General features: G+C 44.3%; 3 protein-coding genes across 4 annotated transcripts; 1 reads left to right on the forward strand and 2 right to left on the reverse strand.

Annotated features, from left to right (window-relative positions):
* Positions 1-6,918: 6,918 nt before the first annotated feature.
* BUD31 (BUD31 homolog) lies at positions 6,919-15,921 on the reverse strand. The gene is made up of 5 exons (XM_030211041.1): positions 15,774-15,921; positions 11,520-11,624; positions 9,001-9,123; positions 8,697-8,863; positions 6,919-7,787 (listed from the first exon to the last, which is right to left on the reverse strand). The coding sequence occupies exons 2-5, from the start codon at positions 11,611-11,613 to the stop codon at positions 7,737-7,739; spliced, it is 435 nt and encodes a 144-aa protein (XP_030066901.1). The 5' UTR covers positions 11,614-11,624; positions 15,774-15,921; the 3' UTR covers positions 6,919-7,736.
* Positions 15,922-16,179: 258 nt separating this feature from the next.
* PDAP1 (PDGFA associated protein 1) lies at positions 16,180-38,045 on the forward strand. Of its 2 annotated transcripts, none has more exons than XM_030211040.1 (6): positions 16,180-16,397; positions 29,516-29,601; positions 31,697-31,798; positions 33,824-33,945; positions 36,641-36,792; positions 37,339-38,045. In XM_030211040.1, the coding sequence occupies exons 1-6, from the start codon at positions 16,385-16,387 to the stop codon at positions 37,395-37,397; spliced, it is 534 nt and encodes a 177-aa protein (XP_030066900.1). In that variant the 5' UTR covers positions 16,180-16,384; the 3' UTR covers positions 37,398-38,045. The 2 variants fall into 2 exon arrangements, with proteins under 2 accessions (XP_030066900.1, XP_030066898.1); XM_030211038.1 differs by having other exon boundaries at positions 16,188-16,397; positions 29,516-29,607.
* Positions 38,046-43,515: 5,470 nt separating this feature from the next.
* ARPC1B (actin related protein 2/3 complex subunit 1B) lies at positions 43,516-86,852 on the reverse strand. Its single transcript, XM_030211029.1, has 10 exons — positions 86,719-86,852; positions 64,971-65,036; positions 64,613-64,717; positions 63,566-63,788; positions 59,569-59,676; positions 51,343-51,549; positions 50,303-50,378; positions 47,438-47,634; positions 44,949-45,039; positions 43,516-43,699 (listed from the first exon to the last, which is right to left on the reverse strand). Exons 2-10 carry the CDS (start codon positions 65,032-65,034, stop codon positions 43,661-43,663), a joined length of 1,110 nt encoding a protein of 369 aa, XP_030066889.1. The 5' UTR covers positions 65,035-65,036; positions 86,719-86,852; the 3' UTR covers positions 43,516-43,660.
* Positions 86,853-112,526: the final 25,674 nt, after the last annotated feature.

Here is a 112,526-nt window from a genome sequence, read left to right on the forward strand (position 1 = left end):
ATCACAGCACTCACTGGTTAGTGCCAAGGAGAAGCTGGGAGCTTTGCAGGCACTAACGATATATTAAAGGCTCACATACTCAACCCAGCATAAAATGCGTTCATATCTTAACCAATTAGCTATGTAGATACAGGACTGAATATTGGCCATACCCACATAACTTAGGAGGAATCTAAGGAAATACTCTTTCACCGAAAGGGTGATGGATGCGTGGAATGGCCTTCCGATGGAGGTCATGGAAATGAGAACTGTGTCAGAATTTAAGAAAGCGTGGGACAGGTATGTGGGATCCCTTAGGAAAGGAAGCATTAGTGGTTACTGAGGACGGGCTATTTGGCCCTTAGCTGCTGTCATGTTCTATGTAACGTTTGTGCACTGCTCATGATCCGGACAGGGCCGGCGCTGAATATCCAGGACTAATCTAAAGAAATACTGATCCAGTTTTTCTTGTGTCTGATATCAGGAGCTCTATTTTTCAGTATCCGAGCTATGGCAACACATCTATAATCAAAAAAAAACCCAGAACATCTTGACTAGAGAATGACACAGGGACAAAGTTTGACCCCATTCTCACAAATTCCACCAAAACAGTTCCATCATTTTTGCTTAAAAAAAAAATGCAAGCAAGCACTTGCTTCTTTGTATAAATGAGATTTCGTACTGTTGCAGGGACAAACTTTGTCCCTGTGTGGTACCCAGCTGATTTGGTGTTGCAAGATGTCAAATCAGTCAAGACTGGCTTTAGCTCAGGTAGGGCCCTGTGCTAGAGACTAGAAGAGGGGATGATAGAAAATGACACCTGCATTTCCATACTGCTGCCATAGGCAGCCACAACGCCCTACCTCAAATAATTCACTGATTAACATGAGAACATCATCTGACAGGACTAGACATGCTGAAAGTTTAAAGCTAGCTTTATTTTATTTCTTGTCTACCCTTGATATACTGCACCAAGGCCTACACCTAGGTGGTTTACAATAAACTAAATAGGTAAAAGGAAACATAAATAAAAACAGAGCCTACAAAGACGCAACTACATTAATTCCATTAAGAACAAACGCAAATTTCAGTAAAAGCATCGCCGGGAGAAAGATTAGGTGAAAGGCAGGAAACAGGTAGAGAAGAGGTGGGTTTTAAGGGCTTGTCTAGGGAGGGTTGGTTCCTTATGAATAGTGGTAGGTTGTTCCAGAGCTTAGGATCAAGGTAGCAGGAGGCACAGTCATAGGAGGAGAGACAAAACTTGTGTGGTAGAGAGTCGAGACGGGAGATTGTTATCTACAGAGCAAAGGTAAAGAAGATGTATATAGGGGATGAGAAGATTGTTGGGATAAGCAGAAGGAGATCTTGATTTATAAACCAGAAGTTAGGTGAAATTAGGCCTTATCTGCTAATTTTCTTTCCTCTATACACGCCTACCAGCAAAAGGAGACTGAACATCTGAGTTTGGATACTGTATATCTATCCAGTACAGAAACCCAGCCAGTATATAGATAAAGCAGAGAAAGAAACAAAACAACACCATAGACCCCTGTACCAGGACCTACCATAAAAAAAATAGCTGCTTCCGCAAACTGACCTGCACCAGCTGTGAAAACAGGAACACAGAATAGGTCTGGCCCCTCTTTTGACAGGTTTCGTACTTTACTAATAAACAGCCACAGTAAGTTTGAACAAAACACAATAAACAGAGAGGGCTCTTGACCGGTCTAGAGGAAAGAAAATTATCAGTTAAGGCCTAATTTCACCTTCCTGAGCAGCCCTCTGGACTGGTCAAGACACTTGGGAAGTATCAAAGCAGTAAATCCCTAAGTGCGGGACACCCTGAAACCTGACGTCAAAACAGCTGCCCCAAAAGCAGCATCCTCACGATTGCACATCAAGGCTGTAATCAAAGAAGACCACACCGCCACTCTGCAAATGTCCTGCAATGGAATCAAACTGCTCTCTGCCCATGAAGCCACCCCTCCCCCCGTGGAATGCGCTTTACGCACCAATGGAACATCACGACCCTTTAACAAACTGAAGCAATCGCCTCTTTGAGCCACCGGGCCAGAATCGCCCTAGAGGCAGCAGCCCCCTTCTTCGGACCTCCAAACAGGACAAACAATCTATCTGAAGCATGAAATTCCTCTGTCCTCTTCAGATAACGCAAAACTCTCTTCACATCTAACCTCGCCAAATGACGCTGATCCGAATCCCCCTGCTCTAGCTCCCAGAACCGGCAAGGAAATAACCTTATTCACATGAAAATCCAAAATGACCTTGGACAGAAAGGAAGGAATTGGCTTCAGCGAAACCTCCCTGGAAAAGACAGGAAAGGTTCCCTACAGGTCAAGGCCTGAAGCTCTGAAATTCTCCAAGCCAAAGAGATTGCCACTAAAAATATGGTCTTCAAAGTGAAGTCCCTGCAGCTTCTCCCCTCAAGCGGTTCGAATGGAGCACCCACCAAAACCTCCAAGACAAGATTCAAATCCAAATGAGGTACCAAAGGCCACCGCGGAGGTCTAAGAAGCTTCACTAATGCAGAAAACGCACAACATCTAGAGAAGAAGGGAAAGGGAAATGGGACTTGATATACCACCTTTCTGAGGTTTTTGCAACTACATTCAAAGCGGTTTACAGATATTCAGGTACTTATTTTTGTACCAGGGGCAATGGAGGGTTAAGTGACTTGCCCAGAGTTACAAGGAGCTGCAGTGGGAATCGAACTCTGTTCCCCAGGATCAAAGTCCACTGCACTAACCACTAGGCTACTCCTACGCTTTCCCCCGAAAACAAGCCAACGCCGCAACCTGCACTTTCAAAGATGACAGAGCCAGCCCTCTGTCCAAACCATCCTGCAGAAACTCCAAACTCTCTATGATCGAAGCATGGAAAGGCCGATAAGACCTATCCTTGCACCAGCTCTCAAAAATGTGCCACACTCTCACATAGGCTAAAGAAATTGTCCGCCTGCTCAACTACAGCATCATAGAAATCACCTTGGAGAAATAGCCCCTCTTCCTCAACCGAGCTAAGACGTAAGCGAGAACGGAAACGGATCGGGCATCACAATGGGACCCTGAAGCAACAAGTCTGAGGGCCCATGCAACAGCAGCGGTTCCTGCACCAGCAGATGGACCAAGTCCCCATACCAAAGCCAGTGCGACCAATCCAGAACCACCAGAATCACCGGGCCTGTGTGTCGTTCGATATGTTGAATCACCCAACCCACCAAGGGCCACAGTGGGAAAACGTAAAGTAGGACCTGAGGCCATAGTAGACCCAATGCATCGATCCCCTTGGAATGAGGGTCCTTTCGACAACTGAAGAAAGCTAGGTATCTAAGCACTGTCGGCCACTGTCATGTGATCCACCTGAGGCAGACCCCATCTCAACACAATGTGTTCAAACAGCGATTGGTGGAGAGACCACTCACCAGGATCCAGATTGTGTCTGCTTAGAAAATCCACATGCACATTGTCCACGCTGGTCACATGCACTGTGGAGAGATCCTGAAGATGCGACTCCACCCAGTGCACCAGCAACGCCGCCTCCACTGCAACCGCCAGACTCTTCGTGCCGCCCTGCCGAATGACATAGGCCATGGCTGTCAAGTTGTCAGAGAGGATCCATATGGCTCTACCAATGAGAAAAGGTAGAAAGCACTCCAGCACTAATCAGATCGCTCATGTCTCCCACCGATTGATGGACCAGTGGCCCTGGGCCACCTGTCCGAGACAAAGAGCCCCCCAGACTGGCATCCAAGGTAATTACTATCCACTCTGGCAGTTCCAGAGGCATGCCCTTTTCCAGATGGGCCTTGCAAAACCACCACTGTAGACTGAGCCAGGGAGCTCCCACAAGAGGAAGCCGTACCTCCAAATCCTGCTTCTGTGGAGACCAGCGAGAAAGAACAACTCTTTGCAGCAGCCTTACATGAGCCCTGGCCTATGGGACCACTTCCAACGTAGCTGGCATCAACCCTAGAACCTTCAGGTAGGAGCGGACCATAGGATTGGCCTCCGACAGAAGCTGCCGAATCTGTCCCTGCAATCTGCTGCTCTGAGCGACAGGCAAAAACAAGCCCCCACCAGGGTGTCAAACCAGACCCCCAAATATTCAAGGGTCTGAGATGGCTACAAATGACTCTTGGCTGAGTTCACCACCCAGCCTAGAGACTACAGAAAGCTCACCACTTGCCCCGTGGACCTCTTGCTCTCCAATTGAGACTTTACCCAAATCAACCAGTCATTCAGGTACGGCTGGACCAAAAGGGCTGCTGGGCTAACCACCATCTCCTTGGAAAATGTCCGAAGCGCAGCTGTGAGACCGAACGGCAGGACACAAAACTGAAAATGCCTCCCTAAGACAGCAAACCAAAGAAACCGCCGATGCGCCTCGCGAATAGGAATGTCGGTAAACTTCCGTCAAATCCAGGGAAGTTAGGTATTCTCCATGTTGCACCGTGACAATGACTTAGCACGTCTCCATGTGAAACGATGAAACCTTGAGAGGCCTGTTGACTCGCTTGAGATCCAAAATGGGATAGTAGGAACCCTCCTTTTTGGGAACTACAAAGTAAATGGAGTAGCAAACCCATCCTCCATTCTCCCTGAGGCACGGGCACTACCGCTGCCAGACGAACCAGCCGAAGCAATGTGTCCCAAACTGCCCCCGTCTTGCGACGAGAATGGCACAGTGATTCAAGAAACTATCTGGAAGCGGACTTTTGAATTCCTGCTCATATCCGTCGCGAACTACCTTGACCCACTAGTCCAACGTCATCTGGGTCCACCTCTGGTAAAACTGCCGCAACCAAGCGCCCACCTGCACCAGAGGCTGGACCCACGCACCTTCACTGAGAACTGCGCACTGGACCGGAAGCTCCCCCCCCCCCAAAAGGACTGCATCCGCTAAAAGAAATGACCTCTGAGAGCTCCCCCAGACCTACCCGGTTGATAACGCCTAGCCTCTTGAAAATGGCCACGCACCGAGCCACCATGACCACAATTCCAGTAATCGCGGAACCCTGGCCTCTCCATGACCGTGCACCAAGTTATCCAACTCTTCTCCAAAAAGCATAGAACCTTTAAAGGGAAGAGAACATAACTTGGACTTGGAAGCCGCAGCCCAGTCCTAAAGCCAAAGTGCCCACCGAGCAGCCACCACACGAACCATATTCTTCGCCAAAGCAAGCAACTCATAAAGGGCATCAGCCAAGAATGAGGATCTCAGCTCCAGCTTAGCCAACTCCTGCACAAACACCACTCTGTCTGAGTCATTCAAGATCTCTGACCAACAGGCTCGAGCCACAAGACCCATACAGATGGACGCCTGCAGTGCTAAAGCCAATCAATCAAAGCTACGTTTGAGCAGAGACTCCATCTTTCTATGCTGAGGGTCACGGAGAGCTGCACCACCATCCACAGGAATGGCCATCGTTTTGGTCACTGCTGTGACCATTGCATCCACAGTGGGAGGCTTAAAAGAATCCCTATCCTCCTGAGGAATCGGATCAAATCTAGTCATGGCCCAAGTCACTTTACAAAGAGTATCGGGAGAATTCCATTCTGCCAAGACCATGTCCCTAAGACAGGTCCACCTGCTTAGTATAGCCCACAGGAGCCTCTGCAGGTTCAAATTTTAGTGTAGCAGAGACCTGGTCAATTAACTCTGTCAACTCTTCTCTGTGAGAAATTCTAACTACAGATGGATCCTCCCCAGGCATCAGGGCATCCTCTTCCTGCTCCGTGGCCAGAGAGTCCTCCTCCTTGATGTCACGGAGACCTGATAAAGGGAGTAAAAAGTCCTCCAGCTCCTCAGTCTAGTCGAGGAGAGGCCATTTCGCCACCACAAGCAATTCCCAAAGTGGGAGCAGCACTCTGAATCTGTGTAGCTGCCTTCTAAGCTTGAAATAGACCAGACAAATGCAGGAGGGAAGCCCATCCTTCCCAAGCACTCACCCGCCAAAGCACAGGCAAAGGAACCTGCGCCAGCTGAGGCGGCCCTGAAGCACAAGAAGGTTCCAAAATGGCAGCTGTTCCCGCCAAAATCAGGACTGCCGCTGAAGAGCCAATCTGCAATAAAGAGTCTGTAGCAACCGAACCAGAACAACTCTGTACTGCCACCAAGTCAGGCACCGCTTCGGAGACCAACTTTGGCTTCCCACAGAGCTGACAGCACAAAAGCTTGGCTGCACAAATCTCCGCAGAGCGCAGTAAATAGATCCCCGAACTGGCCCAAACCCGCTCCCTGACCCCTCCTGGACAGCTGACAAACCAGCACATAGCACGATTGTTTGTTTTTGTTTTTTTACTCTGTATTTTAGCCCAGTTGCTGCATGCTGTTTAAGACACAAGGCTCCCGCTTTCAAATGGCAGCCGAAGCACAGCAGCTGTCCACTGCAACTGGAGGGCAGAGCAGGGGGAGGGACCCAGGTGTAACACCCCAAGGGGAGACAGAGGACCACCGGACCCACACCCCAGAAGCACTCCAAGGCACCAGGTAAAGGGAACTATATAAGACTCCTTTTTTGGGTTTCTGTACAGGATAAGATACACAGTATCCAAACTCTGGTGTTCTCAGTCTCCCTCTGCTGGTAGGCACGCAGAACCAAGCGTCTTGACTGGTCTGGAGGGCTGCTGAGGAAAATCATATACGTGATAAGGAGCTGAAACAGGTAACCAGTGTTCAGAACAGAGAAAGGGGGGAGTGACATGATCAAAACGGTGGAAATTGTGAAGACGTTTAATTGCTGTGGACTGACTCACTTGAAAACAGGTGAGCAGGAGACCGGCATTAGTCTAGGTGAGAAATAACAACGGCTAAGATAAGGGAACCAAGGTGACAGGCTGAAAGAAAAGGATGTACTGAGTTTATTTAATGTATTTCTCATAGCAAGATATATATATATATATATATATATCACACACATACAAGCTTTAATATATTTATTGCGCAATGTTAGCGTCTATACACCCACACTAAAATGTTAATGCATGGAATTTAATATTTATTCATTTGTAATACACAGAACCTAGAGCCTATCACTATGAAAACAAGTTTTCCAATGCCACAGACCAAACATTCACCTTTATAGTTGTGTGATACTTTATATGTATACCCGAGTTTGATTTGTCCTTGCCTTCAAACTGCTAATTCTAAATTCACTGTTCCTCTGGAGTGGCAGATCTTAAAACAAACTCAAACCTAGGCATTCATTTGGTGCAGTCAGTTTACCCAGAGCAGAAGCTTGGCTTTTCTTAGTTAGGAATATTTAACTCTTCCTTAATTCATTTGTTAGCCAACAGGGTAACAAATTCTGCTTTCTTACATTTTTCAGAATATAAGGTTGGTGGGGGGCGGGATCAAGTTTGGGACATACCTAATGGCACAGGCAGCCACCAAAGCTGGAAATCTTGTTCCGCATAAGCTCCAATCTGAGAGTAAAGAAAGATAATGATGGCATTTTCCATGCCATAAATACACAATTCAGGGGACACCCTCTACTTCTGTGAGATATTATATTTAACTATTAACATTTCAAACGACACAAAGGTTTATTTAAAATCAAATGGATTACAGAAGACTGAAACCAGTTGCCTCTAGGCTTCAGTCAGGATTATGCCAAGGTTCAAGACGGGTTCACACAGACACCAGGAGCTACTAAAAGTGAAGCTTGTATGTGGTCCACATCATGGTCTCGGGGTTCAAAGATACCACCAAAAGTGTCCAGTATAAGGTTTGGTTTTGTTTTAACCCGAGCAGCCTCTGCAGCCACAGTGTGTACATTCGATGATTCTTCCCTGTGAAAATAAAGGGTTAGTGATTTATATTCATGTTAAATGAAAAACCAACAGAAAAAAATAATTCAAGATCAAATCAAGTTTTTAGCCATGTAGTGTGGAACAAAAAAAATGGAACGGAATATATAACTCCTTTTTAAAAGGACATAACAGACCTTAAATTCACTTATTTGCATTACTCAAACAGTGCCAGTGCAATCTATTTCATGTGTTGTTGTTAAATGTGTATTAAGGCATTATGATGTATCTATTTCATGCGTTAATTTTTACATAATAATCAAAAGCATATACATATCAAAAATTAAATTAAAAAAAAAAAGGCCTGTACCGATAAAATGGATGCTTCCAGACTACAGAGAGAAAAAGTATTTACTTCTTACTCTCAGATGGAGAGCAGATTTAAATAGCAAGCCTCATAAGTACATATGCGTTGCCATACTGGGACAGATCAAAGGTCCATCAAGCCCAGCCTCCTGTTGCCAACATTGGCCAATCCAGGTCTCAAGTACCTAGCAAGATCCCAAAACGGTACATTTTATGCTGCTTATTCTAGAAATAAAAAAGTGAATTTTCTCCAAGTCCATTTTAATAACTGTCTATGGACTTTTCTTTTAGGAAGCCATCCAAACCTTTTTTAAACCCCGCTAAGCTAACTGCTTTTACTACATTCGCTGGCAAAGAATTCCAGACTTTAATTACACGATAAGTGAAGAAATATTTTCTCTGATTCATTTTAAATTTACTACTTTGTAGCTTCATTGCGTGCTCCCTAGTCCTAGTATTTGTGGAAAGCCTCGAGCTTTCAACACATGGAGTGAAAAGCTACACCACATCTCTTCCCACTATAAGTCTGTTACCCGCCTACCCTGCAAAGTGTTAACAGTAATAGCCAAGAAAAGCCTCACTTACCACTTCCAGCTTGCTCTTGGGGACCCTACAGATGCAATTTGTCCCAAAATTGGTGTCCCGGGTCTGGATACAGCGCAGACAACATAGGTTTTCATAACCCTGTTTCTTCCACTTAGCAATCAAGTTTTTATCAGCATAGCCTTCCTTGATACAGTACTCATATAATTCTGCACATTAAAAATACCAGTCAGTCTCTAGCAAATAAAACACACTTCTAAGAAAAAGAAAACATAAGATGATCAAGAAATACAAACTTTTTTTTTTGCATGAGAAGACAAATCAAGGCAAATGCCAAATTTCATACCTCTGCTAATGGCTTTCCTTTTATAAAAAAGATCAAAAATGTAACGTGTTTTCTGGTGATGAATTCGAAAGATTGGCCACAAGGATTCAACTTTCCTTTTCCCTTCATGGGGCTCGGTCTCAGCTGGAAAAGGAGGCACAGAAAATAAATCACAGTAACATAAGGAGATGATGGCAGATAAAGACCTGTGCAATCCAACATTTCAGTCAGTGGTACACAGAAAATGGCACCTACAAATCAGTCAAACAAATAGTAACATAGTAGATGACGGCAGAAAAAGACCTGCATGGTCCATCCAGTCTGCCCAACAAGATAAACTACTTTTTGTGTATACCTTACCTTGATTTGTACCTGTCCTTTTCAGGGCACAGACCGTGTAAGTCTTGCCCAGCACTAGCCCCGCCTCCCGCCACCGGCTCTGCCACGCAATCTCGGCTAAGCTCCTTAGGATCCATTCCTTCTGAACAGGATTCCTTTATGTTTATCCCACGCGTGCTTGAATTCTGTTACCGTTTTCATTTCCACCACCTCCCGCGGGAGGGCATGCCAAACATCCACTACTCTTTCCGTGAAAAAATACTTCCTGATATTTTTCTTGAGTCTGCCCCCCTTCAATCTCATTTCATGTCCTCTCGTTCTACCTCCTTCGCATCTCCGGAAAAGGTTAATTTGCGGATTAATACTTTTCAAATATTTCAACGTCTGTATCATATCACCCCTGTTTCTCCTTTCTTCCAGAGTATACATGTTCAGGTCATCAAGTCTCTCCTCATACATCTTGTAACACAAATCCCTTACCATTCTCGTAGCTTTTCTTAAATTAAAAACATTATTTGTGTTATATTACACAAAGATAGTTGCTAAAATAATACAATACCTAGCTACAGCAATGTCCCCATCAACCCCCAAGTGTGGCCTCCTGTCTCTTTCCCTAAAACACTTTGTACAAGGGCCCTTGTACAAAGACGCGCTGAAAAATGGCCTGCGGTAGTGTAGACGCATGTTTTGGGCGCGCACAAAATCATTTTTCAGCGCACCTGTAAAAAATGCCTTTTTTTTCCATTTTTGCCGAAAATGGACATGCAGCAAAATGAAAATTGCTACGTGTCCATTTTGGTTCTGAGACCTTACCGCCAACCATTGACCTAGCGGTAAGGTCTCACGTGGTAATGGTCTATGCGCACAGAATGACGAATACTGCCCGCGCGCCAGAAAATACAAATATTTTCCAGTGCGTCTAGTGGACGCGTGTCAAAATTGGAATTACCACAATGGCCACGCAGTAGCTCAAAATAGACACAAGTTGGGCGTCTATAGGCGCCTTCGCAGCTTAGTAAAAGGGCCCCACAATCTCCCTCCCCCCCACACACCACCTTTTCCTCAGGCACACTACCATAACACTTAATCTGTTCAATTCCTGTGCCTTGCAGCTCTCAATGACTTTGAGCTGTTTACTGCCCCCAAATCCCATGTTATTCGTACAAGATGAACTGCATGGTGCTCTCTAACCTTACTGCGAGCTTTGTGATACTGCAAGAAAACAGAATAGCTGTTCAAAAGTGACACCATAAACAAGCCTCCAGAGAAAGTACAGAGGGAGATAGAAAGATGAAGGGGATGGGAATGGGAGAAATGATGATGGAGGTTGACAGGGCGGCTGTGGTTCTGTCCTGTAATGATCTTGGCTCTCACACTGAAGTTGACAAATAGTGAGGATTCTCCGCATTATAGTGTAGTTTTCTAAATAGTCTTTTGATTGACTGTGTAAACTCCTTTTTTGAGATCTCATTTGCCAAATACTAGAACATTGGTTCTTCTTACAAGTAAAATCTTGTTCCAAATCTGAATCTTGAAACAAGACGTTTCTCTCTTTTTAACCAGGTAGTTTACCCTTGGCTTCTTGAGCCTACACCTCAAATTGGAACCACAGCTCCAATCCAGACACCATGAACATTTGTTCACAACTCTCCAGAGACTATTTTCCCCTATTTTATATCTAAATCTAGCATTGTGTGTTCTTTGGCTGGGAACTGTGTAACAAAGCTCACTCTAGAACCCTAGGCCTAAAATTACAGTGCAAATAGCGTAAGGAAAGCAAATGAAGATGTCACCCTGGAGTAATGTATACGACTTCCAGGTACCCTGCATCCCTAGTCCCAGCACCAGCTACCTCAGGAAGATGAAAATGTGCATGCAGACACAAAAAAAATGTTGTTAGTTTTTAGGTTATTTTTTCCCAGCATGCTTCACAGCTCTTTGTTAAACGTTTTGTATGCATGTTAAAAAAACTTCTTCGTTAACATGCACAAACTACCATTACATGTGTTAATCTGATTTTGCATGCACAGTTTGTTATGGTTTTTAAACAACATCAACAAGCCAAATCCACATTAACAAATGCAAATCCCACTGAACATTCAACTAGAAAATCAAAGCAGAAACCTGCCACTGGGCCAGCTCCAGACTTTTTAAGTATTATTGCATTTAAAGTGGATTATTCTGAAAAGCGCACAACACACCTTCTCTCATTTTCTGATCCAACTCATCTAGGGTTGGTTCGATTAACTCCCAGCCATCAGGTGGTGCCTTCCTGCTTCTCTTTACTTTTGGCATCTTCTACAATCCTGGATAGAACAATAATATACATTAAAATAAAAAAAAAATTCAACAAATTCAGTATTCATTACATATTTACATAGCTAACAGTGACGTAAGGCAGTTTTGTCTCTTATTACTACCAAAATTCAAATTCAATCCTGATGCCTGGCAAGTAGTAAGGAGCACGACAAGTGTAAAAGAAGCAAAATACCTGAATTTCTTTATTTACTGGTTCTTTGCTAATTCTTTCCTTTAGGTCCTCCAGACCAGTTAAGATGCTTTGAGTTATGCATGCCTACCAGACTCTGAGAATTGTATAAGAACACGGTGCGGTTCCTGGCCCGCCAGTATTTCTTCTAATAACGCAAATGAAAGTAGGACCAAAAACCATCCCTTTTCCACATACCCATGTCTCTTTTACACTCTCTAAAGGACAGTGCTTCCATCCACTGGAATAGTAGTCTTCGTGACCGCAGTAATGACTGCATCCACAATTGGGAGGCCAAAAATAATCTCTGTCCTCTGCTGGAATGAAGCAAAAATATCCCAAAATAGATGCCCTGGCAATAATCAACTCGCCAAAAAACAAGCCAAAGGCTCAAAACGTGGATAGTAGAATATGGGTAAGAGGTTGACTGCACTTTGAATCCAATCTGATATGTATCATAACATCATTGATCCTATATGATGGAGGGCTCTCAGAGTCTTCACGCACCCATGAACGAGATCTTACTCATGTGTTCATTCGTCTCGAAGGGTGGTTGAGCATCTCAATCATCGAGCCTCTCCGTGGTTTTTTTTTATTATTTTTTATCTATACGCTTCCTTCTCAAAAACCACAGCAGTGCTCTTGTGAACAAAATTTCAAATGTGCACGTCAAACTCACACCACAAGTTCCACTCGCCCTCATTAAAAACTTTTTAGTATTGTCTCTATAAAGATCTTATGCTCAAAAGGTACTAAACATTATACGTTACTTATCTTTTTGCTTAGAACTGTGCGCTGAATTTTTTCTTTTTCCAAATATTGCTTCCTACAGCAGCTACTGCGCTCTTGTGAAATTTCACATACTACCTATAGCCTTAAGAAAAATGATTCTACAATTCCGCAAGACCCTAAAAACATCACTCTTCAATAAGCACTATATAGACAATAGCTAGCTCATCAAATACAGGACCACTACTCACATAATGCCTCTACTGAATGGATTAGAAATACACACCTAGAAATGTGTAAATAGTTCTTATCTTGGAAGGTACTATGTTGCCCTCTAAGGTCGCGTTGTTGAATAACCACTATTCATTATACTGTTGCAATGCTGATATGTTTCATTTAGGCACCACTGATGTCCTTACCCCAACCACACTACAAACAGTACTTCATAGTTATAGTTATATTGTTATTTATAGTTATCTATAGTTTACTATGCTAGTTACATTGTTATCTACAGTTCTATGTCATTTTCACCCAGTTATAATGTAAGCCACGTTGACCCGAACTTTGTCTGGAGAATGTGGGCTATAAGTACTAATAAATGAAATGAAAATGAAAAGTGCACTCTCATGGGAGAATGTAGTAATACCTGGGATGGGGGGGGGGGGGGGTGAGGGGTGATGTTAATATTGAAATATTACTTTGTTGGGTTTTTTACAATTGTGATATTGTACTTTTTACATTTTCTCAATAAGAACACTTATTGAAAAAAGAATTTCCTCGGCCACAGCTTCCTTACACTTGCCCCTCTGCCATGGCTGAATCTCACACCAGTGCCACAAAAGACTTTGGCTCCCCGTAGAGCTTGCAAGGAGCACGGTGCACCTCTATTCCCGTTACCCATGCAAATGACAGCAATGCAGCCATTCCATGCTCATGATGCAGCTTCTTCTCTTCTGCTCTGGGAACTGTATAGAATAATATTCAGAACCAAGGCTCGACAAGGGGAACCTGAAGGACGCAAAGGAGGAAGAGCACAAGTCAATTGTGCTCTGGAAGAACACCCCCCCACACACACACACTGAACGCGAGGCTGCCGGACAGCTGCTCAAACCAATTTACAACACTTTATACCCGTTTGTATTTTTTTTTTCAATCTGCAAGCTGTGCATGAAACAGGATCACCTATGGCATCCAGTGAAATACTAAAGCTGAGGCACAAGCAGTCCTCTCTGCTGACAGAGCAGGTGGGAGGGGGAGAGGAGTCAGCTGCCCATGTGTGACACCCCCCAGGGGGAAACATGGCCCCCCACACCAATATCCCCAAATCAAAGAGAAGCCCACACCTTCTAAAGTAAAAGAATACCAGGAAAAATTCTCCCCAGAGACCCCTCCCACACTGGCTCACATTGCACAGGCTGCATGTCCACCATCTGCTGGAAGACTGAGAAATATTGGTTGGCTGGGAACTGCACAGTGTTCTTATACGATTCTGAGAGTCAGTCTTCTCAGTCTCCATCTGCTTAGTAGGTTTGCATAACTGAAGCATTCTGACTGGTCTGGAGGGCTGCTAAGGAACAGCAGTGGCCATTAACGGGGAAAATAGAAAAACAGCCATTTTACCCCAGCAGTAAAAATAGCCTTAGCATGCAGGAATGCCATACGTAAGGACATGCTAAGGTCACTCTTTATGCAGTTTGATAAAAAGGCCCCTTTATGTTTTAAAAAGCAAAAATACCTGTACGAAAAAGAAAACCGAGGAATGTAGAAATATGCTAGCCCTTGCTCTCAGTAAAATACAGGCCAATGGCTCAGGCTAAGAGCTAGGCCTCTTAAAATCAAAAATCCTCTCTGATACAAAATATATTTTACTGCAGCACAAGCAGAAGTGAGTTCCCAGAGAGCTGGCAAGGGAGGGGGGTTTTGCTCTTGTAAACAATCCTGGGACTGGCACCTGTGAGAAGTCATGAGAAAGATAAGATAGTAGTGGGTCAGATGCAAGTAGGATGAGAGCATCCAAAGGGAGGGGAGCTGAGGAGAGCAAAATGACCTGTGAAGTCATCTCACAGATGCGCTCGGAACATATTTTGTTTATACTTAGAGCTTGAGAATATGATGAAGTCATTTCTTATCAACTGATAAGGGCCAAGAGCTCTGGTGAGAAAGTAGGGTCCATTGGAATCAATAGGGCCAAAATGGTATAAAAAGGAGCAGTCTGAGGGGTATTAAATCAGAAGGAAGGCTACAAGAGAAGGCGGGTGACAGACGTGTTGTGAACTTCTGCTCAACCACATAAGTGACTGAACTGCTTGTACCGTCTTTGGGTAAGATATCAATGCTAATAAACTATATTTCTTTATCTACTAAATACTGGGTTCCTTTCTAATTACATAGGTTTATACTGCCTTGACTGTGTAACACTGTCGTGAGCAGATACAAGGTTGGGGTAATTAAGTACTTAGAGGGGTGTAGTAGCCGTGTTAGTCCACTCTTAAGGTTATCAATAGAAATCAAACAAAATAAAACATGGAAAAGAAAATAAGATGATACCTTTTTTATTGGACATAACTTAATACATTTCTTGATTAGCTTTCGAAGGTTGCCCTTCTTCCTCAGATCGGAAATAAGCAAATGTGCTAGCTGACAGTGTATATAAGTGAAAACATTCAAGCATTACTATGACAGTCTGACAGGGTGGGAGGATGGGGGTGGGTCGGAGGTATGCATGGGGACATCAAAGCATATCATTGATATTCTAACAGGATGGGTGTGGATAGGTGAGGGGTGGGGTGATCAACAGAGACATACAGCTTTATGGTTTATAATGGGTTAGGAACCCCAGATCCTTGTTAAGTCCTTTCTGTTGGGTACTTAGAGGGGATATGCAATTCTGTCCAGGATAGTAAAAGGGCCATGGCTCTGCTGCCCAAATGGAGATGGCAGACCTAAGACATTAACAGGAATCAGACTAAGGCATTAAACTGCAGACAGTCACGTTGATGGTCTGCAGTTCACCAGTTATAATCATACAAACTGCTCCAAAATAAAGTTACTAAGAATTATGAATGCGTTCTGTGCTAGGCTGAGGCAGAATAGCTCTCCGCCAGTTAACTGTCATGTTCTAGGCCCTAAAAAGCTTAAACTAGGTAGAAATAAAGGTCAGCAAACAAACTGGTGATGCTTTATGTATATCGAGCTTAAAATAAAACTAACAGCACTAGATACAAAGACATAAACTCACCACCGAGAAACTATTTACTGCAAAATCAACGCCTCTTCCGCTCGACAGTTTTTCCCTCTGTCGCCTGACAATGACGTCACAGATTCCGCCGACGCCGAAAGATTACGATTTCTTTCTTGCAAAGGCCTCCGTCCTCCAAAGACAAAGTTCATACGTTATATATACATAGATTTATTTTAATAAGTTTATTTACCCAACCAGTTTGAAGTTCCGGGAGGAACACTGAGGGATGAGAATGAGCTCCACACGTTCAATGACTTCACCGCGTGTGTTGCGCCTGTATTGCGTCAGCTTAGCCGTCAACCGAAATTGCCTGTCCAAAATAGCGTCATAAAAATTGGGTCTGGTAATTCCGGGCCGAATAATCCGCGTCACATCCGCCACGTGCACTCGTGTCGATCTGGCGGGTCGTTTCCCCCGTGTCTGCGTCGCTCGCGGATTACGGCGCTGAGGCCAGGGGGGCCGGAATCAGGAGCCGCCTCGGACGCCTCAGTCTGCAAGGCCCCCGAGCCCACTGCGCATGCGCTGCTGACAGCGAGCGGCGTTGGGCCTGCGGCCTTGCTCGGTGGATTCCCCCGTCTGTCTGTCTCTGTGGAGTGTCACTTCCAGTCATGCCGAAGGGAGGTGAGTGCGGTGGGGAAACGCGGCCTAGAGAGGAAGGACAATGGCCAGCAAGCGAGTGGGACTCCGGGAGGGAACAGGCTCCCCTGAAACTCCTTCCAGTGAGACCTGGCTCCACTGGGACTACTACTACTATTTATCACTTCTATAGCGCTACAAGGCGTACGCAGCGCTGCACAAACATAGAAGAAAGACAGTCCCTGCTCAAAGAGCTTACAATCTAATAGACAAAAAATAAAGTAATCAAATCAATTAATGTGAACAGGAAGGAGGAGAGGAGGGTAGGTGGAGGCGAGTGGTTACGAGTCAAAAGCAAAGAGGTGGGTTTTCAGTCTAGATTTAAAGGTGGCCAAGGATGGGGCAAGACGTAGGGGCTCAGGAAGTTCATTCCAGGCGTAGGGTGCAGCGAGACAGAAGGCGCAAAGTCTACTACTATTGGAGATTCTAGATGGAATGTTGCTACTACTACTACTACTATTTAGCATTTCTATAGCGCTACAAGGCGTACGCAGCGCTGCACAAACATAGAAGAAAGACAGTCCCTGCTCAAAGAGCTTACAATCTAATAGACAAAAAATAAATAAAGTAAGCAAATCAAATCAATTAATGTGAACGGGAAGGAAGAGAGGAGGGTAGGTGGAGGCGAGTGGTTACAAGTGGTTACGAGTCAAAAGCAATGTTAAAGAGGTGGGTTTTCAGTCTAGATTTAAAGGTGGCCAAGGATGGGGCAAGACGTAGGGGCTCAGGAAGTTTATTCCAGGCGTAGGGTGCAGCGAGACGGCTGTGTTCAACAGAGAGAGAGAGAGAGATGTAACCAGCCACCCAAACTCTGTTTAGCAGATGTGGGACGTGGACAAGGGCTCTCGAGTATCCATTAAGAAGCCTTCACTTGACCCTACTTGTCCCTCTAATTACCGACCCATCTCCCTCCTTCCTTTTCTCTCCAAATTACTTGAGCGTGCTGTTCACCGCCACTGCCTTGATTTTCTCTCCTCACATGCTATTCTTGACCCACTACAATCTGGTTTTCGCCCTCTCCACTCAACCGAAACTGCGCTTACTAAAGTCTCCAATGACCTATTACTGGCTAAATCCAGAGGTCAATATTCCAACCTCATTCTTCTTGATCTTTCCGCTGCTTTTGACACTGTCGATCACAGCATACTTCTCGATACCCTGTCCTCACTTGGATTCCAGGTGGATTCTGTCCTTTCCTGGTTCTCTTCCTACCTCTCCCTCCGCACCTTTAGTGTTCACTCTGGTGGATCCTCTTCTACTTCTATCCCTCTGCCTGTCGTCGTACCTCAGGGTTCTGTTCTTGGTCCCCTCCTCTTTTCTATCTACACTTCTTCCCTTGGTTCATTAATCTCATCCCATGGCTTTTCCTACCATCTCTATGCTGATGACTCCCAAATCTACCTTTCTACTCCTGATATCTCACCTTGCATCCAAACCAAAGTTTCAGCGTGCTTGTCTGACATTGCTGTCTGGATGTCTCAACGCCACCTGAAATTAAATATGACCAAAATCGAGCTTCTCATTTTCCCCCCCAAACCCACCTCCCCGCTCCCCCCGTTTTCTATTTCTGTTGATGGCTCTCTCATTCTCCCTGTCTCCTCAGCTCGAAACCTTGGGGTCATCTTTGACTCTTCTTTCTCCTTCTCTGCTCATATCCAGCAGACCACCAAGACCTGTCGTTTCTTTCTTTACAACATCCGTAAAATCAGCCCCTTTCTTTCCGAGCACTCTACCAAAACCCTCATCCACACCCTTGTCACCTCTCGTCTAGACTACTGCAATCTGCTTCTTGCTGGCCTCCCACTTAGTCACCTCTCCCCTCTCCAGTCGGTTCAAAACTCTGCTGCCCGTCTCATCTTCCGCCAGGGTCGCTTTACTCATACTACCCCTCTCCTCAAGACCCTTCACTGGCTCCCTATCCGTTTTCGCATCCTGTTCAAACTTCTTCTACTAACCTATAAATGTACTCACTCTGCTGCTCCCCAGTATCTCTCCACACTCGTCCTTCCCTACACCCCTTCCCGTGCACGCCGCTCCATGGATAAATCCTTCTTATCTGTTCCCTTCTCCACTACTGCCAACTCCAGACTTCGCGCCTTCTGTCTCGCTGCACCCTACGCCTGGAATAAACTTCCTGAGCCCCTACGTCTTGCCCCTTCCTTGGCCACCTTTAAATCTAGACTGAAAGCCCACCTCTTTAACATTGCTTTTGACTCGTAACCACTTGTAACCACTCGCCTCCACCTACCCTCTTCTCTTCCTTCCCGTTCACATTAATTGATTTGATTTGCTTACTTTATTTATTTTTTGTCTATTAGATTGTAAGCTCTTTGAGCAGGGACTGTCTTTCTTCTATGTTTGTGCAGCGCTGCGTATGCCTTGTAGCGCTATAGAAATGCTAAATAGTAGTAATAGTAGTAGTAGGAAGAGACACTGTCTGGAATATCTCTTAATAAGGGGGAGGAAGAGACACTGGAATATATTTTAATAAAGGAAGAGGAGGGGGGGGCACTGGAATATTTCTTAAGGGGGAGGAGGGGGTACTGGAATAGCTCTTAATAAGGGGGAGGAAGAGACACTGGAATATATTTTAATAGAGGAAGAGAAAGGGGGTACTGGAATATCTTTTTAATAGGGGAGAAGGGGTCACACTGGAATAGCTCTTAATGAGGGGGTACTGGAATATCTTTTTAATAGAGGAGAAGGGGTCACACTGGAATAGCTCTTAAGGGGGAGGAAGGGGTACTGGAATTTCTTTTTAATAGGGGAGAGGAGGGGGTCACACTGGAATATCTCTTATTAAGGGGGAGGAGGGGTACTAGAATATCTTTTTAATAGGGGCGAGGAGGGGTCACACTGAAATAGCTCTTTATAAGGGGGAGGAGGGGGTACTGGAATATCTTTTTAATAGAGGAGAGGGGTCACACTGGAATATCTCTTAATAAGGGGGAGGAGGGGGTACTGGAATATCTTTTTAATAGGGGAGAAGGGGTCACACTGGAATAGCTCTTAATAAGGGGGAGGAAGGGGTACTGGAATTTTTTTTTAATAGGGGAGAGGAGGGGTCACACTGGAATATCTCTTAAGGGGGAGGAGGGGGTACTGGAATATCTTTTTAATAGGGGAGAAGGGGTCACACTGGAATAGCTCTTAATAAGGGGGAGGAGGGGGTACTGGAATATCTTTAATAGGGGAGAAGGGGTCACACTGGAATAGCTCTTAATAAGGGGGAGGAAGGGGTACTGGAATTTTTTTTTAATAGGGGAGAGGAGGGGTCACACTGGAATATCTCTTAAGGGGGAGGAGGGGGTACTGGAATATCTTTTTAATAGGGGAGAAGGGGTCACACTGGAATAGCTCTTAATAAGGGGGAGGAAGGGGTACTGGAATTTTTTTTTAATAGGGGAGAGGAGGGGTCACACTGGAATATCTCTTAAGGAGGAGGAGGGGGTACTGGAATATCTTTTTAATAGGGGAGAAGGGGTCACACTGGAATAGCTCTTAATAAGGGGGAGGAGGGGGTACTGGAATATCTTTAATAGGGGAGAAGGGGTCACACTGGAATAGCTCTTAATAAGGGGGAGGAGGGGGTACTGGAATATCTTTTTAATAGGGGAGAAGGGGTCACACTGGAATAGCTCTTAATAAGGGGGAGGAGGGGGTACTGGAATATCTTTAATAGGGGAGAAGGGGTCACACTGGAATAGCTCTTAATAAGGGGGAGGAGGGGGTACTGGAATATCTTTTTAATAGGGGAGAAGGGGTCACACTGGAATAGCTCTTAATAAGGGGGAGGAGGGGGGTACTGGAATATCTTTAATAGGGGAGAAGGGGTCACACTGGAATAGCTCTTAATAAGGGGGAGGAGGGGGTGCTGGAATATTTTTTATAGGGAAGAGGAAGGGTGCTGGAATATATTTTTTTAATAGGGTAGAGGAGGGTTGCTGGAATATTTTTTATCAGGAAGAGGAGGGGTGCTGGAATATCTTTTTTTTAATAAGGGGGAGGAAGGGGTACTGGAATATCTTTTTAATAGGAGAGAGGAGGGGTGCTGGCATATCTTTTTTAATAGGGGAGAGGAGAGGTTATAGGACTGTCTTTTCATGAGAAGAAGGAGCACGTACAAGTCCCTGCTTTCTCGTGTTCTCAGTGCCGTATGTATGTATTCAGGTTATGGTCCTAGTGATTCTGCTTCATTCTGTGCCTGAGAATGAGTAGTTGAGAGGGAACTGGAGGGGGAGGAGCTTATGCCTTATTCTCTTTCTTCAATGAGAGGTAGTAATAAAAATGAGTCGCTGCCAGTTTTCATGACGTCAGGCAGACCAGGAGACTACATAATGTTGAAGGGATTAGATTTCTTTCTTTTTTTTTTTTTTGTTAATCCTAACTCATAAAATTCACATTTAATTTATTTCTCTCTTGCTCTCTTTATTTTTAATTTCTTTTCTTCTTTCAGTCTTGGGCTCTTTTAAATTGAAAGCAAACAGAAATGTATGTCTTTGTATTAGAATTGATAATAGACAAAAGTTAGTTGAATGAACATACATTAAAAACGTTTTGAGTGGAAAATTGTCCATTTTACTGCTGCAGTAAAAATGGCCTTAGTGCACAGAAAAAAATCCCACAGCCTGCTAGGGCCACTTTTTCTGACAGCTTTAGTAAAAGGACCCCTTAATCTGGAGGAAATGCTTTTGTAAAATCATGTTTTTAGTGCTTGCTTAAATTTTGTAAGGAATGTCTACTCCAAAGTGATGGGGCAACTACTTTAAAGCAAGAGACATGGGTTGTCTCAAACTTTACTGAATAATAGGAGGTATTTATTTTTTATATCCCACGTTATATCAAACAAGTTGAGGTTCAATGTGGCTAACAATAAACATTTGCGAAACGTACAGTACAATAAGTATTGGCATATGTAGTAATACAATACATAAACTTCACTACTATTGAATAACAAGAGCAAGTGTGAGCAAGGGATTTAATAAATAAAAATATTTTCAACATCTAACAAAATAAGAGATAATCTGTTACGTTTTAATGGATTACGCTGAGAATTCCATATCTTTGTACCTTGATAGGTAAAGCCTGATTTTGTTCAGCAGAGCGTAAAATACAGGCAGGGGTATAAGAAAATAAGTGCATTATTAAGAAATGAAGGAAGGCCTGTGTGGAAAGCTTTTCTTACCTATGATAAGTGTTTACGCTATTATTTTAAACTAATTGTAATTGATGTAGCTGAGACGATTTCAAGTCTGAGAGTAGAGAATAGCAGTAGCCCAATCTGGGAAGGACAAGGGAATAGACTAAGAGCTGCAGCGCTGTGATATCTATAAGAGGGACAAACAGAATGAAGATGTTGTAAAGAGCAGTTTTTTTATGAGGTTGGAAACATGAGTATCAAAACTAAGAGTTATCAATAGTGGCACCCAGAAGTTTAACAGAAACGTAGAGAGGGATGAGAGTGCCGCAGATTGGGAAGAGTGGGAGAGCTATCAGTAGAAAAGGGCACATCATTAATATGAAAGAGGAAGAATGAGCGCATTGGCTTGTGTGGCACAGCAGCCTACCTACCTTGATTGCCACCCGGGGGAAGCATCCCCCCCCCCCCCCATCCTCCAGATGCATCCCCACCCTCCTTCCGAGCAAGAGGGTTCCCTGCCCCCTCAGCTTCCTGTTCGGGACAGGGGACTGGCAGAGGTCTCCTCAGCCAGCCAGGCAGTACCGGCAGTTCCTGACCATCCGGTAAAAATTCATCGTTAGGGGAGACAGTCTTTTCTGTGCATCGCTAGGAAAACGGCTATGTAGTACTCTGAATGCACAGTTGAATGGTTGCACAGTTGAATGGTAAGTAGCTCATTTAAATAACTTGGGATGCAATTATCGTTAGCTGCTACAGTGACAGGAAAAGAGCATGCAGAGCCCCTTTGTGCATGTCTCACTGAGCTCCGTGCTCGCTTAACCGGCTACAGCCAGTATAAAACGCATGTTACTGGCTCGTTAGTTTTTATGCATCTGGGCTTGAGACTCTTATAAAACCTCAGCAGTTCTGTTCTCTACTATAGAAGAGCTAGTTTTTGAGAGAATTTGAATTGGGCAACAAGTAGGATGTATTCTCTTATTTTGCATACAAATGTAATTATATTGAACATAATAGCAATTATAGTAGTTGGATCATTTTTGTAAAGACTTTTAGTTTTTATTTATTTGGATTTAGCTGACCTTTTTTCAGTAGTAGCTCGAGGTGAATTACATTCGGGTACACAAGGTATTTCTCTGTCCCTGGAGAGCTTACAGTCCCTTCCTTTTCAATTAGGAAAGATATACAGATTAAAGTAACAGAATTGGGCCACTTCACTGTGCTGAGCTACCACCAATGCTAGAAACAAGACTAATTCAAATAGATGTCCTAAACTGTAGAAATGTCAAGAGCTACCATATACTGAGAACCAAAATCTTCCAGCAGGAGCGTTAAGATTTTTAGGAAACTGAAGACACCAACCAAAATTCTTGGAAACTTAGTTGATGTTTAAAAACTGTTTAAAAATTTGGCACTAGGTAAAGAGACTGGTGTTGGGAAATGTGGCATTCGATGGCAGGAGAAGGGATGAAGTAACATCAGCCACCAGCATGGATGCTTGAATCTGAGCTTTGGTACTCCGTGCTGTTTTTTCAGCGACAATCCCTCACCATCACAGCGAATTCCTGGCTAAACTGTGGCAATCTTACCATCTAAATATCACAGAAGTGCAAGAGTTCTTCAGCAAAGGAAGCTCTTCGCCAGTTTCGTTGCACAACCGGTTCAGCCCAGTCTTGCCAGGCATCCCTTGAACACCGCGTGGACTATTGAGTTGCCGGATAGCTCTGGCAGGCAAACTGAAAAGTGGAGGCGGGAAGTTCATGGGGTCCCTTCTGAGTTTTGTAAGCTGTTTCAAAATCTCACATCTGACTTCCAGACTGTGTAGGAGGACATTTCCGCAAAGCTTGATTCCTTAGCCAGGAAGTGCGTGATACGGAAGTGCAGGTTGAGGGCCTTGAAGTGGACGAGCACACTGAGGTGATCTTGGCAGGTGCAGAATAAGCATGATGGCTTGGTGACACAGCATGCTGAGTTCCTCTATAAGGAGTGGAGGAGTGGCCTAGTGCTTAGAGCACCGGTCTTGCAATCCAGAGGTGGCCGGTTCAAATCCCACTGCTGCTCCTTGTGATCTTGGGCAAGTCACTTAACCCTCCATTGCCTCAAGTACAAACTTAGATTGTGAGCCCTCCTGGGACAGAGAATTATCCAGAGTACCTGAATGTAACTCACCTTGAGCTACTACTGAAAAAGGTGTGAGCAAAATCTAAATAAGATGATTTGGAAAATCACTGCAGGCGTAACAGCTTGTACATTTAAGGCGTTCCGGATGGGGGTGCACAGTAAAGTGTGGCACAACTTGTACAGACCATCTGCAAGCAAGTGCTAGGGGTTGAGGACCTGTCCACGGATTTGGAATTGGAGAGGGCTCACCACACCCTCAAGCAGCCTCTGCCTAATAAGCCTAGAGATTTTGTTGTCTGCTTCATTAAGTATGCCGATAGGGAGCAGATCTTACAAAAGGCTCGTACTGGAGGGGAGATCCAGATTAATGGTCATGTCATATACACCTTTTACTAGAAAAGTTTTTTCTTCACTCAACGTGTAATTAAACTCTGGAATTCGTTGCCAGAGAATGTGGTAAAAGTGTTTAGCTTAGCGGAGTTTAAAAAAAAAAGTTTGGACTGCTTCCTAAACGAAAAGTCCATAGACCATTATTAAATGGACTTGGGGAAAATCCACTATCTGGGATAGGCAGTATAAAATGTTTTGTACTTTTTTGGGATCTTACCAGGTATTTGTGACCTGGATTGGCCACTGTTGGAAACAGCATGCTGGGCTTGATGGACCTTTGGTCTGTCCCAGTATGGCAATACTTATGTACTTATTCTATAAATGGTATCTCAAAATATAAACACTGAGCACTATTCTATAAAGGATCCACGCCTTTTATAGAGTAGCGGCTAAGCACATAAACAGCACCTAATTTAAGGCACCAGAAATTATGCCTTTTGAAAGCAGGTGTAAGTGCTAGCACCTAATGCAGATTAGGTCCGTTCTGTAACAATACGCATAAATTCTGGGAACGCTCCTGGCCTTGCCTCCTTGAATTTACATGCTTATACGATGCATGCATAAATCCAAACTAGTGCCAATTAACGCCAGTAATTAGCAGCCAGTGGCTCATTAGTTTATCTGCGTGTGCAAATTTAGCTGCCATATATAGAATCCTGGGGATACTGTATATGTTCTTTGGCTTTTTTTTTCCACTTCCTTCATTCTTTCAGAGCCCTGGTGGTAGCTGCAGCTGTTCACCCAGCTCCTTTTGTCCTGGCAGGCTGTTAGTGTTCTTCCTGGTTCCAGACCCGCTTCCTCCTGCCATCAAGTGCCACATTTCCCAACACTAACCTGTAAACCCGACCCCGAGGGGGTATTTTTCCTGATAGTAGGTCAATCGCACAAACTCTCTGTAGGCTGGCAGCGTGTCTGCTTCCTTTTTACAGAAGACCTCGACAGGGTATATAAGAGAGGAAGGCCATGGGGTACAGGAGGTTGTAGAGGAGTCACCGACCCCAGCAGTCTGAGAGGCTTGTCTGGTGTTAAAACAGGAGTGGAAGCATGAAGGCTCCCAGGCCACAATACCGTTAGATCTCCAACTGATATGTGGCGAGTGACATTGTAGCCAAGCAAGTCCTAAGATCCGTGGGTGTATGGACTTTGCTAGTTTAAGAAACTGAATGTCCTTTTGATGTAGGGCTCTACCCTGAAGAGACAAAGGAGCCGAAGTGGAATTCATAAGACCTGGCAATACGTCTCTTTGGATTGAGGAACTGTGTAGTGGGGCAGACAAAGGTAAAGTTGGAATTCGGTATTTCTGGACCAGGTCTCCATCAATGAAATTCCAAGCAGATACTTTACCTAGTGCCAACTTTTAGGTGGCTTGTTACACAAGTCTTTTTCCTACTGTTGGTGTTTGTATGTTGTTTTTTGTAAGGTCTTAAAGACCTATAAGTGCATTCACTCTGCAGCTCCTCAGTATCTCTCATCTCTCCCTACATTCCTGCCCGGGAACTCCGTTCACTGGGTAAATCTCTCTTATCTGCACCCTTCTCCTCCACTGCTAACTCCAGACTCCGTTCCTTTTATCTTGCTGCACCATATGCCTAGAATAGACTTCCTGAGCCGGTATGTCAAGCTCCATCTCTGGCCGTCTTCAAATCTAAGCTAAAAGCCCACCTTTTTGATGCTGCATTTAACTCCTAACCCTTATTCACTTGTTCGGAACCCTTATTTTATCATCCTCACTTTAATATTCCCTTATCTCTTGTTTGTCCTGTTTGTCTGTCCTAATTAGATTGTAAGCTCTGTCCAGCAGGGACTGTCTCTTCATGTTCAAGTGTACAGCGCTGTGTACATCCTAGTAGCGCTTTAGAAATGATAAGTAGTAGTAGTAATCTTGCATTCTAATCTGTGGACCATTTTTGATATGTTATAACCCTTGTAGGACTGCAAGTCTTTCACCTATAACTAGTTGCTACTATGCTTAATACATTAAGGATAAACATGAGATGTCTCATCATCTTTTTGATGACGTGTTAAAACAATAACTGATACTATCAACTGAGCTTTGCACAATTTCTTCCCCTGCTCCATGCTGATTTGTAAAGAAGCAGCAACATTTACATCCCTTACTTGGAACAATGTACGTTTGTAACTTTTATTTGACGTAAATCTAAAGAGGAACACTAAGTTCCTTATTTTGATACACTAAGGGGCGTTTTCGATATGACATCTAAGTCCAATTTAGAACAGTTTGCTGAAAACATCCAAAAATCGAGTGGCGAATATAGCGATTTTCGAACCAGAAAAACATCAGTGTTTTTGTTTAGAAAATAACTGTTTTCCAGCTGTTTTCTGTGCTCAGTGTCTCTCTTTTTTGGTACTATTTTCTAACAAAAATCTTCTAGGAAGAAACGTACAAAAATAGCCATTGGGGTGTACGGGGTGGGGGGGAATCATTCTTAGTAGACTGGTAACAGATATCCCAGCACAGCAGTGGGCCACAGGGGGGGCACTGCAGTGGACTTCAGACAAGATCCTAGGTACAAATCTCTCCATTACTCCCTTATATTATACTAGCCGTTCAGCCCGTTAAAACGGGCGAGTTTTTTGTTTTTAAAAATGTAGTGGAATAGCTGGATGTCCAGCATTTCTTCTCTCTCCCTTCCCATCCATCCATGTGCATCTCCTTTCTCTGTGTTCCCTCCCCTCCATCCATGTCCAGAATGTCTCTCCCCTCCATCCATGTTCAACAATTCTCCTCTCTCCCTGCCCTCCCCTCCATCCATCTATGTCCAGCAACCCTCTTCTCTCCCCTGACCTCCAGCCATATCCAGCAACCCTCTTCTCTCCTCCCCTCCCATCCGCTCCATCTACCCGTGTCCATCAGTTGTTCTCTCCCCTGCCCTCCATCCTCTGGCTCCCATCCATGTCCACCCATCCATGTCCACTCTGCCACCTTTGACCCCCCCCCCCCTTTCCGCCTTTGCCGTGTCCTACTAACTTACTTGCCTAAGACCTCCCGTGAGTCCTGTCGTCAGTTCGCCTCCATCGCTGCATCCATTTCCCCCTCAGTTCCGCCTCCTCCCTCCTCCTCCGATTTCCATGTCCAAGACCTCCTCCCTTTTGGGCTCTGCTGCTGGTGGAGGCGGGGCTTGGACTTTTGCGCTCTGTGTTCGGTCTCTACTGCTCATTTGCGGGTGAGTCGGTCACTTCTCATTTATATAGATTGATAGCCCAGCAGGAATAGCAAAAAAATGTACTGTACTCAACCGAACACCAATATAATAGCCCTTAAGCCTGCAGGTGTCACCTATAAGTAGGTACAGTAGATATTTTGTGGTGCTCACAATCTCCACCCAATTAGAGTGGAATATGGGACTGGGTCCCCTTCTCTACAGTGCACTGCACCGACCACTAGGCTACTTCAGGGACCTACTTGCTGTTGTAAGAGGAATGGCCATTATATGTGCAGCTGTCATACAGCCTGGTATATACTGTCACTTTCACCTCTTAGGGGAGTGGAGGAAGTCAGTGACCACTGGGGGATTAAGGAAGGGGGGTCAGGCCTTTGTCCTTCCAGTGGTCATCTGATCAGTTCAGGTACCTTTTTGGCACTTAGTCATTATTAAAATGGTCCAGCCTAAAACATCATTTTTACAGTGTTCTATTGCAGAAAAATATCTACATCATAAGCCCACCCTAGTCCCGCCCAAAACATGCCTCCAACACGCCCCCTTGAGATTAAGACGAACTGCATAGAAAACCATCTTAAAATGGGTTTCAAAAATAGCTATTTGTGTGTTTTGGCAAAAAAAAAAAAAAAAAATCCATCTGCAGCTTTATTCCACTTTTTAGATGTTTTTCTGTTTTGAAAATGAGGCCTTATATCAGCCAGGTAAAAGTTGATGTTGCCCATTGCTTTTACAAAGTTTGTCTTTACATGCTTTGATGTGGTTTTCTTAACAGCAAAGCAAAATTAGGAGGGTAGCTATTAAGGTGTTGTAACTATAACACGTGGAATTTACCCCTTGATACGTGTTAAACGGTAATAACATGGAGCGGAGTAGCAGCCTATTGGTTAGTACAGTGAACTTTGATCCTGGGGAACTGAGTTCGATTCCCACTGCAGCTCCTTGTGACTCTGGGCAAGTCACTTAACCCTCCATTGCCCCTGGTACAAAATAAGTACCTGAATATATGTAAACTGCTTTGAATGTAGTTGCAAAAACCTCAGAAAGGCGGTATACTACTACTACTATTTAGCATTTCTATAGCGCTACAAGGCATACGCAGGGCTGCACAAACATAGAAGAAAGACAGTCCCTGCTCAAAGAGCTTACAATCTAATAGACAAAAAATAAATAAAGTAATCAAATCAATGTGAACGGGATGAAAGAGAGGAGGGTAGGTGGAGGCGAGTGGTTACGAGTCAAGTCCCATTTCCATATTACCATACCATACGTTATTTTTAGCACTGGATACATAGTAATGAGATGCAAAGCATTCAAAACATCTCATTACTATGTAAATTGATTCCCAGTTGCGATTGCCCTGCTGGTGCTAGGTTCAAAATGGTTCCAGGAAGCGATAGTGGTAGTCTCATAAAAGGCCCTTATATGGCAGTAAATTGCCCCCCAGTGATAGAACTGTGAAACTATCACTACAGCAAGTGCAGAAGCAACTGGGGATAGGTCCTGCCCCATACCTATTAGACCCCAAGGATTAATAAAGATGGGTGGGGTAGCTTGAGAGGAGAGAGAGCCCTTTGAGAGGCATTGGGAGGGTAGAATGGATATTTGAGGTGAGGGGGTGCAACAGGGGTAGGGAGGGCTAACTAATGCCCAGTCACATTAAAATGTGGCTCGGGAGCATCAGGCTGTGGCTTTGCAACTTGATTCTCCCGGGCAGTATGAATTTGCAGAACTTTCAAACTGTTATTTATGTACCATGACCACAGGTTGATCACTCCCATGAGAAATTAAGGTGTGACTTTTTACCGCACCTTGATAACTAACCCCCTCCCCCTTAATGTGAATTGTATCAGCTATGTTATTTCAAGTCTTCTGTTAGCAATGATTTCAAAATGATGAGATTGCTCTGACTTCATTTCTATAGTTTTTGTTTCTTACTAATTTCAAAAATATAGATGGTTTGCTATGATTTTGACTAAACAACCTGCACCTTGAAGGGGGTGGGGCTTTGGTTATTCTCCCCTTAAAATGGAGGAAAGATCTAGAGCCCAACCTTATTAAATGAATGTTTGGCTCTGGAATTTCAGCACATTTGACTCTGTTCTTATTCAACATTCTTAGTTATAGAAAAGCCACAGCACGAGTATCTCTGCTTTTGAAATTTCAATTATGTATTCATGTTCTCATTTTAAGTTGTGCAGAAAAGTACATTCTTCAATTACTGATATCAAGAAGGACAGTCAGACTTACTAATAAACCAATTTTCACCTTACCAGGTAGGAAAGGAGGCCATAAGGGCCGAGCCAGGCAGTACACAAGTCCTGAAGAGATCGATGCCCAACTTCAAGCAGAAAAAGAAAAGGCACGGGCAAGTATTCTTTCAACTTCCTTGATGCTGGAAGGAGAGGGTTGTCATTAGTTGGAAAGAGCGGGGAGAGCACACCAGATATGACATTCTGTGGTGTGTAGGATCAGGAACACCAAACAGGAAAAACCTCTACGTTGAATCCACACGGCACAAGAAAAGTAGAGGCTGACCACAGACTGAACCAACCTTCTCACAAGCACCATTTCCTTGCCGCCATGCTGGTGGTTTTTTTTTTTTTCTCTCCTCCAAGCTGGTTTGTGGAGGAAACTTGATTTCATAGAGTTCACCTTTGTTTGTAATTCTGTTTGTTTGCACTCTGTGAATCTCCTTTGTGACCCCTGAAGCAGACACCTTGGTGCGTCAAAACACAGACCGTGTCTGGTCCCTTGAATGAGGCGTTTTGCCCAGCATTATCTCCTGAGTTGGTTCAGTCTGTGGTCAGCCTCTACTTTTCGTGTATTCTGTGGTGTGTGAGCATCTCTGTGTCTTGAGGAAAGACATAAGAACTGCAATCTAGATATGACGTTCTGTGCTGTGTGAGCGACCCGTCTTCCCAATCATTGTTGCTTCATGAGGATTTCTTATTCTTCTTTTGATTTCTGAAGTGTCTGCTGCTATGCAATGGCCCAGTCTCTTTACAGTACATTTAGAAAAAATAGTATACACAAAACCTAAATAAGAGTTAACAATTAAAAATCCATTTAAAGGGCTCATCAGAGAGCCATGTCTCTTTCAAACTTTGTAAAACGCCAGCTGATCTGTACATAACCCCAACTCCACAGGAGCCTTATTCCATAAATAGGGAGCACAACATGAAAAGGCTGTTCTCCATGGCTCTCGGTGCATTTCATGGTAGAAACAGCAGGGTAGCCCCTGTGGGCCTTCCTGTGAAGAACCCAACGCCCCATTTGGCTGATAACAAATCAATCTCTCGTTTAAATAAAGAGTATTTTCCTTAAAAAGAGCTTGACAGGGTGAAGTAGGTTACAACTTGATCCAGGATAAAACTGAGAACCAATTAAGGGCTTCCAGTGCCAGACGGTTTAAAATCCAGAATTCTTTTCTTGCTGCGCTCTAAGCTGTTTATGGAGACCCAATAATAGTGTTATAGTCTAAGCAATTATATAGTAAAATATAACTAGTAAGGTCTTCAGGAGACAGATAAGGTTGCAAGACAGGCAGAGTTTTGCCATCTTGTTGTTATTTATCTGCTTTGATAGGTCAGAGTGCAGGGTTACCCCAGCTCTCACAATTCGGGGTGTAGAAGCAATGCCATATCTGTAACTTTGTATACAAGGTTCAAGGAATAGTATATTTGGGCCATGTAATCCAGTTTTGTTAGTATTCAGAACTGGAAAATCCAAAATTGTCAATAAAGATCCAGTTAACGTCTTCAAAACATCTTCTTAGTTAATCCCAAACTGAACCGGAAGTCTCCCAAAGGTCACGTATGTATGTCAAAGCACATAGGACTGTAAAAAAGCACCATCAGATGAGATTGAAGTATATATAACTCACTGTCCTGTAATTATTAAAAAAAAAAAAAAAAGTAAAGATAATGAAACTGAAAGAAAAATAACCTAGTGGTTAGAACAGTGAGCTGAGAACCAGGGCTTAAATTCTGCATTTTCTACCAGTGCTTCTTGAGGCCTTGGGCAAATTACAACCCTCCTTTGCCTCAACTATAAAACAGATTGTGAAACACTCTTGGACCCAAAGTTATGAAAGTGAGATTTTAAATGTATCTAAAAATCCAAAGATGACTTTGATTCTTTACTACAGAGAGCTTGCAGAAACCTCTCTTAATAATGGAGCAGTGCCATCCCATAATCAAAAACATTTAGCCCACATGCAAATATTTTTAGTAACACTAAGAATTTTTAAAGATCTGAATGCGCCTGTGCTGTTAGACATTCTCTGTTGACACCTTATCAATAGATCCTGGAGAGGTCCTAAGAATCTTACACATTGGTATAGGTGTGTTGTAGATCTAACCCTTTTGCTGGGCTCAGTCTTTAACAACAAAGATGCATTTAATACCGTCAGCATACCAGTCAATGGTAATTGTTAGAACATCTGTCCCTCACAGCAAGAAGAGGAGATGAGTGATGGTGGCGGCGAGGGGGCAGCAGGGTGTCCAGCAAAGGAGAAAAAGGACTCTGACGAAAGTGAGGACGATGAAGATTACCAGGTTAGTTCTCAGTCTCTATATCTGAGCAAGTTATTAAACGTTGCAGAAGCTCTCGGTCAACCAAGTGTAAAGCTTGCATTGACGAGGTTGGATTTCTCCAGGCACTGAATAGGGACATTCGTCCTGGTCGGTTACTGCCATATTGAATTGTAACATTATTTAACATAGCACCTAGTCCTTGAAGAAATTTGATGCCATACTGCGAGTAGCTCCCCTGATACAATTGCTGTAATTCTTCCTGGTTTTGCTAATGCAGAGTTGCAGTGTGACATTTCATGATGCTTTGTCACATGTACTGTGGTCAGAGTGCTGTCTTATGTCACAGACAAAAATGAAAAGCAGTACCAGCTGGGACAGGAGCAGGGGCGCGTAGCCTGTCAACAGATTTTGGGTGGTCCTAGGCAGGAAGTGGGTGGGCACCAAGTGTTCTTCTCCCCTCCATCACCACCACCAAAAAAATATCTCAGCACGCTTTTTTCCACCTTGGCAGTTTGCAACAGGCATTCGATGAAAACTGAGAGTGCGCAGGTGCCAGTATCATGGAGAGTAGTGTTTTCGTTACCATCAGGGGGAAGTGTTCAGCTGGTGGACCTTGGGATCTCCACCAGCTACCACTAAACATGTGCTACTGTTGGGTGGGCCTGAGCCCTAAGTGGGTGGGCCATGGCTCACCCAGGCCCACCTGTGGCTACGCCACTGGACAGGAGGCTTCAGTGTTAGGGAGAGGGGCATAAGGGATTAGCACTCACACTATCAGTAAATCAGAAACTAGCAAATTCCTCTCTATTGTAGTATCACATTTGTAGAAGATAAGTCAAAGATGAACTGGGGGCCTATAGTAGGACAGGAGGAATGGTGTTGGTCAAACTGATTTAGCCTTAATCCTTATCTGTCCTCTGTTTATGTTTCAAACACAGAAAAGCATCCATGTTCATGTCTATAATGTGGGACTTGACGTAGATGTCACAGCTGTTTGTAGGTCTCCGCTTGGGATGGTGGTGTCTCCTACTCATAGACCTCACTATAGTAGGGGGGAACTAATGGTTATCCCAGTTAATCAGAAGATGAGAAAATAGCCAGTGGACCACTCAGTCTTCCTGGTTATCCTTCTCTCCCAGTTGTCCCTAGGTTCATTTCACTTATTGTGCCATGAGAATGAACCAGCGGAAGAGTGGCCTAATGGTTAGTGACTGCGTCGGGTTCGATTCCCGCTGCTGCCTGACGGTCAGAAGTGAGTTGAGATCCCGGGGAACTGGGTTCAATTCCCTTTGCAGCTCCGTACGACCCTGGGCAAGTCACTTAGCCCTCCGTTGCCCCAGGTACAATATACTTGTGAGCCCATTAAGGGGAGAGTGCCAGTACCTGAAAAAGAAAATTGTAAACCACCTAGATCTGGGTAGTATATAAATACTAAGAAAAAAAAAACCAATTAGATTATAAATTACCCATTAAATGAAACATTGTTTGCTTTTTTACTTTCAAAGGGATGATTTTTTTTTTTTTTTTTTTTTTAAATTGTGGTTTATTGCACTAAAGACAAAAAAAGCAAGAGCAGCTTTGGTAATCTATAAAGTTCATTGGTTTGCAGTCAGCTACCTTGGAAGAAACTTTTATGGGGAAGAGGGTGTGATCCATGTTTTACCAGCTTAGGGAGGGAAGGCCTGTCTTCCGCAAATCTCTTAAGACTTATCTCTTCAACAAGGCCTACAATGAGATCCGATAGCCACAGTAATCCTCCCCACCAACCCACTCAGTTAAGAAAACCCACCTCCTATTATTACCCTAACCACTCCCTTCCTTCTTCTTCCTTCCCTCACTTAATTTCTACACAATACTAAATGTATCTGCTATCCTGTAATGACAATGTTTACAAAACTATGTAAGCCACATTGAGCCTGCAAATAGGTGGGATAATGTGGGATACAAATGCAATAAATAAATATGATCCTGACAGTCAAACAGGAATCTTCTTGTCAGTTCTTCAGAGATAACAGGTGGGGTTTTTTTTTCCTTTCTGAATCCTAGCAAAAGCACAAAGGCGTAGAAGGGTTGATAGACATAGAGAATCCCAATCGAGCAGTTCAAACAGCCAAAAAAGTAACTCAGCTGGATCTCGATGGGCCAAAGGAACTGTCTAGGAGAGAGAGGTAACAATTCTGCTTTTATTTCTAATATCCAGGGGGGGGGGGGGGCTTCTTTCCCATTCCTTCAATGCGAAATAGGCTGCCCAACAGTACTGTGCTCTTTTTCCTTGCTAGGAAGGGGCTGGCATTGCTGACTAGGCCCGGAAGTGTTGCACGTGTAAGTGGATAGTACTGTTGGCTTGTGATAAAAGATTGAAAGCTTAACCGAGATGAGCTAGTTCACTTTCCACGTCATACCACAGTGTGGTTCTGGGGTTCAGCATCAGGTACCATTAAAGCACTTTAGTAATTGAAATCCTTATTGATGTGCCTGCGTCTCCTTGGACTTTACTGTTTAGAATGGAAGCAAAGACTGGATGTCATTATTAAGCAAAACCAGATGCACCCTAAAGGAGAGAAGTTATCAACGTGGGCTACGATTTAAGACCGGTTATTTTACCACTAACTTGTGCTAGTTTAGCTCAGGTCCCATTTTATGCAATGAGACCCAATTATTAATAACTGGAATAAACAGTAAAATAGCATGTCTCAACTGTAGCCCATAAAGGATCATGGACTTCATATACTGCCTTTCTGAGGTACAACCAAAGCGTTTTACATATTCCATGCAGGTACTTTCTCTGTCCCTACTGGCCTCACAATCTTGTTTTATGTATCTGGGGCAACGAAGGGTTAATTGACTTGCCCAGAGTCACAAGGAGCTGCATTGGGAATTGAACCCAGTTATCCAGGTTCTCATCCCACTGCACTAACCATTAGACGACTCCTCCACTTCATGTTGATAACTTCCTCCCCCCCACACCCTCCCCTTAATGGATTGTGGTGGTCTACAGGAGGGCTCAGCCTGCTGGGGTTATGTCATGTCATCGCCAGCCTCAAGTTTCATTGTGTTACACATCACGTGGTCATCGGTACATGGGGGAGGGATAGCTGGATATAGGTAAATTCTAAACTGTCAACCCAGTTTGGGCCAAGGATCCTTCAGGACCTTAGAATTTGTCTGGGTTGGACCTGAAGACATTACTGCAGGGGTGAAAGCAGTCATTGATTCAGTACTTTGTGCCATTATTCTCAACCCTGGTATTCATTTCGTCATGTGGCCAAATGGCTGGTTGCCACAGCTGATTCCAGAGAAAATGATCTTGATTCTTTGCAGGCCACACAACATCACGGTAGCCCATCATACAGAGCTGATACAGAAAGTAAAGTAAAACACACACTTTTTCTGGTTCGAATACTCAGTGTATTTTTTCCCATTGCCTGTGCTGTTTATAACATACTGTTTCTATTTATTTAATAATTATACCATAGTTATTCCTGATAGACTAGAAAACACTCACTGGGGAATGCAACTATTTTGGCCGCAGCGCATATGTTAGTTTTGTGTGATCTTATCTTTCAGCCTACATTGTAAGGCCTCACTAGTAGTGCTGGCTTTGCAGAGATCCAGACTGCCCCAATTTGACTGCCCCTATCGGACCGACCCTTCACTTGTCTATTAGATTGTAAGCTCTTTGACCAGGGAATGTCTCTCTTTGTTAAATTGTACAGCGCTGCGTAACCCTAGTAGCGCTCTAGAAATGTTAAGTAGTAGTAGTAGATCTCATAACTGCACAGTTGTTCTGTGCAAGGTTTAATGTAAGCAAACTAACATTTTGGACTCGGAGGAAACTTTCTTAAAATTCCATATTGGAATCAAGGTCAGCAAATAAGCTGCAAATGATCCATTAGTCCGATATAAAAGTAATATATTTTGTGGCCAACTTTCCAGAGAGATTTCCTCTATATAAGGTTAATGTAGATTGAGTCTAGAATTCAATATAAAAGCCAATCGCTGATAAACCCTGACGCACCAGAAAAAATGAATAATGTCAAAACAAAATCTTGCTCACACAGCACCAGAACCTAACTATCTTAAACAAAAGAACCTCAAATAGATTAGCATTACATACTGGAGATTAACATGTCTGTCTTTGGGGCCTACAGATTAGAAGGTTTCTTCCATTGTGTGTTTATATGGGGAAGAATGCTTGGATCATGAGGCTCTTTATGTGCGTTTGAAGGGTGGAGCTCCAGTGTAGACTTTGTGATAGTGGGGCGCACATTCTTTCAACCTGTTCAGACAGGTTAGTCTAAGGGACTTGGCATACTGTAGAAAAAGTTGTCAGGGTGGGGAGAGAGAGAGAGTGTTACATTGTGCCTTGCCAGGAGGCATCGCATGTTGCTGCAGTTAGTATAGTAACACGCAGAGCCGATTTATCAAAGGGGTTTTGACATTCTGTGCCTAGGGAGAAAAGCTTTGATAATTCAGGTCTTTAGAGTTCTATTTTCCATCTGCCTCAAATGTATTTATTTTTAAGGAAAAAGAAATATGCTGTTCTCTCTAAGCCTCGTAGTGTCTCTCTTGGTACCAGCCATAATCAGGCAGTTCATAATCACGTCAGCTGGTGATCTTTCAAAACTAGTCCAGAATTCTATTAATTTGAGGTAGGACTCTGAGGGGTATGATCCTTTTTATTGGACCAGCATAAGAATTGCTCGGGTGTTCAGATCCCTAACATGAAAACTACTAGTTCCTGCCATTCTGAATCCTTAGTTTGGGAAGTTATTGCAGTTCTTCAATTTAATTTAATTTTTTTTTTTCTGTGTTGAAGCATCCTCTACCCGAATAATTCAGATTGTTGTTTCACTTAACCAGAGAAGAAATAGAAAAACAGAAGGCTAAAGAAAGGTACATGAAAATGCATTTAGCTGGTAAAACAGAACAAGCAAAAGCAGACCTGGCTCGGCTAGCCATCATACGGAAACAGAGAGAAGAGGCGGCCAAAAAGAAAGAGGAAGAAAGGAAAGGTGAGGGTGTGGCTCCGAGCTTCTTCTCTTAGTGGTCCTGTTACGCTGCAGGATTAGGTTAGGTCTAAGATGAAATGGGATTATTGTCCTCTAATTGTAAGACTGGAGATGCCTGTTCCCTCCAGATCAGGAATAACTGAAGAGAGTTAAGTGGGCTGTATTTCCTTTCCTTTCTAGGGCATCATGGTTAACGGATGTCCTGCTGGGTCAGACCAGTGGTCCTGCATCTTGTCTCTGACAGGAGCAGCCTGACAGCTCCCAAAAGGAAAAATTTATTCCATATTGCTTTCCTCTAGAAGTAAAGCAGCATCTATGTGGATAATAATTATTTATGGACCTGCTTTCCAGAATCTTTTTCAAATCTATTTTAAACCCAGCTGTATTTCTAGCCGTGACAACAATGGCATGAGCTAATTGTGCAGTGACTACAGCAATACCTGTATTTGTTTCAAACTTGCTCATAGTCAGTTTCATGGCGTGTCCTCTAATCCTAGTGCTGTTTCAAAGGATAAATAACCATGCAGTGTTTTGTTTTTTTCTCCTCAGTGAAAGATGCAGCAGCTGTGCCAGCCAAAGGAATGCAGTCTCTGTCCCTTAATAAATAGCAGCTGTGGGAGGCAAGATCTACCAAGGAACTGTGCCCAATGCCTAACAGGAACTCTGCCGCCTTGCACACTACCCAGGCTCCACCTGGGAGTGTAGTGCAACATTGCTGTTAAACCTCCAGGGGGCACTGTGCCCACGTGTTCCCCTGGGCACAGCATTCCATCACCTGGCCACAGCTCTGGTCATCAGATCAGCATAAAGACTGAAAGCAAGCTCTTTCTGCACCCGAAAGGATGAATGTGTTCATTGTTTTTAGGATTAACATAACCTAGCTGCAGGGAGGGATAAGGAAATAACGCTTCATATTAGATTTAAAAATGTAGTATTTTTTTTGGTAGGAATTAGTGAAGGAGATGTAACTTGCTGGTATTTTCAGGATACTCTCTGAGTACATGCTAACATGGCATTCACATATTCTGAGAGACTAGTCTCATGGATAGGGATTATTCCTCAAAGGGTCTGGATTCATTCTCGCATCCCTCTTCTGCCCATGTTCTTCCGCGACATCAGGGGTGGTGTCAGTTTTTAAACTTCCCTCCTCCTTTTTCTCAGAATTTCTTGAATTAACTGTACAATACCCAGGTCAAAAATTCTCATCACATAAGAATGTGTGTATTTGGCTGATTAAAATTTAAATTATCAAAAAAGGCTTGTTTCCATACAATTATTTTTAGTGGTGGATTTGGATTTAATTACTCACCTTTTTGAAACCTATGTTCAAGGCAAGTTAACATTCAGGTAAATTTCTTGGGTCTTTTTCAAGCCCTCTCTGGTGCCATCTAAGTTAGTACCTGGGATAAGCAGTATAAAATGTTTTGTACATTTTGGGGATTTTTTGGGATCTTGCCGGGTATTTGTGACCTGGATTGGCCACTGTTGGAAACAGGATGCTGGGCTTGATGGACCTTTGGTCTTTCCCAGTATGGCAATAATTATGTACTTATGCCCAAGCTGATGTATCTGCTGATCCACTCCTCCGATCTGTTCAGGTATGTTCTGTTTTATAGATATGTATTTCTTTTGTTCCAGCTGGAGAACTTGTAAAGCAAAGTGCTCTGGCACTTTGCATTCCCTTTCGTCAGGCTCTTACTTTCTGGGTAGAAACAACTTTGAGATTTGTTGTGCAGGTTGGGGAATGTAGGATTCTCTAATTTTCCCATTAGCCTCAGAAAAACCCTTTGCATGGTATCGGTATACGAAATGTGTACTTGTTGCTCACTGATTTCTCTCCTTTTAGAAAGCCTTAGGGATCTGTTTATGAAAGGGCTACCCAAAATCTATCCATTTTCGCTTCCACTCTCCCTTGGGGTATTCATTTATAATTCCGCTATCTTGGGATGAGCAAGATGCATGCATACGCACGCTTACACTTACTAGTTTAATGCATACTAACGTCATTATAGATTTAGACTCAAGTGAGCTGTTTGTAGAACTTAAATAGGACCATTAACTTTTATTTCTGGAGTCTTTTAGGTTTAGGTTACCAGCGTAAATAAACATGAATAAAGGGTGAGCCGGTTGATGTAGTGTATCTAGATTTTCAGAAAGCATTGGACAAAGTCCCTCCATGAGAGACTCTCTTGAGAAAATTAAAAACCCTTGAGATAGAAGGCAATGGTCTGTTGGACAGAAAACAGAGGGTAGGGTTAAATTGCCAGGTATCTCAGTGGAGGAGGGTGATGAGTGGAGTGCCCCAGGGATTGAATAGGTCTGAGAAATCTGCAAATTTTAAAGTTGTTAAACACATGCGCAGATTGTGAAAAATTGCAGGAAGAAGTTGGAAGACTGGGTCATCCAAGTGGCAGGTGAGATTTAATGTGGGCAAGTGCAAAGTGATGCACGTTGGGAAGAATAGTCCGAATGGTAGTTATTTGATACTAGGTTCCAGCCCTAGGAGTCAGCACCCAAGAAAAAGAACTAGATGTCATCGTGGAGACTGAAATCTTCTGCCCAGTGTGTGGTGATGGCTAAAAACGCAAACAGAATGTTAGGAATTATTAGAAATGGGATGGTAAATAAGACCAAGAATATTATAATGCCTCTATGTTGCTTCATGGTGTGACCACGCCTTGAGTACTGCGCAATTTTGGTCTCTGTATTTTAAAGATCTAGCAGAATTAGAAGAAGTTAAAAGAGAGGCAAGCAAGGAGATGGAGCTCTTCTCAGATGAGGAAAGGCTTAAGAGGTTAGGACTCTTCAGCTTGGAAAAGAGACAGCTGAAGGGGATATAATAAGAGATCTACAAAATACTGATACTGAGTGGTGAAGAATGGGTAAAAGTAAATCAATTTTTCTACTCTTTCAAAAAGTACAAAGACTAGGGGACACTCAAGGAAGTTACATGGAAATACTTTTAAAACAAACTCTTTCAAAAAGTACAAAGACTAGGGGACACTCAAGGAAGTTACAAGGAAATACTTTTAAAACAAACATGAGGAAATATTTTTTTTTCACTCAACAAGTAGTTAAGCTCTGGAACGCAGTGCCAGAGCATATGCTATCAACAGTTAGTGTATCTGGGTTTAAAAACAGTTTGGTCAAGTTCCTAGAGGAAAAGTCCATAGTCTGCTATTGAGACAGACATGGGGAAAGCCGCTGCTTGTCCCTGGGATCAGTAGCATGAATTTTGCTACTATGTGGGATTCTGTCAGGTACTTGTGACCTGAAATGGCCACTGTTGAAAGCAGGATACTGGGCTAGATGGACCGTTGGTCTGACCCTGCTGTATGGCTGTTCTGTTCTTTTCTTCTGGTGTCATGTCCTTAGCTGGCCGGAATTCACCCATTTCTGTTTTGCTTTCTTTTCCTCTGGCCATTTTAGTATGGGTTTTCAGCACATCATCGCACAGCACACAACCATCTGGTGCCTGGGATTATAAAAGCATAAATGTTCTGGGCCAAGAGAAGTTTTGCTTTTCTGTTTATGGTCAGCTGTTTTGGGTGGTCTGGTTTTTTTTGTATGTAATCAGCAGTTAAATGCATGTTCCATAGTGAAGTTTTCCAGCTCGTATTAACCAAGAAGCGAATTTTCTACGGGCTTAATTCCTGAGGTTGTGGTTTTAATCAGCTTCTTTATTTTCACCATAAGACTTTCTTGTTGCAAGATCTCGAGGTTTGTAGTAACATAACTGACATTTATTCATCTGCCCACATAGGATAAGTCTTCTTCTCTGAGTTTAAAAACTTTCATATTTTCAGATGCCAAGTCTCTTCCTAATCAGAAAGTTCCATAGCAAATCCTTGAATAGCTGGGGGAAGGACATACTGGTATCCCCTAAAACTTTCCTAGAAGTAGGCTGTTGGATTAACTTTCATGTCCAAATTTCACTGGTCTCGAGGGGGGGGGGGGGGGGGGGGGGGGGGAGGAAACTGTCATTTTTTGAATGCAGATTTCTCCTGTCACACTAGGACCATGGGAAAAGAATTTATGTAGTGATTTAATCTGTATGGGAACATGCTAGCTTTGCTCGGGGTGAGCATTAGGAAGAAGGCTAACCCATTGAGCTGGAGCTGAGGGTTTGATCTCTTACTCGCTTCTAGAATAAGTTGGAGGACAGAGGTAAGCTGTCATTTTCAGTCCTGCTTAACTTATTTACGATCTGTGCAAGTAGATTTTCAAAGGGAAATGCCTAGAGTAGTTTCTCTTTAAAAAGTTGATAGGCTGGTACTACAGGGAAGCTTTTCCCTATATATATATTGCAGGTGGATTTTAGGGATTAGCCTCCATAAGGAATGAGTACTCTTCTGTACTTGCCCCAAGTAACTTCAAGCCCTCTGGTGCCCCACTCCCTCTTCAGGTCCTACCTCCCCATCACCTTGGACACCTGTGCCAGGGTCAGATAGAGCCCATTAGTATGCGAGTGCAGAAATGCCCTCCACGGATTGCTACTGCAGATTGATTTTCAGCAAAGCCATGCCAATAGCAGCAGTGCTCAGTTCTTAGCAAAATTTGACAGTTCCTCATGTCGCCTGTGCACAGGTATGTGAGCAAAAGCATGAGGCAGGAGGTACCTGAGATTTCAGTCCTGAAACTTGCAGTTCTGCTGGCCTGGCCCGCCCCGGCCTCACCTCCCTGCAGGTGAAAGCTTGCACACTGTTAGTAGAATGACAGCATTTCCCTCCAGCATGCATAGGGCGATATTTAGAGGAGCTTTTTTTTCTACAGATAAGCACCTGTTTACTTACAGAAATCCCTTTGAAAACTGCTCTTCAAAAAGTGCCAGTGCTGTTGTGTTTGTTCCTGTGAAAAAAAACCCTTTTTATTAAAGTTTTCACCTTGGGCTCCTAGAACAACTTACCATTAATGTCTCCAGATTTTCCTGGAAACTGGGCAGCAGAGGGTCCTATCAGATTAAATTGCACGGGTCAGCAGGGTTTACTCCGTGGCACTTAAAGGGGCAGTGCCACTGAATATCCCTTCTGACCGCTGCATCACTATTGGGGGGGGGGGGGGCAGAGTCTGGGAGGATGTGAGAGTTGTGGGCACAGGTGATACTCTGTACCTGTACCCACATAACTCACCGGGACCGGGAGATAGGACTGATATCTAAAACCTTATATACTATATTTAGCTGTTTTATCCTTTGTGTTAGCTTGTATACGTGTTATATTATGTAAGCCGCATTGAGCCTGCTAATAAGTGGGCAAGCGCGGGGTATAAATGTTACATCTTTACCCGGTTAGCTATGCAGCTACAGCACCTACGTAACTTCCAGGTCTAAATTAGCCGGAACCTCTTATGTAGTGATTTGGTTCGTTCAGCCCAATGTTTATAAATGCGCCAACCTACAGCACTGCCTCAGTATGAGCCCATTGTTTATTTGTTTTTGTGTGTGTGCAAAAGTCTTGATGTTAAATCCTAAGAAAAAAAAGATTCATTGCAGCATGATGGTAAAAACCATCTGCCACCTTTTTCAGATCCTTGTGGAAGTTGAGAACCTTACTTGGAAAAAAATGGTTTTCTGGCCCTCATAGCAGCTATGTATAAAGTGAATTAAAAAAAAAATAAAAAATCTGCACTGTTAAGTTACTATAATACTAGCATTAAAGCACATGGCTGGGTTTTTCCCAGACCCACATTGCTGTTTCGACACAGAGTACTTAGAAAGCTGGCCTTAGTCTCCCAAGCCTTCCTCTTGCATGGAATAATGGTCCTGCATAATTTGACATATAAGGCAGGCTGCCGTGGTGTCAGGTAGCAGGAAGTTCAAAGTCTCCAGAGCAGGTTTGTGGGAACATTGCCCTTTAAGGGTGGTACCTCTAAAAAAAAACAAAATTCTGAATAATGCCTTTAAGGGTTTTGCTTTGGCATGTTTAGTGCTGCAGTTGCTTTGGAGAGAGCAATAGTCTCTGCATTTTAAGATCAATAAAATGTATAAAAGCCAGCACGCATGACTAGGATTGCTGTACGTATGTATTTTATAAAACGTGAGCGGCTGAGCAAAAAATGTAAAGTGGGGTATGTGACTTATTTAAACCACCAGATGAGGGGCATCAACTTCATAATCCTGCAAAATTTCAGCCTGAGTTATGGATTAATTAAATCTGTAAAAAAGATTAGAAGTGTGCATCAGTACAAAGTTAACCCCAGAAATCACAAACCCCACTAGGTACTTGCAGGTTTTAGACTGTAAGACATGAACATTAAACTTGTGGGGGGAAAAAATGGCATAGTCCCGTTCCACTGACCCTATAGTACACAAAACTTTCAAAAATGAAAATTGTTTTTAGCCTTTATCTCTGGTATTTGTAACCCCACTTTTGGTACCTTTTTCGCTCAGCGGGTGCTGCTCTGCCCAGGCTACACCCCTTGGACTGCCTCCGCGTAGGTCGTACAAAAGGATGTGTTTGCTGGTCTCCATACACGAATATATGCACCCGTGCAATTTTTCAAAGCTTTTCTCTGCATGGAAAACATGCTTTGCAAAATTATCCCCTTAAAGTACCAGGTAATCTTGACATGTAGTCGGCAGACACCATCAAATTAATACACAATAAACATTTTATTTGTGATAATTTTAGTGATTATATGACCAGCATATTGATCCAAAAATTAAGGGTCCCCCGAAGCAGCTCCTAGGAGACTGAACTCTGTAACACACTCATGAACGCATTCATCTAAAGTTTATCTCTTTATTGTAAAATCAAAAGCTATTTGTATTATTGCTCTTTGTTCCTTGTGCTACTAAAAAAGACAGGAAGCAAGAAAAATTCAAAATCGGGAAGGCTGGAATAAGGCAGTTGGTATTGCAGTTTCAGCCTGGTCACTTGATCTTCAGATCTTTCATAGCCGATTCCAAACTCTGCATTAAAAAAAAAAAAAAGACAGATAAAGACCATGTGACCAATACAATCTGCCCATTCATGCCATCTACTATCCCTTTTTTTTTTGTTACATTTGTACCCCGCACTTTCCCACTCATGGCAGGCTCAATGCGGCAGGCAATGGAGGGTTAAGTGACTTGCCCAGAGTCACAAGGAGCTGCCTGTGCTGGGAATTGAACTCAGTTCCTCAGGACCAAAGTCCACCACTCTAACCACTAGGCCACTCCTACACTAGACTAGCTAGCAGGAGTGATGGCAAAGCCTATCGGTTAGAGCAGTGGACTGAGAACCAATGGAACCTGGTTCAAATCCCTCCTTCCGCTCCCTTGTCCCAATAACAGTGAAAATTGTTACTTTCTCTCTCTTTCTTCAGCAGAATCCTTTCAGAGGACTGGTTTTAGTGCTTTGACACACCTTTGTCAACTCCTTATGCACTGATTTGGTCCATCCTCTGGAAGCCCAGTAACATTTGCTAAGCTGCACTAACCAGCTGGAAAGTTGATGTGAAGGCCAACGTCATTGAGGCCAAAGCTTGATGTACCCAGACCCTTTTTGATAGGTTCAGACCTGTGCAGCACTTCTCCTTATAGTCTATTTTGTTGCTAGTTAGGAGAGGGAAATGTTAAGAGTTTGGGAGTGACTGGAGGGTTCTTTACAGAGAAATGATATTCGGGGCCTCAGCATATGTTAGTGCTTTGCCGTCACTCCTGCTAGCTAGTCTAGGAATCAAACGTAACGCGGGACTGGTGGTTTGTTCAGCTCCGTGAAAAGCTATAGCCTGGGAATGTTAATATAAGTGGATCTCTTTCCCAGACAAGATGGGAGTGATAGTAATGAAGGATAAAAAATTATGTCCTTTGTCCCTAAGGACCCTAGCCACGAGAGAGGAAAAAAGATACTATTTTCTTAGAGTTAAGAATGGCTGAAGTGAAACGTTTATCATAGAAAACCCATACTGGATTGTTTTCTTCGTTAAACCTTCGGGTAGTGCTGACAATTCTCCCATTTTAGGGGAAGCCTGCATTAATTGGCAAATAGTGTGTCATCCAGTTGTCCTGCTGTGCACGGTGGTGCAGCGGAGCTAAGTTTTTTTTTCTGGAAAGAGGAGGAAGGCAGCTGCCTATCGGCCATACAGCAGCTCATTTTAGAGATTTTCATTGAGGATGGCAAGGAGAAAAAGAAAACTTCAGGCAGCCTTGCTGGCTGTGGTTTCCAAATACAACTTACCTTGACATCCCATAGACACATGCCCCCATCCATTCCTGTGGTGCAGAACTTGGAACATTTAGCTTTGCTACCTTCTACAACAGAGATTTGGCTGTGGAGGAGAGAAACAGAAACAAGGTCATCGTTTACTTATCTGACCTGCGCTGGAGCCCATCTCTCAACTGCTGTTCAAGCTCTGGATTAAGTCTTTACTTCTGCTTGCTTTTTTTTTTTCCTCAATCACGTACTATTGAATACAGTAAAGCAAAGATACCTAAGTACCAAGGAGAGAGCAGGGTTTTAAACTCATCTCCAGCATTTCTGTGACCTGGTGCTTGTAGCTGCGTTCGATGCTCTTTAATATACATAGTAAGAGCCAGGACAAAATTCAACTGTATTCAGGAATTCTCTTAAGGAGCCTGTGGCGTACTAAGTGGGGGGGTGGTGGGGGCGATCCGCCCCAGGTGCATGCCGCTGGGGGGGTGCCTCACGCCTGTCGGCTCTTCGTTTTCATACTCCCTTTGCCCCGGAACAGGTTACTTCCTGTTCCAGGGCAGAGGGAGCATGAAAACGAAGAGCCAGCAGGTGCGCGGCATCCCCCCCCCCCCCCCAGCGGCGTGCACCCAGGGGGCAGGGCGCATTGGCGATCCACCCCGGGTGTCAGCCCCCCTAGGAACGCCACTGTAAGCAGCTAGATCAGAAGATCCAAACTTCTGCTCATAATGTGGGTCAGCACCATGGTGTGTGGCTATGCAGAGTACAGTCTTGGATCAGATAAACGGAATGGAGGTAGTAATAAATCCTCGATAGATCTGCGGCTTAAGTGTTTACAGCTTAATGTTATCGGCACTGTTTGCATCCAGTTGGTGATCATATTCTTGTGATCCCTGAGAGGGAAGTACTATTTCCAGAGTAGAGGAGTAGCCTATCGGTTAGAGCAGTGGACTGAGAACCAATGGAACCTGGTTCAAATCCCACTGCTGCTCCTTATTACCTCAGGTGTAAATTGATGGGGCTGATGCTCAAAACATAACGCTGGCACTGGAGGCCATTAGCTCCAGTGTTGGACAGAATGCTCAGAAGGCTGTAGCATGGGAGACAATCTGCACGGCAAAGATTAGTGTAGATATATGCAATTGTTGTGTAATGAGGTCATTTCCTATTCCCTCCCACTGCTCAGAGAACAGCACACAAAACAAAGCCGCCCTTACCGCTGAAAACCTAATGCCAGCTCGGAGCAGGCGTTCGGGTGTTTGAAGAGAGGATTTCTCACGATTTTCTTTAAAATCTGCCAGTTTTTATTTAATTTTGAAGCAGAAGCGCTAGCCCCAAAGCGCTGGTCATGAGAGACGAATGTGTGTGTCAGAGTAAAACCGAAAGTGAAAACACACATTGGTGCCTGTTTCCTGTGCTTAAATATAAGCCTTCCAAGTTTAAAAAAAGAAAAGTTTTGATAAGCTTATATTTAAAGATGCAGAAAACAGGCGTTAATGGATGCTTTACTTTTGGGTTTGTCTGGTGTATACACACAAGAGCTGAGCTTAACCGTGAAACTCTTCTGCTCATGCACCAAGCACATTCCCCCTTGCGTTTGCTTTTACAGCGCACATATAATTTGAATACTGTTCCCTTTGAGCATTGACAAGCTAGTTTTCTACACTGTTCAAGTGGTATGGGGTCTGCACTGTTTATTCTGAGCATCAGCCTGTTAGTTTGTAGAGCCCTCCAGGGACAGAAAAATGCCTGAATGTACACAGATTCAATAGCTTTTAGGTTTGCAGGTAGTATAAACATATACATGAGGTAATCTCCTTAACCAAATTAATGTCAATCTAGGAAATTAGGAGATTCACAATAATATGCATCAAAAGGTCTGACTGAGAAACAGAGGAAAAGGCCTCAAGAAGGCCCCAGCGTATCTACAAGCTTCGGGGGTTGGGCTTCTTCATCGTTGGCCAAAAAAACCTCTGTATATGTGTTACTAATTTCTTGTATTTTTTCAGTTGTATTTCTTTACTTTATCTTTCGTTTTCTAGTAAATCACTTAATACATTTGAATCAATCATCAGACATTACTTAGCTTTATCAGATGTCTAGGCATGCGGGGCCTTCTTACACTCAGACCACGAAAGATAAAAGTAAAGAAATTCAATTGAAAAAATACAAGAAATTAGTAACACACATACAGGAGGTTTTTTTGGCCAATGATGAAGAAGCCCAGCCCCCGAAGCTTGTAGATACGCTGGGGGCTTCGCTTCTCGAGGCCTTTTCCTCTGTTTCTCAGTCAGACCCTTTGATGCATATTATTGTGAATCTCCTAATTTGCAGGTAGTATATACAAAAAAATATTTAAGATGAAGAGCAGGGTCTGGATTCTTCAGATCTTTCTAGCTCTTCAAGCTTGTAACAGCACCTGCTGTCTGAGCTGAGAACTGGAGGAAATTTGTGTCACACTCTAACAGCTCTGAGGTTGCAGCTTTTGTCTCTGTCCCAGAGCCAGGTCTGCTTGCCTGATGCTGTTCTTGTGCAAGGTGTCCAGGGTAGCATTATTGGTGTCGGAGCTTGCTTTTTTATCCAGATTTTGGAAGCGTTCACGAGCTGTCAGCCCACGGTTGGAGCTCTGCTTGGGCACATCCAGCTTGCCCCCAAAGGTCAGAGATCCATTGTTTTCCTGGTAGGTGTAAAGCATTGGGTAGCAGTCATGGCCCTGGAACACAAGAGACAAAGGGTTTACAGCTATGCAATATGGGCATTCCTTACACCAATTAAAATGTATGAAACATCCTAACTGTAGTCTGACAAATTTATTAGAATAAGTAGAGGCGGCAGATGTAGTGTATGTTAGAAAAGGTTGTCTAAACCACACAGCCGGTTCCCAAGTATATAGTTATTATGTGATATGATAGAAGTCTACAAGATAATGAGCAGAATACAGCAGACAGATGTGAAGCGTTTGTTTACACTTTCAAACAACAACCAAACCAGGGGACACAAGATGAAGCTAGAATATGGTAGATTTAAAACAAATAGGAGAAAGTTTTTCTTTACTCAGCGTGTAGTTGGACTCTGGAACTCATTGCGGGAGAACGTAGTGACAGCAGCTGGCCTTACGGAATTTAAGGTGGTTTGGACAGATTCCTGAAGAAAAAGTCCATTGAACATTGTTTTAAAAAAAATTTGTGTGTGGGGGGGGGGGGGGGTTGCCGGGTTCTTGAAGCCTGGATTGGCCGCTGTCGGAAAGAGGATGTTGGGCTTGATGGACCCTTGGCTTTTCCCAGTATGGCGGTGCTTATGTACTTATGTCATCCACGTTCGTTAGTCAATTGATTTCATCGATATATTCACTATTTCTTAGTGACTTCAGCAGTGCTCATTGCCAATTAACTTTCATAGCAATGGATCTAGCACCCACCTCTTCATCGGTTCACTATGTATATAGTGTCTCCTATAACATTCTTAGTTTCTATTTTAATTCTTATTTAACCAGTATATCAACTGATACTCCTCTTTTTTTTTTAGATGTGTCAGACCAGGGGATTACTAGCGTTGTCTAGGCATCTCCGAAGCATATAAATCGGATATGCATATAATAAATGATTCACTGTTCCATCCTATAAGAGAAAACGATAATGGGGGAGGGGGGAATACTTTTTATACAGGTAAAATGCTGTTTTAACCATCGACTGAGGCTTTCTACTTCTTGTCTAGCTTGCATGCATGTAATGGTGTGTGTTTTGTCCCACAATCTTTTGCACTTTTACCATAGGGTTTTGGAAGTGTTCCTGGGGCAGGATTAGGTTGAGGGAGGCAGATACACACATAGTTGGTGGATTGTTCATTTTAGCGTGTTTGTTGTACAGTGATATGAATATTTGATGTTTGCTGTACATCACTTTGGTCTTGAGAAATTATTATTAAAAGATTTTTTTAGTGAGACAACGAAGGAAACCTTCAGTTTAATTTTGAGAGGATTATGCCAGCAAACAAATGGGTAAAAACTAGTTCCAGGGTTCACTAAGGTGCGGCCAGTCTGATCCTGCCTCTCTACAATTCCAACTGAGATCTCTTTAGATTCTTCTCAGTTATTACCGGTGGACAGGGTGGCCTGTGTTCTAGGTGTTTTATTCAATTCAACTCACTCGTTTCACCCACAGATTAATAGCTTGATGGAAAAGGTATTTTTCAAATTAAAACAACTGAGAACCATTTGAGCTTTTTTGATACAAAACTCTTGTGGTTCAGCCCTATATACTACCACAATTAGACTACTATTATTCTTTATATCTTAAGTCTCCCTAAAAAACAATTACGTCGATTGCAGAATACAGCAGCTAAGTGATTGATTTTTATTAGGATTTACTTACCGCCTTTTTGGAGGAATTCACTCAAGGCGGTGTACAGCAAGAATAAGTTAAACATAAGCAATAGACAATTACAGCACAATACATAGTGTGAATAGTACGCTATATTACAATGTCAACACAGTACAACATTTTAATAGACAGCATAGGGTGTAAGCAAAGATCTTTTTCCACAGCAATTTGGGTAGAGTTACCCCATTGTTGGATCTCCACTGGCTGCTGATAACATAGTAACATAGTAGATGACGGCAGAAAAAGACCTGTACGGTCCACCCAGTCTGCCCAACAAGATAAACTCACATGTGCTACTTTTTGTGTATACCCTACCTTAATTTGTACTTGTCCTCTTCAAGGCACAGACCATATAAGTCTGCCCAGCACCATCTCCGCCTCCGAACCACCAGTCCCGCCTCCCACCACCGGCTCTGGCACGGACCGTATAAGTCTGCCAGGATTTTTTTTTTTAAGGCTTCCTGTCTAGTTTTCAACTCCATTACATGGCTTTACTTCGTCGCTCTTCTACCCAGCTAACTTTAAAACTAAAAAATAGCAACTCTTTCCTCAAAGAAACATGAAAGATCTTATTCATATCAGGCATCTTACCATTGGCGATCTCTTCCAGTAGAAATAAGAACTACCGTGTCTATATTTGTCTTTTTGGAAAAATCTTAAATACTTTATTTGCCAAATTCTTATCTTCTAGACTGACTGTCATTGTGTAATGATCAGATGTCTTTTCTATTATTGTCTGTAATTTCCTAATTTAATCTGTAAAATTGCCTAGATCTTAATCTGTTGTAAACCGCTCTGGACCGTTATGGGACTTCAGCAATATAAAAAAAAATTAGATTAGATTCTCTGTTTTATGATCTTTGTGCATTCTGTCATAAGTTGTGGCCTTCAGATCTAGTTTCCCATAACCTGAGTTCTCATGAAAGCAGAACTGAAAGAAAAAGGCAGCGGGTGGGGGTGGGGAGAGAGAAGCTGCAACCTGCAGTTTGTCTTTCTACTTACAGCTGCAACCAGACTGTTCTCGCTGATAAAGATCACACTCAGCAGAGGGAGGGTCTCCGTGTTCATGGAGGCAACGCTAAAAAAACACATGAAACAGTACTTTAACTTCAGCTGCTGGAGACCTCCAGGATGGATCTCCTGTGTCTTCTTTTTAAAACTGTCAGCAACAAGGAGTAGGGAATAAGCTTCAAGCTTTGTTGTATATATTGATGAAGAAGGAGCAGAAGCATTTAAAATGGAGATACAGCATATTAGTGGGTGTATAGCTCTTATAGCGCGATGGGATTCAGAAGTGATAAGAGGGATAATTTTTGTGTCTAACAGCACAGCAGATGGCTGTTGGTCTTGGATTCCTTTGTCCTACTGCCACTATCGCCAATCTCTTTTAGAGCCAATATTCCATAGCCCAGTGGTTCCTAAACCCGATCTTAGAGGTACCCCAGTCACTCAGGGTTTCAGGATACCCACAATTAATATTCATGAGAGATTTGCATGAAGAGAATCCACAATAGTGGTGAACTTTGATTCACCTTTACTGAAATCCAGTCTCTGGGATTCCTGGTTTTTTACCCACTTCCTCCTTGTTTAGATTTGCATGAAGGCAATGCATGCAGATCTCTCTCGTGAATATTGATTGTGGATATCCTGAAACGCTGACTGGCCAGGCTGGGTGCCTCCAGGACCAGAGTTGGGAACCACTGCCATAAACCTATTGTTTTGGCCTCCTAATTAATTTGAACACCAGCCAGCTTTTCTTGTAAAGTGAATTAGCTTTAAAAAAAAGATATGTCCACCTGGCATTGCTTGTAGGAAATGCTACCGTGAGTGATTAACAAGTCTTGTTTATCCTTTTCCAAGTTTTTAATTCTTGCCACAGGTAAGTGCCACCAATGCCCAGCTGTAACTAAAAGAGTGGATGTGTGGTGGCCTGTTTGATCAGGTCAGTCCATCAAATTCTGCAATGTTTATTGGGGTTTTTTCTTTTTGTATCCCAGCCCTTATCCTACCTCCCGGGGCTAAGATGAGCTGTTGGAACTTACGCCATCTTCCTGTTGGCATCAGCGACACAGATGGTGCTGTCATGGCTGACCCAGCCAATGCGGTTGCCACTTTCAGAAAAGCACACACTGTGTACCCAACCACAACTGCTGCCAGACTCGAACATCAGCTCCCCAAAAGGCATCTTGGAACCCCAAGGCGTTGGAGCCGGCCTGTCCTCCACTTCCTTAATGTAGGCTGAAAAGATCCTGGTGTGGAGGAAGAAACATGAAAAGTTGCTAGAGGTGATGCAGGAGAGAAGGAGGGGAGGGGCCCCCATCCCTATGGATGCAGTGCGTAACAGAAGGGCCATTCATAAGCAACTGACCAGAACATCCTGTCTCCACAGAACTAAAAACTCAGCATTCTTAAACATGTGAGTCACATTCAAACTGGGCATAGTTCCTGCAGCTAAACTGGAATCCTTATGAGCTTACTGAACCAATAAAATGATGCTGTAATACATCAGCTTCTGGGACTTCACAGGCCCCTTATTTGACTGCTATATGTGGTCTTGAAAGGTCATGTTTATATAGGGCACCACCTTCTTGCCTCTAAAAAGGAAGCTGAACAGAAGGGACTAGAAAAAAAGCAAGCCCTTCTAGCAAAGGAAAAACACGAGTTCATTTTTTTCTCTTTTATAATATTTGCTTATTTCCGATCTGAGGAAGAAGGACAACCTTCGAAAGCTAATCAAGAAATGTATTAAGTTATGTCCAATAAAAAAGGTATCATCTTATTTTCTTTTCCATGTTTTATTTTGTTTGATTTCTAATAATAATGCTAAAATGTATTAAGGTAAATAAATGGTTACAATAAAAATTCTTTTATTCCAGTATTACAGAAAATTGAATTCTTATTTATATCAGTCCAAATTTCAGTATAAGGAAAATAAAATCTCTCCTCTCTCTCTGTTTTTCCTTCGGAAGCTGTCAGAGTCTGACTTAGTACAAAAGGTACCCAGGCTGAAAACTGAAGCTTAATTTTGTCCAATCACTTAATGCCTCATATTTTCTCTCTTTCTTATCTGGTATTCTTCAACTCTGACCTCTAAGGTCACCTTCACATAATTCTGTTTGGTTGGTATTCTTCTCAAATATTCATCATTTGCCCTTTGTAACCTCTTGTCCCTTGAATACCACATCCAAGCAACCTTCAAGAGCTGTTTCTATCTTTTGCGACAACTATGCAGCCTCTCTCCTTTCATTGAGAAGGCAAGTTTTGTCTCAGTTGTGCATGCCATAACAACATCAAGACTGGATTACTGTAATGCACACTGCACTGGTCTGACTGCAAAGGGTCTGCACCAGTCCCATTTAATTCAGAATGCTTCAGCAACATTAATAGAAGGTTGTAAGTGATGTGACCACATCATACCAGATTTGAAACTCTATGTTTTACCTTCAAGGCCCTTAAAGGAAATCTCCAAAGGATATCACACAATGTGATGATACCCACAAGTGAACTTTCTCCAGCTTACCCCCCCCCCCCCCCACACACACACACACACACTATAGCAGGTCATGTTTATCCGCTCCTATCCTAGTTAAGATAATAAAAAAGCACCTCTCTGATCCATGTGCAACTCTATTTAAATAAGTCCCCTTATTTTCTTACTCCTGTTATTCTATCTTATCTACTAGCCGTTGAGCCCGTAAAAACGGGCTAGTAAAGGCATGAGTCGCCGTCCCCTCCACCACCCCTCCACCCGGCCCGGATACCTGGCTTCACTATTCAAACCGCCGGAACGCAGCACACAGCTCATCTGAGCTGCCGTCGGCCTTCCTTCTTCTCAGCGTGCGTTCCGCCCTCGTGTGATGTAACGTCGGCGAGGGCGGGACACAGGCAGGTAAGGAAGGCCAACGGCAGCTCAGATGAGCTGTGTGCTGCGTTCCGGCGGTTTGAATAGTGAAGCCAGGTACCTGGGCCGGGTGGAGGGTGAGTGGTGGCAACTCCGTGTGGGTGGGGGGAGCAGTGGCGACGGCGGTTCCCTCACTCGCAGGTGCGCAGGTTCCCTCTCTGTCACGCCCCCGTCATCACGTATTGATGACGCATTTGCAAGTGAGTACGCCTCTTGCCATTTATATGTTTGATGTGTGCTATCTTTGCTTACACCCTATGCTGTCTGTTTATTGACATTATAATGTAGCATACTGTGCCATGCTTTGTATTGTTATTTGAATATTTTTACTGTCGTAATTGTCTGTTGCTTATGTTTGACTTATTCTTGCTGTACTCTACCTTGAGTGAATGCCTTCAAAAAGGTGGTAAATAAAAACCTAATAATACCAATTACTCATTCTGGTCCTTCACTGAAAATGTCCCTGTGTTATGGTCAAAGCCTGTTTGAAACAAACAAACAGACTTGTTTTATAGCCCATCATTAGGGTTAAACAAGCTCGTCTGTGAGAAAACCAAGACCCAAGCCAGCTAATTGTCCTACTAGAACAGAAAAAGGAAGGTTCTACAAAGCTGACTGATTTGGAAAACCAAAACAGCTCTATACAATGTGCTTGCAATTTTTGATTTGGGCCTCTGAAGGCCATCCTATTGCAAGACCGTAAGCCTTTTGTTTTTGGCTTGCAAAAGAAGTTAATCTCACTTAGCACACGAGACTGGCTCCAAGTTTCTTCCACCTGTTTCTGTGGCTTTCCTCCCTATGCTCTGGGATTATAGCTTGGCTCCCAGAAATGGAGGATGTATGCTACCGATTCCACGGCCAACAGCTTTTACCTCACCTGAAACTGGATCTAGATTATCCGTGTCATTTTGAGCCAGTACCAGGAAAGAGGGGGAAGTAGATACAGTATAGCAATTCAAAGCACATGGACTATCAAGGACCAAACACAGGAAAATCACTTAGCTGTGGCCAACAGCGAATGTATTGCTTTAAAACATAAAAGGGCTCTTTTTACAAAGCTACGCTTCCAATTAGCAGCACGCTGAAAGCAAAGAAGCCCATGGGAATAGATGAATGGGCCTTGTTCGTGTGCAGTTTGCCACTAAATCGGTAATACAGCTTTGTAAAAGGAGCCCAAAATGTTAACGGAAAGTGTCATGACATTTTCACGGAGTAAACATGAAATGTATACTGTTTTATCTGGAAATAAGCATCGCTAAGCAAACTACTTTTATTGGTCTGACTTAATATCTCTGTGACTAGCTTTCAAGAGCCAACCTTGACAAGGAAGGACAGCTCTTGAAAGCTTGTCCCAGATGGGTTGTGTTAATCCAGTCAAAAAGGTCTCACCCACAGCTTGTTTGACTCTTATTTCTACACATCTGAGTGGACTCAGCAACCATATTCTTTGAGCTGTTGTATCAGTTTATTTCTGGACTGAGTTTTATAAATAGGAGAAGAGAAAAATCAAAAAACTTTAAAGGTAGGGATAGGGCAGAGAACTCCAGTTGAGGCTGAAAAAGCACCACCAGAAAGACACTAACTTTAAATACTGGGTGAAACTCACTAAATGCTGCAAACGCCAAGCAGCTTTGGAATTCACTAAATGCTGCAAACGCCAAGCAGCTTTGGAATTCCTCTCGTCGAGAGAAAAATATATATATATATAATTCTCGTATCAGAATTCTTCATAACGATTGTCCCTAAACCACGCACATAGCCTTTTTAAAGGCACAGTGTTATTGAATCACGGTGTGTCCTATTGAACACTCTACAAGAATTTACACTGCTAGAAAATACACACATGGTGCAACAGACTCCTGACGCAGGCCAGTTGGGCCGAAACACAGCTGTGTCGAGTCACATCACCTTAATAAATTGATTCATTTTTTTATTCATTCTACTTGTGTCGTCCCCTTTTTTTGATTTTTATACTTCAGTCTCTTTTCCTTTTTTAAGTGTGCTGAACACTGACAATATTAAGTGCAGTTTTTATTTTCTCTACATTTTTTCAAGTTGCAGGATGTTAAATTATTAGATATTAAATATGTTATTTCAATAGAGTGCCACACTTTTGTGCCCTGTTCTTGCTTGATTCTTAAAAGTGGCCCAAGCCCTTATTCTAGGCCTGCATTTGCCTCTTGCGCCAAATGTTATAGTTGCTGGAATGCTTCAACCATTACTATGTCGTCTTGTGGGCTTGGTGCCACTGTGCTGAAGGTTTATCCCCAGTATCAGGTCTGGTGCCCCCCTCACCCCACGGATTTCCAAGGGAACAGGAACCTGACGTGCAAGGAAGAGGCAGTGGTGCGCCTGTCCCAATGTGAGGATTGGAGTGGAGAAGCTGCTGCAGGGCTAAGGGAGCAAGGGGAGTGGTCCTCCTCCCAAAATGCAACTTTCCCTACTGTCCTTGGGTGCCCGTAATTGAAATTGGGCCTTGACTTATTCAGAACAGATTTTGTTGCATTATATGCATATGGGAAACGGGCCAATCTTTTTTGAATAAAGGCACTTAAGGCTTTCCGCTACCCCAGTCTCCATAGGTACAGAATGAGAAATCTTAAGGCTAGTTGAAGAGTTCTGAGTCTGCAACAAAGGATTCTCTTCCCCCCGTATTTTCTCCACACTTAAAAATCTACCCACAGATAAAATTGTTATACCCTAACGCTCTCTTGCTATTGTTCGATCGCCCTATCATTTCCCCAATGTTACATTCCATAGTTTCTTTGCCCCTAATGATGTTTTGACTTGACTTTGTCTTCCCATAACTCTTCACAATGTAACCCATAATCGTACTGTAACAAATTGTATTTCCATCATTCACAATGTATTGTAAGCCACACTGAGCCCGCAAATAGGTGGGAAAATGTGGGATACAAATGCAATAAATAAATAATAATAATAATTAATGCTACTTCCCATTAGAAGCCACTAGGGGGCAACATTCTTAGTCCCTGGATCTAGCTGGGTAGAGCAGGTGTTGTAATACTCTCTTTATTACTGGCACCCAGAAAGCTATTTTACGTGGGTGCATAGTGCGCCATAAACTTGCAGCCATAATTTTTATGTCCCTCTACTCTGAACCCTTGCTTCTACAAGGTTCTCAACAGTTTCAGTGCCCTAATAGGACCACAGCGGGCTCAAAACCTGGATCCAGGGCAATCAACCTTTAGAATGCACCCACACTGCAGCAATGCTAAGGCTGGTCCATGGCAGCCTCACCCATAACTGAAAAATGCTGATGTCTGTTGACATTGTGATTTGTTTTCTGACTTTATATCTTGCTTTCTACAGCCAGTGTAGTGAAGTAGTTAATAGCTTTTACCCACAGCGTCAGGGCTTAGATGGGCTGTTAACAGTTGGCTTATACAGGAGCCCTGGCTGGTACTGAAATTTGTGTTCACAAAAAAACAAAAAAAAACAGTTTAATAAGGGATTCGCAGGGTCTCTGTTGCAGGTCAGAAGCAAAACAGAAAAGTAGGAGTTAATTCTCTTTTTTTTACATTTGTACCCCGCGCTTTCCCACTCATGGCAGGCTCAATGCGGCAGGCAATGGAGGGTTAAGTGACTTGCCCAGAGTCACAAGGAGCTGCCCGTGCCGGGAATTGAACTCAGTTCCTCAGGACCAAAGTCCACCACCCTAACCACTAGGCCACTCCTCCACCATGTAGAAGTTGGCCCTTGCAGATCACCAATGTGGCCGCGCAGGCTTCTACATGGAATGTTGCTAGTGGAATAGCAACATTCCATGTAGAATCTCCAATAGTAGCAACATTCCAAGTAGAATCTCCAATAGTATCTATTTTATTTTTGTTACATTTGTACCCTGCGCTTTCCCACTCATGGCAGGCTCAATGCGGCTTACATGGGGCAATGGAGGGTTAAGTGACTTGCCCAGAGTCACAAGGAGCTGCCTGTGCCTGAAGTGGGAATCAAAGTCCACCACCCTAACCACTAGGCCACTCCTCCACTGTTGGTGCTATTTGAGATTCTACATGGAATGTTGCTATTCCACTTGCAACATTCCATGTAGAAGTCGGCCCTTGCAGATCACCAATGTGGCCGCGCAGGCTTCTGCAGACTCACAGAAACAGAAGCCTGCGTAGGGTTACCATACGTCCGGATTTCCCCGGACATGTCCTCTTTTTGAGGGCATGTCCGGGGCGTCCGGCGGATTTTGCCCGCGCCCACGTTTGTCCGGATTTCTGGACAAACGTGAGCGCGGGTGCGGGGAGGCGCGTGCGTGCGGTGGGCGGGCGATCGGCGCCGTGGGTCTGGTGACCTGGTCTCCCGTCCCCTCCCCTTCCTTACCATGTTCCCTGGTAGTCTAGTGACGTCTTCGGGGCAGGAAAGAGCCCCCTCTTTCCTGCCCGGAGCGCTGCCTCCCCTGTCTATCATCCTTCTCGGTCTGGCTGGGGATTCAAAATGGCCGCCGAGAGTTGAACTCTCGCGAGGCCGCTTCAACTCTCGGTGGCCATTTTGAATCCCCAGCCAGACCGAGGAGGATGCAGCAGGCAAGGGCAGGCAGCGCTCCGGGCAGGAAAGAGGGGGCTCTTTCCTGCCCCGAAGAGAAGACACTACTAGACCACCAGGGCTAGATAGTAAGTGAGGGGGGGGGGGGTATGTGATGGGGGGAGGGGACTATGCGACGGGGGGGGGGGGGGGGAGTAGGGGCGGAACCCGACCTGAAGGGGCGTGGCAGGGGCGTGACATGTGTCTTCTTTTTCAGAGGACACAAAATGGTAACCCTAAGCCTGCGCAGCCTTCTACATGGAATGTTGCTAGTGGAATAGCAACATTCCATGTAGAATCTCCAATAGTATCTATTTTATTTTTGTTACATTTGTACCCTGCGCTTTCCCACTCATGGCAGGCTCAATGCGGCTTACATGGGGCAATGGAGGGTTAAGTGACTTGCCCAGAGTCACAAGGAGCTGCCTGTGCCTGAAGTGGGAATCAAAGTCCACCACCCTAACCACTAGGCCACTCCTCCACTGTTGGTGCTATTTGAGATTCTACATGGAATGTTGCTATTCCACTTGCAACATTCCATGTAGAAGTCGGCCCTTGCAGATCACCAATGTGGCCGCGCAGGCTTCTGCAGACTCACAGAAACAGAAGCCTGCGCAGCCTTCTACATGGAATGTTGCTAGTGGAATAGCAACATTCCATGTAGAATCTCCAATAGTATCTATTTTATTTTTGTTACATTTGTACTCTGCGCTTTCCCACTCATGGCAGGCTCAATGCGGGAGGCAATGGAGGGTTAAGTGACTTGCCCGGAGTCACAAGTCCCGTGCCGGGAATTGAACTCAGTTCCTCAGGACCAAAGTCCACCACCCTAACCACTAGGCCACTCCTCCACTCTTTTCTAAATTGAGATTAGTATTGCTGGCCTTGGCCATAATGAATGGCGATGGCCATCAAAGACTGTGGAGGTACCTGAGCTGACTGAGCATTTTGCAGTAACTCACCAGGAGGAGGCAGTCTCCACCACTGAACAGCAACATCAGCCCGACTCAAAAGCACACTTGTCATGGGGTCTCTGCCTCTCACTAGGACTAGACTAGATGTGGCGCAGGGAATAACCCCAGAAAGTTGAGATTGACAGCTGAAGCAGGGAAGGCTCTAATAGAGCTGGAACAGCAAAGGAGAATAAGGAAAGACCCAGGCAAAAATAAAGAGGGGGAGGCAGAGGGGGGGAATGGGTTTGCTCAGTGGCGCTACCTGAACTGTCATGTAGAAATGACCTCGTTCGGTCCCCACGTCAGTTCTTCTGGGATGCCACAAAGACAGCATTCATGGTCATTGCATAATTTGTACTGTTTATATTTGTGTAGTTTATACTATGTACTCAATTCTGTATTTGCGGTGCTATCCTGTATACTAAATCATGATTTATACTGTTTTTATCTTAAGGTAGCTAATTTTTGGTTTTGCTGTGCTTTCCTGTAATGATTGGTGTTCCATTGTTTGTCCAAAGTGTACATATAATGTTGTATTGTTCTTTTTCTATTTTACAAACTGTAAACCGTTCTGTCTTGCAGTTGCAATAAGATACGGTATATAAATTGACGTAAATAAAATAAAGGTAATACTGAATATCCAGGTTTAGTACCCACGACAGAGGGTTCCAGAAGGAGCCCTGGTTTGACTTGCTAAGAACAGTAGAATTAAAATAGCAAAAAAATAAGCTTAAGGGGCCAGAACCCACCTTGACTCTGCAGAGAAAGGAGGAAACTACATGGCTAAATAAATAGGGGGGAGGGTGTCTTGTAGGAAAGGTGCCCCTTCCTATCACTGGAGAGCTGAGCTCCTTCTATCGCACCTGCTTTTGAAGTCACAGGAGCCTGCCGCCAACAGTACGTTGTTTGGGTGCCAGTCCAGGCTCAGGACAGTGGAGCGAATGGGCTTCTTGATGTGTTTACAAACCCACCTATAAAGCAAGAGAAAAACACATCTGATGTACATTGCACAGCAGCTTCAAAAATGTGTCAGATGCCTAATGCCTGGCTCTTCAGCACTTGTCTACGCACTAGAAGTATTTTGGATAATTGTATGTTTCCGTACCAGCTATCAGTGTGCTTCTCTGCTTATGATGCTGGTTGTGTTCCTAAACCATGCACACACGTACAAAACCAGACCTTGAAATTGTACTGGTTTTCCTTTTTTATGTTTAAACGTTTTTTATTGACATTGCAGCAACACAAACATTGTCATACAGGCTCTGCATACAACGTCCATCCAACCTCGATCTAAATATACAACAATTGCTAACTAACATGCAGCATTTGTGAATTTTATTCCAACATTTATTACCCCATCAAATATACCTATCCTCCCCCCGCCCTCTCCCATACCCTTCCTTACCCCCCCCCCCCCCCTTTACCCCAGACCTGGAAAACCATTCAGTAACAGCCCGTGGAGTTCACCCTGCATTTAAAAGTAAACTATGACCTCTATGGCTTAGACTTTGCAAATAAGGGCCCCAGACAGCCAAAAATGTGACTCTCTTTTTCTGTGAGAACCTCTGGTTTTCCTTTTTAAATATTCTGTATGTAAGGTAAAACATGGCCCCCGTTCTGATGGAGAAGACATGTTCTACCAATGATACGTTCAAGCCATTCACTTCTTATCTATGTCCGGTTTACTGGTGAACATAACTATCTTTTGCTGAAGCAGAACTAGTTTCTGAGGCTTATCATGTGCTTATTTCCGAGTCCATTTAGCCATACCTACAGTATTGTTCTCTGCAAAACAGAAGTGGCTACAGAAGATCACAATAGTTTCCTTTTGTCCTTAGCTGTGAGCCCTGGTCCAGGTAAATGTACGAATGTGCCACAGTCCTGCCATGTTGTTCTGCCTCTTCACAATCCTACTGCGATTGTGTGTTAAGCTGGCTTTGCCCTTTCCAGGTTAGAGGTTTCTATAGCTCAGGATTGGGTAACTAACTATGATCTTTGAGGGCCACAACCCAATTGGGTTTTCAAGGATTTTCACAATAAATACGCATGAAATTGGTTTGTATGTACTGCTTCCCTTGTATATCTAATATAATAAAAGGCACCCTCAACGTTCTGAGGACAACGTTCTGAAGTCACTCAGACTCCCAGAACGGTTCGTAAGTTCGTGGTGGTGAAGCCACTGAACGACTTGCTGCCCCGCCCTCGCGTCAAACGTCATGACGTCGAGGGCGGAAAACCAACAGAAAAATGAAAGCAGGGACCGCATCAAGGAAGGGGGAGGAGTAGGGAAACACGCGGAGCGTGTTTCCCTACTCCTCCCCCTGCCAAGGAAACGCTGGCTACCAACCGCGCCGCGCGCCTCAGGTAGCCCTGCCCCGACCGCCCGAGCACCACTCTCCCTCCCTCCCTCCCAAGTTCAGCAACGCGCGACGGCGACGTGGTGGGGGCGCTCCGCCCCAGATGTCAGCGGGTGGGGGGTGCTGCGAGTCCGCTCCCGGCGCTGTCCTGCCTTTAAAACCCAATTTGAAGCGCTGGAATAACAGGCAGCAGCGCCTCGCGTCTGCCCTTCTACTAAAAATCTCTTCCACGACGTCATTGGGCCTTCCCACATTGAGTCCCACCCGCCCTCGCGGTAATTGGAAGTTACCTGAGAGGAGGGCGGGACTCAATGTGGGAAGGCCCAATGACGTCGTGGAAGAGATTTTTAGTAGAAGGGCAGACGCGAGGCGCTGCTGCCTGTTACTCCAGTGCTTCAAATTGGGGGTTTTTTTAAGGCAGTGAGGGTGGTGGGCCTGGGCGGCAGGAGAATGGAGCTGGTAGGTGGGGAGGGACTCAGATGGGAGAAGGGTGTGGGGCTCTCAGGTGGGGGGGAGGGGGTTCTCAAATGGGAAGGAGACTGAGGTGGGAGGGGTTCATGGATGGGAGAAGCAGAAGGGGGTGGGGAGGGGGTTCTTGGATAGTTGAAGGGGACGGGTGGGGAGGGGACTGGGGTTCTCGGATGGGAGAAGGGGACGGATGGGGAGAGGACTGGGATTCTTGAATGGGAGAAGGGGACAGGTGGGAGGGGTTCATGGATGGGAGAAGCAGAAGGGGGTGGGGAGGGGGTTCTTGGATAGTTGAAGGGGACGGGTGGGGAGGGGACTGGGGTTCTTGGATGGGAGAGACTGGGGAGGGGGTTCTCGGATGGGAGAAGGGGACGGATGGGGAGAGGACTGGGATTCTTGAATGGGAGAAGGGGACTGAGGTGGGGAGGGGGTTCTTGGATACTTGAAGAGGACGAGTGGGGAGGGGACTGGGGTTTTTGGATGGGAGAGACTGGGGAGGGGGTTCTTGAATGGGAGAAGGAGACTGAGGTGGGGAGGGGGTTCCTGGATGCTTGAAGGGGACGGGTGGGAAGGGCACTGGGGTTTTTGGATGGGAGAGACTGGGGAGGGGGTTCTCGGATTGGAGAAGGGGACGGGTGGGGAGGGGACTGGGGTTTTTGGATGGGAGAGACTGGGGAGGGGGTTCTTGAATGAGAGAAGGGGACTGAGGTGGGGAGGGGGTTCAAGGATGGGAGCGCTTCATGAAACCCCATACACACTCACTCTCTCATCTGGCAGCGCTTCCTGTACCCCCTGCCCCCCCCCCCCCCACACACACACACACTCCCTCACTCTGTCATCTGCCATTGCTTCCTGAACCCCCCCCCCCCCCCTCACACACACACATACTCACTTACTTTCATCTGGCAGCGCATCCACAATCCCCCACAGCCCTCTTCTTCCAAGCTGAACCCCTCCAACACATCCCCCCCACCCCACACACACACTCTCTCTCTCTCTTCCTCTCCTCCAGCACACCAATTGCTTAGGTGCAGTGGCAGCAATCTCAGACACCAGAGAAAGAGGGGGGCCTGACACCATAGAGAGAGAGAGAGGGAGGGAGGGAGGTATCTCTGTCACACACACACACACTCTCTCTCTCACAGACTATGTGTTTCTGTCTCTCACTCTCATACACTCTATGTCTCACATTGTATCACATTCACTCTCTATGTGTCACACAGTCACTTACATACTCGCTTGGTCTCATACACTCAGTCTCACAGACAATCTGTGCCTCACACACACTCTGATTCACGCACACACTGTATCTGTGTGAAACACACTCTCTCTCTCTCTATCACACTGTGTCTCCCATACGCAATTGCACACACTCTCATTCTCACACACACACTCTCTCACAGACACGCTCACACCCATACTCACTCTCTCTCTCACACACACACTCACACTTTCACTCTCTCTATCACACACAGTCACTCTCGCATACACTCTCCAAAACATACACATTATGAGGAAAACCTTGCTAGCGCCCGTTTCATATGTGTCAGAAACGGGCCTTTTTTACTAGTAAGTACATAAGTAATGCCACACTGGGAAAAGACCAAAGGTCCATCGAGCCCAGCATCCTGTCCCTGACAGCGGCCAATCCAGGTCAAGGGCACCTGGCAAGTTACCCAAACGTACAAACATTCTATACAAGTTATAGATCTCATGCATATTGATTGTGGCAATCTTGAAAAACCTGACTGAGTTGTGGCCCTTGAGGACCATTAATTGTCCACCCGGTCCCATCGTGTTTTCAGGATGTCCACAGTAAATTTACATGAGATAGATTTACATGCACTGCCTCCATTGTACGCAAATCTCTCTCATGCATATCCACCGTGGGTACCTTGAAAATCTGACCGGCTAGGTGTGCCCTGAGGACTCGGTTGAGAACCACCGATGTACTTTACTGCTCTCCCATCATCCCTTACCATGGTCCTTTGTGCCTGTCATCCGACAGGCCCCCGGCATCTGGGCGAGAACTCACCAGTCGTTTTCTTGCTCAAAGTAGCAGATAGAGATGACCCTGGAGCCGCTGCCTACAGCAAATTTGTTTTCCTTGGGGGACCACTTCACGCATCGAGCTGCCCGATTGATTCTGAGGATGACCAAGGTGGGCTTCCAGACATTTCCTTTCAAGGTCCAGACATAGGCATTGCGGTCCGTGCCACAGGTCACAATGCGATTGCTCTCAGGAGCCCAATCGATGCCTGGAAGAGTCAGGGAAGTTGCTCTTTATCTGTATTGCACTCGTATAGCCCTGGGATGGGAATGGGATGCTGACGGCAACGGTACTTGTACCGGACTGCGTGACAGGCTAGTAAGATTACATGAAATTGATTACATCATCCTTAGTTAAACAAGGTAATTCAGCCTCTGAAATTATTCCTCTTAGTATATTAATTCAAAAGGAGCGAAGCCTGTGAAACTGGGATTAGAGATTCAAGTGTTTGTATTGTTAAATAATTTCTGGTTTTAAAAGAGAAAAAAATGAAATCAGGTGTATTATTTCCACTAATATTGGACAATAAGTATGTTTCCAACGAAATTAATTGACTATACGCCGTCTTGGGTTTGAAGAAGCCAACCAGACGATCAATGTGGAATGATGATTCAGATAAATGGGGATAATCAGGTCAATACCACGTTTTTTTGGTTTACTGTCGTTTAATTGATCTCCTTGTCTTGTTTCACTCTCCCTATTTATTTTGTGGTCTAAGAAAGAGAAAGATTGTATATAATCCATTTATCTAGTTCACATTGTTTTCCTCTAATATTGTATTAATGTACAGTCATCTCTGTATTACTGTTTGCAAGTGACCCTTGTAAAATGAAAAAAAAAAAGGTAATTCAGTGACTAGTGTAACAATCTTGTATTGGTCAAAAACATTGTTCAGTATGAAATCTTTTGCATCATTCCATGTGAAGTTCCCTCTCACTTGTCACCTGGGATCCACCACTTCCACTTAACAGCCATTAACTCTCTCGCCCCAGACACTGCTCCTTTTCTCCCACTCCACCCATGTGCTCTCACCTGTCACCTGTCCATTGTGTTCCTTGAGTTCATGAAGTTTATTCCACTTGTCTCCACTTTTCTTATAGATGTGCACTTCATGGTTGTTTGGGCAGAAGGCGATTTCTGTAAAACAACAAGTAGCACTTAAGACCACCACCACCAGGTATCTCTGTCCCTCAAAAGTATTAACTACCATGGCCTGCCCTACAAAATTAGGGTTAGAAAACGTCATTACTTCTGCTCAGCAAAATCTCAAATTCCAGCCACACCCCTTTTTTTTCCCACATCTGTTCTTACTCTGACTCCATTTTCTTCGGCTATTTTATTTCTCACGTGTTTGGGGTAGAAGGCGTTTACAAACAGTAAATGCACTTACGGGTTCTGTCCTTGCTCCAGGCATGACAGCTGATGGGCTCTAGGAGAAAGCTGTGGTAAGCCATATCTGGGGAGAGAAAAGAGAGACAGGACGGTTGTGAATTGCTGGTAGAAGGACTCCCAGTTATTGTGAGGAAAAAAAAACCCAAATAAAAGGGGTCTGCGCCCTTTCCACAGGAAAAGAGCAGAAAGCACACAAGAAGGGTGAAAGTGGGACATTACCAAGTAACCAAGGCAAACCACCGGTAAAAGGTGGCCAAATGTTTATTTGCCAATAGTAAATCTGACCCAATAAAAGGACCCAACACAGGCCATGTTTTGGCTGGAGAGCCTTCCTCAGGGGTCAAATTCTTTCAAATCCATAACTCCACAGAGTTGTATAGACATGTAGAACAATGTACCCCTGTAGTGATTATATCACTTTGGAGTGAGCGCTCCTACTTGTATGACAAGCCGTGAGTGAGGCATGAAATGAGTTTCAGTGTGCTGCTCTAATCATTAGTCTACTTCCCCATAGCCACGAACATAAATGTCCACCCTCCCTTCCCCCCTCCCCTCCCCATAACACACACACCACAAACATTCTGCAAACTCTTGCAACATCATATTTTCCACTTTCAAGAAGTGCAAGATTCAGGGAGATTTAGTGGAAAAGGAAGTTTGGTTAAAATGTTTTGAGGCCACTGTAGTTAGGGGAAGCAGGCTTCTGCTTGAACAAAGCAAAGAAAAAGAACACAACACCACCTGAAGTGCCTAGCTCGGTTTTGACTTCCTCCCTCTGTCCTCCGAGACTGTTCTGATGTTGCAAGAGATGCCAGAATTCTCTGTTTTGCTTCTCTTACAAAAAAGCCCCGAGGCCAAATGTCAGAGCAGTAATAAATCTTTGTAGCAAGTTGTTTGAAGCTCCATTACAACTCAAGAAATCAATGCATGTAGACAGTAACACAGATCTCTCTTTTTTCCCATTCTGCAGTTTCCTCCTGCTACTTCAGGGTTTCCAGCTTCAAACAGTCATCCTCAACTGAGCAAAGGAGCTTTGTTACAACTAGCTGAGGCCACCACAAGTTTCCTTACAGCATCTGTATCCCCATTTCCCCAAATCCAAGACCCCTCATCTGGCAGTGTATAGCACTTGCCCAGTGGCGTTCCTAGGGGGGCGGACACCCGGGGCGGTGCCCCGCCCCATGGGTGCAGCGCCCCCCCCCCCCCCCCCCCCGCGAAAGAGCCCCCCTGGGTGCATGCCGCTGGGGGGGGTGCCGCAGCGCGCGCCTGCTGCGAGTTTACTAACTTTGCTCGTTCGCTGCAGCTCCCTCTGCCCCGGAACAGGAAGTAACCTATTCCGGGGCAGAGGGAGCTGCAGAGAACGAGAGAAGTTAGCGAACTCTCGCAGCAGGCGCGCACTGTGGCACCCCCCAGCGGCGTGCACCCGAGGTGGACCGTCCCCACCCTTGGTACGCCACTGCACTTGCCACTGAGCTGGCTGAGCTTGGCGTGCATTAGATGTCAATAAATGTGTCTCATGCATGCCCAGACTTTTATTTTGGTAAGTGGCGTGCCACTGTTCTTATAAATCTGCCACAGAGAAAGACCTTGGTAAAAGGGAAACAGAAATCAGACCTTTAAAAGGTTTACATGAACAGTTGTTTTCTACTGTTCAATATCTTAATACTTTAATATAGAGAAAAGGGAGCTGAAGTACCAGTGAGCTGTGTAAGCTATGTGTTAAGAGTCAGGGAAGACCTGAATTTTCTACTCTATGGGCAGTTGGTGACCAGCGCAGGAGTGGCATCAGGATTTTGTTTTTATATATATATTTGTACCCCACGCTTTCCCACTCATGGCAGGCTCAATGCGGCTTACATGGGGCAATGGAGGGTTAAGTGACTTGCCCAGAGTCACAAGGAGCTGCCTGTGTCTGAAGTGGGAATCGAACTCAGTTCCTCAGGACCAAAGTCCACCACCCTAACCACTAGGCTACTCCTCCACTGTTGCTACTATTTGAGATTCTACATGGAATGTTGCTATTCCACCAGCAACATTCCATGTAGAAGTCGGCTCTTGCAGATCACCAATGTGGCCGCGCAGGCTTCTGCTTCTGTGAGACTGACGTCCTGCACGTATGTGCAGGACGTCAGACTCACAGAAACAGAAGCCTGCGCAGTGGAATAGCAACATTCCATGTAGAATGTCCAATAGTAGCAACATTCCATGTAGAATCTCCAATAGTATCTATTTTATTTTTGTTACATTTGTACCCCACGCTTTCCCCACTCATGGCAGGCTCAATGCGGCTTACATATTGTATACAGGTACTTATGTGTACCTGGGGCAATGGAGGGTTGTGATGTACGTACGTGCAGGACGTCAGACTCACAGAAACAGAAGCCTGTGCAGCCTTCTACATGGAATGTTGCTAGTGGAATAGCAACATTCCATGTAGAATCTCCAATAGTAGCAACATTCCATTTAGAATCTCCAATAGTATCTATTTTATTTTTGTTACATTTGTACCCTGCACTTTCCCACTCATGGCAGGCTCAATGCGGCTTACATGGGGCAATGGAGGGTTAAGTGACTTGCCCAGAGTCACAAGGACCTGCCTGTGCCTGAAGTGGGAATCGAACTCAGTTCCCCAGGACCAAAGTCCACCACCCTAACCACTAGGCCACTCCTCCTCATTTGGGTATGCCTGAGCAACTTCATAGTAGTCTTGAGACAGCATGAATTCTGCCTTTTCTCCCTCTTGGCAAGTGTGTTCTTGTTCGGTGACCAAGTATTTATTTTATGTATTTGGATTTTGCTCACACCCTTTTCAGGAGTAGCTCAAGGTGAATTACATTCAGGTACACTGTGCATTGCCCTGAAAAGAGGACATATGGCAACCCTACTCACAATCTAATTTTGTAGCTGAGGTAGTGTTAAGTGACTTTCCCAAGGTCACAAGTAGCAGCAGTGGGATTTGACCCAGCCACATCCGGATGTCAAGACCAGTGCTCTAACCACTAGACCACTCCTCCACTCTCATCCTCTTCCCCAAGCAGGAATGAATCTTGTAAAAATATTGACCACCACATGTTTCTGTTTGAATTAATGTATCTTTATTTCCCTGTTCAATAAAAAAAATTGTTTACAATTAAAGTATTCCCTGAAGCAGTGGTTTTTCATGCAGTCCTTGAGGCACACCCTGGTTTTCAGGATATCCACAATGAATATGCACGAGAGAGAGATTTGCGTTCACTACCTCCTTGATGATAACGTCAATCTCTCTCTCGTGCATATTCATTGTGGATATTCTGAAAATCTGACTGGCTGGGTGTGCCCCGAGGAATGGGTTGAGAACCACTACCCTAAAGCATCAGTGTCAAGGGCAGAGATGCCAAGATACCCAGTTCCAGGCTTCAGATTGTGGGACACCCCTAGTCTTGATGATAACGTCAATCTCTCTCTCGTGCATATTCATTGTGGATAATCTGAAAATCTGACTGGCTGGGTGTGCCCCGAGGAATGGGTTGAGAACCACTACCCTAAAGCATCAGTGTCAAGGGCAGAGATGCCAAGATACCCAGTTCCAGGCTTCAGATTGTGGGACACCCCTAGTCTTGATGATAACGTCAATCTCTCTCTCGTGCATATTCATTGTGGATATTCTGAAAATCTGACTGGCTGGGTGTGCCCCGAGGAATGGGTTGAGAACCACTGTCCTAAAGCATCAGTGTCAAGGGCAGAGATGCCAAGATACCCAGTTCCAGGCTTCAGATTGTGGGACACCCCTAGTCTTGATGATAACGTCAATCTCTCTCTCGTGCATATTCATTGTGGATATTCTGAAATCTGACTGGCTGGGTGTGCCCCGAGGAATGGGTTGAGAACCACTGTCCTAAAGCATCAGTGTCAAGGGCAGAGATGCCAAGATACCCAGTTCCAGGCTTCAGATTGTGGGACACCCCTAGTCTTGATGATAACGTCAATCTCTCTCTCGTGCATATTCATTGTGGATATTCTGAAAATCTGACTGGCTGGGTGTGCCCCGAGGAATGGGTTGAGAACCACTGTCCTAAAGCATCAGTGTCAAGGGCAGAGATGCCAAGATACCCAGTTCCAGGCTTCAGATTGTGGGACACCCCTAGTCTTGATGATAACGTCAATCTCTCTCTCGTGCATATTCATTGTGGATATTCTGAAAATCTGACTGGCTGGGTGTGCCCCGAGGAATGGGTTGAGAACCACTGTCCTAAAGCATCAGTGTCAAGGGCAGAGATGCCAAGATACCCAGTTCCAGGCTTCAGATTGTGGGACACCCCTAGTCTTGATGATAACGTCAATCTCTCTCTCGTGCATATTCATTGTGGATATTCTGAAAATCTGACTGGCTGGGTGTGCCCCGAGGAATGGGTTGAGAACCACTGTCCTAAAGCATCAGTGTCAAGGGCAGAGATGCCAAGATACCCAGTTCCAGGCTTCAGATTGTGGGACACCCCTAGTCTTGATGATAACGTCAATCTCTCTCTCGTGCATATTCATTGTGGATATTCTGAAAATCTGACTGGCTGGGTGTGCCCCGAGGAATGGGTTGAGAACCACTACCCTAAAGCATCAGTGTCAAGGGCAGAGATGCCAAGATACCCAGTTCCAGGCTTCAGATTGTGGGACACCCCTAGTCTTGATGATAACGTCAATCTCTCTCTCGTGCATATTCATTGTGGATATTCTGAAAATCTGACTGGCTGGGTGTGCCCCGAGGAATGGGTTGAGAACCACTGTCCTAAAGCATCAGTGTCAAGGGCAGAGATGCCAAGATACCCAGTTCCAGGCTTCAGATTGTGGGACACCCCTGGTTTTGAACTTACATCCCAGATCAGTGTCGGATTTGTAGTGCCTGATCCTGCCCATTGAAATTGGTGCTGTAGATCCCACAATGCACTAGGATTGGGTGCACAGAAATCTAGGACTGTCCCAAAATCTCCAGCCTGGAACTGGGTAACTTGGCATCTCTACAAGAGTCACTTTAAAGAATTACTGTCACAGTTGTGTAAATGGAGGGATTTATCCTCTTAGAAACTCATCAGAGTCTGGGAAGAATTACCCATAAAGCTGTTACCCAATGATTAGGAACCTGGGTGCTCCCACAGATAAGCACAAGGGAAGGTGGCCTGCAGGTCAAACAGAAGCAGACACATTGCAGTCGAATGTCACCAGGACCAGTGTTAGATATACTGGGACTCAAAGTAGAAACTCTGGAAATCCACTGGCAGGCTGTGCCTCCTTCAAGCTTTGCGCCAACCTGCATCCATGGCATGGAGGCCTGGAACAATTGCCCTGATTTGTCTCCCTCCCAGGGCTGGCCCTGAACGTCACAAAATTCTGGTTGGCAGCAGCAAGGACCTCACCTTATCATATTATCTTCTGTTACACAGCTCTTTTGCTGACACCAGTAATCAAGTATTCAACATTGATGACTTCCAGATGGGAAAAACCTAAGTCTTCAAGTCATCTGCAAACCTCTTCCTCCTGAGAGAAACTCCCTCCAGCTGGTCAGCTTTTTTTATGTTTCACTTGTTTTCTTAAGTTCAAAACATTTGCAGAGTTTTCTAAAGCTGTAACCTTCTCTGGGTGGATTCAGGGAAAGGGCTTTACCTCAGTTACCTGCCTCTGAACTCCTTCAAGATGGAATTCTACGTTCAGATCCGTCTTAGTAACATAGTAGATGACGGCAGAAAAAGACCTGCACGGTCCATCCAGTCTGCCCAAGAAGATAAATTCATATGTGCTACTTTTTTTTATTTGTACTGTCCTCTTCAGTGCACAGACCTTATAAGTCTGGCCAGCCCTATCCCCGCCTCCCAACCACCAACCCCGCCTCCCAACCACCAGCTCTGGCACAGACCGTATAAGTCTGCCCAGCACTATCCCTGCCACCCACCACCGGCTCTGGCACAGACCGTATAAGTCTGCCCAGCACTAGTCCCGCCTCCCAACCACCAGCCCCAGCATAGACCGTATATGTCTGCCCACACTAGCCCCGCCTCCCAACCACCAGCTCTGCCACCCATTCTAGGCTAAGCTCCTGAGGATCCCTTTCTTCTGCACAGGATTCCTTTATGTGTCTTACGTTTCAAGTTATATTATTTTTTTTCCATCCTGCCTCACAATCTATTTAATAGAGGGGTAGAACTCCATTAGTAATAGGAAAGGAGAGGGGACAGAAGGGAAAACTTGACTGCCTTGCCTTAGGTCATGGCCTTAGGACCTTGCCTGCAGGCCATGATGAGTCAGCAAAAAGCAAAGGTGTTGAGACATGAATTCCAAAAAAGGTGAGGCCCTTGGACAAACTATGGATGCTCTGGTGTGTTCCTGGATAAGGTCTTTGTAACTGGGTATGAATATGCGATTCGAAGTGAGGGATCTGAGGGTACAAGAGGGGAAATACTGAATTAGATGTCCAGAAAGGAAAGAGGGTTTGCTGGCAGCCATCATTTGAAAAACACTGGGAGGAGCAGTTTATAGGTGATGTGATGTGAAACCAATTAGCTGATTTAAGCTAGGGGAGGGGGTGATGTGGTCATATTAACTAGTTCTTGTCAAGTTTAAATCTTCTTTGTAATATGGTTTTTCCAATACGCTTACTCTACCTCGTCTTGATCCTGATCTCGTATTTTGGATGTTACTTATGTGTTCACCATAATGTTTTGGATAATATTGTAGTGCTACTCATGCCCTATTCCCCATCCCCTTTCTTTAAACTCTCCTCCATTGTCTTATGTGGTTCATGAACTAACATAGTAGATGACGGTATGGTCCATCCAGTCTGCCCAACAAGATAAACCTCATAGCATAAGGTATGATGCGATACTACCAATGCATACTTGACCTTGATTTGTCCTTGCCATTTTCAGGACACAGACTGTAGAGGTCTGCCCGGCACTAGCCTTATTCTCCAACTACTGAAGGTTAATCTGTCCAGCCATGATCAGGACACAGACCATAGAAGTCGGCCTGGCACTGGCTTTCTTCTCATTTACTGGCTTTGTTGTCTAATTACCGCTAAGCTTGTTTGGTTCCGTGCTTTCCGTACAGGATTCCTTTATATTTATCCCATGCATTTTTTAATTCTGTTACCATTTTCATCACCACCACCTCCCACGGGAGGGCATTCCAGGCATTTACCACCCTGTCCCTGAAAAAGTGCTTCCCGACTTTATTCCTTAGTCAGCCCCCCTGCAATCTAAATTTATGTCCTGATGTTGTTGTCAACAGTTGAACCTCTGGATTTGTAAACTGCTCTGATGCCTCTGTGATATTGCGGTATATCAAATACCCATAATTAAATATAACTGTCTTATTGAGCAAGGGAAACTTCCCAACACCATCCTCCCAACAGTTCCTTCCCTCAGCTTTGATCTCAAATTCAGTGTTCTTCGGGACCCACACAGACATTGAAAACATGCTCCATTAATACCACACTCTTACTAAAAACTGCCCATCATGGGAAGTTGTGGCCTTTGACTTTGCAGTGTGTGTGTGGGGTGGGGGGAGAGTTGCACTTTAACACCCTGAGCCTGAGGCCTCATATGCATCCTCCATAATCAATCCTCTGTCAGAATCCTTATCAGTTCGTTTGAGGTTTCATCTGTCTCTTCCATGGCCTCACTGTATCTTAGCTCTCCAAGTATTAATGCAAACTGGAATAATGAACGCCTGTGTTTCATTGAATGGGTACAGTTATAATGAAGACCAACATGGTGCTGCAGGAAATCCACTGAATTTTTAACATCTCTTGCTTTGCTAGAGTTTGCCCCTCCAGGCAGCAAAGAGGAGGTGAAAATGCATGAAATATGCATTTTATATTTTGGTATGCAAGATGTTTCTTAACTCTTTAAATGCCATTGCAAAAGCTCAGTTTTGATGAAAATTGACCATGGATTGTTGCTTTCAAGTTCAGAGATGTGTGCAGTAGTAGCTATTCCTTTCCTGCTCAGATGGAAAGTAAAAAAAAAAAATAGCCCCCCATCTTCCCTCTTTTTGTGCATCTTAGCCCCTCCTCCCCCTCCAAAAAAAGAAAAAAGAAAAAAAACAATTCCAGCATCCACCCGAGATATGGAGAAGATGCTGTTGCAAAGTGATGTTGGGATTTGTCCAAACTGTATAACTCCTTCTATGCTGTGATGATTGTGTGACTCAAACTGAAAATGCCTAGGCTGGTAATAAATGTCCAATAACACACATGCAGTGCAGGAGGAAGACTTCCTGTTAAACCCTTGCTTGTCAGTCTCTGATAAATGTGTTATTTAATGGCATTCCTTAAATAAAAAGGTCAGAGGGATTCAGTTAGGCTGGGTGGTTACATATGGATAGGAGGGGTCCCTGGGGGTGGGGGAGGATATAATGGGTAGAAGAGTGGAAGAGGGAGGGGGAAGATATGTGGAAGGGATTCATGTGGAGTTTGTTCTTGGGAGCGGGGGAAGAGCTCCCTGGTATTAGTTCTGGGGGTGCAACCTTTGTAAGATGTTAATAAGGAAAAAAAACAACATTAAAAAAAAAAAAACCCCTGAATCTATGCTCGCTTATTTTCAGGTCTTTGTCATTCACCTACTTTGTTTCTTGTAATAATTTAAGAGCCCCTTTACTACGGCTTTGCAGTAGTTTGCCTGTTTCTGTGCATTGTAGAATTTTCCATTCGGGGGTGTGGCATTGGCAGAGAGTGGGCGTGCAAGCGTTAGCTAGCAAGCACACTGCACTTACCTCGCACTCGCTGGCTAATGCACAGTTAACATGGGAGCATAGCACCTAATACAAAGGAGGTGGGTCCTCCAGGCCTTACTGCTGTAACTTGGAGAAGGGAATAGGGAAGGTGGGGGGGGGGGGAGGGAGGTAGTAAGGAAGGGATGGTTGGGAGCAGTAGAAAGGACATTAGTAGTGGGAACGAAGGAAGCTGTATGATGATAAATGTTTAAAACGCTGTTTGCGTTGCATTTGGAATTTTGTGGTCATCAATAAAAATGATTTCAACATATACATAGGAGGTGGTAACATGGAGCAGGCAGCACGCGTGAACATTTAGACTGATGCATGACCTGCAGTAAAAAATTGTGAGAACGCCCATTTCTGGAAGCAGCCTTAGTCTTGGCCTTGCTGTGTGTTAAAATTCAACGCGCCCTAACCTTAACGCATTTTTGTAAAAAGACCCCCTTAGTTTCTTGCTGTAACATAGTAGTAGATAATGTCAGAAAAGGACCAATCGTTCATCTACTCTGTTCGGTTGTTCCCGTCTGTCTCCTAGGTGTCAACCATGGAAGCCTGACCCTCTGAAGGATATTGCCCTGTACTTCCTGGTTTTCCTTGGTCGTTGAAAGTGATTCTCATCACACTCTTGTCTAGTTATTATATACTTTCACTCAGTTTGAATGGTCCTATCTGAAGAGCTTATGAAACAAGTGGCGTTTTTCCAGTGTCTATCCGATAACACCTATTTAAGCCATTGGAGGTGTCAGAAGCCCTGATCGTATCGTGATCTGGGAATGCATATTGATCAGCAGGGCTTTTTTTGAGGGCGTACCGAGTACCGGCACCTTTTCCATTGTCTGCTAAAATTGACCCATGGAACCCAAGTTTTAATGATAGACCTCAGGGTCTGCACACCAATTCTGTCTTGTCACAGATTCTGTGACTGGTTGCAGGGGGCCTGGCTATTATGGGGTGGGTCCCTCAGTGATCACCCCACTCTTGAAGGGTGGCCTATCATTTGAGTGCCGGCACCTTTTTTGCTAGAAAATACACACTGCCCACGTGGCTCATACCTCTTTCTGGGCTCTACGGCAGTTCAGATCGATTTGTTGTTATCTGGATCATACTTCCCAGGTTATGCAACTACATCAAGATTGGATTACTGTAATACAGTAATACCTCAGTTTTCGTTGACTTTGGTTATCTTCGATTTCGGTTTTCGTTGATTTTTTCCGCGAGAAATTTGTCTCGGATTTCATCGGCGTGCCCACATGACCTCGCTGCTAATTTTGCGAAAACGCGTTCTCCTGCTCAGTGTGGCGTTGTTTCTCGCATCTAGCCAAACAATTTCATTGCTTTCCAGTGTTTTTGTGCTTTTTTTAGTCATATGGAAATAATTGCCTCGGTTTTCGTTGGTTTCGGATTTCGCCGATTGTTTTCGGACAGATTATCGACAAAAACCGAGGTATCACTGTACTGTATATGCAGGGTTCCCGATGATACTTCTCAAATCGGTTAAATCTATACAAAAGTACCACAAATTACCATGCTCACGAGTCTGATCCCATTACTCTGCTACATTTTCAACATCACTGGCTTCCGATTGTATACTAAATGAAGTTTACACTTCTTGTTCTCACCCACAAAGCTATCTATGCTAGTAGGCCCTCCTTATCTGGCATCACTCATCACCCCTTATTTGTCTTCTCATCCCCTTCGCTCTTCTAATACATTACAGCTCTGTATACTGCCACCATCTACGGGGCATCTCGACACTACACGGTATTTGGTCATTTTCTTTGTAGCGCCTATCCTGTGGAATCTCCTACCACCAGTTACTCAACTGGAACCTTCACTTGCAAAATTTAAGGCGGCTTTGAAAACTCCTCTCTTTAACGAAGCCTTAGGTTCTCGAGTGAGCCGGATATGTATGTAGACACTGCATCATCCCCTTCTCTATCTCCTCTGAACGACTGTTTACTGTTTCTCTACGCTTTCCTCTCCAAGGATTTGGCATTCCTTTCCATTTTTCACTTTTTTTAAATTGTAAACCACTTAATCAGAAAGGCCATACATTCACCTACACATAAATATTTGTACAGTGTACATCAGATTGCTTAGTTAACTGTTTTTATGAGCTTTTTTTCATGCATTGGATTTTGCTCACACTTTTTCAGTAGTAGTTCAAGATTGAGTTACATTTAGGTATGCTGGGTATTTCCCTGTCCTGGTAGGGCTCACAATCTAATTTTGTACTTGAGGCAATAAAGAGAGTTACATGACTTTTACCCAAGATAACAAGGAGCAGCAGTGGGATTTGAACCAGCTACCTCCGGATGTCCAGGCTAGTGCTCTAACTGCTAGGCCACTCCCCCATGTTGATTATGGGGCTCACGTTCGAAGCACTTAAACTTACAAAGTTTCATAGGTTACCATCTAACATTATAAGTCTACATGCTTTGAAAATACGCCTCTATTTGTACATTAAGTTTGCAGAATTAGAATATTTATTTATACACCACCTTTATCCGAGGTGGAAATACAAAATAACTTGAATGTGTCTTTGTATTTTTTATGATGTTATTAAAATTCATGATAGCAGCAAAATCTCAGAAAGAAGCGAGTTCATGAGCACAGGGCACTGCAAAATCAGGAGGGTACAAAAAAAAAAAAAAACGCCAAAATAGTCTCTCAAAATCCTCTTGAAATGCACTAGCCTGGATTCAGCCTTTAAGTGTAAAGGCAACTTTTTCCACTGTACTGGTGTGATGACAGAAAAAGCACTGGTCCCAGTCAAGTCCAAACAAAGGTGTTGAAGAGCAGGTACTACAAGATTGTGCTGATCCTGCGATCGTAATGCACGCGACGGCACATACCACATCACGGCTCATTTCAAATAAACAGATGAATCCTGCTACAAGGCACGATGAGGACTTTATGGGCAGCCATTTCAAATGTTTTTTTTTTTATTTATTGCATTTGTATCCCACATTTTCCCACCTATTTGCAGGCTCAATGTGGCTTACACAGTACCGTGATGGCGATCGCCAATTCCGGTATAAGAAATACAGAGTGGTATTACGTTAAATTAGGTAATCAAGGAGGGAAAGTTAAGTTTTGTCAAGTTCTGGTATAGGTTTCCTTGTGTTGCAGGGTTCAGGTGTTTAAGTTGGCTTTTAATGGATTAGTCATAAGTACATAAGTAATGCCATACTGGGAAAAGACCAAAGGCCCATCAAGCCCAGCATCCTGTCCCCGACAGCGGCCAATCCAGGTCAAGGGCACCTGGCAAGCTACCCAAACATACAATCATTCTATACATGTTATTCCCGAAATTGTGGATTTTTCCCAAGTCCATTTAGTAGCGGTCTATGGACTTGTCCTTTAAGAAACCATCCAAACCCTTTTTAAACTCTGCCAAGCTAACTGCCTTCATCTTAGGTATATGCATGTACAAGAAATTTGCATGCACTTTAAATTTTTAACTCTTGTACAAACTGAATAAGTGCTCAAGAATGTGGACCAACCCCCCCTCAACTCCCTACTCCTGTGTCAGAATTTAAGAAAGTGTGGGCCAGGCACGTGGGCTCCCTTAGGAAAAGGAAGCTTTAGCGGTTACCGAGGATGGGCCAGTGGCGTACCAAGGGGGGCGGTCCGCCCCGGGTGCACACCGCTGGGGGAGGGGTGCCGCACGCCTGTTAGCCGAGTCCGCTCGTTCCCTCCCTGCTGCTCCCTCTGCGCGGAACAGGTTACTTCCTGTTCCGGGGCAGAGGGAGCAGCAGGGAGGGAACCTCGGCCAACAGGCGCGCTGCACCACCCCCCCCCCCCCAGCAGGTAAAAATGCACCTGGGGGGGGAGGGTGTAATTTCACCCGGGGGGGTGCGCTGCACCTGGGGGGGGGGGGGCGCATCGGCGATCCGTCCCGGGTGTCTGCCAGCCTAGGAACGCCACTGGGATGGGCAAACTGGATGGGCCATTTGACCCTTATCTGCCATCTTGTTTCTATGTTTCTAATGACACTGACTAAAACCTTCCACTCTCTAGGATCACACTTGGCTTTTCTTGATGTAAAGCAATTTAGACGTGTGCAGTTTTTTCCCCTCTTAACTGCCAGAGGACACATTTTTGCCAGATGAACTAAGAGAGACTGAAAATAGAGAACATAAGGTTTGATTATGTTTCACAAATGCTACATAGATTTATTGTCTCTAACGTTCTTCACTCAGTTTTGAAGACTCATCAAAGCAATGTCAAGAATTAATATGCCCTTAAAGAAGGGCACCCATGAGAAGATCTCACTAGAACCCTGAGTCAAAGCAGTTGAGATGAAGAAAGAGGTCAAGAAACACATCAGGAAGAGAAAAATGCTGTGAAGTGAAGAGAACAGAGGTAGGAGCTCCAGGACTGCGTTCTAAGGCTGAAGAGCACGCGTTTCTGCATGTCTCAAGCGGTCAAAAGATTTAAATATAGACTCTCACTACTTTTCTGCCCAGTTTATAAGCCTCTCACAATACCACATATGGAAAAGGTTTGGGGCTGTAGCCAATAGGAAATGCATGATTAGGGCCCCACCTCAATTTAGAAACAGGAAATTACTCAACCTGAAATTCTGCTATGTTTTTCTTGATACGTTGAAAAAGGAACTGTGGCACTTCACACCCTCTTCTTCATTTTTTTTTTCTTCAGCTGCCTGATTTTGTCTTAGAGTGCAAAAAAATTTAGTCTTCTCCAGCCGGGTACTTTGCCCTGCACAGTCCCGTGGATGGTGGGGGGAGGGGGAGCAGTGGATTGCTGGTTTACCCCAGTGAACACCACTACATGTGAACCAGTTCCTTAATTAACACACCTGATCACAGAGGGGCAGTTCCCCCCCCCCCCCCCCCATTCATTTCTGGGTCTTTCAAAGCCCTTGTCAGTCAGGGCTGAGGAGGGGGAGGATTAGTCATTAGTAACTCCTAGTGGTCACATTTAGTGGACATGCTTCAGGGCCTTAGAAGGAGCTCTGCTGGGTGTCTCTCAGCCTCAGTACTGCTGCTGCAGTGGAGTGGAGGAGTAGCCTAGTGGTTAGCGCAGCGGACTTAGATCCTGGGGAACTGGGTTTGATTCCCGCTGCAGCTCCTTATGACTCTGGGCAAGTCACTTAACCCTCCATTGCCCAGGTACAAATAAGTACCTGTATATACTAGGTAAACCACTTTGAATTAATTGGAAAAAAAACACAGAAAAACAATATTAAGTCCCATTAACAATCTCAAGGAGCAGCAGTAACATTCCATGTAGAACCCCAAAGAGATTCTGATTCTGGAATCTCAAAGACCGAGCAGTAGCCTAGTGGTTAGTGCAGTGGAACATGGAATGTTGCTACTAATTGAGATTCTGGATTGTTGCTACTGTTGGAGATTCAACGTGGAATGTTGCTAATATTTGACATTCTACATGGAATTTTGCTATGGGAGGAGCAGCCTAGTGGTTAGCGCAGTGGACTTTGATCCTGGGGAACTGGGTTTGATTCCCGCTGCAGCTCCTTGTGACTCTGGGCAAATCACTTAACCCTCCATTGCCCGTGTGCAAATAAGTACCTGTATATACTATGTAAGCCGCTTTGAATGTAGTTCCAAAAACACAGAAAGTTGGTATATCAAGTCCCATTTCCCTTTCCCTATTTGAGATTCTGGAATGTTGCTATTATTTAAGGTTCTACATGGAATTTTGCTATGGGAGGAGCAGCCTAGTGGTTAGTGCAACAGACTTTGATCTTGGGAAACTGGGTTTGATTCCCACTGCAGCTCCTTGTGACTCTGGGCAAGTCACTTAACCCTCCATTGCCCAGGTACAAATAAGTACCTGTATATACTATGGGGCTCATTTTCAAAGCATTTAGACTTACAAAGTTCCATAGGTTACTTTGGAACTTTACACGTCTAAGTGCTTTGAAAATACACCTCTATGTAAACCACTTTGAATTAATTGGAAAAAAAAAACACAGAAAAACAATACTAAGTCCCATTAACAATCTCAAGGAGCAGCAGTAACATTCCATGTAGAACCCCAAAGAATAGCAAGATTCTGATTCTGAAATCTCAAAGACCGAGGAGTAGCCTAGTGGTTAGTGCAGCAGACATTGATCCTGGGAAACTGGGTTCAATTCTCACTGCAGCTCCCTGTGACTCTGGGCAAGTCACTTAACCCTCCTTTGCCCCAGGTGTAATATGTAAAAGGTGGTATTTATTTACTTAGATTTTGCTGACACCTTTTTCAGTAGCAGCTCAAGGTGAGTTACATTCAGGTACTCTGGATATTTCTCTGTCCCAGGAGGGCTCACAATCTTGTACCTGAGGCAATGGAGGGTTAAGTGACTTGCCCAAGATCACAAGGAGCAGGGATGGGATTATATCAAGTCCCATCCCTCTTCCCTTTCAATGACCAAACCAGGAACAGTAGGAGATAGGACCTAGTACAACAGGAGTAAAAAGTGTTAGCTAGATGTGAATGAAGGCAGAGGGGAGCCAAAAAGCGAAAGCGAGACATAAATGATGAGCATTAGATGTAACTGAGTAAAAATTAATGAAATTATTACTTTGATAAAAGTAACAAAAGATTTCCTATACTTCTTTAGAAGTAAAAGTGACAAAATGTTTCCTTAAGTACAGTTACTCATTACCGGACATAGCGATGGAGAAAAATTCAAGAACACCATTGATTATAGAGGTATAAAGTTGCCGAGTGATTATTCTGCGAATTGTGTGGAAAGAAAAGATCCTCAAATACCAAGAAATGCAATCAGAGATAAAGAACATATCACAGAAAGATACAGAAATATTTCCCGTCATATTGGGCGTCACAGTCTTGATTCAAAGGAAGTTTCAAGCACAGTTGTTTTTTTTTTTTTTTGATTGATGGGTTAAAGGGGACATTTCTAGTTCAGGGTCGTTGGTCTTTGAAGTGGCAGAAAAAGAGCTGTGTGTAACAGAAGATGATACGAATTGCGCATTTGATCCAAATGATAAGCTCCACCTTCAGAACTCCAGAAAGTCTCTTTGGCACGACCCAAGTACTGTGGTGATCATTAGCAGTACATTTGAGAGACTGAGCTCATTTGAGAGTGGAGGAGTGGCCTAGTGGTTAGGGTGGTGGACTTTGGTCCTGGGGAACTGAGTTTGATTCCCACTTCAGGCAAAGGCAGCTCCTTGTGACTCTGGGCAGGTCACTTAACCCTCCATTGCCCCATGTAAGCCACATTGAGCCTGCCATGAGTGGGAAAGCGTGGGGTACAAATGTAACAAAAATAAATACGTCACATACCCTAGCTTAGGGGCGAGGTTTATTACTGCATTTGGACACACTGCCCACAAAGGTAAGTCACATAAGCACCGCCATATTGGGAAAAGACCAAGGGCCCATCAAGCCCAGCATCCTGTCTCCGACAGCAGCCAATCCAGGCTTCAAGAACCTGGTATGGCAACCAATTAAACTATACAAAAATGTTGCTAGAATGATCAAGGAGCCTCCTGTTTCTTGGCCTCTTCATTTGTTAGGGAACTCCCTTTCCTTAAAGATAAACCACACGACGTTGCTTACCAAATGCCGAACACGAAGGACTTTACTGGGGTGGGGAAAGCCCCCTACATTTCGCTACCAAAAAGAAATGGATGGGTCCTAATAAGTCAAGCCCAGCACCATGCTTAGAAGTTTCCTAACAGCCCCAGGTCATCCTGGTCATGCCCCATTTGACATCATCATTAAAGAAAAGCAGGGAAAGTCCATGATGCAGCTGGGGCAAAACTAGGGCTGGCTCAGCCTGGTCTCTAATGACCTGGGACTGTTAGTGGTCTTAACATCTTTCATTTTTAATGTTCAGAGGGCACCACCAGGTGATAGTCCCATTAACGTGCAAGGTGTTACTCCAAGTGGCCTAGTGGTTAGGTTGGTGGACTTTGGTCCTGGGGAACTGAGGAACTGAGTTCTATTCCCACTTCAGGCACAGGCAGCTCCTTGTGACTCTGGGCAAGTCACTTAACCCTCCATTGCCCCACGTAAGCCACATTGAGCCTGCCATGAGTGGGAAAGCGCAGGGTACAAATGTAACAAAAATAAAATAGATACTATTGGAGATTCTACACGGAATGTTGCCACTATTGGAGATTCTACATGGAATGTTGGAGATTCTACATGGAATGTTGCTACTATTGGAGATTCTACATGGAATGTTGCTATTCCACTAGCAACATTCCATGTAGAAGGTGCGCAGGCTTCTGTTTCTGTGAGTCTGACGTCCTGCACGTACATGCAGGACGTCAGACTCACAGAAGCAGAAGCCTGCGCGGCCACATTGGTGATCTGCAAGGGCCGACTTCTAAATGGAATGTTGCTAGTGGAATAGCAACATTCCATGTAGAATCTCAAATAGTAGCAACAGTGGAGGAGTGGCCTAGTGGTTAGGGTGGTGGACTTTGGTCCTGAGGAACTGAGTTCGATTCCCACTTCAGGCACAGGCAGCTCCTTGTGACTCTGGGCAAGTCACTTAACCCTCCATTGCCCCATGTAAGCTGTATTGAGCCTGCCATGAGTGGGAAAGTGCGGGATACAAATGTAAAAAAAAAACCATGTTAAGCCCAGTTCACCTTTTCAAGTCTCTATCATGCATTGGAACCAGCTCAGTGGGTGCCAGCGGGTCCTGAACACCCCCAATATGGAGCAAGCTCCTTCTCTGTGTCCAGGAAAGGGAATTTGTACTGTGTTTGGCATCCATGCTGTAATTCCTTGAGGTTGCTACCCTCCCCCCAAGGAGAAAGTTACATTTTCCGCCAACCAAAATCCTGTGCCTTGGTAAGTGGGAGTCCCCCAGTCTGAGAACCACCGATACAAACAGAGATATATGCGGAACATTAGGAAGGAGACGAAATAAGGACCCTATATTTCTTTCCAGACAGACAATAAGCAGCTCCTTAACATAACTATAGGAGGCTTTTATCTTTCTATACTGCTGGCCTTTCCACTATACTACTACTACTACTACTACTTAGCATTTCTATAGCGCTGCCAGGGTTACGCAGCGCTGTACAAATTTAAACACGGGGAGGGACAGTCCCTGCTCAAGAGAGCTTACAATCTAACGGTAATAGACTACGCAGTCAGTGTAGGTAACAGGAATGGGGAAGGTGGTTAGGCGCCAAAAGCAAGGGAGAAGAGATGGGCCTTGAGTAAGGACTTGAAGATGGGCAGGGAGGGCGCATGGCGTATGGGCTCAGGAAGTCTGTTCCAGGCATAAGGTGCTGCGAGGCAGAAGGGGCGGAGTCTGGAGTTAGCGGTGGTGGAGAAGGGTACAGATAGGAGTGATTTGTCCTGAGAGCGGAGGTTACGGGTGGGAACATACGGGGAGAGGAGGGTAGAGAGGTAATGGGGGGCAGCAGATTGAGTGCACTTGAAGGTCAATAGAAGAAGCTTGAACTGTATACGGTAGTGGATTGGGAGCCAGTGAAGCGACTTAAGGAGGGGGGTGATATGAGAGTATCGGTTCACGCGGTAGATAAGACGTGCGGCGGAATTTTGGACAGATTGAAGGGGGGATAGGTGGCTAAGCGGGAGGCCAGCGAGGAGAAGGTTGCAATAGTCAAGACGAGAGGTAACGAGTGAGTGGACGAGGGTGCGGGTGGTCTGTTCAGAGAGGAAGGGGCGAATTTTGCTAATATTATAGAGGAAGAAGCGACATGTCTTAGCTGTCTGTTGGATATGGGCAGAGAAGGAGAGGGAGGAATCGAAGATGACTCCGAGATTGCGTGCTGAAGAGACGGGGAGGATGAGGGTGTTGTCAACAGAGACGGAAAGTGGGGGAAGAGGAGAAGAGGGTTTGGGTGGAAAGATAAGGAGCTCAGTCTTTGCCATGTTCAGTTTCAGATGCCGGTTGGACATCCAGGCAGCGATGTTGGAAAGGCAGGCTGAATAAGACAATAAGCAGCTCCTTAACATAACTATAGGAGGCTTTTATCTTTCTATACTGCTGGCCTTTCCACTATGAGGAAAGAAGGGTTAAGTCACTGCCAGAGAAAAGATGCAGAGATGTGGAATAATTAATATACCCTTTGATCAGACAACCACAGTACACGGAGGTCAGCCATTAATTCACATTCTTTGCCTCTTTTTCTCAACTGCCAAGAAGGCATTCCTGGATAAAGGAGAAGTGGGAGGTGGGGGATTTATTCATGGTCTGCTTGAAGGTTTTCACCATTGCAAGGTAACAGATAGAAATAAAACAACGAAAAGAGAAATTAAGACGATACCTTTTTTGCCTGGCTTTCGAAAGAAATACCTCCTTCTCTGCTATCTGTCATTGCTCGTTACATTAAGGGACCCTTTGACTAAGCTGTGGTAAAAAGTGGCCTCAGCCTGCTCTTATGCTAAAGCCATTTTTACCATAGCACTAAAATGGCTGATTTTCTATTTTTTTTCTTTTCTATTAATGGTCATGTGCTAATGTTGCCGTTAGCACATTAAATAAATTAGCCCATGAGCCCTTACTAACACCTTATGGGTTCACACACTCATCAGCCTGTATTCATATAAATGCGCTAATTAGCGCAGAAACACCCACTCTCCACTCGTAGACAAGTTCCCTCCGTGAAAAAAAATTAAAATATTTTTTAGCTCACGAATTGCACGTGCAGATTGGGATCTTACTGCAGGATACCCGAGCCTGTCCCACGATAAAACCCTTTTAAGTTGCCGTGAGCTCACGCTAGCGCTGACCACAGCTTAGTAAAAGGGCCCTTAAGTTGAATTAAAAAAATATATTATATATATATATATTTTTTTTCTGTTTTGTTTTCATTACCTTTAAAAGTGGTCTAACACCTCATCATTTCATCTACCATTGAAAGGAAAGTTGCCCCTCCCCTCCCCCAGATAAATCTGGCACAAACCTTTAATCATTTGACCAGTGTATCTCCGAGTGCTGCAGAGAGAACCAATTAGTCCTGCCCCATGGATCTATACATATAAGCACATACTGGGACAGACCAAAGGTCCATCGAGCCCAGCATCCTGTTTCCAACAGTGGCCAATCCTGGCAAGATCCCAAAAAAGTACAAAACATTTTATACTGCTTATCCCAGAAATAGTGGATTTTCCCCAAGTCCATTTAATAACGGTCTATGGACTTTTCCTTTAGGAAGCCGTCCAAACCTTTTTTAAAACATGTTGGTAGGTCTATGAGGTTTAACATGTATTCCGGAGAAACCTCATAGACCTACCAACTAGAAACACAACACGATCAACACGCTCATACCTAAACCTTCACCACCCAAGCTGCAAAGGACTGAAATACAAATCAACCTATGCATCCAGCTTCTCCTATATAAGCACGCAACTTTGGAACGCACTACCAAACGCCGCGAAAACAACGTATGACCTACCAAACCTACAGAAATCACTAAAGATATCTTCTTCAAAAAGGCATTCCCTAACGGTCCAACTTAAATGCCTGAATCCTGCAACACAAGGATACTAATGCTCGAACTGGACATGACTTAACGCTTCCCTCCTTTCTATTCCCTTATGTGTCTGTCACACATGCACCTTATTATACCATAACATCACTCTGTATTTGTCATAGGAGAAGGCGATCGCCTCACGGTACTATGTAAGCCACATTGAGCCTGCAAATAGGTGGGAAAATGTGGGATACAAATGCAACAAATAAATCAATAAACGAACTGCCTTTTCCAAATTCTCTGGCAACGGTTCGCTCCCTTTACTAAAGGTAAACAGGATCTCAGATTTTCTGCAGACCAGAGAAGAATTTCACCAATGCTAAATGACAACCAAGTGTATATTTCTTTAGGCTTCATAACCTTACAGCAGTTCTGAAAACTTCTGATCTCTTACCCCAGCACTGACACATGATCTGGCCCCACCCTAACCCTCTGCCAGTTCTCCTGCCCTCCTCCCACCACCCCCCCCCCCAAGCAAGCTACAGTACTTCGCCATTTTTTTTTTTTTTTTGGTTACATTTGTACCCCACGCTTTCCCACTCATGGCAGGCTCAGTGCGGCTTACATGGGGCAATGGAGGGTTAAGTGACTTGCCCAGAGTCACAAGGAGCTGCCTGTGCCTGAAGTGGGAATTGAACTCAGTTCCTCAGGACCAAAGTCCACCACCCTAACCACTAGGCCACTCCTCCACTGTTGCTACTATTTGAGATTCTACATGGAATGTTGCTATTCCACTAGCGAAGTCGGCCCTTGCAGATCACCAATGTGACCGCGCAGGCTTCTACATGGAATGTTGCTAGTGGAATAGCAACATTCCATGTGGAATCTCCAATAGTAGCAACATTCCATGTAGAATCTCCAATAGTATCTATTTTATTTTTGTTACATTTGTACCCTGCGCTTTCCCACTCATGGCAGGCTCAATGCGGCTTACATGGGGCAATGGAGGGTTAAGTGACTTGCCCAGAGTCACAAGGAGCTGCCTGTGCCTGAAGTGGGAATTGAACTCAGTTCCCCAGGACCAAAGTCCACCACCCTAACCCACCATTCTACCCCTCTCTCCTCTTAAGCACAAATAACCCCCCCCCCCCCCAAAAAAAAAAACAAAACACAAAAACAAAACAAAAATCCAGCATGATCCTACATTCTCCCCGCTAACCTTACCTTTACCCCCTCCTCTATATATCCGGATTCACACTTTAAGGCTCCACAACAAACTCTGAACGCAAAATTAGAACTAAAAGTAGCCCAACACTGAAAAGCCATGCACTGGTTTTGGAAAGCTAAGTTTCATTCAGAAAATGAAGACGTTAACAAGGCTCCAGCCACAGTCGCCTAGGGCACTTTTGCTCTCCAGTGCACGTGATCCACTGACTCGTCCACCTGTCATTTCACTTATTTTAGCCCCAGTGCCGTCGGTGGCTCCTAAGCCCTGAGGGGGGAGGGGGCACTGGGGGTCTCCACACCCAGGGACTTAACAGCAGGCCAAGTCCTGCCCCGTGGAGCAAAACGGACACCGAAAGTACCACAAAAGCAGCTTACCTTGCAAAAAAGTAGGAAAGAAAGGGCAAGTCGAAGCAGGCGAGTGCTAGCCCGTGGACTCTGAGCAGTCAACACGAACCCCGGCTCAGCGATCTGCGCCTGAACTAAGTCCCACTTCCCTCTTCCTCCCCAAGAAAATGGCATTTAACCACTTCCTCGTGTGGGCGGCCACAGGGTCGAAGCTCAGCCCCTCCTCCCTCCGGCTGCACATCTGGACTGGCTGCACCCCCGTGTCCTCGGTGACCGGGGAGGGGGGCTCCTAACACCATCAGATCCATAATGCGATGAGGAACTGGTGAGAGCCTGAAACCAGAGGCCATTTCAACAGAAGAGAGTTCACCTCTGCGCCTGCAATAATCTTTTAATTCCTCTCAAGACTGAATCTATCTGTCTTTGCAAAAAGGCCAGAAAACAGCACAGACGAGCAACGGTTTCTCTTTAGAACTGCGTGAGATCGAGACTTCCCTAGCGCCTTTGAGACCTCAGAGGTAGCGGCTCTTAGGGAAATAAGAGCGCATCAGGGACAAAATGATCTCGTTTGGCATCTGGTGGGCTGAAACATTCCTGCCTTGAAAGCTCTGCAAACCGGGATCCAATTGCCTGTAGCACTTTTACAAAGCCTTCCGTTTGCACAGCCGTTTCTCATGCCCAAGCCCACACGCTCTCCATCCAAAATTGAAATTCTTAGCACGTCAGTCTCGATTATCCCACTTAAACGGGACCAAGCCGTTGTAGGATAAGTGAAAAGTCAGATAATACGGAAAACAATGGTAAACCCTTGAAAATATACTTTGTGCATAAAGAACAGGCATAGGGTGTCTGTGTTTAAAATACAGTATTTTTTATTTACACTAACAAGCAGGGTGTGTGAAGCTAGAATGGGGCACTGTGCAGACCAATTTGGTGAGGCCCCATCCTAGCCCCGCCCAGCTCCACCCCATTGATAATATTATTCCATTTTTAGAATTTTTTTTATTTATGAAATCACACATGAAAAACACACGACACAACAGATATGAAGGCAAAATACTGGTGGAAAGTTTACCTCAAGAAGTCAGACTCAGCATGCAGCAATACTAGAAAAATTGAAACTTACATGCAAAATATCACAGATGCACATTTCCAAAAGCTGACATATTCCAATTAATAGATTCTGAATAAAATACTTTTTTCTACCTTTGTTGTCTGATCATTTAGTTTTTCTATTCGCTTTGGTCCCAGTGTCTTCTTTCCATTTGATATTTTTTCTCTCACCATGTCCACCATCCTCCTGTGTCCTTATGTGTCCTGTCCACCATCTGTAGCCCTGTCCCTATCCTTTCTCCAGTTTCAGCATCTGCCTTCAAAGTGTTTCAATCCAGCCCTTAAATTCAGCAATTTTCCCTCCATCCATGTCCAGCATTTCTCCTCTATCCCTTCCCCTCCATCCATGTGCATCTCCTTCCTTTGTCTTTCCTTCCCTCCATTCCTGCCCAACATTTCTCCCCTCTCCCCTGCCCTCCCCTCCATGTCCAGCAATTTCTCCTCTCTCCCTGGGCCCTGTCCTCCCATCCATGTCCATCCTTGTCCATCGAAGCTCCTCTCTCCCCTTCCCTCCTCCATCCATCCATATCCAGCAATTCTCCTCCCTCCCCTCCATGTCCAGCAATTTCTCCTCTCTCCCTGGGCCCTGCCCTCCCATCCATATCCATCCTTGTCCATCAAAGCTCCTCTCTCCCCTTCCCTCCTCCATCCATCCATATCCAGCAATTCTCCTCCCTCCCCTCCATGTCCAGCAATTTCTCCTTTCTCCCTGAGCCCTGCCCTCCCATCCATGTCCATCGATGCTCCTCTCTCCCCTGCCCCCTCTATCTATCCATATCCAGCAATTCTCCTCCCTCCCCTCCATGTCTAGCAATTTTTCCTCTCTCCCTGGGCCCTGCCCTTCCATCCATCCTTGTCCATCGATGCTCCTCTCTCCCCTTCCCTCCTCCATCCATCCATATCCAGCAATTCTCCTCCCTCCCCTCCATGTCCAGCAATTTTTCCTTTCTCCCTGAGCCCTGCCCTCCCATCCATGTCCATCGATGCTCCTCTCTCCCCTGCCCCCCTCCATCTATCCATATCCAGCAATTCTCCTCCCTCCCCTCCATGTCCAGCAATTAATCCTCTCTCCCTGGACCCTTCCCTCCCATCCATGTCCATCCATCAAAGCTCTCCTCTCTCTCCATCCCTCCCGCTCCCGTGTCCACCTGCCCGCCCTCTCTGGTTCAAATCTTGTACTTTTAAAATTTACCTCCTTTGCAGCTGCTGCGCAGCCTCAGTGAAAGTGCTGTCTGACGTCTCTCCACCAGCCTTCCCTTCGCGCTCATTCGTTCCCTCAGTGCCCCACCTTCTTCTGACATCATTTCCTTGCAAGGGCGGGACACAGAGGGAACGAACAAGCGAAGCGAAGGGAAAGCTGGTGGAGAGAGAGACGTCAGACAGCGCTTTCACTGACGCTGTGCAGCTGAGCGGAGGAGGCTGACTGAGGCGCGCCGCGCGGGATCCCCTTAAGCACAAGGTCCTATGTGGCCGACTCAGCCTAAGACCGGCCCTGGGGATGGGGGAGGTCTGTCGGATATGCTGGGTGGTCAGATTAGCGAGGGTCAGATATTCAAGACTGTACTGTACAGGAAAATAAGAAACAACACTCGCTGCCCCTCCCCCTGCTGTGGAGGAGTGGCCTAATGGCTAATGCAGCGGGCTTTGATCCTGGCAACCTGGGTTCAATTCCCACTGCAGCTCTTTGTGACCTTGGGCAAGTCAACCCCCCATTGCCCCAGGTACAAAAACGTAGATTTACAGCACTGCATACGTCTAGTAGCACTATAGAAATGAGTAGTAGTAGTAGTAGTAACATTGGTTTATAATTTTAATTTAAAGCGATTACTAAGCAGTTCTAGGAGTTTTGGGGGATCATTTTCAAAAGAGAAAAACATCTAAAGAGTGGCATTTATTTATTTAATTGCATTTGTATCCCACAATTTCCCACCTATTTGCGGGCTCAGTGTGGCTTACAATACATTGTAAATCATGGAAATACAATTTGTTACAATTCAGTTATGGATTACATTGTGAGAAGTTATGCAAAGACAGGGTCAAGGTATCGTTAGGGAATGGGACAAGGGAAAGAACAATGGGCAAATAGAACCTTGGCAAAAAGAACACTTTGATAAAATTTACTGCAAGGACCAATACACATGAAGTCCACACTCACTGTCCCAGAAATACACCAATACATTCTTTTCTGAACTCTCATCCCCCGCAATTTTTATCACACATAAACCTTCACTCACAGAAAATACTATACCAAGTGTTCTTTTTGCCAAGGTTCTATTTGCCCATTGTTCTTTCCCTTGTCCCATTCTCTAACGATACCTTGACCCTGTCTTCGCATAACTTCTCACAATGTAATCCATAACTGAATTGTAACAAATTGTATTTCCATGATTTACAATGTAAATGAGTCTTCAGTAGTTTGCGGAAGTTGGTTAGTTCGTGGATCGTTTTCAAGTTGCGTGGTAGTATATTCCAGAATTGCGTGCCTATGTAAGAAAAGGTTGATGCGTCCAAATCAGTATTTTTAAAACCCATTTTCAGACATTTTTCTATGCTGTTTGCCGGCAGTGCCCCAGATCTCAAGGGGGCATATCAGGGGCATGTTAAGGGCGGGATTTGGGCATTCCTCAGACCTAGACTTTTTTCAGTCATAATGGAACAAAACAAAAACGACCAGGACTAAAACTAAGACATTTTTGAATGCAGTAGATATACATTTGCTTTGTCTTTGTGTAATTTGCTGCTTTTAAATTGAGTGTAAACATTTGTTTTTAATGTTTGCAGGAACTTTGTTTTTGTGTACAATAAGTCATTACTGTTTTGGTTTGTGACACATGAGTGAGTCATAATAAATGTATAAGTGCATTTTTTCTTGCCTCAAGAATTTGCTTGTGGTAAATGTTTAACAGCATTTAACTATTTTGGATCTTTGTCAAATCTTCTTGGAAGCTGGTGTAGGGTAAGCAGAGTTTGTCACGTCTTAGGTCCTTGGTCTTCATGCCCAGTCCTCAAAGGCCACCAATGGGTCAGGTTTTCCAGATATCCATCATGCAAATGCATCAAGTATCACTTTAATCTTGATATACCCAGTGGCGATCCTAGGTCGGCCGCCACCCGAGGCGGATCGCCACTGTGCACCCCTCCCCCCCAGGTGCAGCGGCGTCCATCCCTCCAGGATGCAGCACGACACCCCCCTCCCCGGCGCATCAAGTCCCCCCCCCTCCTCCGGGTGCATTCTTGGCTGCTGGAGGGTGTAGAGAGCAGCCGCGTGCCTGTCGGCTCCACTGGCTCCCTGCTCCCTCTGCCCCGGAACAGGATGTAACCTGTTCCGGAGCAGAGGGAGCAGGGAACCAGCGGAACCGACAGGCGCACGGCTGCTCTCTGCACCCTCCTGCAGTGTGCACCCACCGCCCCGCCCTTCCTACGCCACTGGATATTCCGCCTATCATAGAATCAGCTAAGTGGTTTACAAAGACAGACAACAATAAAGGAGACTGACTGCATACCTACCTCCTCCACTGCCAGTAAATCTCTTTCAGGAATATTCAATAGGGAGAACTGGGAGTGAAGAACAAGCACTTTAGTTGTTGATCTTGAAGATAACTACAGATAGATACCGCTCTACCTCTTATTCCGAACATGAACTCTTTATACCTGATTGCTTAATCTACTTTGTCATTCATTATCTTTATGTAATACCTCTTGTATTTCTCACTCCGGAATGGCGATCGCCATGACGGAACAATGTAAGCCACATTGAGCTTGCAAGTAGGTGGGAAAATGTGGGATACAAATGCAGTAAATAAATAATTAAACTAGGGACTATAACCACGGGGGGGGGGGGGGGGGGGGGGGGGGGCTCTGTACGTTTCAGGAGTCCCCAGACAGTAGAGCAGTGATTTTCACCTTTTTCAAATTCTGGCACACTGACAAGGTCCTAAGAGGTCCTTTTACTAAGGTGCGTCAAAAAATAGCCTGCGCTGGCTTAGACAGGTGTATTGGACGCGTGTAGGTCCATTTTTCAGCGAGCCTGCAAAAATGGCCTTTTTTGGGGGGCCGAAAATGGATGTGCAGCAAAATAAAAATTGGTGCGCGTCCATTTTGGGCCTGAGACCTTACGTCACTCATTGACCTGGCAGTCAAATCTCACACATTAACTGGGCAGTAACGGTCTGTATGCATACAATGCAGATTATTTTTCAAAGACTGCTGCTTCTTAAAGGTAATTCATCAATCTTATTGTTCAGTAGATATCAAGCTGCCTTGACAATTTTAGGGGCCATTTTACTAAGCTGCGTACACACATCCTACGAACGTCAGTTTTGAACTACCGCCCGGCCATCACATGGCCCGGGTGGTAATTTCATTTTTTACGCATGTCCACTAAGCGTTCTGGAAATGTTCCTGCGCACGTCGGTAATCGGCATTGTACGCACACAGACTAAAGTAATACTTGATGCATTTGCATTATGGATATCTGGAAAACCTGACCCATTGGTGGCCTTTGAGGACTGGGCGTGAAGACCAAGGACCTAAGACGTGACAAACTCTGCTTACCCTACTCCAGCTTCCAAGAAGATTTGACAAAGATCCAAAATAGTTAAATGCTGTTAAACATTTACTACAAGCAAATTCTTGAGGCAAGAAAAAAATGCACTTATACATTTATTATAACTCACTCGTGTGTCACAAACCAAAACAGTAATGACTCTTATTGTACACAAAAACAAAGTTCCTGCAAACATTAAAAACAAATGTTTACACTCAATTTAAAAGCAGCAAATGTATCTCTACTGCATTCAAAAATGTAAACTCCTCAGTGCTTCATCTTCAATAGATCCATTCTTCTTTAGTCCTTGGTCGTGGGACCAACCACCTCCCTCACAGGCCTCTTGCTTAAATGTTTATTAGTTTTTGCCTCTACAGCTAGACTTCCCAAACCCCTCCTGCAAATCCCACTGCCGGTCAGATTTTCAGGATATCCACAACGTCTATGCATGATATAGATTTGCAAACATTTAATCTTTTATTTGTTGAGTTTCAGTTTAAATGTTGTGGCCCAGGTTTCCATCAGATCAAGCACTCGTCTGATATCTCCTAGTGCATCCGTCAGTGGTGTAGCCACAGGTGGGCTGGGTGGGCCAGGGCCCACCCACTTAGGGCTCAGGCCCACCCAACAGTAGCGCATGTTTAGTGAAGACTTCTTCCAGATGGTAACAAAAACACTTCTCTCCATGATACCGGCACCTGCGTAAGTTCAGTTTTTGGCGCATGCCTGCTGCAGACTGCCAAGGTGGAAAGAAGCGTTTTCCCACCTGCTGAGATATTTTTTGGGTGGTGGTTGGGGGGGTAGTTTATGTCCTAATGATGCCTTCAGGATATTAAATAGTGACGATGAGATGGGGGAGCCCGGTGGCACTCCACATTCCGGGGTCCATGATGGAGATCTTGACATTTTCACTTTGCAGAATCTGTCTTTTAGAAAGCCCTTAAACCATGATAGTACCTTCCCTCCTATTCCTAGGTTGTCTAGCAAATGTATCGGCAACTCATGGTTCACCAGATCGAATGCCCAGGACATGTCAAACTGGAGGATCACGACCCACCTTCCCATGCTAATTTCTTTTCTCAGCTCTGTTCTCAAGGATGATAGGATGGGTTCAGTACTGTAGCTGGGGCAAAATCTCAATTGTGAGCTGTGTAATATTGAGAAATGTATCCATGAGTTGTGATACCTTCTATCACCTTGGTAAGTAGGGGGGTGGAGGCTACGGGTCTGTAATTACTATATCCTGCATGGTCTTCCTATTTTTTGGTATGGGGGTTAGGAGACACTGAGGGTCCTGCTGAGATATTTACCCAATAAGGGGTAATTTACATTTTTCATGTTTATTAGGTTGCTAATTGACTCTCCCCCCCCCCCCCCCCTTTTACAAAGCCATGCTAGCGGCTGCTGGTGCGGTAGTACTTTCAATGGGCTGTGTTGGTATTGCTATATGGCTTTGTAAAAAGGGGAGGGGGGGTCAGTTAGCTTTCCAAATGTCTGTTAGTATTTCACTGTGTTTCTTCATCATATACTCTTCCCCATCATACATGGAATTTCTGGCCATAAACAATCCTGGTATTCACATACAGACTCTTCAGTTTGGTTTTATTTGACAAAAATGATTCAAAATCAGCTCTTTCTTCAAATGCACTTTTAGCTCAACCTCACCATCAGAATGTTCTAACTTCCCTGCTATGCCAGTATCCTTTGAAGTTACCTCAGCCCAAACCATGCCCTGAGTAACTAATCTAGTTTAAAAAAACTACAGTCTCCTTTTGTTATTTTTATAGTTCAATTTGTTTATTGATGGTACTATCAAGTTAACATTTTCCAGATATAACCAGTAAAGAACCAAACAGACTAATAAAGAACTGGATATTCAATATACCATCATACATTCCCCCCCCCCCCCCCCCCCCCCCATTTCTCCCCACCTTATATTACTCATACTCAAATCCAAATACTAAACATTCCTCTATCCTCCCTTGAAACTCCTAAGATCCCCCCTCCCGTCCTTTTTGTTTTTTTAGTTCAAAATGTTTTTATTATTTTTTAAGTAATAAAACGTATACAAAATGACGTTTCATCAGAGAAATACATTACATGCTCAAATGAATAGAATTAGAAATAATTATGGCAAAAACAACAACAATAATAATAAAAAAGGGAGATGCTATACAGAGACATTATAAACTGGTAGTTTTCTGTGAATATCAAAGTGTTTTAGTATTCATCAGGGATCCATTCTCTTGCCTACCCTATCCAATATTTTTCTGGCCCCTTTCCTGACTTTGGCCCAGACTTTGAAATTGACGACATTTGTTTACGCAGATGACATTCACATACTTTCTGCTCTGGAAACATGCGATATTAATAAAATCCGTGCTTTAAATCAAAAGCTTATCAAGCTAACTGATTGGCTTAGAGATCATAACCTTGTCCTCAATCCCTCAAAATCTAGGTTTGTCTTTTTTCACTACCTATGTGCATTTTTCTTTCAAATATTCCAATTCCCTAGGCAGATACAGTACGGATTCTAGGTGTTCTGATCAGCTCTTATCTCTCTTTCAAACCTCAAACATCCCAAAGTATTAAAAGCTGCTTTTACAAGGTTTGTCTATTTCGATCCATTCACTCTTCGAGTCCACCCTCAGCTCTTAATATTTTACTCCATTCATTAGTGATCACGCAACTTGATTATTGTAATTCACTATATTGGGGACTCGGGGTCAAAAAGCTCAGATGTCTCCAAATAATTTGAAACACTGCAATCCGCCTGATTATTAATATAAGGAAAATTGATCATATCACGTCACACCTTAAAAACACTTACTGGCTACCGATTAATCATCATATAACTTACAAAATTGTACTTTTAATTCACAAAAGATTGGCCACTGGAGAACCATTGTATCTCTCCTGAGTAGCCTAGTGGTTAGTGCAATGGACTTTAAGCCATTGTGACATCACTGATGAGGTTGGCTCTTATTGGTGGAATGAGTGGAGGAGTAGCCTAGTGGTTAGTGCAGTGGACTTTGATCCTGGGGAACTGGGTTTGATTCCCACTGCAGCTCTTTGTGACTCTGGGCAAGTCACTTAACCCTCCATTGCCCCTGGTACAAAATAAGTACCTGAATATATGTAAACCGCTTTGAATGTAGTTGCAAAATACCACAGAAAGGCAGTATATCAAGTCCCCTTTCCCTTAATTCCATATAGTCCTTCAAGAACTCTCCGGTTTGCTCAACATAGTAACATAGTAGATGACGGCAGAAAAAGACCTGCATGGTCCATCCAGTCTGCCCAACAAGACAACTCATGTGTCCTACTTTTGTGTATAGCCTACTTTGATTTGTACCTGTGCTCTTCAGGGCACAGACCGTATAAGTCTGCCCCGCACTATCCCCGCCTCCCACTACCGGCTCTGCTATCCAATCTCGGTTAAGCGCCTGAGGATCCTTTCCTTCTGAACAGGATTCCTTTATGTTTATCCCACGCATGTTTGAATTCCGTTACCGTTTTCCTCTCCACCACCTCCCGTGGGAGGGCATTCCAAGTATCCACCACTCTCTCCGTGAAGAAATACTTCCTGACATTTTTCTTCAATCTCATTTCATGTCCTCTCGTTCTACCGCCTTCGTATCTCTGGAAACATCTTATAATCCCTACCTATTGTATTATAATTAATTAACATATTAGGCACTCTATTTTTTTCCGTCCAAGGACCACAACTTTGGAATGCCCTTCCAGGCTCTTTAAGATTACAACCATCCTTACCGAAGTTTAAGATAGATCTTAAAACCTATCTTTTTGATGATGCTTTTTTGTTTTCTGACATTTGCTGTTTAGATTTAGGATATGAACCGATTTGACAGAACTTCCTCTTCCTTTTGTGTCTCCATGTTTCGTTACTATCATTGTAGTTCTACTCCCTCCCTTAAAAATGTCTGTTTGCTTGTATTATGTTATTTTATTTATCTCGTTCTGTATTAGATTGTAAATCGCCCTGAAGGCTGCCAGTGGGCGGGGTGGTAAATTCGAAATGAAAACCTACCACTTCAAAAAATTCTACAGCTAATCACAAAGATATCGTCGCCGTCCTTTCAAATCTACCTCTTCCAAAACTCTACAACTGAACAGAAAAGCTACCACTACCTTTTCCTCTTCAAATCTATCTCTTCAAAAACTCTTTGAATAACCACACGAACTTCAGATGCCCTCTCCACGTTATTGCAACTCCACCAAAATGTAAATTGGAAGCCACTTTGAACCGAAACGTGTTTTTGGATAATAGTGGGATACAAGAATACAGAAATAAATAAAATAAATAAAAAAACAAACTTCGATATAAGACACTGGTTGCCTTGAGCCTTTATATATCCATATATAGAATGTCAAAGAATTACAATTCATGTTTTAAATATGTATCCAAAGGTTTCCATGTCCGAAGAATGGCTCATAGGTTTGTTTGGGGGGGGGGGGGGGGGGTTTCAGCAGATTTTAAATCAATACATACTGTGTTCCTCCAGAATGTAGCATCTAACATGTTTGCATTTTTTCCAGTTGCCTAGAATCATCTTCAAGGCAATGGAGATTAGAATATCAAAAAGTTTGAGATCTGATTCCTGCACATCTAATTGAGGATATGCTGAACATAGAATTATGATATCAATTGAGAGCTTGGCGTGACAGTGAAATATATCTTGGTTATATTTCCAGATTTGCGTCCAGAACAACTTAATCATTGGACGTAAATATATCATATGGGTTAATGTACCTTCAGCTTTGGTACAACGCCAACTAGAGTCGCTAGGGGAGAGACCTGCTTTCCATTTTTTCATAAGGGTCCAAATTACCCGATGTAGTAAAAAGTTGCTGTCTCCTTTTAAATGCTATTGGCAATAGCTCGATTCCATCCTGGTTAAAGTGTAGCTTTTCCTTTTGAAACAGGCTGTTCTTTGCCCAGAATGTATAGTACCTGAAGATCACTCTTAAAGCAGAGTATGTCCAGGAAAGCGAACCTCAACAAAAGGTTGTATCAGGGGTACACCGGAAGTGGTCTGAGCCCTTAACCACCTAAGCTAGGGAAGAGTGGGTTCTCTACTGATGTGGGCCCTCGGGCACTGCCCTATTGTCCCAATGGTCACTCAGCCCCTGGATTATATGACCCACGGACAGGGTAATTTTGAATGACGCAGGGAGCTTGCTGGTATGCAACGTTGTATCCACAGGCTGAAAGGGAATTTTTAAATGAACATCCAAAGTAACATAGTAGATGACAGCTGAAAAAGACCTGCACGGTCCACCCAGTCTGCCCAACAAGATAAACTCACATGTGCCATTTTTTGTGTATACCTTACCTTGATTTGTACCTGTCTTTTTCAGGGCACAGACCGTATAAGTCTGCCCAGCACTATCCCCATCTCCCAACCACCAGCCCTGCCTCCCACCACCAGCCCTGCCTCCCACCACCAGCTAAGCTTCTGGGGATCCCTTCCTTCTGAGCAGGATTCCTTTATGTTTATCCCACGCATGTTTGAATTCCGTTACCGTTTTCCTCTCCACCACCTCCCGCGGGAGGGCATTGCAAGCATTCACCACTCTCTCCATGAAAAAATACTTCCTGACATTTTTCTTGAGTCTGCTCCCCTTCAATCTCATTTCATGTCCTCTCGTTCTACCGCCTTCCCCTCTCCGGAAAAGGTTCGTTTGCGGATTAATACCTTTCAAATATTTGAACGTCTGTATCATATCACCCCTGTTCCTCCTTTCCTCCAGGGTATACATGTTCAGGTCCGCAAGTCTCTCCTCATACGTCTTGGAACGCAAATCCCATACCATTCTCGTAGCTTTTCTTTGCACCGCTTCCATTTTTTTAACATCCTTCACAAGCTACGGCCTCCAAAATACCATAGTTTCCCTTTACAAACCTACTCATTGATGGAATATAAATCAGGTAGTTTGTCCCAACTCGGCCCCCTTTTCCCCGGGGGGGGGGGCACTTTTGAAAAGTTTTTTTTTTTTTTTTTTTTTTCCCTGCAGGTAAATAGAGGTATTTACGCTCAGAAATCCCTTTGAAGGCAGTCTCTCTGAAAGAGGTTTTAATTTAAAAAACCCCAATGTCCTCTGCGCTTGCCTCTGAAAGCTGTCTTTGAAGGACATGTTCAACCATTAAATCTACTAATAATGTACAATTATTCAACCCACAAATGTTAGAAGGCTAAAACAAAAGCTCAATTGTGATTTTTTTCCCTTAATGCGCTCATCAACTGAATGTTATTGTGTGCATTTAGCAGCCCTCCGCGCACAGACATTCTCCAAAGAAAAAAAACAAGCTGACTCCTCCACAGGAAACTATGCAAAATCCAGAAAAGCTTATGCCCAAGTGCAGAACTCCGATAGCAGGAGAAAAGAGGAAGTCTGATTTGAAATACAGGACATGCCTATCTACCAAGACTGACAGTTCCCCATTCTCATGGAGAAGGCACCAGTAGGCTTTGAACTATGGTGTCTTGCAACACTGTAAAATAATTGACCGCTACCGATGCAATTTAAAATGAAGGAAGGATGGCCAGCACGAACGGTTTCATCTGTGATAGAAAGGGCGGGGCTTCCCACAAGGACTGTATTTCCCCCTGCTTCAAGCATGACCAATCCTTCATAATATCACTATTGTAGTTCAGTGCATAGGCAGGGGCGTAGCTATGGGGGGGTCACGGATCAGCCACTCCTGGAGACAAGATAATGGATTCACTGGACTTTTGGGTGGTCACTGTAGAAAGGTTAGGTGTCATTCACACACATAAAAAACTGATGTACACATGGAAGCTGCATTTTTAGAAAAGCCATTTGCTGCTTATTTGTGTACTAGTAAACAAAGGCCCGTTTCTGAGAGCAATGAAACGGGCGCTAGCAAGGGTTTCATGGCTGCATGGCTCGTCGCGGTTTTACCTGGTTCGTGGCGTGCACCGCTGTTGTTTCCGTTGTAGCTCTGTGTGGGTGGCGGTTTTCATGCCCGCCCTTGACGTCATCGCGTTTTGACGCGAGGGCGGAGCAGAGCTACAGTGTGGGAATCCGGAGTTTGTGGCCTGAGTAGATCGTTGGAGGTGAGAATCTGCTCCGCCCTCAACGTAATAATGTTTGACCCGAGGGCGGGGCCCAGAGACTGTGATTTTCGTGGCTTCAGAGCTTCGAACCTTGGTTTCAGTGACGTCAGCAGACAATAGAACGTTGAAGGTGAGTTTTATATATATAGATACCTGCAGTAGGCAGTTTTGAAGGGGCCATATTATAGGCAGACCTGAAAAGAATATCCTATATAATAAAACGCACCTCCAGCGTTGTGAAGCCGAGAAAGTGAAGCCTTCAAGTCTTGAAGCATTCCTGCAACGTTCCAGAACTACGTGTTGTCAATTGAGGAGATGGAGCCTTACAGAGCGCACGAATGCTTCACTTGCTCACACACTCACTCTCTCTCACATACAGACTCACACACGCTCTCTCTCTCTCTCTCTCACATACACACTCCATCTCTCACCCACACACTCACTCTCAAACATACACACTCCGAGGAAAGGGGGGCATGGAACTCGGAGGGAAGGAGAGAGAGGGAGGAAGGAAGGAAGGAAGGAGGGGGCCTGCACCTCGGACGGAAGGGGGGCCTGGAACGCAGAGGGGATGAGAGGGAGGTAAGGAGGGGGTCATGGAACTCGGAGCCCCACAGAGACACACTCACTCTCTCTCACACACACTTTCACTCTCACACACACACACTCTCTCTCTCTGACACAAACACACAAACACTCTGTCTACCTCTCACTCACTCACACACACACTCCATCTCTCACCCACACACTCACTCTGAGGAAAGGGGGGCCAAGAACTCGGAGGGGAGGAGACAGAGGGAGGGAGGAGAGGAGAGAGAGGGGGAGGAGAGGGAAGGAAGGAGGGAGCCTGCACCTTGGACGGAAGGGGGGCCTGGAACTCAGAGGGGATGAAAGGGAGGTAAGGAGGGGGTCATGGAACTCAGAGCCCCACAGACACATACTCACTCTCTCACATACTCTCTCTTCTCTCTCTCTCTGACACAAACACTCTATCTCTCACTCACTCACACACACGCTCCATCTCTCACACACTCTCTCTCTCTCAAACATACACACTCCGAGGAAATCCTTGCTAGCACCCGTTTAATTTGTGTCAGAAATGGGCCTGTTTTACTAGTATATATATAATATTTCCTAGTTTATAATGGAAACACACATATGCCTCAAAAGATTATCTGCTACCAGGCCTACATAAGAGTTAATTGCTGTTTGGGACCTGGACTCTGGAGAAATGATTGACATGGGGCTGTTGAGGGTCCCACTGGAGCACCAGGGTATTTTCAGTATTTGGGGGGGTGAAATTAAGATTGAGGTCTTTTTACCACCATCCCAATAAGCATACATATCCCAGTAAAAGATTGGAATGATAAAAGACCAGGCCATGTAACGTATGAGAAAAGTAATTATTAACTTACCAACAGAGCATACAGAATTAGAAATAATTTTCTCATAGGAGTACAGTTCTGCTTATACAGAAGTATTGGCTGAGACTGTCTCAAACATTTATTGATCAGGCCTGCTGCTTTTATACTGTTTCTGCACAAAAGCCTATTCATAAAACATTAGTTCAATTCTTTCACTCATCATCTTTCTCGCTTACATTCTTCAGACAAAAAACTCCCTGCTACTTTATTACCTCACTAGTAACGAAGGCCCGTTTCAAATCGCAATGAAACGGGCGCTAGCAAGGCTCCCCTCCGTCCCTTTGTGTCTCCGTGTGTCGCCGGCCTGCCTGTAGCCTCCGTGCGAGAGGCACAGTGCAGTACAACGTTGGAGCTGAGAATGCGCTCCGCCCTCAACGTCATAACGTTTGACGCGAGGGCGGGGCCCACAGACTGTGATTTTGTGTGGTTTCAGAGCTTCAAACTTACAAACCTGGCTTCAGTGACGTCAGTGCAAGTAGAACGTTGAGGGTGAGTTTTATATATATAGATAGATGTTCTGTTTCCTGAACTCCTGTTCACATACCATTCTAACTACAGTCATGTCTGTTAGTTTGGTCAGCCTTCACCTTTAACAACATCCGTTGATCCATAACCGTGCTTATAAGTACATAAGTACATAAGTAGTGCCATACTGGGAAAGACCAAAGGTCCATCTAGCCCAGCATCCTGTCACCGACAGTGGCCAATCCAGGTCAAGAGCACCTGGCACGCTCCCCAAACGTAAAAACATTCCAGACAAGTTATACCTAAAAATGCGGAATTTTTCCAAGTCCATTTAATAGCGGTCTATGGACTTGTCCTTTAGGAATCTATCTAACCCCTTTTTAAACTCCGTCAAGCTAACCGCCCGTACCACGTTCTCCGGCAACGAATTCCAGAGTCTAATTACACGTTGGGTGAAGAAAAATTTTCTCTGATTCGTTTTAAATTTACCACACTGTAGCTTCAACTCATGCCCTCTAGTCCTAGTATTTTTGGATAGCGTGAACAGTCGCTTCACATCCACCCGATCCATTTCACTATTTCTTCGGGGGGGTGGGGGGTGCTTTGTGTTGTGGAGTGAGGGGGACCTCCAGGCTCTTGTGTTTGGGGGCTCGAAGTTTGACAGGTCCAGTCTTTTTCTTTTTTTTGTTTTGACAGCCTGGACCTTTCAAACCTTCTGTGGGAGAATTGTGCCTTGAGCACATGCCCAGGCAGAGTCCTCCTCTGCTTCCCTAATCATTGGGGAGTTAATTCCTCGTGCTGTTCTGATGGTATTTTTATGGCACTGTTTCGGAACAGCGTGGGGAATTGATCATCTGGGGCCTAGTCCTGGAGGCACCCCAGCCAGTCAGGTTTGTATTCTGGCTGACTGGTGAGCCTCCCCTCCCCCCAACAGGTTTGGACACCACTGCTATATATTAACACTAAAAGTGTTTTACTTTGTATTCATTTGTTTTCTCTTTCTTTTCTATCATTTGGATGGCGTTTCTTTTGTGACTGGAAACTGGTTTGATGCAATTTGGAAAGGTAACAAACAAAAGCAAAAACCTAACCAATTTTGGTCCCTAGACCAGGGGTTTTCAACCCAGTAGGGCTCTCAGGATATCTATCCACAATGAATATACATGAGGTACATTTGCATGCACTACCTCCATTCTATGCAAATGTATTCATGTATATTCATTGTGGGTAGCCTGAAAACCTGACTGGCTGGGTGTATCCCGAGGACTGGGTTGAGACCCACTGCCCTAGACATACGCCTAGTTTGCTTATTCCTTAATCTTGTGCTGCACCTGGAAATGGGAGAGAAAGAGAGAGAGGACAAGGATGGGAAGGGGTAGGGAAAAAGGGTATTGACCAGGGATGAGGAGAGGAAGTAAGGTAGATGCAATTGGAGAAGGAGCAGAACCAGACAGCCAGAGGAGAATTTGAATTAGGGATTATTTTTAGGATTATAAATTGATATATATGTTTGATGGTTCTGATGCTGCAGTCCCTCACCCTGGTGTGAGTGAGGAGGGTATCAATATAAGTACATAAGTAATGCCACACTGGGAAAAGACCAAGGGTCCATCGAGCCCAGCATCCTGTCCACAACAGCAGCCAATCCAGGCCAAGGGCACCTGGCGAGCTTCCCAAACGTACAAACATTCTATACAATCAAGCCATTGTGACATCACTAATGAGGTTGGCTCTTATTGGTGGAATGAGCCACTATGACATCACAATAGGTTAAATCACTGCTCTATGTAATAAAAGTGAGGCAAGTAGAGGACATAAGTACATAAGTAATGCCACACTGGGAGAAGACCAAGGGTCCATCGAGCCCAGCATCCTGTCCCCGACAGCGGCCAATCCAGGCCAAGGGCACCTGGCGAGCTTCCCAAACGTACAAACATTCTATACAATCAAGCCATTGTGACATCACTAATGAGGTTGGCTCTTATTGGTGGAATGAGCCACTATGACATCACAATTGGTTAAATCACTGCTCTATGTAATAAAAGTGAGCCAAGTAGAGGACATAAGTACATAAGTAATGCCACACTGGGAAAAGACCAAGGGTCCATCGAGCCCAGCATCCTGTCCACGACAGCGGCCAATCCAGGCCAAGGGCACCTGGCGAGCTTCCCAAACGTACAAACATTCTATACAATCAAGCCATTGTGACATCACTAATGAGGTTGGCTCTTATTGGTGGAATGAGCCACTATGACATCACAATAGGTTAAATCACTGCTCTATGTAATAAAAGTGAGCCAAGTAGAGGACATAAGTACATAAGTAATGCCACACTGGGAAAAGACCAAGGGTCCATTGAGCCCAGCATCCTGTCCACGACAGCGGCCAATCCAGGCCAAGGGCACCTGGCAAGCTTCCCAAACGTACAAACATTCTATACAATCAAGCCATTGTGACATCACTAATGAGGTTGGCTCTTATTGGTGGAATGAGCCACTATGACATCACAATAGGTTAAATCACTGCTCTATGTAATAAAAGTGAGCCAAGTAGAGGACATAAGTACATAAGTAATGCCACACTGGGAAAAGACCAAGGGTCCATCGAGCCCAGCATCCTGTCCATGACAGCTGCCAATCCAGGCCAAGGGCACCTGGCAAGCTTCCCAAACGTACAAACATTCTATACATGTTATTCCTGGAATTTTGGATTTTTCCAAGTCCGTTTAGTAGCGGTTTATGGACTGGTTATACACTTTATGAAATATGTTATAAAGCCACTTACAGCAATCTTTCAACTTCCATCAGATGGGGAGATAGCTATTAATAATTATTCCTTTTGCCCCAACTCCTCTGTTCCTCCTCTCCCCAATCCTTCATTCATCCTCACATCAATACCTGGAATGCCCCATGTATAAATTTTCCAAAAGAACAAAGCACATTATTCAGATACAAAGGAAGGTTGGGAAACCACTTTATTTTATGCAAATGAAAACAGAAATCTTTTTGTATATGAAATCAAGTAAATGTTATGCAAACATGACCCAATTTCAGAAACTTTGCTACAGAATCTACACCAGAACTGCCAAAGAAAACTGAAGCCTAAGGTTCCTCCAGCAGGAAGAGAACACAAAATCCACATTATGCCCTTCTCAGAGCAAAAATGTTAGCTAAGGGTTATTCTAGTGTCCTGTTTTATGTGCAGTAAAAATATTTCAAACACTTTAGCTTATGTTTTTATAACGTATATAGATTAGTTCAGCACCTAGAACAGTCTGAGCAGTTTTGTGCACTATAAATAAATACTTTTAAATGGGTCTGGCTCATGGAAGAGTGGCACTCTGAACCACACTCACCCCAAATTGTATCACTTAGGTGCCCACTCCCTTCCCAGGTTTGGAATCTCTTCCCCCTCCCCATAGGTCCAATACTGCTCCCTCACCTATCTCGCTCCCAGGGTCCTGTAAAGTTTATGTCAGCCGCCAGCAGTAACAACAACATGACAGGAAACTGCATCAGAGGAGGCAGGATGTAGCAAAGGGAAGACACAAGGGCCAGCTGAAGGCAACCTGCCATGCTGCTGCTGGCAACCAAGGTAAGCCTTACAGGACCGTGGGGAAGTGAGAGAGGTGAGGGAGCAGTGTTGGGGGACGAGAAGGCTTAGCCCGTAGACAGGGTGAGGTCAGAGGCTAGGTATTTTGGCACCCTTAAATTGCTGGCACCCTGAGCCAGAGCCTCACCTGGTGCAATGGTTAAGCCGGTCCTGCTTTTAAATTAAAAAAACAAAACACAACACAAAAGCAAACAAACAACCTGAAATACTAATATCCCCAAGCCTCTGGCTCTATTTTGTTCAAGACTGGGGAGCTGACAGTGGTCTTAATTCATTTTTAAGCTGGGGTCACTTTGGATTATAATGAGCTGAAGGAGAGCCGCCAGATCTATCTTCCCAGAGTGTATCAATGACATCCATTCCCACCAGCCACCTTCAAACTTCATTAGAGGGGTATCCTCAAGATGGTCAGCATTTCCAAATGCACTTTGTCTATTGAGAAATATCTTGCCCTCATCCACTGTCCCCTTTCTGTCCTGAGCCAAATGTCAGCAATCGTTGTCTAGGGTTGGTCCCGGGGTCCAGTTCACAGAGGCAGTAAGTTCGTAGAGGCAGTAGGTTCCCAAAGAATACACAATCCACACGAATTTGGAAATATAAAGTATATTAGGCTCACAGCACTTAGTACAGGTACATGGTACAATGCTGTCTCTTGGGTGTGTGTTTAGAGAATATCCTGTTAGAATATCAATGATATGCTTTGATGTCCCCATGCATACCTCCGACCCACCCCCATCCTCCCATCCTGTCAGACTGTCATAGTAATGCTTGAATGTTTTCACTTATATACACTGTCAGCTAGCACATTTGCTTATTTCCGATCTGAGGAATAAGGGCAACCTTTGAAAGGTAATCAAGAAATGTATTAAGTTATGTCCAATAAAAAAGGTATCATCTTATTTTCTTTTCCATGTTTTATTTGGTTTGATTTCTATAGATTCTACATGGAATGTTGCTATTCCACTAGCAACATTCCATGTAGAAGTCGGCCCTTGTAGATCACCAATGTGGCCGCGCAGGCTTCTACATGGAATGTTGCTAGTGGAATAGCGGAGTCACAGAAAAAGTGGGAGAGCGACCAAGGAAGCCAGAGACTGGAGGATGTAGGAACAATGAATAATTTTATTAATAAATTTGGAGACTCGACACAACGTTGTGTTTCGGCCGTCAGGCCTGCATCAGGAGTCTATAAAAACATACATTTATATGAAAAAAAGGAAAACAATGAATAATAATGCATAAAATATATATATATAACTGAAATAAATTTATAAATAATAAAATAAATAAATTTAAAAATACAGATATACAAGCATAAAAACATACTGTATATGAAATGGTGATATAATGAATTGCAAAAAAGCATGCTTAAAAATGCAAAAAATAGAGCAATTAATAACAAGTAAATATTAAACAAACATATGTATATGTTAAAAAACAGATAAATTAAAAGGTTTAGACATATTAACATAAAAAACATAAAAAATAATATAAAAAAACATAAAAAACTTTAGGCTAGTGGAATAGCAACATTCCATGTAGAATCTCCAATAGTAGCAACATTCCATGTAGAATCTCCAATGGTATCTATTTTACTGTCATAGTAATGCTTGAATGTTTTCACTTATATACACTGTCAGCTAGCACATTTGCTTATTTCCGATCTGAGGAAGAAGGGCAACTTTCGAAAGCTAATCAAGAAATGTATTAAGTTATGTCCAATAAAAAAGGTATCATCTTATTTTCTTTTCCATGTTTTATTTGGTTTGATTTCTATTGATAACTGTTTAGAGAAAGAAAGAACAGCTAAGCCAGCAGAGCCATGTGCAGAGAGAAAAACTGCCGGCCACCAGAGCCCTGTGCTCTGGTGGCTAAAGATGGAGGTGTGCAGAGAAAGAAAAAGAAGAAACAAAGGCCTGTGCTCTGCTGCCCAGAGACAGAGCAAGAAGTGCACCCGGCCAGAGTAGCAGAATTCCCCCCCCCCCCCCAAAAAAAAGACACTGGGGGTAACCTTTGCACTAAAGAACCTTGAACTCTGAGAACATAGTGAACAGCCTCATTGGCTTATACACAGCTTTGTTTTTTCCCTTAATGGATGTTTCCAGATTTTTGGGCATTTGTGTTCATTTCACCTATTCATTCCCTGAATGTGCATTGTAGGTGAACTAGAATTACCTTTAACCACACAAATCAATCAATTCATAGGTATGTGTACATGTATTTTACATTTTTAGCCACCCAAATGCGTGCTCACAAATGCACATCCTGTCTCATATAATTGTGAATGAGGTCACCCTCTTTATTTGTTATGGTTTAAGAGTGGATAATTCCTTCTAAACTCTGCTCACTCATAACACAACTTTTTTTTTTCCTTAAATAGTTCATTGAAATGCAAGTGTCCTTCTGAACAGAATATATGGCATGTGAGGTTCACAGTTTTAAGCAGCTGGGTTTCCTGCAGTGCTGTCTCTGTTCACTGATTACACTTCCAGCTGTGACTTCAGTTGTCTAATGAAGCCAGACAGGGGGAAGGGGGGTACCCTTCAGAGAGAGACTAAAGCGGTCTAGACCAGTCCCACTGGTTTTTATGGACAAATTCAGAATACCTACAGGAAAAGTGAGTTGCTCAATCATAGTAGGCTTTCCTCCTTAAGAGCAGTGCCTGCTTCCACAGACAAAAAGGAGACAGTTTGAGCCATGTGGCTGCCTCATTCCTTGCTGTAAATCTCTTTTACATCATGATAGAAGGGGCAACCTTTTGGGAAACCAATTTATGCTGTCTGAGCAGTGGGGGCAAAGGGGGGGAGGGGCTTCTGCATGAATACCTGCTACAAAGGGGCAATATGGATGAGATTATCACCTCCTTCCCTTTCCAAAAAAAAATCTCAAACTGTATCTCACATGACAATACAGTTAAAAGAATTACAATTATGGCTATTGTGTAACTCTGAATTTATACATTCAGACCTGGAAAAGTTTCAGGAAAAGCTCAGACTACAGGTTTCTGAACTACTTTGATCAGGTGTCTTCCAGTCAGCTACAGTCGCTCCTCCTGTACATTAATGCCACTGAGGTATTTAAACATCTCTATCTTGTTGGGCAGACTGGATGGACCGTGCAGGTCTTTTTCTGCCATCATCTATTATGTTACTACTAGTAAAAAAGCCCCATTTCTGATGCAAATGAAACGGGGGCTAGCAATGTTTTCTTCTGTGTGCATGTGGGAGTGTGTGTGTCCCTGCCCTCTGGCCTCTCTCCCCTCCCCCCTCTGAGTCCTTCACTGTTACAGAGCCAGCGATTTGATTTCGTGCTCTGCTGTTTTCTTTCACTGACTGTGTTACAGAGAGGGCGGGGCAGACACTCATAGGGAAACCGGATATCTCGCCCCCTTCACACTTCCGGCTGGAGGCTTCATAGAACGCTGGTGTTGCTTTTTATATAGAGAGATGTTACAATGAATATCTATGAGAGATTTGCATACAATTAAAGTAATGCATGCAAATAAAACTAGTGCATATTCATTATGGGTAGCCTGAAAACCAAACAGACTAGGAGGTCCTCGGTGTGAGCAGGCTCAGGACCATTGCTTCAAAAGGTCTCCCATCTCAGTTTAAATTTGCTACAGAAGTTACTCTCCAATGTGGGCTACACACAGAAACATGAGGGCAGATAAGGGCCAAATGGCCCATCCAGTCTGCCCTTCCTCGGTAACCACCAACTCCTCCTTTTCCTAAGGAATCCATCCCACGCTTTTTAAAACTCTGGCCCAGATCCACAAAACCTAACGAGCCCACAACTTGCGTTTTAAACTGGTTCCAGCCAGTTTAAAACGCAAATAGTGCACCCCGGGCATGCACTAAGGGCATTTTCCCTGCCACGGTAGCAGGCAACGAAAACGGAATGCAAATGATTGAAAAGCTATTATAATGAGCTGTACTACCGTTGCAGCCCATTATAATGAGATGCACTACCGTTTTTCCGATTCCCTTACCGTAGGAACCCTAACGAGATGTCTGACCTCTTGTTAGGGCTCCTGTGAGGGAATCGGAAAGGAAAAGGGCCCCCAAAAAAGGTAAAAAAGAAAAAAAAAAGCAGGGAGCGCATGTGAGGGGCGTCCTTTAAGGACGTACTCTCCCTGCGCTTCTGAGAGACGTCTTTTTTTTCGCATTTTTTTTTTTGCTCTGTCGGCGCTCGTGTTTTTTTCCCCCCTTCTATTTAGTCTTCGCCGCGTCACTTACCCCTCCACAGCGAAATTTTTCTATTTTCCTGGTTGCCGGAGAATCGGGACGTCCCTTTAGATTAGGCTCCTCTTCCTGGTCTCTTCAGCCAATCAGAGCGCGTTTCGCTGACAACAGCCAGCTAAGCCCGCTTTGATTGGCTGAAGAGACCAGGAAGAGGAGCCTAATCTAAAGGGACGTCCCGATTCTCCGACTCAGGTACCGAAGGACTAGAGAATGCAAGTGAGCTACAACGAGTAGCTCATTTGCATTCCCTATCGTTGATGCATTCCCGTTCCCTACCGATTCGCTATGGAATCGGTAGGGAACGGGAATTACCAATGTCTTTAATGCATCTGGGCCTCTGACTTATCTCCACAACCTCCACCCGGAGGCCAATCAACACACTCACCACCCTTTCCGTGAAAGACTATTTTCTTAGATTCCTCCTAAGCCTATTTCCTCTTAACTTCATCTTATGCCCTCTCATTCCTGAGTTTTCCTTCATTTAAAAGAGACTCGCCTCCTGTACATTAATGCCACTGAGGTATTTAAACGTCTCTATCATATCCCCTCTCTCTTCCAGCATATACATGTTGAGGTTCATAAGCCTGTCCCTATATGTTTGACAGAGACCGCTTACTAATTTTGTAGCCACTCTCATAAATCTGAAACTTTCTCTGGAAGTGTCAATAGGCTCATACTGAGATCAACATCTTGCTATCATTCTTTTTCCATCACCAAGTCTCCAACTGAGATAAACAAACACTGATAAAATCAGGGACTGCAATGTCTGAGAAAGGCCAAAACCTCACTTTCGATAGCACTTTGTCTTATGAAGAGTAAAAGCTCCACAATCAAAGCTTCAGTTTTGACATTTTTCAATCTAATTACCTGTTGAAGGCTTATGTTTTCTAAGGATCATTGTGCTTCAGAATGCTAAACTCCCTGCATCTGCTAAGGCTCCTTTGACCTCAGCTCAAGATGGTGCTTTTATTTTTGGCATGCTTCAGCATTATGGAATCAGCTTCTGGTGGATGTATATGGGTAAACTTCTTTTAAACAATGTAAAGTAAAACTGAAAACTTTTTTTGGAAAGCTTTGGGCAGTTAGAATGAAAGCAATGCATGAGAGTAACATGGCCATGGGATGGGTGAATCTTTCTTGTCCTATAATTTTATGGTGTTCTTTTCTGTTATATTTATTTTACTGTAAACCACTCTGACTTATTTAGAGTGGCATATCAAGTCTTTTTAAGCCTAGTGTTAGTGCAGCGGACTTTGATCCTGGGGAACTGGGTTTGACTCCCACTGCAGCTCCCTGTAACTCTGGGCAAGTCATTTTAACCCTCCATTGCCCAGGTACAAGTAAGTACCTGTATGTAAACCACTTTGAATGTAGTTGCAAAAACCACAGAAATGCAGTATATCAAGTCCCATTTCCCTGTCCCTAGTTGAGACAGATTCTAGATGGAATGTTGCTAGTGGAGAAGTAGCCTAGTGGTTAGTGCAGTGGATATTGATCTTGGGGAAACTGGGTTCAATTCCCATTGCAGCTCTTTGTGACTCTGGGCAAGTCACTTAACCCTCCATTGCCCAGGTATAAATAAGTACCTGCATATACTATATAAACCGCTTTGAATGTAGTGGCAAAAACCACAGAAAGGTGGTATATCAAGTCCCATTCCTTTCCCTTCCTGCAAAGTGAGACTGTATAAAGAAAACTCCAGTCTCACACTGCATGAGAACCTCCTCTTTATTCAGTTAAGAATCATCCTCCCCACTGCTAACAAATTACAGTGCAATCCACTTAAGTGCAAGGGTCTGGGACCAAAGAAATATATGCAGTTAACCGGAGTGTGCACTTAACCATTGTGACCCAAAGAAGCTTGACATCTGATAAACATATGTACAGTGCTGTTTATTATATGTACAGTATACAGTCTCCATTAACTGAAGTTAGGCTTACTTGAAGTAATCAGTCATAGTCCTCTATACACTCTTGTGTCTGTGATTTCCATAGACTACATCTGCCAGACGTGACATCTAGTGGCCTCCAGATAGGCCTGCATGGTGTTGAGACTCTCCAGTGCTCTTGCAAAAGTGACAGGAGGTTGTTGAATTTTGTCAGCATGTGCCTCGCTGCTCGTTTCATCATCATCCGTTGCTTGCGTGTAGGCGCATATCTGGACATCAGTACTGTCGTTAGCTGTTTGTAGATCATAATCAACAGCTACGAAGTGATGAAACTCCTCTTCAGTAACACCGGCTGGGATGTCAATAGCCTGTTCATCTGACGCGTTTGCAACAGCTGCATCTGTTTCATCCCTCTCCACATCCCTAACAAAGCTTGCCCGCTTGTAGCAGTTCACAATGGTTGCCTGTGTAACATGATTCCAGGCTTCTTTCTGCATATGTAGGGAATCCAACAGTGATAGATTACGAGCCAGTTCAACAGCACGTTTATGCTTGCCAGTCTGGTCATCCATAATGCTCATCAGACAACGTAGCACAAGAGCCCGATAATGTTGTTTGAAATTGGCTATTATGCCCTGATCCATAGGTTGGATCAGAGAGGTAGTGTTTGGTGGCAGGAAGACCACCTTGACCTTAGACAGCCTGACATCATCACTGTGTGCAGCACAATTATCACAAAGCAACAAAATCTGACACTTTTGTGCTCGCATTCTAGTGTCTATCTTCTTTAGCCAATGCTTCCAAATTTCCCCAGTCATCCATGAATTTGCGTTAGCCTCGTATGACACAGGAAGTCGCTTAACATTCTTGAAGCAACGGGGCTGTTTGCTCTTTCCAATGACGAGGGGTTCCAACTTCTCACTCCCATCCATATTGCAGCAAAAGAGGATCGTCAGTCGGTCCTTCGACTTTTCACCTCCTGTAGTTTCAGCTTGTTTGAATGCAAGTGTTCCATCAGGAATCGCTCGCCAGTAGAGACCGTTTTCGTCAGCACTGAAAATGTCACGAGGTGCAAACTCGTTCAAGATGGTAGGAAGAACTGAAACACCTCAATTTTCAGCACCAAAGTCATCAGCGTCTTGTTTTTCACCATGCTGTTTCTTGAATTTTGTGTTGTTCCTCTCCTTTCCTTCCATCTTTCCAACCATCCAACAGTGGCTTTGAATTCAGTTAGTCCAAGACTTTCAGCTAGCTGATTAGCTTTCTCCATAAGCAGTGGACCACTGACAGGAAACTGTCTGCTCCTGACGTGAGAAAACCACCGAAGAGCATTTTCTACCTCCTCAGCTTTTCCCGCACGTTTTCGTTTCCGGTGTGGATTTGTATTGTTTTGCCAGTCTTTCAGAAGCTGGTCTTTCTGCTTCAAGATATGTGAAATTTCA

This window comes from Microcaecilia unicolor, chromosome 8 (genome assembly GCF_901765095.1).
Source record: "Microcaecilia unicolor chromosome 8, aMicUni1.1, whole genome shotgun sequence".
Taxonomy (NCBI): domain Eukaryota; kingdom Metazoa; phylum Chordata; class Amphibia; order Gymnophiona; family Siphonopidae; genus Microcaecilia; species Microcaecilia unicolor.

Bases quoted from the DNA above. Each gene is read 5' to 3' on its own strand.
- BUD31 (XM_030211041.1), bottom strand. From the start codon at position 11,613: ATGCCAAAAGTAAAGAGAAGCAGGAAGGCACCACCTGATGGCTGGGAG. The intron at 8,864-9,000 runs GTATGAAATTTG...TTTAATGTGCAG, and splicing joins AAGGAAAGCCATTAGCAGAG to AATTATATGAGTACTGTATC. The intron at 7,788-8,696 runs GTAAGTGAGGCT...TTATTTTCACAG, and splicing joins CCAAGAGCAAGCTGGAAGTG to GGAAGAATCATCGAATGTAC.
- ARPC1B (XM_030211029.1), bottom strand. From the start codon at position 65,034: ATGGCTTACCACAGCTTTCTCCTAGAGCCCATCAGCTGTCATGCCTGG. The intron at 59,677-63,565 runs GTGAGTTCTCGC...CTTGCTTTATAG, and splicing joins TTTGAGCAAGAAAACGACTG to GTGGGTTTGTAAACACATCA. The intron at 47,635-50,302 runs GTAAGTAGAAAG...CTTGTGTTCCAG, and splicing joins AGAACAGTCTGGTTGCAGCT to GGCCATGACTGCTACCCAAT.
- PDAP1 (XM_030211038.1), top strand. The intron at 33,946-36,640 runs GTAACAATTCTG...TCACTTAACCAG, and splicing joins GAACTGTCTAGGAGAGAGAG to AGAAGAAATAGAAAAACAGA. The intron at 36,793-37,338 runs GTGAGGGTGTGG...TTTTCTCCTCAG, and splicing joins GAAAGAGGAAGAAAGGAAAG to TGAAAGATGCAGCAGCTGTG.